Source organism: Scophthalmus maximus, chromosome 8 (assembly GCF_022379125.1).
Source record: "Scophthalmus maximus strain ysfricsl-2021 chromosome 8, ASM2237912v1, whole genome shotgun sequence".
NCBI lineage: Eukaryota > Metazoa > Chordata > Actinopteri > Pleuronectiformes > Scophthalmidae > Scophthalmus > Scophthalmus maximus.
Window position 1 is genome coordinate 13,857,536 of NC_061522.1, and position 143,431 is coordinate 14,000,966.

The 143,431-nt window shown below is 42.4% G+C and overlaps 8 protein-coding genes and 1 long non-coding RNA gene across 21 annotated transcripts in view; 2 read left to right on the forward strand and 7 right to left on the reverse strand.

Annotated features, from left to right (window-relative positions):
* Window positions 1-8,159: 8,159 nt before the first annotated feature.
* sept9b (septin 9b) lies at window positions 8,160-73,878 on the reverse strand. 6 transcript variants are annotated; one of them, XM_035636701.2, is made up of 11 exons: window positions 73,842-73,878; window positions 45,458-46,132; window positions 23,536-23,724; window positions 20,457-20,585; window positions 20,220-20,301; window positions 19,492-19,629; window positions 15,114-15,231; window positions 12,990-13,085; window positions 12,624-12,720; window positions 10,670-10,721; window positions 8,160-10,167 (listed from the first exon to the last, which is right to left on the reverse strand). In XM_035636701.2, exons 1-11 carry the CDS (start codon window positions 73,861-73,863, stop codon window positions 9,963-9,965), a joined length of 1,803 nt encoding a protein of 600 aa, XP_035492594.1. In that variant the 5' UTR covers window positions 73,864-73,878; the 3' UTR covers window positions 8,160-9,962. The 6 variants fall into 6 exon arrangements, with proteins under 6 accessions (XP_035492594.1, XP_035492593.1, XP_035492592.1 ...); XM_035636700.2 differs by lacking the exon at window positions 73,842-73,878 and adding an exon at window positions 60,644-60,783; XM_035636699.2 differs by lacking the exon at window positions 73,842-73,878 and adding an exon at window positions 53,447-53,649.
* LOC118312258 lies at window positions 27,416-34,356 on the forward strand. The gene is made up of 2 exons (XR_004794176.1): window positions 27,416-27,591; window positions 34,159-34,356. It is a non-coding gene; the product is annotated as an uncharacterized LOC118312258 (long non-coding RNA).
* Window positions 73,879-76,628: 2,750 nt separating the features above from the next.
* Window positions 76,629-82,307, reverse strand: LOC118312356. Its single transcript, XM_035636883.2, has 5 exons — window positions 82,157-82,307; window positions 80,120-80,274; window positions 79,313-79,648; window positions 78,797-78,936; window positions 76,629-77,356 (listed from the first exon to the last, which is right to left on the reverse strand). Exons 2-5 carry the CDS (start codon window positions 80,169-80,171, stop codon window positions 77,204-77,206), a joined length of 681 nt encoding a protein of 226 aa, XP_035492776.2. The 5' UTR covers window positions 80,172-80,274; window positions 82,157-82,307; the 3' UTR covers window positions 76,629-77,203.
* Window positions 82,308-83,880: 1,573 nt separating this feature from the next.
* zgc:174863 (uncharacterized protein LOC100136852 homolog) lies at window positions 83,881-90,812 on the reverse strand. 4 transcript variants are annotated; one of them, XM_035636881.2, is made up of 9 exons: window positions 90,711-90,737; window positions 89,470-89,572; window positions 88,505-88,584; window positions 88,049-88,387; window positions 87,310-87,624; window positions 85,975-86,097; window positions 84,697-84,741; window positions 84,550-84,590; window positions 83,881-84,439 (listed from the first exon to the last, which is right to left on the reverse strand). In XM_035636881.2, the coding sequence occupies exons 3-8, from the start codon at window positions 88,578-88,580 to the stop codon at window positions 84,574-84,576; spliced, it is 915 nt and encodes a 304-aa protein (XP_035492774.2). In that variant the 5' UTR covers window positions 88,581-88,584; window positions 89,470-89,572; window positions 90,711-90,737; the 3' UTR covers window positions 83,881-84,439; window positions 84,550-84,573. The 4 variants fall into 4 exon arrangements, with proteins under 4 accessions (XP_035492774.2, XP_035492775.2, XP_035492771.2 ...); XM_035636882.2 differs by lacking the exon at window positions 90,711-90,737 and adding an exon at window positions 90,589-90,701; XM_035636878.2 differs by lacking the exon at window positions 89,470-89,572 and having other exon boundaries at window positions 90,711-90,812.
* Window positions 90,813-91,459: 647 nt separating this feature from the next.
* On the reverse strand, window positions 91,460-100,936 carry jpt1a (Jupiter microtubule associated homolog 1a). Of its 3 annotated transcripts, XM_035636886.2 has the most exons (7): window positions 100,823-100,936; window positions 100,678-100,708; window positions 99,225-99,367; window positions 95,537-95,625; window positions 93,309-93,336; window positions 92,855-92,965; window positions 91,460-92,736 (listed from the first exon to the last, which is right to left on the reverse strand). In XM_035636886.2, exons 2-7 carry the CDS (start codon window positions 100,704-100,706, stop codon window positions 92,699-92,701), a joined length of 438 nt encoding a protein of 145 aa, XP_035492779.1. In that variant the 5' UTR covers window positions 100,707-100,708; window positions 100,823-100,936; the 3' UTR covers window positions 91,460-92,698. The 3 variants fall into 3 exon arrangements, with proteins under 3 accessions (XP_035492779.1, XP_035492777.1, XP_035492778.1); XM_035636884.2 differs by having other exon boundaries at window positions 100,678-100,902; XM_035636885.2 differs by having other exon boundaries at window positions 91,460-92,965; window positions 100,678-100,901.
* A 975-nt stretch (window positions 100,937-101,911) lies between these two features.
* Window positions 101,912-104,718, reverse strand: sumo2a (small ubiquitin like modifier 2a). 2 transcript variants are annotated; one of them, XM_035637535.2, is made up of 4 exons: window positions 104,563-104,717; window positions 103,454-103,585; window positions 103,211-103,282; window positions 101,912-102,416 (listed from the first exon to the last, which is right to left on the reverse strand). In XM_035637535.2, the coding sequence occupies exons 1-4, from the start codon at window positions 104,581-104,583 to the stop codon at window positions 102,351-102,353; spliced, it is 291 nt and encodes a 96-aa protein (XP_035493428.1). In that variant the 5' UTR covers window positions 104,584-104,717; the 3' UTR covers window positions 101,912-102,350. The 2 variants fall into 2 exon arrangements, with proteins under 2 accessions (XP_035493428.1, XP_035493429.1); XM_035637536.2 differs by having other exon boundaries at window positions 102,338-102,679; window positions 104,563-104,718.
* A 477-nt stretch (window positions 104,719-105,195) lies between these two features.
* gga3a (golgi associated, gamma adaptin ear containing, ARF binding protein 3a) lies at window positions 105,196-114,509 on the reverse strand. Of its 2 annotated transcripts, none has more exons than XM_035637534.2 (17): window positions 114,127-114,507; window positions 113,546-113,630; window positions 113,306-113,381; window positions 113,118-113,216; window positions 112,905-113,028; window positions 112,587-112,690; window positions 111,480-111,560; window positions 111,168-111,305; window positions 110,726-110,807; window positions 110,404-110,529; window positions 109,822-110,034; window positions 109,668-109,690; window positions 109,121-109,539; window positions 108,163-108,449; window positions 107,381-107,550; window positions 107,032-107,142; window positions 105,196-106,848 (listed from the first exon to the last, which is right to left on the reverse strand). In XM_035637534.2, exons 1-17 carry the CDS (start codon window positions 114,161-114,163, stop codon window positions 106,738-106,740), a joined length of 2,286 nt encoding a protein of 761 aa, XP_035493427.2. In that variant the 5' UTR covers window positions 114,164-114,507; the 3' UTR covers window positions 105,196-106,737. The 2 variants fall into 2 exon arrangements, 1 of the variants encoding a protein (XP_035493427.2); XR_004794283.2 differs by having other exon boundaries at window positions 106,810-106,848; window positions 107,032-107,168; window positions 114,127-114,509.
* Window positions 114,510-119,835: 5,326 nt separating this feature from the next.
* mchr1a (melanin-concentrating hormone receptor 1a) lies at window positions 119,836-122,244 on the forward strand. The gene is made up of 2 exons (XM_035637422.2): window positions 119,836-120,287; window positions 120,821-122,244. The coding sequence occupies exons 1-2, from the start codon at window positions 120,230-120,232 to the stop codon at window positions 121,828-121,830; spliced, it is 1,068 nt and encodes a 355-aa protein (XP_035493315.1). The 5' UTR covers window positions 119,836-120,229; the 3' UTR covers window positions 121,831-122,244.
* A 3,345-nt stretch (window positions 122,245-125,589) lies between these two features.
* Window positions 125,590-143,431, reverse strand: part of usp43a (ubiquitin specific peptidase 43a) — an 85,840-nt gene continuing 67,998 nt past the window's right edge. Inside the window, exons 10-16 of the mRNA XM_035636512.2 lie at window positions 142,116-142,193; window positions 141,651-141,780; window positions 137,634-137,753; window positions 134,958-135,207; window positions 133,741-133,899; window positions 131,617-131,778; window positions 125,590-131,492 (exon numbers count right to left, since the gene is read on the reverse strand). Of these exons, the coding sequence (XP_035492405.2) occupies window positions 130,336-131,492; window positions 131,617-131,778; window positions 133,741-133,899; window positions 134,958-135,207; window positions 137,634-137,753; window positions 141,651-141,780; window positions 142,116-142,193 (2,056 nt within the window). The 3' untranslated portion in view covers window positions 125,590-130,335. The remainder of the gene's footprint in view (window positions 131,493-131,616; window positions 131,779-133,740; window positions 133,900-134,957; window positions 135,208-137,633; window positions 137,754-141,650; window positions 141,781-142,115; window positions 142,194-143,431) is intronic.

Here is a 143,431-nt window from a genome sequence, read left to right on the forward strand (position 1 = left end):
TGGTGAGCAGCAGGCGCAGGAGAGGGAGGGAGGGAGGTGGATGGAGCGGAGAGGGCTTCAAGGGGCTTGTGGATCAGTATATGCATTAATGTCAGGGAATTTGCTTTTCTGCACATGCTGGCACAGGATGGAAATGATCACTGCTGCTGCTGCACAGCAGGAGGCAGTGCAGCAGCAGCAGATTCAAACACATGGCTCGTTCAATACCTATCTACTCATTTTGAGGTACAGTTTCACCGTTTTTCTTCAAAATTGCTCTTTTTTTGAATCTTTGAGAGTAATATAGTTCAAAAGAAAAACAAAAATGACTGACTCGATGTATATGGAATGCTATGTGAAAACTCGGAGAGCGCTCGGAGAGTGCACACCTCCGCCCCATCTCGTCATGTTAAAGAACTTGGAAAAAAAACCCCATCTCAGATCCACCCATCTATCCGGATCTGTTCCAAAATATAAAAGGTTCTTCCTTGGGTCATGCCACACAAAATCTGTAAAAAATTGATTAAGAAGTTTTTGAGAAATCCTGCTGACAGAGAGACAAGCATACAAACAAACAAATGGTAATGCAGATATAGAAATAAGAACCTCCTTGGCATTAACAAGAAATCTATACACATAACATGAGCTGTTTGACGATGTTGCCAAAGCGACAGAGAAAACTGTAAACTGATGAACTGTTTTATCATTGTTTTATAGAAACTCGTAAGAGATAACATACAGCACACTCTGCAATTTTTTCCCACCTGCAAAAGACAGAACTTCTCTTGAGTCTAAATGAATGAACGTCCTTGTCCAATTCAACATAAGCACTTGACTGCTTTACTTTAGCTAATATACTGTATCTGGCTGCAAGGCACACAGGCTTTTGGACTGAATGTAATTGTGACAGAGAAAAGTTCATGGCTGAGAAGGCAGAAGACATTTTATTAGGCCGCTCCGGGACATGCCGCTCTACCTACAGAGAAAATGAAAGGACAATCTCTCTGGCTGTATGTGCAAGGCAGGCTCAAATCAGATTATTTTCCCCACCTATTGTGACTCAGAGTTTGATCTTTTCATTTCTGTCCAAACAAACACTCAATCTGATTTCGACCCCCCCCCCGTACCGACATACAATAGAAATATCAGACATATGCCACAAACTGCAAGAGAAACTGAAAAATAAAATCGGGTGCAGGGGTGCTGTTTAATTCCCCCTCAGAACAGTTCATCCCACCGAGGAACAAAATGTGATTCACATTTTCATGACCTCGAAGCGGGTTTCATCACAGTGTGACTGTGAGGATGCCAACACGGTCAATGGCGCATGAAACTGCCTCTTTTTATTGGCATGGCATTCAATCAGTTCGTTGGGTATATGTCCTCGGCTTTGCAGTGGGGGCCACCTATTACAGCTCTGCCTGCACCTGCCCACATCTTACCACTCAGTCCGCTTTAATGCCCCCCCCACCCCCGCTTCCGTCCCTGCATAAATGCAATCAGCCCTGTCAAGGAAGGCAGAACCGCTCGCTCTCTCCCTCTATTGTTTCTGATTGATTATGCAGAGGGACCATCGCTCCGTCCTCCCTTCCCTCCCCATATCTTTGAATTCCACTGCAGTTGGCTTGAAGCCAAGGGATCCTCCCCCATCCTTCCTACTCCCACCCTCTGACCTCATTGGGTGCCCACCCACCTATACATCAACCTCCTTCACCTCTGGTAGGGTGACAGTCGCCCTCAGCAACTGAATGAAGCAGGGGGACAAACTAGGACGAAGATAACCTTTTCACAGTTCCACTGACCAATTCATACTTAAAACAACAATAAATAAATAAATAAATGAATAGTGCCATTGCTCAGCAAGCCCCCAAACACTGAAAAGACGCAAACACAGTTGGCGAAGGTGAAAACTTTAAAGGAATAAATGTATTTCTGTCAAGAAGTGATTGGAATGCTTTTTTTCTTCCAACAAGCCCCCCAGGGAGCAGCATATCTGCCACAGACTAAAAGGATGGCCACATCACAGACCAGTTCTCTTTTTATTACCCAGAAGGGGACGAGGCTGCTCTTTTCTTTCAGCAGCCTGGCAGTAGTGGGTAGAAATCCAACTGCGGTGGCATGCCAAGGCACCTTGAAGGCTGATGGGGGGTCCATATTTCATTGTCAATTGCCTCAGTTATCATGCAACGCACATTCACTCGCGCTCCGCATCAGCCTGAGTCTTAACTGATGTGCCAGTCAGTCAGCCCCATTAAACCCCAAAGCAGTCCCTGGGCAGCCCTTTTGTCTTCACTATTTGTTCCCCTCAGCAGCACTAAACAGCAGCTCCCACAACATTCACTCCAGCTCAACAACCTTCGCCTCCCCAGAGAGGTATGCCTTCTCCTCTCCCACCTCCACCGGGGACTCTAATGAAATATGCAGCTGTCTTTTAATCAAAACAAGGCCAATTTGCATACGGGCAGGAAGGGGCGGCAGACCCTCCTCCTCTCCCAGCCCTGACAGCGCCAGAGCTGGCCGCCATCCAGGCAGACGAGCGCCCTGATGTCGGAGCAGCAGCGAGGAGATGGCAAGGAGGCGGAGGAGGAGGAACGGGAGATGCAGGAGGTTTAGATGGGGGCAAGGGGAGGGAATGGTGGAGTAGGAGGGGCGGGAACATGGCTAGAAACAAGCAAAATCCAAATTAAGCAAACGAACAGATGGATATGGCGCATTAGCATACAGCAACAACAAACAAGGGCGCCATGCTCTGTGTCCAGGAGAGTGAGTTGGCAGGGCTCAAGGGTAAATCGGGCAGAGGATTAGAGAATATTAGCAGTCTGTGTATGTCTTCATGTACACGCTTGTATTTACATAAATAACTCGGTAGGACAAGGCGCTGACTAGCCTGGAGTGAACGGGATGACAAAAATCACAATTGACGCATGCACATATTTAATAAATGCAAAGCCATTAACGATCAGCGATTAATTACCAGCAAATTACCTTGCGTCGATTATTTTGGAAGCGCTGCACGGCGAGGCAGGGGTCTTGTCGGCCGGGCAATGGGTAGCGATCTTTTGTTTTGGACTGTTTTCACGGCTCAGGGCGGAGGAACTGGCAGATTTAACAGAGTTCTCTTCTGTTCAGTGTGTGTCTAAGTAGCTCTAAAGGAGACAGAGGCTGACGATTTGTGTGTGTGTGTGTGTGTGTGTGTGTGTGTGTGTGTGTGTGTGTGTGTGTGTGTGTGTGTGTGTGTATGTGTATGTGTGTGTGTATTGGGAAAATGAATAAAGCAACTAGCCACTGGTGCCACACCAGCACAGATAGGCGTTGGCTCTCTTAAATGATGGGTTACCACGCAGATGGTGAACTGGCTGACTGGAAGTATTAGCTGTCTGGTTGTCTAGCTGGCCTGGTGGCTCATTGGCTGTCTGGCTGGAAGGATTCTGCCTGGTAACGACAGAGCCAGTGAAGGAACAAGGAAAGCTGATCTTTCTTTTGGCATATAATAATGTGGCACGCATTTTTTATCTGACAGAGCCATTAAGGGCAAACGCATTGTTACACCACAATGGTGAAAATGGCAGTATGCTGGCTTTCTTCCTATATACAAGAGTGCAACTGTGCATCACAGTTTTCCTGCCAGAAGACACTGGTAACATGTCGCCACGGAACAATATGGTGGTGGGTTGGAGTGTAGTGATGTATTAGGCAATGTGATCCAGCTGAGACTCATAATGTACCTGCTGTTAAGATTTGGCAGGAGTTTCTATATTTCTAAAGCAGCACTGTGAAGGAGGGAAGAGGGGAGCCACAGCTGAGCCATTTACATTTTTTCTCATCCCATTGAAAGAGCTATGAGCTTGTGAATTATTAACAAGCCCCATTGGGGGAAGAAAAAAAACCCCACACACTCGTACCATGACGATCTTCAACTGCCTCACCGATGTGGTCAATCCGGCCGACCCATCAACACCGAGCCCAGCCCTGCCGCCTGCAGACCGAACGCTTCACCATCTGAGAGAAAGAGACAAAGACATTTCACCAAGCTTTAAAAAGCTCTTCACATCTACTTTGTTTGAGCTGATGCGACTTCAAACTATGTAGCTGATATTGTTCAAGGGCTAATTAATTCAGACCCTCCAGTATTGTATGCTGAGCCGAGTGCCGGCTCAACATCCTCTTACTGAGAGAATACTAAAAAAACATGATATAAGCCTCCCAGGGGAAGTTTCCTCTATTATTATGACTTCGCTCTACATACTGTATCTGTTAGAAAACTAAGACTTTTATGATTGCTGCCGATGCTCCGTCAAAGATGTGTCTGACCTGCCGAGGAGGCCAGTTCAAGCTCTCACACTCAGCCATCCCTTTGGCTTTGGTTGATGGAATGATTAGAGAAAGAAATCATTCTGAACTACCGCCCGTTGCATGCTGTGATAATGCTGTGATAAGTCACAGACCCGCGAAGAGGTAAACTGAATAATTGAATGGATGAGCATGACTGGATGAGAACAGAATCTCATTATTGGGACCTTTGGAGGTGTCCTGCAATTCAGCAAACTCTGACTCTCACCGGAGAATACTTGAAACACGCGATTCTGTACGAATTAACGTTTATATGTATTTCAATCACTTTGGACATTATGGGAAATCTGTAGAAGCGAGAAGCAGCAGGAGCCCAGCTGCTGTATTACATTTCATCGGAGCCGTTATCACGTCACACATCAAAAGAACATCCAATAAAAGAGTCTTGTACACTTGATAGATCTCATGAATCTGTGGAGCAATGATCACATATAATATAGTTGCTTGCTTGGAGCATAATTAAACTATACTAGGTAGGTATCAAGTAGTAAGTATCAAGTAGATCAAACATTTTGACAGCTATTTTGAAATTGTAGAGCTAAATTGGTTAAGAAAGTAGTATGCATTTTAACACACATTCTGTATCACCTCAAAATATCAGGGTATCACTATAACAAATATAGCCGCTGCGTCATCAGTGACATGAGCAATGGCAGGGGGAGAGCGAATGAGAGCTTAAAAAAAAAAATACAGTATTGTGCAGTCAGGGCAGCAGCAGCACATATTAGCAGGCAAACAGCATGGAAACATTTTTTTTTCTATGCAAACGTTGTGCTTCAAGTTTAACCTTTGCTGACAGTTGACGTTTGTGAACACAAGTCATGTCGCTCCTCCTGCGGAGCTAACTCTGTGAATAGTCTCAGGTAGCATCATCATCACTAGCTGTTGTTTCTCACTGGATTATGAGTCATGCTATAGCTGCCACATTGTCTGTCAAAAGTTGCGTGCTGTTAAAACTAAGGTACTGTATGCAATGGAAAAATGTGTGTTGCATGCAAAATCAATTGCAAACAGTAATTTCACATGTTAGGTTTCGACTCTTTATTTCTAAATAATTAAAACAAACTTGTATATGACGTGTTTTCAACACGTCATGTGTATTCTACCCCAGTGCTCTGTACGCAACACATCCAATTCTGAAATGGCCTTTTATCACTGACTCAATATGAATTTGGAAATCAATGTGAAATCTACGTTGACAGTCGACAACAACCTTGTGACCAGCTACCAGAGTAGATGCGTGCATACCCGGTAATGTTTAAACAATCTATGATGAATGAAAATACTTCAATTTAAAATTAAAAAAAACAAATTAACTTCACAACACGAGTGACTCTAATGCAGTGTATCACATTCAACTAATGTGTTCATGCACTGTAGATGATGAAAGATGGCACAAATGCACTAATTAGATGGATGGTTATTTTACCACAACAATTACAGGGAGTGTGTTAACTCAGTCGTCCACTTCTACGCTCATCACCATTTATATTAAGCTTGTTAAGAGTCTGGCTTGAGATTAGGCAAATTAAAGGCAATGCGAAAACCCAACACTCTTGACAGTTGCTAATTCACACACTTCTTCATTCGATTTAACCTTTTTTCCCCCCTAATCTGTCTAAAATGTTCCACAAAACAGAAATGATTGATAATTAGACGATGAAAAAAAACAGATTATTTCATATTAAAGACCAGGGTTTCCAACTTGGTCGAAGTAAGTTAAAACACTTTACTGTTGCTACTACACCAGCCACCTAGCTGCTCAATTGACACAAAACCGAGTGAAAGTGAAAGAGTGAAATGCTGAAAAGAGTCAAATGCTTACTGGAAGAGTCTTCCTGTGCGTTTCAGAAAAACAAGGATTTCATCAGGACTTCCTGTTTGTTACAGAACAGGTGGGCACATGGCCTGTATATACTGACTGAACCTCTCCCAATCCTCCAATTAGGTCTGGTCACGTGGAAGGCCTGTCCCCTCCAAAAAAACACATTTCAAAATAAAAGCTCCTTCTTTTTTTAAATCCTTTTTAAAGTTATCTTTTGAAAGGATGCATTTTATACCATCCTCGCCCAAATATTTAAAAAAAAAAGTTTTAAACAGTTTCCTAAGCTTATATTCCTTATATTGGGAAATGTTTAAGTTCAGCCATCTCTTGTGTACAGAGGTTGTGCTTTTGCTCACGAAATGTATTTGCTGAAAAATGAGTTTGTGTTGCCGTGGTTTCCTTCACATATAAACCAAATGAGAAAACAGGCGAGTTGCACCCCTAGAAATATTGTTAGTGGCTTTCAAATTGTAAACCACATTTGCAATAAGCCTAACACAATCTTTGCGTCTTTGATCAAAGGTTTTCTATTTTTCTTTTTTGAAGAGGATACATATGTTGGAAATGATTCTTTTCTTCTTCCCCTGCAGATATTTCAGATTTCCCACAATCCGCCCTTTCAAGACGAAGCCCCTGAAAGCTAAGTTTGGCTCAGACAGTCTCTCTTTGTGCCATGAGGTAATCCGTCTGGCGTTCTGAACACATCCGTCCAAGTGTCATATGATGTAAAATGGAGAAAAGTGGGAGAAAATGTGAAATTCTTGGTTACACTCAGAGGAACCACATCTACTTATAGCATACCTGCGCCAATCAGAGGACGTGTCACTGTCGTAGCAGTGTCAGTGATGTCATTATCACTCACCGTCATGCTTCAGGACGGCTGCCTGGGAAACAGTTTACATAAAGGTGTCTACGGTAGGTGAGTGCTCCATAGATACGGCTTTTTATGGAACTTCCATTGTCTCTCACCTTCCCATTTCTCATTTGTCACCACGGCGGTGTCGTCCTCGGCACAATGGCGTCTCAGACCAATGACTACAACACAGACATGGCGGGTAAAGCCACAGCAGGAGCTGTGATGTGTGAAAGTGTGACGCTGACGACGACCTTGAGCAAACAACGCTGTCGACACGTTACGACCAACAGGGTAGTTGAGAAGGAGTGCGATGGGAGGTGTTAATGAGAAGCCCTATTAAACCGGCGCTGTGAGCACGGTGTGACACTACTGTGAAAGCGGCAAACTTACATGTCCTCTCAGTTGGGGTTGTACCGGGAATGTGGCATGCTGCATGTTCTATTCTGTCTGCATGCAAACCGACATGAACTGAACTTAAGAAGAATAAGCTGTTGTCTGTCTGTAGTTCAAGTGCAGGTTCAACAACTACATCACAACTAAGCATATTACAAGCCGAGCAACTGACGATAGTTTGAAGGAAAAGGTGCCTTCTGATATTTTCATGCACCTCTTTTTCAATGAAGATATTAAATGTTTTAATTTTTTGCATTTGCTCAGATGTCAAATGTAACACAGAATAAAAATGCATTAGTCACACGGTTTCACTATACTGTCGCAGATTTTGCTACTGTTCAACAACTCTGTACACGCATAAATGTGTACTTCATTTCTCACACCGTTATGTCGTTGTTAATGTTGTTATAAGTAAGTGAAAAGCAGGTGATGTCAGTTTTTAATTTCAGAATGTTAGAAATTTACTGTACTAATGGGTTTAGTGTTTAATTCCTTCCTCAAAGAGATAATACCTCAAGAAACATTCAAGTATATCAACTTGAAATGATTAAATGTAGAAAAAGATTTGATATTGATATTTGAAAACATGTTAAAAAGAAAATGTTCTGAACTAATTAAATAATGTTGTCATTTGTTACGAACTGGTGAAATGCTGAAACGTTTTGCTTGGATTTAACAGAACTTGAGCGAATCCCACCTAATCAATTCAACCTAGCGAATCATCAGCATAGACAATAATATTGACAATGAACAGAATCAACTTTAAACAATAAAAATATCAATCTTTATTTTTTTGAGATAGCATATCAAAGATAAAACCTTGATCTATAATACCATAACAAATTACACAAGAACTATACAACAGTAAACAAAGTGTAACCTAATAACTCTCTCTGGATAAAAGACAATAGTTTTCTCTTCTCTTTGCATGTATGGAAAATATTTTTATTGAGACTTAAAGAGGCAAAACGAACAATGTTGACCATGTTTGTTAGGTAAATTATGAGGAAGTCATGAATTTAGATGTAGCCTCTATAAAACATCCCGTGAGTGTGCATGAATGTATAATTTTTCACAAATAATACAAATACAGTGGCATCATGTAAATGTGTGTTATTTAAGTTTGTTGGCACAAATTCTTCCTCTTAATAAAAAAGGAAAATAAATCCTCTTGATAAAATGCTTTACGCATGTCATGGAAATGTCGCTGCTCTAACCATTTATCTATTGGCAGGATCAGTCATAATTATTAAAATTGAATAAACGAATACAGACAACTTCACGAGCGGGTGAACTCCTTGGACACCAGTTACAGTGGAGCCTAAGCAACAGGGCAGGACATACTGTATGAATGCAGGCGACAAAAAACAAACGCTAAACGTACAAACCTCTGGAAGCCAACAGCTGGAATGGAAGTTGAATAATGCTGATTACACTAAACATACACATAAATACCTATTCATAAATCAACTCTATGTACTGCATGTGCTTCTCTTTAGAACAGAAAAAAAGGACTATTTGGTTTACAGTCAGAAAAAAATGGGATAACAGTTGCACACATTCCTCCACAACCCCATCTCATACAATAGTATTAGACCATGAACAACAGCAATAAAAATTCAATAAGTAAATGAGCGATGTAAAATGCAAGGTATGACTGTATTACACGATATTGGCATTATATAGAAAGAGACGGGATGGTTTGGCAACCAAGGGTTTTGAAAACATCATAACACAACGGAAAAATGACAAGAGGACTCATCTTTCCACCAAAGCTGCTCCACACTGCTATTGCTTTCTTTTTTTTATTTTGCAGTGCAGAGGTGTCAGCAATATCTTTACTTCCTCCGTAATACTATAAAACTAATCTAAATATCCCTACTTAACCCGATTATCTATACAAAACTATACACCACAACACAACGCAGGCCAGTGGCACTAACAGTTATTTCTACTTTAGAGCTAATCTTGTAACATCCCCAGATCATATGCTGTACTTCAGTTTGAAACCTCCGGCTAACCCAAGATCCTGGAAAGGTGGACAGCACCCCACAGGCTTTTTCCACTGGATGTCGTTTTCCCATATCTTTTAATTTATTCTGATCAAAATCTTTTGTCCGTTGCTTCATCGTTACTGTAAGTCGTTGACATTTTGTTGCAAAGCCGACAATCAACGGATGCCCGAAAAATATGCTATGACAATGATCATGGTTTTATTGTAAACAATCCTGAATGTAGATTGTGTTGGGGAGTCAAGCAGATGTGTGTGTGGGGGGGGGGGGGGGGGGGGGAGTACGATATGCGGGTCTGCAGTGAATACATGATTTTTGCTCAGACTTGCAAAAAAAAGGAAAAAGACAAGAAACGAGCCCACGGACGGAAAATGCTGGAATTTACTGAGTCCTGTGTCGTGTAACCTCCTGATAAATTAAAAGCTGTGGTTAGGTAGTCCTTCTATGTCACAACAATGGTCTTCACAGCATGAGTGTGTGTGTGTGTGTGTATCCTTTGTGCCTGACTGTGTCCTGAAAATCCTAATTTGGCACCACACAGGACTCTCTACATCTCGTGGGACAGGGCTTCGTGCTGGGCAGCCACTCCGTTGGCCTGCAGGGCGCTGGGCTGCGCCTCGGGCTGACCGTTGGCTTTGGGCTCAACAGTGGGATGAGGGGTGAAATGGCCGTTGGACTCATTTAACCTGCGGACACGATACGCCTCGTAGTGGATGCTGCCTGTGATGTCCTTGATGTTCTGCATGTGTGTCCTGAAAGAAAGAAGACTGTATTACTGCAAAGTGTCCGCCTTGAGGACACGCCCAGGAGCCCCCATTAATTGTTAATATCATTTTATTGTTTCACTGTAGTGTATATTTTTTAATAATGTGTCAACTCAGTGCACTTGGAAACATGGCATACAACATTTTGAGAAATAGTGGAAGCAAGCTGCCACAGCTGCTTTGAAAATCTATCAATGCACTGTTACGGTTCAAATATCCAACAAACTAAAGAGGAGGAACAAAAAAAAACCTGAGTAAATATGTGTTTTCACTTAAAACAAGCAAATGAGGAAATTATCATTTTAAACATAAGAAATACATTTAACCGCTTACTATCACAATTTTAATATATCATAGCAACAAAACATGAGTAACAAAGTAACTGATCTAGAAGGAGATCCAGCTCTTAGCAGGCTTTTAATGCGATTATATACATAAATATGTATGATAAAATCCATCAAATATCCACCAGAGCGCGATGGAAGCCCACCTGATGAGGAGGTCTCGCAGGTAAGCAAACTCACAGTGTGCAATGTTCTCAACTGCAAAGAGAGAAAGGAGAGAAAAGAGGAAACATTAATTGAATAACGTAACTTCCAAAACACTCAAAACAATCCTGACTGACTGATTATGTGCAATAATCAAGATAAAATCTGGGCTTTCAATAATTAAATCACGAGACAACTCAAACCCCCTTTATTCATTGATCATTTGCAATTCCTCATCCCGCCACTTGATGTCAGTGTTGCTCACGAGTCAAATGAAGGGGCATGGTCTTACATGACATCTCCGGCAATTTTATTAAGCCAAGATAACGCACTCCTCCACTTCTCTCTCTCCCTGTACTGGAACACTTTAAGTGAGACGTTTTAACAAACTCCCCGTGACACGCTGCCGGTGCCTCCAGTAGAGCTGGACTAACACATGTTTGAATTATAGATTATGTCAAGAGTGTAAATGAAAAAAAAAAGGAGGAGGGTGCTATTTATGTAAAGCTTTGAAATCCAGGGGCAGGAAATTAAATTCTCTTTGAGAGGAGGAGAGTGGAATGACTGCTGGCTCTGTGAGGACTGATTAGTGGCGTCGAGGGAACACATTACTAACTTGTAACGAGCTGCACCGCCGGTATCTCCCCGTTCTACTCCTGAGAACGTCCTTATAGTAGAACATATACATTTAATGTCCTACTATAAGAACTTTTAATGTTCTTATAGTAGGGAGTAAAAGGAGTGCACATTTCACTCATTTTACTCCCTCCATAAAATTGTCCCTTCAACCCCTTAAAAATTTTAATTATTTATAAAAAAAGTTTCTCCTCCACTTGTTATACATATAGACACTTTGCTTCTGGCTTCTCGTCCTCCGAGGCCTAATTTATGATGTGGCTGCCGACCGTGTGGCAGCCCAGCAGCTTCCTCTCCCTCCTCCTCTTCCTTGTTCCCTCTCTCCTGCTGCTTGACTTTAGAATGGAGCCATTGTTCATTTCGACGGCATTTGTCCCACAGTCGGTGTACTTCACCTCTGTCCCCTCGCAGCTCCGTGGAGTTCATTTCTTATTGCTGGCTGAGAGACTAGCTACTGTACGGCTGCTGAAAGGTCAAACCTTTTCAGGAAGAAAAACAGCCAATTTGAACTCACGCTCATGGGTGAGGTAAGGATACTCACTTGATAAGATACAAGCCTGCAGCAGAAGCCAACAAATGTAAACTGTATCAAAGAGTACTTGTGTGTGCATGTGTGAGTGTGGTGGTGTGTGTGTGTGTGTGTGTGTGTGTGTGTGTTTGTGTGTGTATTGTGTTTCTGCCTGTTAAACCCCCCTCGGACACAGAACGTCCCAGTAAATCTCTTCCTCCTGTCTCACACGTCTCCGTGGTAACAGACTCAGAGAGACGTGTGTAAACAAACGCCCGGCTGTCAAACAACAGACGGTTTACACCAGCCGGGCGGATTCTAAAGCTGCAGTTTCTTCACACACGTTCAAAAGACACCAACGATAAGAATATGTCATTGTGAGGTTATTTTACCGAGTTGTTTTTTGACCAGGCACCATTATATCAAATGGTGATAGAGTTAGACGGCCTGGGCAGAGTGTAAATGGTGTAAATGAGCAGTTCATCAATGATTGACCAACTCCACAGCACAGATTGACATTAATAGATGTTATTAGGCCAAACTTGAATATATTTAGGAAATAATAATAAAAAAATGAATGGTTTTAAGCTTGAACTGATGCAGGCAGTGGAGGCTACATGCAAACATGGCTGGTATGTGTTTAGACCCTCAGGAAACATTCATTGCTCTGCCTGCTGTCTCATTTTCTATTGTGTCGAAGGGCCTGTCTGTTCAGTAGGAAAAGTAACACGCTTGGTGTGTGTGTGTGTGTGTGTGTGTGTGTGTGTGTGAGTGTGAGTGTGTGTGTGAGAGTTAGAATATAGGTGTATTACCCTCAATGGTGCCCCATTTTGTTTTCCTCCCCAGAATCCTCTTCCCGTTCACCTGGTACTCCTGGTCACTGCCCACCACAGCAAAAGGGATCATCTCCTGTTGAGTGCACACATGCACACAGTCATTGAAGTGTAACCAGTGATTTGTTGTTTCAATACAACAAGATGTTGCAATTGATTTTTTTCATTTTCCTGTGCCAATCAGGGCTTGTAAGATAAAAAAAAACAAAAACCGGAGACAGAACGAAGAACTGACACGTATTAAAGGCTTAGATTTGAGCATGTAAATTACACTCTTGTTATTGCTATGTGATGTGCTGATAGTGTGGCTGCTGTGCTGTGTCTGAACTGACACTGTGAACGAACCCTGTTTTTGTCATTGATCATCCTGTCTTCTGCGTCCTCGTCAAACTCTTTCTGGGGGTAAACGTCGATCCCGTTGGCTCGCAGCTCCTCTCTAATCTGAACAAAGCAAAAAACACAGTAGCTCAAAGACACATCAAGTCAAACTGGCTAAACATACAATACAAAAGCACAAAGCAGTATTTTGACTCTCAAAATTTGTCTTTTATGTCTAAATCATCTTTTGCACTGAGACAAAAATTAACCATAACGAGAGATGAGAGACAGAGTGAAAAGAGGGGAATCAGATCAGTCTGGTCCAAACCCTTCATCCGTCATCTCCTGTTCCCAGCACTCAGCCGGCGGCCAGCACCCAAGTCAATCAGTCACAGTACCAAGCACATACACTTGATGTCTTTTTACATCCAGCTTTTAAATTTGGGCCAGAAACTTGAATAGAATATCCCCTGAGAATACCCTCTGGGTACTTCAGTAAATACTTGGTTATGTTATACTGCCTGGTGGTGACACAAATTGGTCCCTAATATCCTCTGACACGGAGGACTTAACGTGGAGGTTAACCGCTCTTTGGGAAAAAGAAAAATCCAACAGAGGTAGGGCTTATAAATTGGCCACCCGAATACTCTGTGTATATACAGTATGCCTTTATAATGACTGAAACTCAGGCACAGGCGCAGAAAATAGACGGACAACCTTCTGGGAGAAATGTCCATTTAATGAATGACTGTTCACTCCCACAATTACTACTCTGACAATTTCCACTTGGTCCTCGATCAAACATTTCATTGTTTATCCTTGGAAGCTTTCTCAGGGCTACATTATAGGATGCAAACCCAACACAATTCTACAAAGAAGCCACATCAAGTGTTGGTTGGAGGAATGTGACCAGACACTCACAGCTGGACATACTGAGGCCCAACATTTAATAAAAAAATTTAAAAAACATAATAAAACCTCTAACACTGTTTGCATGTCAAGTTGCTGAAGGAAAAATGAGACAAAATTTGGCACAATAGGCTTTTAGTCAATAGTCTTCAGGGTCATATAGAGCATGTGCGGCCAACCAGAACAGTTCGGCAACAAGCCCTGCAGCTTCCTTTCACTGCCAGGGCCTGGTCAAATCCCTGCTTTATGCTTATTGGGCGGCGTTACAGGCACCGGGGGTGAAATTGAAGCCAAGACACCCATGGTGCTTCCACCTCTCAAAAACGAACAAAGCTCTTAGAGAAGTCCGTATTCTTGGAAGGAGGGACGGGGAGAGATGAAGGAAATGATGGAAGGAGGCGAGTGGCTGTCTGCCTCCTGCGGACTGAGGATTATCCAACGGCAACACACCGAGGAGGGGAGCTGGCGGAGACAGTTTAAGACTCCAGCCAGGTGGAGCAAGAGTCTGTGGTAGCGGGGGAAGCCATGATAAGGAGCTGATGGCTGTGAGGCCCGAGGAGTCTCATAGTGTGTCAGTTTGCTATGAGTGAGACTTTCGTAGCATACCAAGTAACAGCCACAGAATGGAACAACAATGTCGTCAAAAATCAGGGATCAATAAAGTTAAAATAATAAATCCTCCGGACGCCACGGAGATCTGTACCAAACTACATGGCAGTCTATCAAATAGTAATTCAGACATTCCACAAAAAATCTAAAAGGCTGACCTCATGGTGGCACCGGAGTTAAGATCAGGGGATCACTAAGTAATTAGGATACATCACTTGGGCACTGCCGATCCTTTGAGATATTTCAGTTTTGACTGATGCGGTGGACCAACTTAATGATGAATGCTCATCACTTAATTAAATGCTACCTTGTAACTTCTTCAATTCTGTTCATGTCTCAGAGGTTTCGTGTTCTTTCCCATGCATCGCAGTGTCGACCTCTCTGTACTTCGCTGACTCGTACAGTCGCCCAGTAATTCACTAGTAATGAAGGGCCCGTCTGCTCAGTTGGCAACCGGGCAGAGATTCCCCTTCTCATAATGTGCCAGACTCAGGAGTTGGGGAACTTTCCCAGTAAATAAATGCTTCAAATAAATAGTTCTTAAATGCTTCTGTCTGGAGCAAAGCAGGACTTTTAATGCACAGTGTGGGTTTGTCCAGATGGCCTTTGTTTACGATGCCTGGCACCACTCACCGTCTGTTTGAAGAAGTCCCTCTCCTCCAGGGTGAGTGTGTCAGCCTTGGCGATGACGGGGACGATGTTGACCACCTTGCTGAGTCGCCTCATGAACTCCACATCCAGAGGCCTGAGACTGTAGGAGGAGAGAGAGGACAACTTCAACTGTAATGTATGAATGTATCTGCTGCCTCTGTGTTGCTGTGTGGATGCTCGGAAAAAATCTGCAGGTTGGCGCCAGCCTGCGAGAAAGAAGGAGAACATTTCAACTCTCAACAGTGCAGATTCATTCAGCTTTTGCCCTTTTTTTCCCCAGAGAGCTTTGGGCAAAAAGTCAGCGTGGAGTCATCAACATCATGGATGAAAAGATGTTGCTTTTACATCTGAGTAAAGAAATGTTTTCTGGCAGGCATGGCATTCGTAATCCTAAAAAGCGGATGTAATGGCACACAGAAACCACAAGGGGGCGATCATGGTCTACTCCGATACATGCAGCAGCCCACCCTGGCTTCTGACATTGACACTCATCATATCGCATTAACATGTGCTCCTGTTTCCTATTCTCACTGAAATAACCCTTTTCCTGTCACGCTCTGCTAGGTGTGATTTCAGTGAACTGCAGGATTGATGCATAAAACAGTCGGTTTAATGCAGGTCTTTGTTTGCTGTCTCACATTTGGCCTTAATATTCTGGTTTTGTTCAACTCAAATTTGGTTAAAGTATTTTCTCTGCATGTTTTTCTTATGACGTTGCCCCCCCCCCCCCCATGTAACAGCTTTATGATGACCCCATGATAAGGCAATAATCAACTCTGGCCTGGTATCAGTGCTGTTCCTGATTTCTCTCTGCTCTGTGCGTCTTCTCTGTCTTCACCCCGCCTCCAGTTGCTCCTCCAGACAGCCTCCCCTCACACTGTCTGCTGTGCCCTCCAATTAGCCCCAGCCCAAACCAGGCCGGCCTGGTTCAAAGAGCCAGGAGCAGCTGCAGGAGATGCCTGGCTGGCTCGCCTCAGTGAGTGACGGCCATATCACCGTGAACGTAAGATGAAACACAGCGGAGCATGTGATACACAGAGCGAGAGAGCGAATGAGAGAGAGAGACAGGGAAGGAAGAGAAAAACAAAGATGCATAGAGGTAAAGAGAGACGACACAGTAAGTGACGCATTCAACCGAAATATAAAGTTAAGAGAGAGCATTAGGGCCGATGCATTTTTCATGCTTAGGGCAGCAAAGAGGCGGGAGAGCAAGGGATGAAAGAAAAGAAAAGCCCAGAGTTCGATAGTTGATCATCTCTCTGTGCGGATGTTTATCAGATACAAATGACATAACTGCACACACAAACTGTGCATGTACAGATGCAAGAATATACAAATAGGTAAGTGTGCTACATCATGTGCATGACTGAGCCTTGCGCACATCTATCCTCGCACGCCAACATATGTTGTATGGAAAATAAACATATATGCATGCTTGTATGCACACATGCACAGATGTACATTTATATGCCTACATGCATGCATAACTCTGTGAGAGCAAATAAGAAGATGAGTAAGCAATCCACCGGAGTGCAGTGAGTTCTGCCTTCCGTCTCAATAATAGATCAGAAAACCAGCTCTGGGTTTGACGAGAGTCAAAGTGCACCCTTATTTTCTTTTCTCAGGAGGAATTGTTAAATGAGGCAGTAACAAGACTACCCAGAGGGAAAACAGTGTGGCTGACTCTGCCATTATCGGAAATGGCTGCTGATGCCAAGACGCCGTTCTGCTTCATGAGCACTGCTCGTCTATCGGAAACCACAGAAGCGACCTGAAAGGCAAATTGCTGACATGCAAATTACATTAGGGCCTCTGTAAATACAAACTGGTATTTGAGATGCCTCAAACAAGACAATGAAAGAAAAAAAGAAAAACATGATATCCCCAATGATATAGGCCTCAAAGAGCTACCAGGGAAGTTCTGTCAGTTGTTCCTGCCTGTCATTCTTGGATGGTGGTCGCACAGCAGAGGCATCCAGAGGCTTTTGGCATCATGTCTGTGTAATTGGTAACAGGCCCTAATTTGAAACTTCAACTGGTGTTATTTTGTGAAATGAAAAAAAAGGAAAAAGTGTTTTCTGAATTTTTCCATCACTTCTTCTTTTTTTTTTTCTTTTTTTTTATGAACCAGAACAAAATGTGTGGGAAGACAACAAAACGTATCAACCACAAACTGGAGAGCTATTATGTTGCAGTTTAAGGTTCAAGCTAGTTTTTTCTGCACATGGAAAATCACCCACTCTCCCCTAAACATATGCAAACATACATACTTGAAAATCTGTATTTTACTGTATTCGTCTCTATGCCAGGCTGAAACTGTAGCTGCAACAGATGTCTCCTTTGTTTTCATGCCTACAACTCTCTGGTTGACTCTAAGGAAGACACCACTTCCTGACAGATGTTTGCATCTTTGTTTTTTATAATTATAGTGCTTTTTTTTAAAATGTTTTTTGTGTTTCAGTAAAGTGTGCCTAAGTGTGTGTGTGTGTGTGTGTGTGTGTGTGTGTGGATACTGAAAGGACAATGTTTGAGGATACAGCAGCTGAAAGGGGGGAGCAGTACAGATTCACAATGAAGGGAAAAATCTGACAGTGACTTGTGTGTTGCTGAACTGTGCAGCTGTAAGCAAAAAATGATACACAAACACATTCAGGGGATCCACATGAGTGTCGTTTTACAAGTGTTAGCATGCCCACTGCCCGCTGGTGTCCACTCCCCGCACAGCTTTACATGAACAGGGGAGCAGACACACACACACACACACACACACACACACACACACACACACACACACACACACACACACACACACACACACACACACACACACACACACACACACACACACACACACACACACACACACACACACACACACACGCACACGCACACACGCGCGCGCTCTGCAAGCAGCAGCTGTGGTGACAAGAGCAGATGATGAGGGGGCATGTCAAACATCGGGGCGCACACATGTCATCCCCCACTCAGAGAGAAGGTTCAAGTGGACAACTGTTGAGCGACCAGTGCGCAGAAACATGAAGCAGCAGTGGACGCAGCCGTCACCGAGATACACGGTCAGATAACTGGAGAAGGGGCGTGTGCTACCAGTCGGCGCACACGAGCGTTGTGTGCGCTTTTATGTACTTGTGTACAACACAGTGCCCCCATCAAGCCGCCTCTATCAACCACAAACACTCTTGAGACTCGGTGTTTGTCCGCAACGGTTGCAGCACTTCCCCCCCTTGACCCTGCAGTGCACACGAGGACACGCCACGCATCGCTGCTGAATCAAACTGATTTCAGAGTCGACCGGGAGATTAAAAAAATGGACCCAAATCACTGACAAAGCAGCAGGAGAAATGTGGTTCGTATCATCTCATTATTAGTAAAGCGAAACCGAAGCGAACGTCATGGAAGTGAAGCAAACAGCCTCCACCTGGTCGTGTAACAAGAGACATGTGCTTTACCAGGACAGCGTCAGGTCACTTTGGACAGGACTGGTTTTGATTCTGCAAAGTCTGCCTTCATTTAATTTACTAGCACATTTTCTTGTGCAAAATTACGACATAATTACCGTCAACATTATAATGATCCTGGCACGTATTGTGTTGTTCGTTGCATTCAATGTTCTTGTGTGTTTCCAAGGATAATCTTTTTTCTGGGATCCAAATCTAGTCTTGTGCGAGCTCATTAAAATAAGCTTAGTGTGTGACCACTGTCATGTAGGATTCGACCCAAAAATGGGTCTGCCGGAGTTCCATCCCTCTGTTAAACAATGGCAAACATGTTCCAGATGACCAAGAAAGGCATTGTTCACCAGATAAACCTATAATCAAATCCAGACCTTTGATGCAGCAGCTTATCCAAATCCAAATTCAGCAGAAAGATACATTTAGGCACGGCAATGCAATAAATTAGGACATAAGTTTTAAAATCATCTTAAGATCACATTTTAAACTGTGAATACACTTATCAATAAGCCTCTTATCAACTCTACCACTACCATCTCTTCATCTCTCCACATCCTGGGTAGTTGTTTCACCGTCTCTCTACCGCTCTCAACTGTGAGAACTGTGGAGTCCAGTTTCTTTTTGTGAAATCTGACTCTTCAAGTGACACTTTAGAGCCTGTGAGGAGAGAATGAGTTCCACATGTGCTCGCCGGAGAGAGACATAAAAAAAAAAAGAGGAGCTGGAGAAAGACACGGTTAAAAGGTCTGTGGAAAGACAGTAGGTCAAGGGGAAGATTCCCAGAAGGCCTGATTCATCTCTGCAGCTGTGGGAGAAACCGAGTGGGATGAGGAACAAAACGTGGTGCACTTAGTCAGAAGAATGTGCGTCTCTTTGATGCCTTATCTTACCAGTGGCCTGTGGGAGGAATGAAGTATATGCAACAGTGCACCCTGGAGTCTGGGATCCTCTTCTTCCTGTTGATGTGGATTTCCTCCTGCAGGTAGGCTTCATACTGGTCATTGATGAACTTCATGATGGGCTGCCAGCTGACAAGGGAAACAGTTTTAGAATGAAGGAGGTACAGGTTTGTTTGAGCTGACAAAACTACTGCCTACTATTCAAGCTATGGCAGTAGCTGAACAAATAGTGTGGTACAGTAGTGCAATATTCATGGAGATCTTTTGTTCTCTTTTGCCACTATTTGTACTTAGCTTCCTTCTAGGTTACATATAACATGTTAGTGAAGCAAAAACAAATTTAATTTGAGACATTATGTGTGAATTTTTAATTAAAATCATTAGTTCATGATTTATGATTTTAATCATTAAGTACATAGTTTTTTTGTAAATAGCTGCTAAGCCTGGACAAATCATTAATAATAATTTTTTCATATTTAAATGAAATGAGGACAAGAATTTTTTGATGACGAAATGAAAAACATATCTATATCTACACAAGGCATTTTGTAGAGGTGCATGCCACGATATTAGTTTGATATATTCTTAAACATTAATTGACTTTAATCTTTAAATTTTCATAGTTTATCCTAATTATCTTCCGTAACCATGTGGACTGAATTAACTGTACAAATGCAACCAAGGAAATAGGTTACAGCTACGGAGTAACCTCAGCTCACCAGTTTTCATTGTTGATGTGATCTCCAAAGCCAGGAGTGTCGATTACTGTCAACTTCATCCTCACTCCTTTCTCCTCAATATCTGGATGGAAAGGAGTTATTTCTTTAGGGGGGGGGGGGTTTGGACACACACGCACTCACGAACACATGCATGTGCACACACACACAGCAAAAGTATGATAAAGCAGCAGGAAACCGATTCAGGCTGCAGGCTACTGAACGAGAGCAATGGCTAACCGTGACTGATGGACTTGATCTCGATGGTCTTGGGGATCCTCTCCTCTGGGTTGGGCAGGACAGATTTACGGCTCACCTTGGATTTGAACAGGGTATTCATCAGGGTGGACTTCCCCAGGCCGCTTTGCCCTGAACAGGAAAAAAAACACACACACATACACAAAAACACACAAGAGTCAGAGAAACTGGGATCACATTCGCTGGTGGTTTTAACCCGAGACAGTCACGAGAGCAAAGCCATTGAAGCCAAAAGCCTCGTTCAATTCACACACACTAGTTTCTTTTATGGTTTTTCTCAACAACAAAAAGGGACATTGAATATGCATATGACATTTTTTAATGTCTGGAATGTGTGGAGGGAGGGAGAGAGAGAGAAAGAGAAAGAGAGAGTGTGTGTGTGTTGATGGACTGGGAGCATAGCAAGACAGCTGCAGGGTCAGACAAGCAAGCTGTGGAGGTCAAGAGGACAGATGTACTGTATAGACCCCACACACACACACACACACACACACACACACACACACACACACACACACACACACACACACACACACACACACACACACACACACACACACACACACACACACACACACACACACACACACACACACACACACACACACACACACACACACACACACACACACAATAAGACACCCTGGCTGCCCTCCCTGCTTTGTGCTGAGGGCAAGGATTAGGCAAATGCATCTCATTGAGGAGACCACAAGGGACAGGGCCACGACCACAGATGCTTTAACCTTTCACGTCCTCGTCAACCATCCGAGAGACAACTCTGTAAGCCAGAGAAAACTTTATTAGAACTTCAATAGTCTAATTTCTACCCTGTGTTATGGCTGCTTTCTCTTTTTCACTCTATTACTTCTTTGAATAAGGAAACAGGTAAAGACAAATTAGACCCAGAACAGAAAAAAAGGAACTTTACTGCAAAACATAAAAAATAAAAAAAATAAAAAATATACCATGCCAAATAGGGTTTCCTGGACCAAGTGTAAAAGGCTTGTCAGTACTGGCCACACAGTCAGAAACATGACCTCAATGAGGTGTTAGGCAAGTTTTTGCAAACACATTAGCCAGAAGAGCTTGTTGGGTTGTCTGTCAAAGTTCCCTGTGGCAATCAAAAATTACCTCATGCTGATTTAAACTCATCATTCTTCTCCTTGATTGTATTCCGTTCCAGTCCACACAGGATAAAAGTGTTATTTCACAACAGTGTTATATATCATCGATGACACAGGTTTCATTTGTCCTTAAGGTGTCGGAGCACTACAAGTGGATACATGTGATGTCGGTGTGCACTTTGCCTGCAACAATGATGAAAACCGAGTCGCACGTCTGAGAAAGATTAGAGACAGAGTTTTTACTTTGTTTACTCCCACAAAATAAACAGTGAGTAATGTCGTCTCCACCTTCTCACTAAAAACTCAAGTCTTACATTTTCACTTCTTTCCCGTGACAGCTATAAATCCATTTGCTTCTTTTGATGAACACTATCAGACCATGTGCAACACATTTGTGTTTGTCATGTTTAGGGAACGTCTCCTTGGAGATGTGCCGACATGCCGTTTCGCTGTGTGCACAACACAAAAAACTGCCCTCCAGGGCCTGAGAGCAAACCACAGTATGCAGTAAATACCAATATGCCAATATAAACAAACAAACAAAAAACTCGAATTCGGCATTTTGCTGAGGCGCTATATCTGTGTTTGTGATAAAAACACATTCTGACAGAAGATAATATGGGCATGGATTAGTTTTTTTCTTTCAGATGTGCCAGTCTGCATGCAAGTACAAAGATACTATCCTGGCGTGGCTGTGTGTGTGTGTGTGTGTGTGTGTGTGTGTATGCAAGTGCATGACGATGGCAGCTAATTGGCGCTGTGTTGCAGCGCTCTGAGGAGGTGTGAGTGCTCCCTCAGGAGCGTGCGCTTCGGCTTGTCAGAGTAATTGCCGTCATTATACCACTTTTCTCAACCTGACAGCCTCTTTATATTCACTTGAGTGTGTTTGTGTGTTTGTCAAAACGTGGACACAACGAAAAAAGAGCCTGTTTGTAAAGGCACCGTGCTGGCTGACCCTTCACAGACAAACTGGAGTAGAAGCAAACATTTATTTCTTTGCTTTTTATGACTGCATCAAAGGACATGAGGCGTGTCAAGAAATCTGTAATTAAGGAAAAGAATTAAACATTTTTGTTTCTAGGGCAGAGAATCTGCAGACTAAGCAATGTGTGTACGGCATCCTGACAAGATGCGTACTGTGTGTGTGTGTGTGTGTGTGTGTGTGTGTGTGTGTGTGTGTGTGTGTGTGTGTAATTGCATTTTTTATTGTTATTGTAGCCAAAATTGAAAGGGTCACCATTTGATCTTTTTCTTTTGATGTTGTTAAATTCAATACTGAGTCAATAACTGTTGTAAACATAAGACATTTGGAAGCAATTACAGCTAAAAGTCCTCTTGGATAAATCTGTCAGTTTTGATTTTAGCATTTTATCCATATACTGTATATATAACATTGATGCGCAATCAAGATCAATGTCAAGTTCAGCGTCGGGTAATCTTTTACGTCATGAAATTTCAAGTCATGGCAACAAAAGTATGATTTAATTGTGGTAAAGTTTATGTGCCTTAAAATCACTTTGGACAGATTCTAATTCTGTCTAAATATAAAAATATGTCAACACTGATTCAATCACGTGAGCTCCTGTCCCTGTCCTATCTTCACTCTACATTATGCATTGGCACTAAATTATGCCAATGAAGATGAATTATTTCTTTAAATTGGCATATGAACTTAATTGGGTGACAAGCTAAGGGTGAACAATATGAAACAATAACACAAATGAAATTCAAGGGGACTGAAAACTGTCTTTTCTTTTTGCTTTTCAAATTATAACGATGTAATGTAACATTTAAAAGAATTAGTAAGATTATTCAGTGCTGTGTTTTTTTGTGTTCCAGCTAGACACCTGTCTGTTTAGTGTATTGATTAAAACTGAAGCAGAACTGACTGAGGAAGTGTCTTTATTAAGTGGCGCAGAAGTGCATGTGAAACTCACCCACAACCATGATGTTGAACTCGAAACCCTGCTTCATGGCCTTCCTCCTCATCTGCTCCAGGATGGCATCGATGCCCACGTAGCTGAAGTCGCCGCCATGGGGTTTCTCCCCCTTGACTTGAGGACCGGGGTGGTGGGGCTTGGCGGACTCAGACATGTTGCTGCTGTGGCTCAGATTGACCTCTGACCCTGAGGGACACAGAGTGAAGAGACAAGAAGAAGAAAAAGGGAGTTGAGTCTACAACGTGAAAAAAAATTGGTAATGAAAATGGAGGCAACGGCCTCTGTGGAATATACCGATCTGAGCTGTAAATTTCCGGTGTGAAACAGGATACACCAGACTTTGAATTCAGATTTATACACACGCACCTTTAAAAACTGAAAGGTGCTAATCTGTCATTTGCACTGTCTGCCAAAAAACCCAAATGTCAGCAGGGAGACACATGCACACGGCTGCATGGAATAACAAACTAAACTTTCCCCTTACTGTACTCATTACTCCAAAGAACACACTCAACGCTAAAACTAACCAATAAATCAATCGTTTGTCCTCGTGCTGCTTAAATTTCCACCAGCAACGACCTCATGTTTGCAGCACAGCCCACGAGAGAAATTCCAACCAGTGTTTCACTGTGGCTACAGCTTCACCAACGAAAGTTGAAGCCACAGTGAAACACTAGAGCTGTAGTTCAGAGATTCATTTCATAATCGTAAAACGGCTTACCTCACTTGAAGGAGAATTAAATGGTAGAAGACGAATCCAAAGCACAGCTGCAACAAGCAAACCTGCTAGTATGTGCTTGCATCAGTAGCAGACTTGCACGTTTAAAGTAGGAGGAGGCTGCCTTTCCTGTGCTGTGACAGAAACTTGTGGTAGTGCGTGTGTGTGTGTGAGGTTTACAGACACAGACGCTACAAACCACAGACACACACACCTGAAGCTGAAGGGACACGGGCGTCCTGACAACATCCTTACTTCTTTCTGGCTGAGAAACGCAAATGCAGACAGGTACAGTATAACTGATGGTTTAGACTCTGTTTTGGGCGTATTATTTCCCCGAGAAAAGTGAGTTCAAAAAACACCAGAATCCATCGGCTTTTGTTGAGGAACATAGAGGCCTTTGTGCTGCTGATTCGTCTGTCTGACATGACACAGCCACAGCCTGCCTGCAGCATGTCTTTGCAACTTGTGCCTGTTGGAGATATGAATATAAATGAACCACACGTGACAGTGAAACATTTTCCGACATCGAGTCTCCTGCTCAGCGTCTCACCAGCCTAGATAAGATGGAGGTTGAACAGACAGCGGAGGTCGGGAAAGACGTGTGATCAGTACGGTGGCAGTGCAAACCACGGAGTGCAAATAAGAAAACACAACAGCACTGTCCGTACAATCGGAAGTTAATACAAAGTCAGAGGTTATTGTTGTACTGTTTTCTGATCTGCTTTCTAGTTTATTTTAGTAAATTTGTCATTGTGATTTGCACTTCAGGACCACCGCAGATCTTACTATGATGCACAGACTACTTACAAGGAAAAGGGAAAACCCTTCCTCTCTGGTTCTCTGACACTTTGTCCTGAGATCAGTGTCACCTGTCTCTCGAAGAAGTATGAAAGCTGACGCTGTTATTCAAAAGATTCAGTGATTCAACAACCTCTTGATTCAACATTGTCAAGTTATGAGAATGCGTATTCCACTGTGTGCACGGGCAGATGTATAAACTCATGCTCATGGGAGAATTGATGAATGAGCTGCAATGTCTCGGAGCCCGGCACCATTTTCCATGCAAAACAAAAAAGCTACAATTTTGGACTGAGTGTGTGAGGAAGGGCTGCACCACACCTTCAACAGTCTCGACTGTATCCGTCAGTCGCTCCAACCTTCACTTCCCACAGCATGATGAACTGTGCTGTGGAAGCACATGTGGCTTGGCTACAACTCAGCAAATCCATACCTAAAATCTTGGGGAAAAGGGAAGAAAATTCCATCCCCATGTGCCCGTCGACAGTCAGTACACGTTCAGAATAATGGGTTTTGTTTTTACACAATAATTTACACATCTAGAGAGGGGCAATTTTCCTCCATGCTACGACGTGAATATTATCAATACAACAGCAATCCAAACATTCAGGGGGGAAGCCGCGCTGAAATGTGAACCCTCTGTGAATACTGCACCACGGTGGGCCGCAGCTGATTTACTGCTGCACCGATGTTCTCAAGAAACCTGACAAAGAAATATTATGTCTTGGAAACAGCAATCCTCAGGTATTTGGATCAATTCAATCCTCGAGGTGTCATCGCAAATGTTATATTTTCATGGTGTCATTCGGCGTAAGAGCTACTACATTTGAGCCTGGTTGCATCGGTAGCCTCTTGAATGGCACAGCGTGAATGAGCTCTGGTGACACACTCCAGCTCTGCGGCCAAGCCGCCCTCTGGGGCGCCGTGGGCCACGCCAGCCCGGGGGCCACCTGCCGGCTTACGGGGGCTGCTCTCTAAGAATAGAGAAACAGTCACACTGTGGCGGAGACCAACACACAGCCGCGGCAAGAAAAACAAGCAAAATGTGAGACACGTGAAGACATCGGAACACATCGGAACAAGCAGCGGCCCATAGGAGTGTCGACGTGTTACCCCGCCTGACAACCACCCTGCTGTCCTTTTACCTCACATGATTTTTTTTGCCAGCACTGCTCCCTAATGATAACCCTCTCAATCTGAAGCCTATTAATCGAATTGAATTGAAAATGTTTTTATTCCGAGCCGTGTAAAAAAAAAAAACAATGAAAAAACAACAAAAGAAAATAGTGAAACAAGTGGACAGATATAGAAGAGTGATATTCACATACAATAACAGCATAAAGCAAAAGGAACTGGTCAACACTTGCTGCTTTACATGTTCGAAAAGGGATGAGCAGAAGAAAAGAACCACTCACACTATGTTGCACTGCACGGTACATACAAAAAAATAAAAGATATGGAGAGATTTTCTGCTGAACTAGAATGCTAGGTGGTACAAATGTTTTGGGACTGAGGTGACAGACGATATCTGATCACTCCTGTACACAGTCACAAAAAAAGAAAAAGGGCGGGGACACTAAAATGCTTGATTGGTTAAAAACCCAACAAAACAATGACCAACGTTGAAGTCCATCATGAAACGGCAAAGCCTGAACAACTGTTCATACGAAGCGTCCCTTCATTAACCACATCTGCAGTCGTGTGTTGTGATGCTCCACAGAGAAAGCAAAGGATAACATTTGCAACCACGACAGAAAAAAAAAAAGTGAACAGAGACGGACAGCGTGACTCAGATCATGACTCAGTGGCCGCAGCCATTTAATCCACAAAACTGTTTTTAAATGACACAAACCCGGCGGAATAGAAAATAGAACAAGTAATCAGACATGTGAGACTCCACTGGAATAAAGTTCCTTTATTTAACTGACATTTAAAGTTTCATTTAAATAGAAAATGGGGGAAACTGACCTGTGCAAAAAAAAACGCTAAACAGGTGCATCAACCCAAACTGTCAAAATGAAAACCGCTTTGATAAACTGCAAACAGATGTTATGAGTGAACATACGTTCCAATAAATACATTAGACTGATTCTTCCTTCCTTTTTTTTTTTTGCTAATCCTTTAGGATTAGCTGATTCCAGAGCTTTGTTCAATGAATTCAGGCTTTTTCTTTGCATGACTGGACAGATCCCATGTCTTTGGTCTGCAAAAATGATACCCTCTGAAAGACAAGGTAACTGGTGAAAAATGTCGTTGGTGTTTGGTTTCCTCTTCCGTCACAAAGGGCTTCACAGCACACAAAACCACAGTATTTATTTCCGCACCAGAAATGTTTGTATAGCTTGGAGGGACACTTCGATTGGGCATAAAAGTTCGACACGTGAATGTCAATGTTGTCATCACAAGACAAGGGGAACAACTCAGCTTGTGAAAACAGTTCAAAATAGCTCTGAGGGTTTTCTGTGGCTCTAAAGGCAGCGTAGTCAAGAGAGAAGAGATTGAGCTTGGAGTACATCAAACTTTTCTGCAAAATGGTGAGTGAGGAGGAGTTTGAAAGATTTACCAGGCAGAAGAGGAATTATGCATTGCATTATGGGGATGCAGTGTTTTGGGGGAATGACCCACGCTCTGGACGTCAAAGGCAAGATATCTAATATTTCTGTCACAAGGCCCCCAACTTTATGGATGTGCAATTTTAAATCACAGCAGTCGACCCTAATATTATTCCTTCATGTAGTTCCCTGCAGGAAATTTTCCATCCTCATGTCTCTTGTATTGTACAGTATCGTGATGTGCACAGTGAGGTCAAATGAGTAAATATGGATTGTTACTGTTCATTGATCATTGTGCGTCTTGTGCAAGTGGACAAGCTTCTGAAAAACTGCACTGATGCAGTGATGGTAAATCTCTTTCTTGTAACCGTTACATTATTTTAGGCTGGACAAAAGTGATGGACTGCACAGCCTCGCAGTGAGAACAGTGCTCAATACATTTCTTGGCAAAGATTACAGCAGAATTTATTGTTGTTAATGCGGAACGCCAGCAAAGCTCAGTGGAAACCTGAAAATACAACACGGCTTTCAGGGCGGGTTCTTGTCTTGGCCTTCACCGAAAAGAGATATTTCATGGTCAAATTTCAGAAAAAGAAACGTGTAAACATTTAGCTGACACATATCAATAACCACTACTATGAAGCACCGAGGCCACTGCGTTCCTTCCTTGAACGGGCCTGTAATCCTACCTTCCTGGAAAACTAACACAGAGCGTTTCCCCCTGATCAGATACAACCTTCAGCTTTGCTGTAACAGAGAATCAGCTTCCCACTCTGGATTCACATAACTCAACACTCCCCTCTCAAGGCCTTCATTAAAATCCCATCAGGAACATCACATCCATCCCTAGATTTAATATTCACCGACTGAAACTTGAGCGACGAGCCAGTGCCAGAAACAAAGCCAGCATTGTATTCCGGACAAGCCTCCTAAAACCCCCCCCAAGAAATTCAGTTTCCATCGATGCACACATGCCACATCAGCGCTTCCCTGTTTTGCAGTATGAGATTGGTCCGTGGCAATATAAAGAAAACAAGAGAGCAAAAGAGACAAAAAACAGAAAGAAATCGTAAAGTGATTTGCATGCACAACATGTAATTAATCCTGATGAGCTGAAACAGTTCAAATGGTGCAGTTGATGACTGACGCTGTGCATAAGGAAACTGGCCCATGTGGGAGGATTTTATAATTGGCCGCGCTTTGATTTGTTTCCAGTTTCGGATTCAAACATTTCATTTCACGTATTTTGCCAGAATGGAAGAAACTTCTTAATGTTTGTGCTACACTGCGCTGATGTTTGGCTCCAACTCCACAATGTTGGAAAACCCTGCTGCTGTCATGCAGGATACAGTTGCAGGGAAATGAGGTAAATGAAGTTTAACACTGTTGCCTTGAGACACATCAGCAGAGCAAAATCCTCAGGAATCAGATAGAGATTCAGTTGTGTAAATTGACTAAGCAGAAGACATCAACCAGCTTCACAACAATGTCCACGTCTTCTTCACAAATTCACCTAAACTAAATAAAGTCCTTTGCATATTTACATCGTATTTTTAGGCTGACTTTAATTTAAAAGGAAAAAAAATTCTTATGGTTTCTTTTCTGTATTAGTTGTTTCATCATATTATTTCAATCTCACTTTGCAGAATGAATTTCTTTTCGTATCATATTAAACATTTTCATTCATGGTTCTGATGATGTCGCTTGTAATTAACGACTCGGCCTCTTCCACATGAACGCACTCGTAACGGGACATGAAAACCCAGGGTTGACTGAGACAGTTGATATCCAGCTTCGTAGTACAGGTTATCCAGGATGGTCAGTGTTTAGTCAAATCCAGATAACGAAAACTTATCCTGGCTATGTTGAACTCGCTTCCTACAGTTCCCCTGGTCTGCCTTCAGGCTGTCTAACACATGTTCAAAGGCGGTCCAGTCGCTCCTCAGGGGGTTGAGATTTGGGAAAAGAAGGGATCATGTCTGTTCTTCCACTCACACAACTCGTATGGTTACTGACAGCTCTTAAACACTGTCTGCTATTTGAAAAACATTTTTAACATGGTTCCCATGAGATGACCCCCCCCCCCCCCCCCCATCTCTGCCCTATAGTTCAGTTCCTTTTTTCCCCTCTCCTATGTGTGTTTCTCTGTAACTGTCCTCTATCTTTCTCTTTTTTTTTTTTTTAAACCGGAGATGATATTTCCTCCGGCCCTTTGGTGGCTCCCTCTTAAGAGGAAGAGATCATAAAGTTTTATGCCTGCTCCCGCCTGGAAGAGATAGTGTCCAAAAAGAGGAAAGCAGCACACGAGTTGCCTGACAGTCCGCAGTCAAGTGTGTCACATGAATACAGGATTAACATATGCACAAATTAATATCATCTAAAAGATTTATGGAGTGGTTTTAAGCGTGCAGTCAATGAATGCACGAATGCAAGAATACAAGCACATTACAACATATCAGTCCTCACTTTGTGCCCAAATCTCAGGTGGCGCTATGGTTGCTGCCGTGTTGTAAGGCCAAGAGATCGCAAGGCAATTGGTTGTACAGTAGATTAGTATTTAAGTTTCAGTGGCGGAAAAGCAAAAGAAGAGAGGTACCTACATTGACGTTATAAATATTTTGTCGTTATTTGTTTTATTAATCCAACGTATTCCTCCTTTTGAAAGGGTCGATGTCAAGTGTGAGCATGTGTTACTGCGTTAATGCTACACCGGATTCTGTTTGAAGGAGATAACATAACGGTGTATTTACAGTAGGCAGAGACAGAGTGAGGTTGAGCTGCGAGAACAGAGGAGGTTCTCTCTGGGTTGTCATGTGCATCAAACAGGAAATCCCTCCCTCCCTACCAGTCAATACTTTGAAACCAAAGCAACACGCTGATTAAAAATCCTGACGTGTTTCTCCATCATAATAACTCCCTGTCATGTAAGATGAGGAGCTTCGGCGAGGTCGATGACAGCTGCAGTTGACACAAACAGGGGCCGGCACTTCAGAGAACAGGTCAGAAGAATTCAACTGGGCCACTCCATCTTTCAGTCTTGTCACGTTGTGTCGGCCCACTGAGAATGCGACCCCTGGCCTGACGTGGAGCCGAGCAGATGGTGCTGCTCGGTGTTGAAATACACCTCTATGCGCGGAAACTTCTGGTACAGTGTAGATAATGACCTGTCCCAAAAGACCTCCGAACAGATTGAAAGAGTGAGAAGAGATGGGGACAGGGAGCTGTGCACGGACGGGGTCAGGGCACGACCGGAGGCGGATGAGACGTGTGATGGACGCTACAATAACAGGGACGAGCTGAAAAAAACGCAACAAGAGTGAGGGCACTTTGGATTGAAAGTTGTAAGGAGACACTGAGAAAATGAGAAGCTGAAGCCCAGCACAGCAGGGAGGCCACTGCGGTACGATTGTGCCGGGCGGCTCTCAGTGCTGCCGGCTCACTGACCACAACTGTAACTCCAGAGCCCAAACATTTCTCAGAAACGTGGAGGGGGATCTAGGAGGTTTCAGCCACAAGCCTGCCCACAGCTGCAGCATGGGGAAACTGGTACACGGCAAATGACAGACGCAGCCCATGACGGGGCTGTAAATCACACAACCAACACGAGCATGAACTGGGAACGGGGCCGGCGGGACTGAATATTTCGACGATGGAGGCAGTGTAGTGTTTAATGAGAGGAAATGAGACCTGACTTTTGACCTTTACGATGGTTCTTTTTCAGTCGCACCGGCGTGTAAGTGCTGCTAATTAGGTCACTTTATTAGTTCACTATTGTACTTTTACTACATTTTTCGTTTTAAAATGGCATTTTAACACTGAAACGATCTCCGTCCGCACAATCGTTTTAGCTCCTCATCTGTGATAATCCCCGTCCATACTAACACACATAGAAATGTATAGGACGTGACCATTCACATACCCTGAGCATGTGCGTACCGGTGTAAACAGGAAGGAGATTTTCTACTCTGCGGTCGGTTACAGAAAATAATATGAACAAGAAACAACAATGGTGAAAAGTAAGAGCAGGGACAGACGAGGTAGAAGTAACACCTTAAGTATATACAAGGTTTTGCCTTCACCGCTGGTAGTCGACTCATGAGTAATAAGAACCAATCAGGAAGCGAACATGAGTGACTGAGTTTTCCCCGGGTTCATACTACAACGCAGCACCAGAGTTTCCAAGCTTCTCTGTTTTAGGCGCTCAGAGAAGTGTTGACGGCAGGTGTGACATTTCAAGTGGTAAGAATAAAATACACATCTTGACTAATTACCAAAATGCGTCCGTACTTTTCAACAAATCTACAACCCAAGTACACGCCAAGGCACATCCTGTAATTAAAATTCATCACCCCAGAATCAAAAAACAAAGAGACAGATAGCCTTGACGTCACAATACCTGGAGGCATGATGCTGCCACATCGCTGTCGGAGAGACCACCACAAAGTGGCACATGCCGCCCTCTCCCGCCACCCCTCAGGCCCACAGCGTGTCACCTCTGACAGGACATGACATGTCTTGACTTCAGCTCCCATCCGTGACATACATGTCGATCGGTAAACATCCTCCCACTGTGGGTGTGTAGAGGGATACGTTTTATCTTTGACTTCCTAATACTGAATTTTACAAAAGGATTTCTTGCGACAAACTGCTTGGTGACAAAACCACCAACAGAAACATGACTTCACTATTCCCTTGCAGACAGGAAGAGCAACATAAGTCCATGTGACATTCTGCTGTGTACACATGGACACAATTAGCTGGCGAACTAGGAAGACATACTGTAATGGGGGAAGGAATAATTCAGACCAACAGCCCGGTTGTTTACTGTAAATCCAGTTCACGCCTTCTCTCCTCTCAGCTGTGCTGCCTTCAGGGAACATTCTTTGGTCAAAAACACGGGTCTGAGGTGATGGGAAAACAAGTGACAGCGGTGGATTCACCTTTAAAGAATCAGGTTTTAAATCTGTGCGTGCACCGGCTGCAGCACAATACATGCTTTCTTGAAAATGATATCTCTGACAAGACTGGTTATATGATATGGGACTTTTAATTAAAGCAAGAAAAAAAAACTCTCTGTGAGAGTTTGGTCCATGCTGCTGGCCCCAAACAGTCCTGACGAAATGCTTATCTGTGGTGATTGAATAAGTTATATTCAGCGAGCTAATCTGATGAGTGTCACACACACAATGGCTGCGTGGCTTTAACGGGTGAAGCGTATTGTGATGCTTTATGCAAAAAGGACGAGAGGCAACATCAGGAATCCGAGGGACGAGAGAAATTGTATGATAGGCTTCAGGAAACTGACACCGCAGGCTGACAGCTGCAGAAACATAAATCCAAATGAATTGCAAAGTTCAATAACGCTGTGTTGGCGCTGAGACTGTTACAGCGGTTTGAGAGTAGTGAATATGTTCATACAGTTGTCTCAATGTGCAAAGTCAAATGTATCACTATTCTTGTCAAATATAAAGCTGGTGCAAAGCAAGGACGTCTAGAACATCTTTTGCAACATCTCTACATGACTACACTGACAGTGGGGTAGAAAAATAAATCTTCAAGTGTCTGTTTTCAGAGACTTTGGATGCAGATTCCAAAAAAGTAACTTATTTTTCCAGTTCCTGGCTTCTGGGGCCCAAAATCAAAGCTAAGTGACAAACCACAACCTGATTTTCTTCCCGACAGAAGACTAAAGAGAAGAGTTACTGTTCCCCCGTGGAAGAGCACAAGTCGAAAATAAATAAAATTGACCTGTTAGCCTCTTCAACTCTCCCTGAACCTGGCAACAAACTCTGCAGAGAGCGGACACAAGGGGTTGTCAAAATTGAATCACGTCAAAACGGCTTGGCTCAATCAGTGCCTGGCTAATCCACTGCGCTGGATCAAAGTCAGCCTGGAAACTGCCTGACGTGACAGGAGCTGATGCCAGAGGAGAAAACACGAGCAGACATGGGCCCTGGAGAACTGGCAACTCGAAGAATAACAGGGACTCATCCTGATTGGTCGACACTCAGTCCCATTATGGCGGATTGATTATCCATGCGCGCTCTAGAGCTGAAGACACAATGGGAGGGGAGAAAGAAAAGGGAGGGGAGTGTGTGTGAGGGGGGGAGGAGTGGGGACGAGTGACAGAGCTGACCCCCCAAACTCTCCCCTCTGGCTGAACAATGGGAAGGGGAAAGCATGGGGGGGGGGGGGGGGGGGATAAGAAATCACGAGGCCTGCAAGCTGAATTTGGAGTTTTCTGTAGATCTCATGGCAACAACACACTCGCTCGCCGCTCTCTCAACACTTTCTGCACAGCACACACGACACACATGGTAAACTAACTTTGACACAAGCAAGCTCAAAGCCCCAATCCATATCTGCCCCTGCCTCCCTCCCCAACACTTCTTCTGCCTCCTTCTCCTGTCTCTAAAAAAAACCATTCACAGGCATCAGCTCCCAGCAGCAAGACAGAAAGGCACAAACAGCAAACTTTAAAAAGTGGTCAACTCACCCAACCCTTTCCTCTCCTTCTACTCTCACACTCTCTTCCTCTCTCACTCACAGTTCCAGCTGGTGAAGCAGGGCTGCGGCTCCTGCTCTCCTGGCCACGCCCACAGCACAGTCATGTGACCGCCATCCCAAGTGGCTTGGAAGGCATTCGGCGGCCACACCCCTCATTCAGAGAAAGTCAATGGAGAACATTGTGGACGCAGAAAAGCTATCTTGAGCCATGTCATATTAAGTAAACCCACTAGAAGAAGAGCTGCTTGTGTGTGTGTATCCTCTGTACTTCCATGTCCTTCCTGTGTGTCCATCTGCTCTCTCCCTCCCACTGTTTCTTTCCACAGTGGATGGTATTAGAGGTGTGTGTGTGTGTGTGTGTGTGTGTGTGTGTGTGTGTGATTGTGAGAACTGAAAACATTTGGTCATCTCTCTCCTCGAATCCTCCGCGGCTCGCTCTCTCCATCCCTCAAAAAATAAACGCAATGACCAACATTCCATCTCTAACCATAGTGAGCAAAAAATCCTTCAAATGAATAAGGAAACATGATCAAGGATTTTCTTGTTAAGAGCTAAGGCCCTCGCTGAATCCAAAGTTAAAAAATAAAAAAATAAAAACCTTCTGCTGTCCACCTGCTTCTCTAAAGCCCACTACAAACAATGTATCATGTTCATGGTGCTTGGTGTGCTGGGACTATTTCTAAACTGGGCATAGTGGTTTGGCAAAAAAAGTTTAGATTTCTAATAAATTAGAAAATGTTTGTTATGTAATAAACAAACACTATAGTGTAACTGTAAACTATATGAACCTGTATTCTCTCAAATGGCCAGCAGAGGGCGACTCCAATGGTTGCAAAGAGAAGTCTGTTTTTATAGAAGTCTATGAGCAATGCTTCTCCTGTCGCTTCATTTATAATGTCAATAAACTTCTTCCTGGGGAGCTTACGGTCTTATTATGGAGTTTGTGCTAAGCTACGCTAACAAGCTGCTCGCTGCATAGCCATAAATCTACCAGACAAACACAAGAGTATCTGCTCTCAATCTTTCAACAAGTAAAGAGAGATATAAGCAAGAAACTGTATTTCTTCCAAAATTTACAGCTTCTGGGAATTATCTTTCAGAGAGATATGTCCCAGACTAAAAGACAAACATAGGAAGTTGGCATTGATGGCTTTTCATGCTCTGCTTTCTTTATTTGCATTTTCCTTTAACTGACCGGCCACCAAACAGTTTACAGCAATATGAAAAACTCACGTAGCAACTTGAGCGAATCAAGAGGCACTGAAATCCAAAACGGTCACAAAGCGGCTCCAATACCCAAACGTTCTCCGTCTTGCTCTTCTGTGCTTCCTCTGTCCCAGTTCACCCACAACAGAGCGCTTCGGCCAGCTCGCTTACTGCAAAATGCTAATGCAGTTGACATGCAAAGAGATGTTTTCTGAGAATAGAGTTTAAGATTAGAGAAAGGGGCTGGTCATGAAATGGATTCGATCCGTCGCTGACTGGAACAAGAGAGTGAATAATCGGTTCCTTTGGTGCATGGATGTGGCTCAACTTTTTTTCCATCAGCAAACAGATTGAAGGCGTGAGAGAGGTTTTCATAACATTCAGCACAAATGTTTCCTTCCTGTCGGAGCTGGAGAGCAAGGCTCACATTTGCCTGTTTCGTTGTGAATGTGAGGCACTACAGTATTAGTGTGTGTGTGTGTGTGTGTGTGTGTGTGTGTGTGTGTGTGTGTGTGTGTGTGTGCGTGTGTTTACTTTGCGTCAGCACACTGTTGAAACATATCCATTCTCATTATCAGTTCTGATTTACCAATCTTAAAGGTCTATTGAAATATCATGCTGTAGTATTACTGATCTAGCTTATCACTATTTTACCAGCTAGTACTGTTGTTGATAGATTCATAGTAGAAATGCAATTGAGTCTAGCAATGGTCTTTCTCTCAGCAAATGTTCTATTTATGCTTGAGATCAGAATCCTAAATCTGTCAGAGGTCTATGTCCAGTGTGGAAAAAGTGACCAAAAAACAGCTTTTCTGGGGTTCCAAGCAAAAAATATCAGACACATTCCCACCGTCTTCTTATCGAAGAACACATTAGTCGTAAACAGTAAACAACGCTGTCAGTATATGAAAACCCATGACCCACCAGTGTCAGAAGTTGCCATTTCCTCCCGTGGGAAAAAAGAAAAGATGGCAGTAGATTTCTGTGCTATTTGCCTTATTTTATTAGTCCTGCAAAGAGCCTTAAAAGCAGCTTTGATTTAAAGTAAATGATCGCACATCAGTTCAATTAGAATCTGGACTTGGTGTGAAACTGTGTAAGGGAGGGGGGACATGATGAAAGTGTGTGTGTGTGTGTGTGTGTGTGTGTGTATCTACAGTGGACAATTTTCATCTGTAGTATTTTGATAATAAGTATATTCTATACCATGCATCTCTCTGTTTACATTACTCTCACTTTTACAAAAGCGCTGTACAAGTGAGATGCTACATCAACATTTCCTCGATAGCTTAACGACAAAACTCAATCAGGAGTCTAAAGTGAAGTCATGTGCTTGCTGGCTCTCCGAAAACCTCAAAGTAAGGGATTTTAGTTGCGTTTCATTATTTCTGCTTTTTATACACAGCAGCCATTTTGCCTCAAAACACATGTCAAGATTCGGTTGTATCAAATCATGCGGGCTCAAGAGGTAACTGAAGACTCGTACGCGCGGTGATGCCGGGAGCCCTACGGGGGAAAGTCTGTGATTTGCCCGTGGGGTCAGGGCTGATTGCTCAGAGGCCGCCCAATCAGGGCAGAGCACATATGGAGGCGATTGAAGGAGCCACCTCCATGACTCAGCAGACCGAGTGACTCAGTGACACGTCCTTCCTGAGGGGAGCAGAAGGAAAAAGCTGAGCGCAAGGAGAGGGAGGGGCACAGGGGAAAGAGGAGGCAAAGAGGGGGGGGAAAATAAATGAGGGAAAGAAGAGATGGAGTGGGAATGGGGTTGGTTGGAAGAGTAAAGAACAGGAGGGAGAGGGGAAAGACATAACATCTGGCTTGGCCTGGATATATACAGGGGAGATATCTGGGTCTGTTGGAGACTTCCTGTTGTGTTGTGTTTGCTGTGGTTGCTCTTATCCCCTGTGGTGCAAATGGAGACAGCATGTGTGTGTGATGAGTGCGGATGGTTTATCTCAGCACCCCGAAGCGGCCTCCGAGACTCAGCCTCGCCTCTCTGGTGGAAATCACCGAACGTACATCAGCAGAACAGATGGACTGGTCTGTGTATTTATCCTGAGCAGCTACACACGCTGGCGGTAAAATACTTGCTCCCTCCAGGTTTCTTTCCTCAGACTTGAACATTTTTCCTTCCTTACGTTCCAATAACTCAGACGCGTGTTTGCTTTTTCATCAACTCTTTACTGCCCTGAACGAGTAAGAAGTCTGTGCCCTATTTATTGCGATGATGCAAAGAAGATAAGCTTTTTTCGGATTTCGTGGTCTGAAGTGTTTGCCAGTCCATTTTTCGAGCCACCAAAGTTTTCTCAGCCGTTGCCAATTTCAAGTACCATGTGCTCAAACCCCCTTTTTTTCCTCTAAAAGCATGGTTTGTGTTTTTCACAATAAACCACAGCAACCTCTTCAACTCGAGAAACAATGATTTTAAAAGGAAGTGCAATATAATGTCTCATAAAAGGTGGTTTCAAATAAACAATTAGGGGTTTCCTATACAATAAAATAAAAAGGAATGAAAGGGGCGACCAGCATCTTGGGATGATTCTGTGTATCCCTTTCACATATCCCCATCTGAGGAGGGTACACCATGTGGTCAACTTGATTGGCCTTAATGGAAACCAGTCAATCCTCCTGTCTCTGCAGCATGACCGTCTAAAACAATCGAGCTCTCCCACAGACACAATGTGGTCAGCAGATATACTCACGAAGACGATCCATGTCGTGGTTGTTGCATATCTCACTGCAAGTAGAAGCCATCTCTGCTGTCAACCGCTTTTCCGTCTCTTCTCTCGTGTGGGAGCGAGGGACAGGGATGACTCAACTCCAAAGAAGCGAAGACATGACGGAAGGAGCTCTGTGATTAAACTGCTTGTGCGGTTACTGCATGTCTCCCACAGACATATAACCCAATTATGATGAGAATTATGGAAAAAAGAAGCATCGCATGTGCAGAGACGGGGGAAGCAAATAGATATTCTGCTTTTAGCGACCGTGAGCTATCATCTTTGTGAATTGGTAATGAGCGTGTGTTTTATATTTAAAATTGGTTAACCATGGCTGGTCTACATGTGGTCCACCACATCATTTGGATTTTTAGTCTCACATTAGGTATCACGGAGGAACCCATCTGTGGCACCTTCACCCCAAAGCTCAAGTTGTTGTTGCGCCTCCTAAATCGTGATTTTGGAGAATAGAACAAATACTCAACTGCAGAGTCGGATGTAGTCGGTGTAACATGAGGTACAAGATTTCAGCATCTCATTTTTGCTCACATGCGCAGACTTCAGATAGACACACACCCTCACACGTGAATCCCTCTGCCCCCCAATCTACTCTCGCCTGCTCGTTTCAGCAGATGGCAGGACTGCAGCACAAATTACCATCTGTCTGTCAGCACACACACACACACACACCAGGGAAAACAACTATTGTTTTTCCAGTAGGCAACGTACTCTATCCGCCTACAAGTGGGCCAAACATCATTAGCAGAGTATTTGGAGAAAAACTGACCTCACATGAACCATTCTCCTTCATTAAAACCAGTGTGTGTGTGTGTGTGTGTGTGTGTGTGTGTGTGTGTGTGGGTTTGTGTACAAATGGATAGTGATGTCATTTCCTCCTGAAATCACCTGAGTCTAAACCTATCCAGGACCAAAATCCAGATGGTCCAATCGAGCCAACCAGTTTAAGATTGTGATTATGTTAAAACTCCATGGTCATCGAGGAGAAACCATTCTTATCATCTTCAGAAAAGGAATAAAAATATGCTAATGAATTCAATTTTTCTGGCTTTTTGAGTAACACGATTGCCTTGCTTGTCTTGATGTGTAAATAAATCATGTAATTGTGCATTTTGATGACAAGCAGCCCTGGCCCCTACTGACTGCAGTTCAGTCATCACAGGTCAGCTGGGTTTCACTAATGGTCCTTGAGGAAAACATATATATTGCTCACGATGGCATGGTTTCCATCTCACTGCCCGAGAACATGACTGAGGCTTCATTTCGTCATTTTCATGGCCAAGATAAGAGACATGATTTTCCCATCAGTTTCTTGGACAGAGACACTGCAGCGCAGTCTCATATCTGGATAAACAAGAGGGAGGATTCCCCAGGACACGGACCAGATAAATGAAGATAATGTCAGCAAAGACTGAACGTTATCTCAGCTTGCTTCATCAAACCCTGATGGCCCATATCCTACTATTTGTCAAGAGGAGATGGAAAAAGGTCGACAAAGGTGTGTCTGTGCGTGTGTGTGTGTGTGTGTGTGTGTCTACACACAGTATTCAAAGCCTTTTTTTTATCTTTGTGGAAGACAAAGTGTGATCGTTCTGCAAAAGAGTCATGTTGCCAGAAGTGAGCTGTGTGAATGAATGTACATGGTGGTACAGAATGTGAAGGTAGATCATGTGAATGTATCGTGCATCACTTCATACAGAAGAAAGTAATAGAAGAGCAGGATTTGACTGCAGATGTGGGATTTGGCAAGATGACAAAAGGGGACAAAGGTCTTTCTGCAGTGGTGGGAAACTTCTTTAACCCTTGACTTCCCCCAGATGCTCAATGTAAACTCAAACTTCCGCAAAAGCCTTATCTGGGCAGGGGGGAAGTGTCTGTGTGTGTGTGTGTGTGTGTGTGTGTATTTATCTGGGGCAGAGGCTCCTCTTCCTCCTCCAATGTAAGATGTTCATTAAAAAGGAAACCCTTTCATGTATACTTTTGTTAATGTCCACACAATTCAAAGGGCTGCATGACATTGTTTTGAATGAGTTCCTTTCTTAGAGATATACTGGGGTATTAAAAACCTTCATCAAAGATAAATAGGGCAAAGCTTGACATCTGCATGCTGATGCATTTCTGTAACAATTCAAACCAATGTGCTTCCGGACCCCGGAGGTTGTTTTGTTTTTTTGCTAAATCCACAGAGAGAAAGCACAAAAACATTTTTTTGTTTTGTTCTATGTGTAAATGAAAGTGGCTTTGAAAAAATACAGGAAATCCATCTTGACTTCACCTGCCACACAGTTTCACTGTCTGACTGGATTTTACCCTGTCACACACTGCCTCCTGGTGGCTTGTTTAGGACACACACTCAGTGTGTGCGGTTATAGTCGAGCAAATGAGAAGTGACACTTGTCACTGTGGGACATTTTCGAACTGAAAAGACTGACGTTAAGAGTTTAGAGGCTCACTGACCTAAAGTGAGCAAAACTCCACGGTGCCCGGCGGCAAAGCAAAGACACAGTCGGGTACAATCAGTGCCTCAGTGTCAGAACATCGTCCTGTCATCATCTTCAGGCAAAGATAAGGAGGGGGGGGATAAGGAAGTGCTCTAAATAAGAAATCCCTTCAAACAGTGCTAAATGAACTGATATTTGTGATTGATTACACTTTGCTGCCATACCAATAAAAACTTGCCTTGCCTTCACCACGTTGTTTCAAGTGCGAATAAATAAAGACATGAGCTAAACACACACAGCTACGTACGAAGCTGCAGAATGATGTTATTCTCAGTCCGCAGCAGTTTCCCATCAAAAGCTCGTAGGCAAAAATCCTGCCTTCCTTTTTCTTTGCCTCTCTCTCTCTTTTTTCTTCCTCTGGGTAATTAGCCAACAGGTCACACTGAGTAATGGTCTGGGATCAGTCCAGGATAATTACACTGGGAGAGGACTGACCCCGGATATGCCTCCGCCTGAGGGCGCCTGTATGTGTGTGTGCGTGTGCGTGCGTGAGTGCCAGAGTAGGTGTGTCGATGAAAGGCGACCAAAGCAGGACAAAAATTTGAGATGGAGAAAGTGTTTGTGTGTGTGTGTTTGTGTGTGTGTGTGTGTGTGTGTGTGTGTGTGTGTGTGTGTGTGTGTGTGTGCGTGTCTGCCCTTTCCTGACCTATGGACAGGCAGAGACAAATCCCCCACTGCCCTCCTCTGGCTCCTCCTCCCCACTTTCAGAAGGTCACCCCAAACGAGAGACAAATGAGCCTGACTTGCTCCTTCTTCCATAATGACTTCACCTCCATTAGGGGAACAAATGTACAACGAGATAATCTGTTTACATAGGCAAAAGAAATGGTAAATTCCAGTCCAATATGCATACAGCATCTGCTCAGTTGAAACGGGGATATCTCTTTTGGTTGTTCACCCTAACAACGGGAAGACGTGGCACAATAGCACAACATGGAGGGACCCTCTAAATACACATTCTTTAGAGGGTCAAATGCAAAAACACACTGTCCATTCACGCCTTTGATTTCCTTTTCCACTTTTCTTTAGTGCTGTAACTCAGTCGAGATTGAAAGACAAATCCAGCTCTGTTGCTTGAACATCGTTTTCTCACTTATCACAATAAAACAAAAAGGGAGTAGCCCGATGAGGTTACTGAATGATGACTCACCAGACGGCATTATACGAGTGATAACTGCACTATTTACGGTCAACCTCTTTATCTACCGACCCCTCTACAATCTGGTGTCCTTGCAAGTGAGGTATATGTCTGTGGACTTGGAGAAACTCTCTGTCTGGCCCCTTATTTCGTAAATTGATCTTCGTCTATGTTCTACTACTTGGTTTCAAGGAGCTGGGAATAAGGGTGAAGCAAACTTAAGGTGGTTTGAGAAGTGGTTCGATTAAATGTGCTATTTCTGACCACAGGTGGTGGTTTCTGTCTTGAGATGTTAGATGGAGCTCCCTCTGCCGTGTGTGATGGATTGATGAACAGCAGGCCCCGCCTGTCAAGATAAGGTTTCCCATCTGGCAGAACACACAGCAGAAGACGAGATAAAAATCAGAGCGAGTCTAGTGCCTGTAGCCTGAAGTGAACCAAGCGGTCATGTTTTTCTTTCTCATTGTTTATTTGAATATCACTTATCACCTCAATTTTAACGGCATAACATATACTGTAGATTCTTGTAAGTCTGCCAGCACCTGAAGCTATACCACAGTTCATTTGAGTCAAATATTTGAAATGTATTTTCTGACCTCACATTAAAAGAAAATGGAAAGTATAGGATGCCCTTTGCATCATTTTACAGTATAAGCATGTACATATTTCTTGGAATTTAGCCTGACATGATCACTTTGGTCACCTTGAGCCAGATTATAATTCAAAGACAAAGTGTTTGTCTATAGTATGAATTAATAAAGATTCCATATTGGATCCAATAGATTTGAATGGAAGCCGCTGAACACTCAGACAATGTGATTTTGGTTCAGGCGAATGGAAAAGAAATTGGCAACATTTCACTTCTAAAACCACAGTTTGGGTGAGTTTTACGTGACCTCTGCTGACTGCGAGCAAAAACAATTATGTATACGGTGTGATGTGCAGTCCACATCTGATCTCACGCTGACCCTTTGCATCAACATCCCAGTGTGTCTCACTCTGTGGCGCTTAGATCAGAGTAGAGAAGGATCCTGGCGAGGAAGCAGATCACATGAGCCCAGAGAGAGGAAGTGCACTGCGGTGAGGTCTCACAGCAGGGAAAACAATCACGCTGACAGAAGAGCACAGGAAGCACAGGATACTCTGTTTGTGTGTGTGTGTGTGTGTGTGTGTGTGTGTGTGTGTGTGTGTGTGTGTGTGTGTGTGTGTGTGTGTGTGTGTGTGCGTGTTTGTGTGTGTGTGCGTGTGTGCGCGCGTGTGTGTGATGTCATTTCCTCCTGGAAAGACTGAATGGGCAGGAAAGCATCTTATCAAATACACTTGTGACAGGTTGACAGCCATTTGGAACAAAAAAAGGAGATATAAATACTGTATACATGCATTAGGTACTTGCTGCTTGTAAAGTTGCCAACAACATTTCAACAATTTTTCATATGTCAAATTAATTCACACAAATAATTGGACTACATGTCAGATCAATATTTAGCAATACGCCCTGCCCTGAATTTAACTTGGAAGTAAGTGGCAGCTACATCTCAGTAATTTGTGTATCTATGTCTACTTGCAGGAAGGTTCCTCCTCACCTAAATCCCTATTTGGGCCTCTCCCCGTGGACAAATAAGATGCTACAACTTCTAGATGAGGGCTGTGTAAAACAATCAGCACAGACAGATGACAAATTTACAGTCATAGACAGGAGAAATGATATGGCAGCACGACACAAAGTGTTTAAACCTACTGTGGGAAATGTGCCATACGAAACATCGGCCAATGACAAGGTGCCTTATGAGACTTTTTTGTGTTTTAGGAGTCAGTTTAAAAGCACATGCCAGGATTTGATATCCTCAAATGATCTAAATCATCAAGAAAACATACCCATCATTATGTTTCATCAAGAGCTAATTATGAAATAATTGACAAATACGAGAAACACAGATTAGTCCAAAACAACACAGTTTTCCCTTTTACTGTAGTTTGTGATTTTGTGACTAATGGCACACATACATAAATAATACACAGAAGGGCAATGGTTAAACCGACCATAATAATATTTTTCATAATGGTAATGTGTCAAATGACAATAAACTACAGAGAATTATCAGTCTGAACTGCAGCTTCCCTCGCCTTTAGAACATGACTCACTGTTTAGTTGTTGTGCCCACAACTTTACTGTTTTCCTTCACTCTCACCTCTCTCATCGCTTAGTAGTTGGCTGCGGCAGGCAGATGTTTCTAGCGAGAAAGCTTTTAAAGCTCACTGTACGCTACCTGTTCAGCACCACACTCCACATCCTGATGTTTCCCTCTGGGGTTGGTGGAGCCCAAAAACAGAGTGAAAAAATAGGACTAACACAATCGGGTGGACACAAACACCACTCCAACTTAAAAGATTCTGTTTTACCGCAACTGTTGGATATGTAACAAAGCAAGTTTGCCACATTGTATTGACAAATTGTTTCTGCTGCAACCAAGTGACAAAAACTCAAAAAAAGTTATGCATATAATGCACTAAAATGTTATCGCTATGTTGCTTAAATGTTGAAACAATGTTGTGAAACAAAGTACCACCTAAACTTCAAAAACACACATATAAATATATATTTTATATGTTTTAAGTATCACATAAGTCAGGTCGTGACGGGGCTGGAGGTTGGCTTACCAAAGAGGGAAGGAAAAAAACATTAACTTCCAGAGGCACCATAGAAACCCTGTGGCCCAGAATCTGCCTCTCTCTGATTCATATACTTTTACAGGAACTCTAACTCTAATTACTATTTAACTGCTGTACTACTGTTCTGGATCTGCCGAGGTTTTGTTCTCATCACATAACAAAAACCACCCTGGCTCCAACTCTGCATTAAGAACAGACATGGATTACCACAAATACAGACAGACAGTCTGCTGTTCCTCCCGACAGACGGGCCGCCAAGGACATGGTTACTTGTATTACTGACAGACGTGCAGACCTCAGATTAATCAAACAAGCCACTCGTGTTACTGGCTTCTTTTTCTCAGTGAGATCGGATACTTGGGTTAGTCTCTTACCTCGGTGTGAGTGGAAGGGGAGCAGAAGGTATGAAGTGAGAAGAAAAAGGTCAAATCAGTCCAAATTAAATGATATATGGAAAATGTGACCACTATTTTTTTTACTCACTGGTGTTTGACTGTAAGCTCAACTTAACAGCCAAGAGTGAAAAGCTGCCCTTACCTCATCACATTAGAAGATGTCATTTGGTTTAACTTGAGCCTCAGATAGCCTATTACACTCACTTTAATGCATTTGCCACTCGTGACATTTGCCACATGAAGCTGCAGCTAAAGCGCAAGTCTGCTCAATTAGCAAATGACTGTACTTTCCAATTTTACACATCAAGCCCCAGACTTGACGAGATTCTATATAAGGACCAAAGGAAATGGTGTATAAACCGTCTGGTGCACAATGAGATGACTTCACGTTTACCACGAGATGCCAGATTTGTGTTCCTCTTTTGCTCTAAAATCCTGTGTTTTCACTTTTCAGCAGCAATGACAGCAAAGCACCCGGTTCTTATAATATAAATAACAATAAATAATAGGAATAGATGATGCCATACAGCCACCAACAGGTTATGCGTGGTGATATCAGGGAAATGAACAAATAAATGCCAAGGATTACCGTTTCAAGTTTCTCATACTGATGCAGTTTTGTGCTTTGAGGAGGTGCTTGGCAGTGACTGACTGGAACAAGTGTGGGCATACGAGGTCAAGCAGACTTACTTTCAGGGTTGGGGGATCTGCGTCCATGGTTGGGTGAGGCGCAGCGGAAGGTGGTCACAATGGTGTTGTGGTGTGGGTTGGGGTGGTGTGGGTGGTGCACTGCTGGGTGATGGCCGTTGTTCTCAGGCGGAGCTCTGGTGATGCTGATGTCAGGTTTACGTACATCCCCGGGACTGGGGGGCTCAAACTTGCGAGCGTGATTCTGCTCGGGGGTGCGGCTGGTCCCATTGTTGTTATTGTTGCCCTCAGTGCGCCGAATCGCCGGGGAGTCAGTGGGCGTCTTGGCGAACGTGACCTCCCTCTTGTGGCTCATCTCCGGGGTCCTGGAGTGGCCCAGGACCTCGGGGCGTTTCAGTGCGCTGCTGGTCACAAAGCGCGAGGAGGAGGGGCTGGTGATGTTATCCACCTGCTTGCTGGAGGAGGAGGAGATGTCGATGGAAAGTTCGGAGCGGCGTGACACAGGCTCGGGGGTCTTGGAGCCTCCTCCACCCATAATGGAGCGAGGCTGGGTGTAGTTGAGGTTGTTGTTGTTGTTGGCGGGGGTGCCCAGGTCACGGTAGTAGATGCTGGTAGGAGACATGGCGTTGCGGTGAGGGGAGCTGGTGGTCCGGCGGGAGCCAGGGGAAGAGTGAGCTGAAGAGTCGACATCCTCCACCTCAAAGGACCTCTTCAGAGCTGCATGTAAGAGACGGAGGCAACGTTAGCTGAACAATCAATTAACTGATATATGGGCACCTACAATGGTAATCATTTGAATGATTGTTTAAAAAAGGAATTACTTTGAATGATTTTCTGGTTGCAGTTTCTCAATGCATTTCTGTGTTTTATACCATTCTAAACTGAATGTATTTAGGATGTGACAACCTTGTCTCCTATAAAATGTTTATACGCAGGTGAACTGCAACAGCAAATATATAATGAATGTAACTGACGGAACTGTTATAATTAACAGAATGAACGTTGTCAATGTATTTATTTAGAAATGTTTACAAATGTTCACAGACAATATATTTGTTTTCTGGAAAAATATCCGAGCTTGCTGTACAATATTCAACGCCTGTTGAAGATTAGCAGTATGTCAATGTTGTCTTTCCTGAGACAGGGTTGGATTTGTAATGGAACAAAAAACTAAGACATTTGAGGAGGTGACTTTTGGCTCTGTACAATCTACTGACAAAGCCATTTATCAGCAGATTAGCTATAACTTTAAAATGTTTTGACTAAGTTTTGGTCACATTTCTCGGTTTTGGGCACCAATCTATTCCCTTTTGTTTTGTTTCTTTTATTCTCCCTTGACCGCTTGTTTCTTAAAGCCTGGAAAAGTGACTTTAATTCATGCACTTGTGACAAATAAGAATATTCATTTTCATAAAGTAGAAGATTATGGAAACACTGAAGCTCAGCTACCTCTACATTATGCTTATGTATTTGAGCAAATGTATATTTAAAAGAACAAAACACAATGAGAGCACATTGACTCATTTTTAACTTCTTTTAAATTTCTTTACCAAAACAAGCTCATCTTTCCCCCACAAGGCATTAATGGGTCAAGATTCCTGTTTATAGTACGAAATAACAATGTAGGAACATGTTTTTTTGAAGGATCATACCAATTAAGTGAGCATTAAACAAAGTGAATTGTGTTTATGAAACGCATTATGAGGAGTGTCCCACTAGTAAAGAGTCTGAGGTTTGAGGGTGGGGTAGCTGTAGAAGCAACACAAAGAAGCCGTGTGAAACACACATTAAGACAAATCTCTCTAATGTCATCACATTCCCCATCACAAACAGTTTTTCCCCAAAGTGTACTACATGTTTAGGTTAACCGTGACCTCAATACTAACATTTTTTGGTTCACTACAATATAAAATACTGTGGTTTTACAAAAGCATTTTATAATGGATGCAAACTTCCAAAGCATTTAGGCCCAAACAAAAAAAAAGGAGAAAAAAGTTTCCCTGTTAATGAGCAACATGAGCACAGAGATAGAAGCACATCCTTCCCCTTGGCTGTGACGTGAGAAAGTAGCTGCACTGTCCAAGACGATGATACTGGGGGATGGAATCCCCCCCTGGGAAGACCGCACTGGCTCCAAGTCAACTTGAATTTGACTCCCATCGAGGAGTTGCTGTGCCAAGCCAGTGGCCAGGAGCTGTTATCATAATGACACACTAGTTGGACCCGTCCGCTCACGCACACCCTTAGGAACATCTCCCGTTTCCAACAATCCAAAAACTCAGTGCTGATTATTCGATCTGTTTTGCGGCCCCTGGTGTGTCTGTGTGTGCAGACTATATGTAGTTCTGTTCAAAGTGCTTGTAAAAAAAAAAAAAAAGCGAGCGCGCGTTACGGGAATGTATACGTGTTTATTTTTAAGCGGCTACACCCACGGGGAGAGGAACATGCCCCGGCCCCAGTGCTCTCTGTGAAAAGCCCAAACAAGGTTAGTGGATGCGGAGCTCGACACGATCACATCAAAGACGTCTCCCCACGCACATCAGCCAGCACCACTAATCTAATTTACTGCTTCACTCCGACATGGTGGACATTTGATACAATTTACCCCCAAACAAAAAATTCAGACCACAGACAACGTCTTGTTCACCAAGGACCAAGGACGTTCTCGTTCACCACAGGCATGAATGGATCTGCACGTCTTGGAGTTTATGGCGATGTGTGTTACAAATCTCCTTGACCCCTCGGCCCCTACCTGAGCACTGTTTATCTAGACCTTGAAGCTTGGTTGCCTTTCATCTGTGGCATTCGCACGCTGCGAAACACCGGTTTTTATAAGTGATGGCTATAGGGCTAGTCCCTCCAGATAGTTTTACTGTATCTACATTATGCAGGGGAAAGCATGAAATGTGTCCTAACAAGCATAGGAGTGGTCTTAAGACATTAAACAGTCACTCATACCAACTCCAACAATCCTTTTCTCACGCTCCCATTGCTTCTTTTCTGTGCTAAAGTTCTGATGAGAACAGCGTAATCATCCAATTAGGCACCGCAAAAGAGCTTTAAAGCTTTAAAATCCATCCTCTCATATATATACACAAATATTTAAAAAATTACATTCAACAATAAACTTTGCAATTTATAAGTGGTGTCCAAATCCGCAATGCCACTGGACTGTATACTTCCTACCCGTGCTCTCCTCCGTCTTGTTTTTTATGATTGCCCAGAGGGAGTCCAAGGCTGTGGCCACTTTCAACTTTGGCCAGAGAATATGTCGGTGTGCCAAGAGCGGCCTGCAGATTTCATAACGAGCTGAAAGGTTGTGATGCACGCTAAGATCCTGTTGCGTTTGCAATTCATTTTTTCGCCTCCTTTGAGAGTCCCAACACTTCAGGAAGTGGTGCACAGACTAACATCTCTCGACCCCTGCTGTAGACTTTTGTTACACCAAGAACTGTAAATGTGACCGATGCTGAATACGGGGAGGGATATCCAGACCCACATTCACAAATGTTGTCATAATGAAAGCCCAGCGAAGATTTGGTTTTGCCGGTGACCTGTCAAGTGATCTTAGATTAGTACTTGTGTTCTTCTTCCGCTTTGTGATTATGTGCCCTCAGGGCACAGGACTAGAGCGGAGGACTTGCTGTGTGTTTGCATTTAGAGACTGTGCATTCAAGGGATTTAAGAGCTGATTGAAGTCGTAAATTTAAATCTTTCTATGGTTAAATGTTGATCCTGATCTCTATCAGAAAATTGCTTAACCCTTATATTTCAAAGGACCACTCCTCTTACCACAGGCACCTGGGTTTTCTGTGTGATCAGTGGTCGTTCAGGTCACTGTTTCTTGTTTAGCTGAAGCAAAACGGGAGAGGAAGGATATCCTTCGCCCCGAAAAATCACAAGTATTTGTGCATGAATGTGGGACTGACATACGGATGAAGGAGTATTGTTCCCGGTGAAACAGCATTCCCAGACCATGAGCTGGAAACGAGAGGTCCTGTCAGCCTCGGAGGAACCTCATTAACAGCGGCTATGGAGCCTCGTCTCCCCACGTCCCTCCGCTACCTATCACCGCCCAGTGTCCAGTACCTCACAGTGTCCCCTGTGGGACGGTAATGCAGCGCAGACAATGTAGCTCCGGATCACTGGTGCAACAAAAACAAAGATGGAGGCATCTGTATTCTTACTTGGGCTCACGGTCATTTGTTTTAATACAGCCCAGGTGTTGGGCTCCTCTGCCTCTTTATCATCCGTGTCATCGCGTACTGCTCAAGGACATCCACAACCAGTGAACACAAACGTTCAGTATCATCTCGGCCCAGATGCACTAATAAGAGATAGTCAGGAGTTCGAGGGAGGAAACCAAACAGGGAGACGGGAGGGAAGGACGCAGAAAGGAGGAAAAAGAGAGGGAGAGAGGAGATAGAGAGCCAAAGGTTGCAGCGTGAGAAATGGGAGGTTAAAGTAGGTCGAGATGAAGCTGCCACTTAATGAATTCTCTATCACTGGCCCTGGTTGGCACTGACAGCAGTAAACAAAGATTAGGTGCCAATGTCCTGCTTCACTCCTGTTGAAGTTTGAATTGTAATGCTGGGAAAATTGGGTCTGCACATTTTCCAGAGTTTGCCGCTCACACATGACGAAGGCAGCAGGTGTTTGTCCGGGTCAGACGCGATCACAACAGCAGGAACATTTCCAGAACATTCAGACGAGGTGAGGCGCCTCGGTTAAAGCGCCCTGCACTCACCCGCCGTGGAATCTTCTAGAGATTTTCCTACTGTATTCTCACACGGGCTCACAATTTTACAAGGGGACTGGCAGGAAAGTGTCTCTGGATAAGTTCAGGGAGATGTCTGGACTTCAGTGCATGTCTGAAAGCAGCTTCATTTACAGTCTTTTCATCTAGAATGAGGTCAATGGTATATTAAACATGTACATTTATAAATAAAATTTAATGTTTTTGATATTTTTACCAAATCATGCCATGAATAGTTTTGAATTCATCAATTAACTTTAACTTTGACAAATTGCAGTAAATAGGGACAAAAATAAATCAAGTGTGACTACCTATGTGCTGACACACATCTGTATAGTTTCTCAAAGTTGGCAGGTATATGTCAAGCATTTGATTTAGTCTCCGTGTGTTCTGTCTCTTCATTTAATCCCAGACTGATGTTGTGATCAGGACAATCCTCTGTAACGGAACCCTGCCACTAAAGACTGTCTGACTCGACAGAATTGCATCCTATTGTATTTTTGCTTGGTCAAACGAAACTTTAATGCCACACTGTCAAACATATACATCATCTCACTGCCAACCAATGGTGTTGTGTCTTACTAATGCTGACCAGAAGCCGAACAGATCACCGTGTCAGATTAACTGTGAGGTTCTCTACTGGTCTGACCAACACCCAGTGTCCAGTACAAAGGAATTTTGGGAGTGTTTTAGGTGTAATGATGGGAGACATGGGAGAAGACGTTGATGCAGAGATTGGGTCAACTTTTCCTTTTCTTTTTTTTTTTTTTTTGCAGTAATCTCGAAGTACGAGGTGTTAAAATCGAGAACCTGGACCCTGATAAACAAAGAAGCAATTTCACCCTTGATTTCAGGGTGCACTCACACACACGCACACCCACACACACACACACACACACAAGTTATTCAGGCAGCTGTTAAATAGCCGGCCTGGTGCTTAGCTTCAGGCCTCAACCTTTGACAGGTAAAGCCTTGTCCTGTTCCTTTGATCAAGCGTTGGTTAACCATCTCACTCATGAACAGATTGATTTACATCAGTGACCAGAGAAGGTATAAAGAGAGGGGCTGCATTCCACTTCACACCTGTTGACACTGTTGATACAAAGGGGAGAATGTGGGAGAGAGACGTGGTGGAGATAGCACATGATTCATTTTGGGTTTGTGACCTCGGAGCAGAAATTAAAATATTCAGACCGAGCACTTTACTTATGAATCACTGCACAATTGAAACTGGCGGAGAACATGATGACGCAGCATTATCAGCTTCGACTGTCGTCTCTGCTGCCTTCATTTGAATGTGTGAAAGTCTGAAAATAACACACTGTATATGAAAGATAAAAAATGATAATTCACCTGGACTAACACGAGCATAGCGGCAATGCCTTGCATGCTTTTTTTTTCTGCCACCGGTGTTTTAATATAGCTGCCTAAGAAGGAACAGGACCACAGAGAACTGCTCAGACCGTGTTGCACTTAGCCCACTTACAGTAATAACACACTTGCCTCTGCACCGGGTTTAGAAAAAGTACCACACACTCTCTCCATATGTTAATTTCCTCTCCGTGTTCACATTCCACCATCGAGCAACAACATGGCACCTTTGCGCAGACAATCAGCCAAACTGCCTTGGACTGGACACAAAGCTCCGTTTAGGTTGGCAAACACAGCAGGAGCCCCATGTCCAGCTCTACCAAACCTCTTCTGAATACACAAACAAGCGCTTGTTGGCTTATTCTCTGGTGACTCATAAGTTTAGATTTAGAGAGAGCTACGTCCTTAGAAGAAGAACAAAAAAATCATATTATTGGTTCAGTGTGTAGTTTCTATGGCATTTTCTGTCATCTTCCTTCCATAATAGTGCCACACACTCGCAAGTGCGTCCAAAGAAGCATCGTTACGTCTTCAGTGTGCTCACCAGTGAAATTGCCTTTCCCTTTCTGTGCCCATTTCCTCCTCAGTGTGAGATACAACACAGTGCAATGTACTGGAAAACAAAATGATGCGGGATAAAAAAGGGGATTTACTCAGTCAAGTGTTTTCCATGAGCCTCGCTCTGCAGTTGTTTATAATCACTCGGCTGGTTCATACCGACCATCTACTGGTGACAAAGATCATTATGGCCAGCATTGGATAGTGGGTACATCAAGTGCTCCCTGTGCGTCGATGGTCGGCACATATTGAATGCTATCTTTAAAATTCATTTCGAGAGTACGTGCACGGAGGTACTTGGTGTTGAACTTCCTATTACTTAGCACTGAATCTTGCATTTGGCTTTACAGCCTTTTTTTCTATATGTCACTGTGAATAAACTAATTAATACTGACTTACTGTCCACCCCTGTAATATCCTATTTGCACCAGTATTTAGATGTGGTACATATGAGAATATCTGGACCGTGTAACGGGACGTCTGACCAGAAATAAACAAGTTAACGCCGCTAGATTTTTCCAGGTACTGTTGAGATTCGATTCACCCTTGTGGTATTTATTCAGTCAGACAAAAATAAATGACATTGTGCAAAGTAGTCGAGTGGTTCAGTGATTGTTCAATAAGTCCACGCACACCAGGTTATTGTGAAGAAGACACTGCTGAGGATGTTTACTCATTCAAGCTCCTGCTCTCAGCATCGGCACATGACGTCGGACAGTGACTCTCAGGCCGGAGAGCAGCTGAGGGGACCCGACCGAGCGGAGGAGGAACAGGAAAGAAGTGGGGAAGGAAGAAAGGATGAATGGCAGAGGAAAGGCCGGACAAAGGGGGAGTTGATGCCAGCTCCACAAGGGCTCAGGAAACAAAAGGAGAGACACAGTTGTGAATTTTGTGTGTGAGCTTAGACAGATGTTAACTCTTAGAGCTGAGGTTTCTCCTGTCTCCCTCTCAGTGCTTTCAGCCGAGACCTCTCCGGTGCTGGAATAGTGTGGTGTCGGTGCCGTGTGTTTGTTTCTACTCTTGACGTAACCTGGGTATAATCAATAACAGATCACAGCCTACAGGAACTTGGCTAGAATATGCCCACCACCCTGTTTTTAACACAGTTACAATCACACACACACACACACACACACACACACACACTCACACACCCTCAGTTCTTTCAGTCTCAATGCAAACTACAGTACCACAGCCATGCACACACAGCACATTCGCACAGACAGTGTACAGATATTGGTCAATATTCGCTCAACAGGATCCGTCTGACAGCTGTTGCTTCTTCCCACAAGCGGTCAGCCCCAACATTGTTAGTGAAAGAAGAAGTGGGAAAGCAAATTACAAACCTTCAAAATCTGAAATAATTCCCTCCAAGTGTGGATTGACTCCAGAGTCAGACATTTTTTCAGTCACGAAATGTCACAGAACCTCTTTGTCTTTAGACTTTCAAGTAGTTTCCCGTTGATTCTGAACAAATTCCAATAATAGAGTCAATGAAAAAAGTCCGAGCCCACAGCTCTCTTAAAGGAGCAATTTTCTCTGACTTCCCACCAACTTTACTATATCACTGCACTCGGGCTTCAGAGAGAGCGAGCAGGCAGAGCCTCCTCCCTTCTCCTCCCCTCCCTGTAGCTAGAAACACACTCCCCCTTCTCCCTTGTGTCCTGTAGGGTGCATGTGTGCGTGCGTGTGTGTGTGTGTGTGTGTGTGTGTTTCCCCTACCCCCCACACACTTGTACATGCATGCGCAGGCACTGACACAGTCAACAGGCCCTGTCATACCCTGAGACCCTTTTACGAGCTCTCAGGTCTGATTTCCTCATTCAAGCCTCCGAGCAGCTCTGACAGTGAAAGTGGACAACGTGTGTCTTAAACCAAGTTAACCTGCGATCAGACCAGAGGCCCTGTTACAGATGTGGTTCTGCAAACGGCGCTGAGAAGGACCGAATTAACTCAGTAGCTACAGTTGGAAGTTAAAGTGAGAGTTTGAGTCTTCAGTTCCGAGGACAAAATCTTAGAAAACCCGTCTGGTGTATACCAGATGTGTCTGACTAAGTCCTTTTGCCTGTGATCACAACACCTTTTTTCAGCTTTTTGCGTGTCATGTCATGCCACCCCTGACCCCTAGATAAAAAGCTGTTAAATGACATACGGTTCTAAATAGTTTTACGTATGGCATGCTGTTGAGGCGCCATATCATGATGGTGCAGTCACTCCTGTCCTGAGATACTTCCTGGAGAGATTTGACATTAGGGATATATGATGGCGCCTCTAGGAAATCAGAGGGTGAGTCGTGCACCAACCCGTCCTATGGACACTGCTGTCAGGAGGAGCATGGGAATATGAGCACGGTCGACACATCAGACAAGTTTATGTAGCGCTGAGTTCTTCTTTTGGGAGGGAGGCTGATGACAAACGGGCTTTTTGATGTAGTGGGTATGGTTACACTACTGGTCCTTGAAGCTGCTGTGGCTAATTCGCTGAATGTTCTTTGGAGCGACAAGAGAAGCGCTGTTGAAAAGCGATGAAACATCAAAGTTTTGGACTACTTTCACTGTCTCCCCGTGGGATGTTGCTACAGTATTTCTTATCCATGAATCAACCACAGAAACAAAGCAATAGTGATGGTATAGCTGCAATTACTGATTGGCCACAAGTGAGCTGCTTTTTCGCGGCTTCCTGTTCGGGGCCAGACAAAAGTGCAAATGAGATTTGTGATGAATTGTCCCTGAGCCTGGGTCACTCTGTCCATTTCCACACTGATGTCATAACAGTTAATGAAAAAGCTGACACCCGACCATTTCTCTGAAGAAAACAGAAAAACAAAGCAGAGGCCACTGGAATCTGCAATTTCCACTTCTAGATATCCAGGAGATACTGCCACACACCACACGGCAAAAGTCACAGACAGCTTTTTTTGTGAAAGCAAAAAACTGCACAAAACAGAGCTTGGCACTTTTATAGGCTCCACATATTTGAGAAATCCCATTTGAATGAAAAGCTCCATTCAAGGGGGGGGCACTAATAGGATGCCAAGCCCACCCAGTGGCCCCTAACCCTAACACCTGAGAGGTCGATGGAGCCACAGAACAACACTGTGCGTTTATGGAGCGGCCTGGTTGCTTTATACAACTGCTGCAAAGGTGTCTCAGGATACGGAACAGAGTGTGGAGGCGGCGTGTGCACAGTATTTGCATGTATACATCAATCAGGAACGTTACTCGGTAGAATATGAGTCCCCCGAGACGCTTGTTGTCATATGTTGTGCAATTAAGTTTCGCGCCCATATTGTAAGACAGCGACATAATATGCATCATACATCCTGGCAGCTGTGAATGCGCCTTTATAGATAATGTGTTGCTTTGTGCTTCCATGCATGCTTTGTGGTTGTAGCGCGTCACAGCACATCTGTATGCGCATTTGAATTAGTCCCCTTTCACTTCATTTGTCACTGCATGAAGACCCACACAAGCCTATAGTCAACATTATATATACCTTACTGTACGTAACGAAGTTTCTGGCCCCTCAGTGCCCATGTGGACCCAAGTGCACTGTAAACCATACAGGCCACAAGTATTCAATTAAACCTGAACACATGGTCCGTGAAATGCACACCTCCACCAGCAAGTGTGTATTTATCTAAACATGGATACACACTGTGGGCAGAGCGACAGAACGAGGGAACGCTCCAAAACAACATCTGGAGGAGCATGTGTGCGCGTGCGTCTCTACTGGAGGCAACATTATGTGAATATGTGCCTTTGCATACATGTGCTTCTGTGGTAACTTGAATGTGACTGTGGACACGGGTGTGTTTGTTTGGGCCTGTGTGTCCTGGTGGCCCTGAAATAGCAGTGGAAACACAGAGGTAATTGCCTACAGTAGGATAAATCTGCCCCACCAAACTCATTCAGCTCCACGTCTCCGTGTTACACCACAGTTGTGCGTCTTGCAAATGAACACAATACAGGGTGCAATCTGCATAGGAATGCAATATTGTTTTCAGGATTTCATGAATCACTCCGAATTCAACCTTGTGGAATTTGTTACTGCTTTTGCAGCTTGTAAAAACCTCGAAGTCACTGTTCTTCACAGATTTATGGTATGATTGATGCTTTAATGCAGAGGTTTTCAAAGTGGGAGGCGGACCTTCCCCAGGGGGACTCTAAACAGTTTCAAGGAAGGCTAAGCGAAGTGAAAGTGAAAAGAACTACTTTAGTTATTGCATTAGTTATCAAAAGGAGGTCATGTAGAGTGGTGTGTGTATTTTGGCTAAAGAGATACTTCAGAGATACAGTAGTTTCACAGTTTTCACCACTTTCCCCAAGGTTTTTTTCTTTTTCTTTTAAGGTTATGGCAAACAGCGAAATTAGAGCCCTTTTTGCTCAGTCGTGTATCAATGGGATCAAATAGCATAATCAAGATCCAATAGGCTTCCAGGCTTCAGCGAGTAAACTGAGGTGGTGTGGGGAGGGCGCCACCGTCTCAGGCTGTGAAATCCTTGCTTTAATGGATTCAAGTTTGTTCAGTTAGTCTATTTAATTGTAATCATTTAAGATATCCCATGCAATCAACATGCAGTGAAAAAAGACAGAAGTAAAATGTTGAATATTCATCTACATCCGAAAATGATCACTTTGTTTTCTATGATAACATGACATTTATTATGCACCCTGAGATTTCAGGCTTTGTTGTTTGGTCAGTGTGACACAAACAGGAAATGAGCACGAGCAGATCCATTTATTGGCAGGAAGTTGCACAAACCCATATTTCTCTTTTCGAGTGTTACCTCTATTTGCCCTCATTAGCTCAACTGTGTGCTTCCATGCTGTTGTCTGAAATTACACCTTTTTAAGCAGACGAGTTTGACCCAAATGTGTGCGGGATGCACAACAAAATTACACTTCTGAATGTAAGTGGAATAAACTCACTTATTGTCACAGAGCCCAAATAACATGCTGTCACTGCAGAAATACCATGCAATTAAACAGGGAAGTGAAACCAATGTACAAAGCCATAGAGAGACAGAGAGAGAGAGAGAGAAACAAACAACTGATGATTTAAAGGAAGAACAGGGAGACCGAGGGTTTTGTAGAAAAGTGGAGAGAGTTCATTTAAAGTGGGCATCCGTTGCACATAAAAGCTTTGTTTTACATGTAACATTCTATACTACTGCTCACATATCTTGTTATTATCATGACCGCTCTTTGGAAAAAACTATTATCTTCCATTGTGAGTTTTTTTTTAATTGGCCTAAAAGCAGTGTGGACAATTTATGCTGGCAGCCACAGAACTATTGTGGTTTTAAGACTCGGATGTTTCTCACTGTGCAGGGCACTGCTGCACAAACTGTTGCGTTTGGAACACGGATCTATGATACATCGGTGCAAGCAAACAACCCGGGCGTCACACGTGAGAGTTCAGCTGTTGACAACTCACTAGCTCCCTGACATACAGCATGTGTTGCCGCGAAGATTTGGGTTTCTTGTCCTTTGGAACTTGAGAGATTATGGAGGTTTAGATCTCTAGGCTTAGCTTGGTAAAACAAAACAAAATTCTATGCATATAACTATTCATAGTGTCACATGCTGTAATTTGTGCCATGAAATTTGGATTTTATGAAAAATGCAAATGAAATACAAAATTCAAGCAGTCTTTGCATGAAATGTGAACATATGCTAATCTTGCCAAAGTGATAAAGCATTCTTGATTTTTTTCTTTTTAACAAACTTTTGAATAAACTTTTATTACTTTCATTATTGTGATGGATTAAAAAGCTCCAGCTCCATCCTCAAAACAGTTTGAGGATGGAGCTGGTTATCTTTATTGTTATGAAATGAAATTCCACAAATATGCATTTATCAAAAGGTAAAAAGTTAATAATACTGTAATTATGGAGATAAAACCGAGCTTGGCTCTAATCTAACATTTTGACACCCCCTTCTTTTGCCCCAAGCGAAACCATAAGTTGAGCTGCTTGTAAACAACCACCTCTGGCTTGACCTGTTTCCATCAAGTTGAAAAACGTCACCCGTCAGAAATCGTCCCTCGGGATGACAGAAGGTGGGGCTTCCAACCTCGTTTCCTGTACTGCCTGTTTTCACGGCTTCCTCACTTATCATTACTTAATAATATATCTGAGAAACAATATGAGGTGAGATAGTGGAAGGGCAGAGGGAGGAGAAACGTGGGCGTTCACTCATAGAGGATATCCTGTACACTTCTTTTATGGAACATGGTGGGCCCAGTGATTTCCTTAATTTCCTTTAACTCTGAGTTTTCTGGTGTTTGTGGGTTGTTGTTTTTTCAGGGTGTCAATACAGAGTTCTGAGTGGATATATCAGCTTTTCAAAAATTGTAGATACATGTTTAAAATAAAAAAATGCGAGACTATGTGCACTCACATACCTTTAGAAGTACCATTAAATTAAACACCAATTCAAAAGTCGCATTGAGAATTATGTGCTGCCCTTAATGAGTACAGCTTGTTCACTTGCATGTTTACAGGACAGAAGGACAAAGAGGAATCAAAATAATGGAAATGTTGCTCTTCAGGAATGATGCATAATGAATCACATGTACATTAGAACATAGGCACAAACTCAGTGAGGATTCTGGCTTTACTAATGGAAGCATGTTTTAATCATCTTATTCCCCTGGGGGGGGGGGGGGGGGGGGGGGGGGGGGTGAACCAACACGTCCTAACAAGCTATCAGAAAGGGTTGTCACTGTCCCGCTTGTAAACCCCAACTCCTGCTACTGATCGCTGTTGTTACTGTCGTCAGCTTGTTGCTTCCCAGGCTAGACAAATATGGCAATTAGTGTCATTTCAGCAGACAAGACACAGATTCTCTTCCTGTCTAACTGGCAGAACATACAGTAGAGAATATCCTGACACAGCTATTCATTTCATTTCCAGACTTGAATACTTTGTTTTCCCTCCCTTTCCCATTGATGCATTTTAAAGACGTCACCAATTAGCAATGAGAACACGAGACCATATGGGACAGACGTGGCGGATGACACGTCCTATTGAACTCATTGTTTTAATCCTGAACAGGCCGGGGAGACGAGTGTGGGAGGCGCTCGGAGTCAGGACGGAGCTGTTGCAAACCAGCACGCCATCCGGGGCCTTAAAAAAGCTGTCCACGCGCCGCAGCCTCAGCTCCTATCATTATCAAAACAGACTGAAGGAATAAGGGGTGGGTGGGGTAGGGGCAGTGGCTGTAGTCACGGCAACGGGTTCAAACAGAACCACACAGCACAGATCGAAAAAGCAGGAAGTTGCTCAGCCCATGTAGGACTTCCTCAATTGACAGGAGTGAGGTGTGGGAGTGACAACTGACAGTTTGGGGGGGGGGGGACCCACCCGGCCTCCTCCACAACAGTCTCTACTAAACCCCTCCATCTCCCACAAGAAAGAAATCCCTCAGTCTGCTAAACGTGGATCATCCACATGGAATATTTCACAGAACTAATGGGAAATGGTGGCCGCACTACAGAGGACCAAATTGCACTGCGACACTGCCACCGTGTGGCGACGAGAGCAGATGTGCGGCGCGTCTGCGTGCATCACATGGCTCCCGCAGCTCAGCCGCCTTATTAACGCTCCAATTAATGGCTAATTTGCAGAGTGTTGCTCAGCTTGATGTCCAGCCCTAATCCCTGTAAGATGCCAGATTAGTCCTCATCCTCTGAGTGCAGACTGAACACATATGGGCCTGAACAGAAGTTCTGTAGAGTCGCCGTTAAACTCCAAAACAAAGCACACGCCAAAATCAATTAAGTTACCGATCAAAAGGAGTCAGGAAGAACGGCAGAAGCTTCTGAGTAGGACAGAGTTATTACGCCACAAACGCAGGGCAGACTCTGATTCGAACTCAAAAAATTCCTCTAAAAGAGTCTGATGAAAAACCGAATCATATCAGCCGACGTATGAGCTCTGCTCTCACTCCCCCGCAACCTAAAATAAACGCTCCGTGTCCGTCAGAAGTAATCTGACAGCTGGACTGCTCAGCCTAAATTCCAATGACGGAGATTTAACTCCTTCTGCTTATGGATCGTAGTTGTGTACACAGTACGTGGGTCAGCTGGAAGTCGGCGCCCGACCCAACGCCGCCAATTACCGCACAGCAGCCACTTTGCACACGGGGAGATTATGCATCCTCATTCCGGGAAGCGGTCTTTTGACAGCCCATCACATGAGCTTTGCTCATTGTTGCTCTGCACATGGCAGCGACTCAGGGACGGCGTGTACACGGGGAGCTCAGCCGCGGCTGTTCATTCAATCAGAGTGAGCGGAGAGAATTGTCCTCTGGTTTGTAGCTCAGACAAAGTCTATGAGGAGTAAAACCGTGGTGACGCTCACAATGCTGTACACACAGGCAGGAGGGCTCTAACACGACTGATCCTGCAGCTGACCAGGCAAAGCAAACCCAACCAGGGTGACTTCCTCTAACAAAGGAAAACGAAACACCTACTCGAGGATCGATTTCACATCTGTCAAAGTATCAAATGAGTTGAAGAAAAAAGCGTCAACTTACCGGCTATTCTGTCTCGCTCCATAACTCCACGGCTACCTCAAATAACCACATGTAGCCTCTCCTTTTTCTCTCTTCTCCTCTCCTCTCCTTCCCCTCCCTTTTTTGTCTTTCTTCATGGAGACTTCCCCTTTCTCTTGACTTAGTCACCCTGTCCCCCTCTTACAACCCTCCCTCTCTCCTCCCTCCGTCTCCCTTGCTCTTACTTCCTCCAAGTTTTTAATGTCTTCAGTCTGTCAGGATAACAAGTGAGTGAAGCAGACGTCCGGAGCCATATGCTAGTCATATGGAGTCCCTCTCTTGCTTTTTTTTTTTTTTTTGGCTCTCTCCCTCCTACATGTGACGCAGGCTTTTATCCCTGGGATATACAATTTACAATTTTTGTCAAATAGACTTTTTTATTTCTTTTTATTTTCCACTTTTCTATTTTCTCTTGTATTTTCTATTATTCCCACGGTACCAAAGCTGCCTGCTTTTTGCTTCTCTCTGTCGTTACTTCCCTCTCAGTCTCTGTGTCTCAAACACACACACGCAGACAAACACAGACACACAGAGACACACATGTCACTGCCTCTGAACCTCAACTTGCAGCTCGACAGGTTCAAGGGCCACTTAGCAAGCCATCGTCTCAGTGAGAAACTCACAAGGCATTATTTCACACACACACACACACACACACACACACACACACACACACACACACACACACACACATTTGGAAGGCACAGCTGAACACCTCACTTCCTCTTCCTCTTCCTTGCAGGGAAAATATCCCTTCAACCCATGGCTTCCAGATTTACGCATAGCAACAACACTACAACTTTAGCAAGAAGCATAAATAATGTTCCAAATAAACTGTCACACGCCCACATGCACGTATTTCTTCCCTCTCAAAAATACATGAGAGGAAAGAAACTCACAGGTAGGTGGAGTCGACCGGAACATCTTTTCGGGCTGAGGCCCAATGCTTGGATTAGGATACGACCTGTTGTTTCTCTAAACTGGCTGTGATGACAAATGCCTCTCTCTATCAGACCAGTGTGTGTGTGTGTGTGTGTGTGTGTGTGCGTGCGTGCGTGCGTGCGTGCGTGCGTGCGTGCGTGCGGGCGGGCGTGTGTGTGTGTGTGTGTGTGTGTGTGTGTGTGTGTGTGTGTGTGTGTGTGTGCGTGTGCGTGCGGGCGGGCGCGTGTGTGTGTGTGTGTGTGATAGAGAAAGAGAGAGAGAGAGAGCGAGAGAGAGTGTATTGCAGAAATTGTAACAGAAATAATATTTGTATTTGATATTTCACATTATAACATGATACAAAATGTGTGGCTGACATCGGAGAAGTTACACACAGATATATATGAACCAAGTGGCAAGCCACCGCGACGTCCCCCGTTGGTTGGTGAACTGCCGATTTGAAGTACCGAGGTTCACCGTATTTCTTAATCTTTCTATAGTTGTGCATTAATGGAGCCATACGCAGACACTGACCAATATCAAAATTTTGCTCAAGGTAATCATTTCAACCAGAAATCGGGATGGGAGCAGAGAAATCCTAAAGGAGCCTCCTGGTGTTGCATCCATATGGAAAGAAGGATGCTGGTGCTGTGACAAAAGTGTGGTTTTAAAAATAGAGACATGTCTCTTTTGGCCTCTGGCTCTTTCTGTCTCGTGTTTTTTTTTTCCAGACTTAAAAAAGGAATATGATTTATCACAGGGTTGGGGTAAAAAAAACGTGCACAACTTGCGCTTATGCATTTGTTGACTCACTCTCATAGGCATAACAAACAAACACATGTTCCAAGATAGCAGTAAATAAACACACACAAACATGAGGAGCGCCCAGTGCACATATGGACCACAGCCACTCCTGCACAATTTATTTGAAGTTGTTAGCAAGTTAGTTTCTCTTCTCTTCAGTTGAAGCCAAATTCACAATGCACCACAGACACACACACACACACAAACACACACACACACACACACACACACACATACACTCAAACCTGCATCACAAGTCGCCCATGCAGTTTGCTTCTCCGGCCTCTGGACAAAGAGCAGTGGCCTGGGCTGAAATGGCAGCGTGTTCACACACACACACACACACACACACACACACACACACGCACACACACACACACGCACACAAACAAACACACACACACACAAAGCAATGGCATAATTCATTAACATAAATTTGTTTTTGGCATTTTACTATTTCATTCATTGAGGTAAAAATTCTTCACGTGTCCCTGGTAAATTATTCGCTCCAGTGCTCCAAATATTTAAAGTGACACTGACCTTTCAGTTTTATTATTTTATTTATTTCATATGTTTTACGTCAAACTGTACAAGTATAAATTAAACATTAATATAACATCATTAATGCAATGCAGCTCATACACAACCTGCAACCTATTTGGGGTTTTGTAACATAAAATCATTAAACTATTTTGGTTTATACACACACATACACACAAACACACACACACACACACACACACACATGGCTTGATGTTCCAATTTCTGATCTATATAGAGTTATATCATATGTGACATAATTTACATTTTTGGAAATACGAACATGGGTTTAAACGACATTTTTACAAAGATTTCATTGCATGTGTCCAAATGTTCACGTGTTTCCGGGCGTAAGAAGACACTTTGCAGCAGTTAACTGTAAATCAGGTTGTTTAAGCTGCTAAAGGACAGAATTCACACAGAGACAATGGATCAAGAGGGCCTCCCTCATTCATACCTTTCACCACTTCCCCTCTTCCTCATCCCAACCTGCTAATGAAATACTATACAGCCAGACCCTCCCACCACACACACACTCACACACTAAAACTCTGAGGGTTATCTGAGCAGATTCCTCTTGTGTGACAGTACATCCTGTAAACACACATAGATAATGCACACACACTCAGCCGTTCCCTTCCTCGGACTTGCATACACATAGAACCAAAATGCAGCCTTCATTTGCAATCAACGAGGCAGATGGTCTTGAGGCGCAGACGGACACGTGCGCTTGTCCACTCATGTGAGACAAACTCTCACACACACGCACGCACACACACACACACAACCAAAAAAAGAAAAATCGGTGTCACACATTGAGTAAGAGTGGATGGTGAGCCTTGGGGTGCGCATTAATGTAAGCCGTCATTTCAGAGCACGACCTATGGCCATGCGCGTGACTCGAACATGCTAAATTTAGTTACATAACACTCGAGCGAAGAAACTCACCAGCATGCCAGCCAACACTAAAGGGATGCCTGCAGGGCAACGATGCACAGTGAAGGAGAAAGAACAGTGGGAAGAGGATAAAAGATAAAAGGATGAGAGGAGGAGCAAGAACGCAAGGGGGAAGTAGTGAAAGAGGTAAATGGAGGGGAAGGAGAACGGAGATAAGGTGAGGGAGGTGAGGAGAGGAGGAAGAGGAGCTTGAGCTGCCTGTGACTTTGGGGGTGAAAGACAAATGAAATAGATCTAACCACACACGCACGCACACACCCCCTATAAATCTGCACGTTAAAGGGCCTGTCACCTCCTAATTCCTAGTCCAGTGTGGAATTTCCCCTGTTGATGTCACAGCTGTAAGAAAAATAAATGTGTCGTATATCATCAAGTATCACGCTTCATAATAGGTCTTTTTTCATAGAAGCCATTTTGTCATTTCACAATGGGGGAAAGCACGGGTGTAAACAATACGATTAATGATGGCTGAATTCCATTTAGGGCCCTGGTGTTGTTCATGCTGACTCACTGACAACGTCGTATTGAGAAACTCGAATAGAACAGAGCCATTGTTCAACTCATCAGTGCCCGTCGCAAGTCAGTGAAAGACAAGTACGCACAACACAGTCGGCTGCATTTAAATCACATTCACTCGGTCATTGCAGTGCAATCATCAGCAACAAAATACCTGAATAAAGCGAGTGATGACGGAGGCTACTGTACGTGTTTACTGAAAAAGAGAACAGGACAATTATATTACTTCAGCTTGCTTGGTATTTCCTTCCCTTTTCACAGTCCCCACCAACACTGGAAACATGAAGGTGTAAAACAAAAGCCGCCCAAGCTGACCAATCACAGCTCTTTTCGTCTCCACCTGCAGCGATGTAACTAACATTAGATCGCAGAGTTGCACATTAGCTACAACACAGCCCAGTGTGTGTGGAGTCAAACAGCAGAAGCACCGTTGCTCTTTCACACATTACTAATGTGGATAAATGTTCACAGACGTGCAACTACCAGAACATAGATGAACACAAAGACATTGTAATTCACACTAGAACTATAGAAATAGTCATATTAATTGTAAAAGCTTAAAACACAGCTCGAGGTGTGTTTACATGAAAAGTGTAGTTTAAACAACCAAAAGCTTCAAAGGAGAAAGTATTGAGACAATAAAGGATGTTAAAACACTAAAATCTTAAAAGGTTCAAATAAAAGACATGGTTGAATCAATTAAAAGCAAGACCATCACAACATGTTTTGAGCAGTTATTTAAATGTGTCAACAGATGATGCATGTCTTATATGTAGTGGGAGTGTTCTTCAAGTCTTTGGTGCATTTTTTGCTGTATGCTTGTGGCACGTTCAGGAACCTCAGTGACAATTCACAAGATAAGATGCTGCCACGATGAAGTGATGCTAATACCGGTGTGACATGTTCACTTTTTACATTTATTTACAAAAAATGTATTTCTCCAAACGTAAAAGCAGAGGTTCATGAATCCCTTCTGCATGTAGGAGATGGCCGAAAAGAGACAACAGTGCTGTGTGGTGCTGCTGGTAACAGCCGGATGACCTCAACAGACCGCCACATGGATTCCTCCTGCCTCATCTCCATCATACCCACACATGTGTACGGAGGGAGGGAGAGAGAGAGAGAGAGAGAGAGAGAGAGAGAGAGGCACTACCCTCGTCGCCTGCTGCTGCTGCTCGAGCCTACACATCCAACCTGGGGGGTGTACAGGGACGACACAATTCTTCACATCAGTCATCTACACGGGCCAAATTTAGAACCGGACCCCATACTCACATGCAAACCATCAGTAGATACACTTTTCTAAATGCAGAGCTCAAATCGCTTCATCCGAAGAGATTTCTCTTTTCTTTTTATTCCACTGAACATGGGACATACCACAACATGGGCAACCAAATGACCAAAATCATTGTGGTAATCACAACAGATCACTCAGATGATTGTGTCTGTGTGTGTGTGTGTGTGTGTGTGTGTGTGTGTGTGTGTGTGTGTGCGGTGCGTGTGTGTTTCTTTCCAACTACAGCTGTGAATTTAAATCATAAATCTGGAATTAATTTCTGACAAGTCATCGTCATAAACATGATGCACCATCATGAATAAGCCCAGGAGTTATTCAGACACTATTAGGCAATAAGTATGTATCATTACAGCAATCTGGGAATCAGAAGGTCTGATTGTATCCCAATTTTCCAATCAGACTTCCCAGTCTGGCTTGATGGCATCCACATGGCCCCTTCAAATGATTCCCACTGAATCTAACTGAGTACAGGGCAGAGAAATAGATGGGAGAGCTGGTCTGCTCTTGTCCTAAGCTCTGTGACTTTATGTGTTTTTCCTTTTTACGTCGCATCAGATCTGCGAAATGTAAATGCAATGTAAATGCAAGAAGTATCGCAGTCTGCTTCCCATTCACTGGTGTGGTAAATTTCCTGCTGGGGTGCAGAGTCATAGCTGCTGACCTGCTGGGTTACGTGAACAAAGTGGGCCTGGACTCAATAAAAATATATGAGTGACTGTCTTGGAATTGTAAACATAAAATTTCGATGCAATTTGTAAATCTACGATGGGAAAACCCCCTTTGAGATTCCTGTGTGCTAATTCGAACACTGTGGGTTTCCATAACCACTGGAAAGGTTTTACAAAATGTTTGTAACAATATGAAAAGTAGCCTAAAGCGTTTTTCAATCATATTTATTTGGACATCATTTGGGAGACCCATTAGAAAACACACGGTAACACAGGAGAAGAGACTGACAACAATGAGTCAATTTCAGCCATGTCACTGATGAATGAGCAAGATGAGAATGAACAATGATGAGGAGTTGTGGAATGAGCAGCAGCATCAGATAATCTCTGTTCCTATACAAGATGCATGCAGGTACAGTTCTGAGCTGTCGTTTACCATTTTAGAAGCATGAGAAGCGAACATACAACTATTGTAGTAAATTGCAGACTTGAGGTAGAAAAACATTCCTCTGCTCCCCTTTTTTTGGTTGGGTTAGGACCAGCATGAGAAATACGTGAGCCATTACGAGACACATGCAGACATCAGCCAGACTGATCAAGATTAGGGGCCTATCTGCTCCATGAGACACATGTGAGACAGACGACAGAAAGAGGGCGACTGAAACACTTTCTGTGCAACTCCACTTTTGTCTGCGAGTCTGCACTTTAGCCAGGTGGTGCTTTGAGATACAGGCTAACATGGCAGTGCACTCACAATGACAATGCGGACATTTTGATGTTTTTAGCATGGTAAAACATTCTCCCTGTTCCCCAACTTAGTTCAACACTACACATGCAATAAATCTGAGGCTGGTGGAAATGTAATTTAATGCAGTAATCCAAAATTTGACCTGCTTGGGAAACTAAAGGGAAAAGTCAGGGGATCAAGAGAGTCGGCAGGATTTGTCCTCTGGGAACAATGCATGGCTGTACAAACGATTCATGGCAATCCATCCAATGGTTGTTGAGATGTTTTGGCTGGAGGAAATTGGTGGACCATTGCCACCCCGAGAGTCATGCCGCTAGTGTATCTTAAAAGTTAAACGAAATCTGAAATGAGTAAGAACCAAAATATCCTTCAATAAAAGTCCACACTAAACACTGACCCCTGTGATTCGTATGGTCTATCACAAATTCTCTACCACAGAAGATGTTTCAAAGGTCATAACATTGGTAGTCAAAACAAAGCGAGGTTTAACTCATGGCCGCGAGCCTTTGTTGAGTTGAGTCAGCAACTGGCGCGACTTTCGGTCAACGCAGAGATCCCCTCCACCAATCGTCTGTGAGAACCAGGGAAAATCATGGTGATAACCAATCCATGACCCTCGTGACACACACAGTACACACTCGACGCACCCACACACTTTCCAGTCCAGTCAAACCCGGTTCACAGAAAAACCCCATCCCTCTTAGCTATAACTCACATAGGCTCCTCTCTTCCCGAACTCTGACAATTTAAATCCCACTTTCGGGTCATTTGGACTATCGGAGGCTGTGAAAGTGCTAGTAGTGCAGTCTGTGCGTCTTCTCCGTCCCAGCATGGCTGTGGTTAAACTGCTGGCTGTTTCCTCCCTGCCATAAGGTAATCATTAGACGTGAGAGGGAGCTGGCAGCAGACCACATAAAATAGGATATCCTCAAAGTTCCAGATCCCTTTCAGGGAAGAAAAGGCACTTGATACATATGCGGACACCGTGCGGATATATACATCAGAGATAGAATAGAAGCCACTGCCGAAGTTATGGCATCTTTCATCCGCCCTGCAGGATTTTTGTAAAAACTCATTTTGGGGTTTTGAGCGGCACTGAAGCAAGCATGAAAACAGCCTGCAATGTTGGCTGCACAAATCCATGTGAAATGTGTTAAGCTGGAACAATAACAGTCTGTCGGCGGCGCTTAGTGTCTGCTACAACGTGTAACGTAGCTCATTTTGCTTTTTTTCTGTTAGAACCCTCGATGTTTAACTGTGCGTTAGCTAATTGAGCGAGGTTACGCTTACATAGAGCACGGATGAGACTGCTGCCTTCACCTCCATCCCAGGGAATTAGCCTGAACTGATGGAGGGATGCTGCTGGAAAGTGAAAGAGGGGAGAGAGAGAGAGAGAGAGAGGGAGAGAAGAGAGTTCCTGTGGTTCCCTGCGGCTTCAGAACTCTGTAATCAACATGCCATGCTCCTGATGTCTAAATCCACAACCCGGACCCAGACTGTCTACATTTACCCTACACACACACTGGTGTGTGCAGAGACATGTGCATGCACACACACACGGAGCGAGACCCTGACACACGAGCTCTGCAGCGATCTTGGCAAAGTGAGCTTGGCAAAGGAGCACGTTCCCAAAGAATGCTAAATGACCAAGTGTGAAATACTCATTTACTCATGTTTAATTCATTGGCATCTCAGTTTTCTGATTCCCCAATTTGATTACTGAGAATTAAAAAGAAAGCAAAAAAAAACACATTCCTGGTGGAGCCCCACATACTGGATTTTTGAGGGCAAAACCACTGTCGTTAATCAGAAGTTTTAAAATCAGACTTTTTTTATATGGCTGCATTAAATGTGGTTTTTAATAGACTGTGACCCAGATATGAGTCTAAAACAATTTGAATCAGTGTTTAATAGTGAAGATGTAATCGTGACTGTCTCTTAGCATATCATTTGAATCTCTTATTACATATTGCATAACATATTCTCTGCTATAAATGTATCTAATCTAATATCAGTAATTCATTCATGTTTGTTCTCCTGCGACCTAGAGAGGGATTTACACTTTGTGGCGGGAATACGATTTCCAATGTGCCATCTACTGTTTGCATTTTCCTCAGTTTTCTCTCTTAAAAAATTGTGTAAGTTACGCTCTTGTCCGGTGGCCAAAAAAAGGAAGGGTGAAATACTTGGGTAAAAATTTAATTGGTTGGAAAACTGTGTTTGTCTTTTAACAACCAGCAAATTTCCAGAAGTCAAATCTCTGTAAACCTATAAGGAAGACGTTGCCTACATTCCTTCTCTGATGTATGCATACACAAACAAGCAATCCTCTGTCGCATGGTAAAATGTGTTTTTCATTGCATTAGACTAAATAATCAGCAATACAAAATGCTAATTAACATGATGCTCTCATCATGATCAGCTCTCATTTGACTGATGGCATCTGCTTTTGACATCAGGTGTTTCTTTAATGAGCATGAGGAAAAATGATTCACGACTGACTGGCTCCTCATCATGATAACCAGCAGTGACATGGCCTGTTTTCATCCTTATGTTATTCACAGCGAGGCCTTGTTAAGCTGAAACGTCATCATCGGCCATCTCTATTTATAAACCAAACTCTTGTCACAGCGGCGGATTGGTGTCACACTTGCATCATCTGCACTATACTTTGTGTGCGCGCATGCTGCGAGGGTGCTCGGCGCTCCTCCGCGTGCACACTCATTGTTGAGGCATGGGTCAGCAGTTCAGAGCCCGGAGCTGAGTTCGACCAGATAGGAATTACGGCTGTGACGAGAGATAAAGTGGGAGATAAAACCACACGAGAGACGGAGCAAAAAGCACTTCCTGGAGTGGAATGAAGAGGATTTGGCTAATAGCCGAGAGAAAGTTTATCTAAGGGGAAAAACGTTCAGACTTTTCAATGAGAGAAACTTTTGTCAGACAACCAGAATCTAAGGCAGCGCTGTGTGGGCTAAGACGGTGAGCTTTTCTACTTGGCTCTTACTAAAGAAGCCTGGTGAAGGTAGTGTAATACTCACAGCAGAGGTTTTAACGTGATGAGGATTATACGAAGAGGAGAGCTCGGGAGCTTCACTCTTACGTGGTGAATTAAAGAAAGAGGCTCACCAATGAATAGTAAAGTCTCCTAAAGATCTCGTGATTGTCTCAGGGAGTAGCGGTGACTGTGGTGACAGTCCGAGCCAACATATGAGTCAGACTGGAGGGAAACTGGCTCCGCAGTCACTGAAGAGCCATTGTTGAGGGGAAATAAAGAGTTTTATTGACTTCGCTCATCTGCAGGTTCTCTGTGGGACCTGGTGGTGTGGGTTATGGTGGGAGGATGGATGACACTACGGAGGCTGCAGTTGAAAGTGTCCCTGCATTTCTTAGAGACCACTTAGATCTATCGGCACTGTAGCCATTCCCCCGATGAATTCTCTGGGCATTTGAGTGTGCGACGACTGTTCTGATTTGCGACCGATTTGACCTTTAGAGTGATGGAAGTTGAGCCGTGGACAAAGAATAGTTATGTCTACTCTTCGTTACATGTTGATCAAAACCTATAGCTGCAGATTCAGGTGATAAATTCGCTGTAAGCTCAAGCAACATTGATCATAGTGACTCGGATCATCTTGATAAAAATTTCACTGATATTCAATTAATGATCACACCGAAGCATCCGAGTCTTATTAGAAATACCAACATTTGTGCTTGGATGCAGATCGGACCTGTGTTATTCAAGTTCTATTCTCATTAGATGTGCACTATCAGTTCAATGTACTAGTTCAGTGTCAAAGTCCAAAGTCTGCACGTGCCACCCACTACATCTGATCCAGTTTGTTAAATCCTGGCTATCGGCCCTCTCGTCTGCTGCAGAGCACTGAGATGTTTAGTCATTATAAAAAATCAGCAATGTCCTTGTATGACTGTCAGAGAGGTGACACCAAGCACCATGGTAGTCCATGCCTGTTCTATGCAGTCCATGGTGCTGACATGACAACCTAAAAATACTCGAGAGAAGATGTCGATGAAACAAAAACAAAACATTGCCATAGGAAAATATGAAGCCAAAGTCAGCTTTACGGACATCGGTCAGTGTCCTGTGTTCCAACCACAGGTCAACATCAAGAATGCCTCCCTGAGTTTTTGTCAAATCTCCAACCAAAGATGAAAGGTCCAGCGAATCCACATGACCAGCCTCCAGCAAATGTTCCCCACAAAGGAATCTGTTCAAGCCGAGGACGAGCCTGTGTTCAAAAAATGACCCAACCATGAGAATAGATAGCACAGCTGACTGGAATCTCTCATGCGTAGGAAGATAGAAAGAAAAATGGGGGGAGTGCATTTACTCCGCTGGGTCTCCCTGTTCATACAGGGTCACGTTACTTGAAACCACAGAACAACATGGGCATGTCCAGTTCATTAAGCTCAACACGCTCCGAGTCTCACCGGACTTTTTAGGAGCCAACTAATTTTTGCTAGTGATCTAAGAAGGGACAACACAACGCTCCAGTACTTGGAGGGGTAAAATAAAGAACGAGCGGCTGGAGGAGGCACAGATCTAAAGCGCTCTTTCCTTTTTGCATGTCTTGCAGGTAGATTTTGGCCATTCTTAGGTATCGTACTGCTTTTTAGTGTGTTTATTTCCCTCGTTTTGTTTCGCTCTGCATGCTAGAAGCTCTGGATGCACATCAGCACGACTTCACACGCGTGCCAACTCCAGCACCATCACGCCCCGAGACAACCCACACAAACCATAACTTTTGAAGTGTAGAGATGTCGAAGAAGAAGAATGACCGAACAACCACCTTCATTAGGAAGAAATGCTACCGCTAATTGGGTTCTCTGTCAGCTCAGCCATGAAATGCTCCAATTTGACAGATAATTTGACACTTAGGGTCAAGATGTTGAGAGGAAAAAATACTGCTGGAGCCTCAATGAGCTTTGAACTGAGGAGGATGTAGTGCGGCTGCCTGGTCTCAGCATTATTTAGTCAACAGTGATTTGGTCCTCTGAGCCTCCTGGACAGTATATTAACATCAGACTGATTTTGTGTTCTGGGGAAAAGCTGGAAAAAACAATGACACAATGGCTGAAGACTGTTATTATCACGCAACTAAAGTGACGCACCCACCAGCAGCCTCCGCGGCTCTCTGACCACCTACCAAGATGTCAATCCACTACTGACTCAAGACAACACAGACAGTTTATGTGTGTTTGTGAAGAAGTGATGTGTCAGTGCAGGTGCAGCAGTGAGGATCTCCAGAGATGACAACTGGCAGCTAGTGATAAGACTCCTTAAACAGGCCAGTGCCTCACTTCTGCACGTGACCTTTCCCCCCATTTCTATTCCATTAAAGGTCGAGCGCTGATTCCTTAAAGCTCCAAGACTGCTGCTGTGTTTGTGATAGTTTCTGAGCAAATGGTCAATAATCTGTATTTTACAGTACGATCGTAGAAAATCAAATATGGACCATGTGTAATGTGACACAGACAGAACAATAATTCCAAGCAGAGACTTGAGGTTTGGACTTGAGTAAGACTTAAGTCACAGGAATGAGGACTTCATAACCGTTAAACTTAATGTACATATGACAAGAGCCGACTGCATAACGGCCTTGCATTGCCAAAAAAACACTATCAATATATTTTGAAATGAAAATGTCCTAATATCATACCACTTTAATGGGCACTGTTCACAGAGCCCCAAAACTTGCAATTTGCTCGTGAAGATTTGACTTCGACTTGGCCCCCAATTACTGTAACTTTATATGGATATTGGCTTTGTCTTTTATGGCATGGGTCAGGACGACAGCTTTTTCTTCAAGCTCAGTGTTAAAATATGTGTCCTTTTTTTCAACAAAAGCCTCAGCAGCTTGTGCCACATTTCTGTGTCCGTTTAGATCGCTTTATTTTTTTCTCCCCAGAGCCCGTCCTGTATTCCTAAATGTTGAGGGAGGGACAGCACACAGATGGGTCCCTGAGCAAAGCCAGGGATGTGTTGTATAACACACAAAAACACACACTACTGTATATTGTGTCCTGCACGTACAACATGGAAGGAAACATATACCAAAAAAAACAAAACATGTACGTTTATATCATGAGTAAGCAAACTTTTAAAATATTACACACACACCACACACTAACACACACACGCATGCAGCACTATGAGAGTGCAGCCGGAAGGGGCTAGTGCATCCATACAGAAGGTCAGGCTGAGAAGGACAGATGATGATGATGCACATCAGGCTTTAAAAGCCAGGGGACCCCGAGGTGGTCCCCTGGGTGCTGTACACTCAGCCGGAAAACAAGCTGGTCCAAAACAGTGGGGCAAAGACTAAGGGAAAGAGTTTGACAAGTTGGAAAGCATTTTTTTTTTTTTAAGAGACAACAGCAGATAAACAGATATAAAGTTTAAAGAGAAAATTAAGCAGTGCTATTTTTTTAGAAACGGTCTTCTAAGCAGTAAAACTTGTTAAACTGAAATTCAATTCAAATTCATCTAAATTATAATTAGATGCAATGAATAATAAAGGCTTTATGTCCTTTGTACTGCCTGTGTGTTATTACTTTGACGTGCAAAAACATGTATTTTAAAGATCACACTTACAAGCCTATGTGCCAAAAGTAGGTCACATTTAACATTTTTTCCTGTTTTTTTCTGCAGAGTGTAGATCACGTTACATCTGAATTAAAAGGTTGCATTTTTCGAAACATCTGCACCTGAATTTGGAGTCTTCTTCATTCTCTGGGGCTTCCCGCTGTTCCTCCTCACTCAGTCGTTGGCAAAGGGCAGCGCTTCTGTTCTCGGTTGGATCCCGGGACTGTCCGTCCGACCCGGTCGTCCTGGTCGTCCTTGGCACTGTGGAGTCGACCGCTCTCAGTTCGCCTGCACTTGCTCGTGTGCAGCTCGCCCTCGGTGCGTGATGACACAGTGTGACTGCGGGCAGCGCAGATGTGCTTATGAGCCCGATGATGTGCACTTCAGTGGGATGCTGGGAGTCTCGGGAGCGCACGACCATGATAAAGGACATGTGAGCGCACACGTGGGAGGGGGGGCTTTACGCGCCTTTACGCACGGATCCCAAATGGAGACGAGCGTATATATCCAGCTTTAGCTGCCCACTCTTGGCAAAATAAGTATTATCCAGTCACAGTAATGAATAAGTGCTGTCTTCTAATAAAAGAAAAAGAAGATGTGATGGTCTCATCAGTGGATGGGGTCACGGCCGAGTCTTTGTGTCAAGTATTATGGATGTTACATTCATAAGATATAGGCAGCAAAATGCTGTCATCAAAACCTGTAAGTCGCCCAGAGTTGGACTAGTTTTTCCTGCACATCCCACAGATTCTCAATCAGATTGAGATAAAGAAAATTTGGAGGCAGAGTCAACACATGAACCTGAACTGGCATGTCCCTCCAACCATACAGTTGCCATGAAGTGGTGTTCTTGGTCTAAAACTATGTTTTTGGTAGGTTGTACATGTCAAAGTAACATTCACATGAATGCCGGGACCCAAGGTTTGCCAGCAGAACATTGCCCAGAACATAGTTAACGTCTCCCCATAGTGTATCCTGTTGCCATCTCTCCTCTGTGGGAACCGACACTCACGCCCCCCAGCCGTCCACATGATGTCAACGAAGAGACGATTCATCAGACCTGGCCACCTTCATCCATTGCTCCGTGGTCCAGTTCATGACCTTAGGCTAATCATCACAATTTTTAGTATTCAACTGTCAAAGATTCATAGAGATTCATACTACTCTGACATTGTCTTTTTAAAATCCATTAACACAAGTGACAATCTAACAAGGACCAGCTGAAATGACACTGCTTAACTATATGTGTAGAAGTTGCACTTGTTTCAATGTAGTCCTACGATCCAAGTGATCTCTCTTGAAGCTTCCTGTTGCAAGTTGTGCATGTTTCACTGTGACTATACTGTAAAACCATCATGTTGAAGCATGCTGTGTGTTGCAGTGTGATTACTGTCCAATGCCGCTCTCTTCTGGTTAAAAGTGAGATTGGAAACAGGTTGGAGGTTGCACTATAGCAATATTACAAATCTAGACAAACTAGGTTGGACCAAATAAAAGATAAGAAAAATTAAAAGATTTGGCAATATACTGAAGCCCACATTAATCTCCTGAGTTTTGAGTAGAATCCCCTGCAGTTGTGCGAAAATAATCCTCTTTTGTTCTGATCATTTACCGTATCATTGTTATAGAAAAACTTAAATACTCTGAATTCCGGTGTCACTGTTCACCAGCGACACCTAGAATGTGCATACGTCACTTAAGCATCAGAGACAGTTAACACAGCCAACTTTATTTGTTTACAGCCACTTGCTATATCAAAAAGAATGGGTTCAACCAAGTGTGATACCTCATTTTGCACATATCAATAGCCCTGTAGTCCCTGGGCTATTGATATGTTAATTGACAGTGATAATCGGTGTGTGTGTGTGTGTGTTTGCTGGTGTTCTGTTGGGACTGATGAGATTATTGGAGTGTCAGAATCTGTTGCAGGTGAAATGGCTCAAAAGCAGATTCAGTAAAGGATGTAAACTGGGTTAAAACAATGTTTACTGGGCCACATAACAGTCAATAACAAGCGAGGAATCTACACAGTGCATGGATGTCCGTGTGTGCGCGTGTTTGTGTGCGTGTGTTCATCCTTGGTGATTGTTGACACCTCGGAGAAGGAAAGCGGTCAAACACAGTTGAGGTGGGCCAAACAAGTGCTTGGTGACGAATTATTCAGCTGATTCTTGTGTAACTTGGGTAAATGTCAGTTCATGCAAACGCATGAACTGAGACAGATGCTGCTGGACAGGAAGAGGTGAAAAGCTGTCAGGAAGTAAGCTCAGATGAGTCAGGTGTCATTCAACTGCGGCTGCCTTTCAGTGTGCTCACCAGTAAACATAAACTCCCACGGGTCGCACAACTTTCTCCTCTCCTGTGTGAGAAACTGTTCTTGGTGCACTGTGCGAGGCCATCTCTTTGGCAGGTCAGGTCACTGTCTGTGGACGACGCTGTCTCTGAGCGTCATAGTCTTAGATAAGAGTTAACACCTCGCTGACAAAAAAGAAATTGGCTCAATATATTAAGCTCCTGTAATAAATATTTCTGCTTAAGACATCTACGGTCTCCGTCTTGCTGATTCCACTGCACCAATTCCCTCCCCCCATGTTATTTGGGTCATTGGTTGATCATGAAGTGTAAAAGAACAAAAGGTTGTCGGATCTACGTTATAGTCAAAGCATGTGAATGAATATAATATTATTCATTCTGTCAAATAATATATTTTAACAAAACACACTGTCAAACCCCTAAACGTGTGAACTGTGTAAACAGAATGAACAGTGTAAACCGTTACCTGCGTGTCTCACCGTCAAACCATTGTTTTTGTAATGCCTGTGGTTTGTATTAGCGTACACACTTCCTGCCCATTCATGACAAACATGTTTCCCGCAAGCATTAGGGTTGTACAGAAAAAAATTAATCAGTTTATCTGCTTTTTCTTTTATTGGCAATTTTTTCAATTTGTTTGCATCCACACGCAAACACCATAGATAAAATCTTACAACAGTTTAGAAACGGCATCACAAACAGCAGCATGAAGCAAAAATCATACGCACCACGGCCAGTAGTCACAAAATTAAACACACATTAAACCATTAAAAATTGTATCACAATTTACAGACACAGTGTATAAAACCATATTATATAATTATACACATTACACAATTACAATATTTATCACCTTTACTTTTTTTTTTAATTCCTGGATAAAAACATGGTGTGTGACCGCAAGTACTGTCATATGTGTACTCACAGCTCTCCCACTGCCTGTTCACCAATCAAATTTCAAATGCTTAAATGTTAACACCACAATCAGTACTAATGATTTTAACAATGAATAGAATCCTGTGATATTTCAACAACAAATAAATTGTTTCTGGTAAAGGTTTCAATTTTAAAAATTGATATATTTTACATTTCTTCACAATCCAGCAAAAACTGTTGAAAAATTGAACCAGCCACAAAGAAGAAAATAGTCATCCATCAAATAAAAAGTACTCTATTTTTCTATTGGCCGAGCAAAACCATACACGTCTGGCAATTGCACCTCAGGAGCTGCTACACGGTTGAAGCCGTTCTTGGTCATGACTTCGTACACACAATCATTGGGGGCAGTCCTTGCACTTCTTCTGCCTCCAGTCCATTGTTTCACCTGTTGGTTGTGAAATATCATTGTGGAGGTCATCTTTGTAGTGTGAAGGTGTGTACAGATATCAGTAATAATAATCATACAATAACCATGTATGTTTTAAGACCTTTCTGAGACCAAATTTAAAGACTGACCAATTTACAGGTCCCATATTGTAGAAAGTGAGATTTCCATGTGTCATTTGATTATAAAACAGGACAAGGTGCTAAATAAAAGCATCGGAACACTCCGAAGAGAAATGCACACAGTATCAGAAACTGTGCCATGAAACGAGGCGTCGGGACTTCCGTAACTTTGTGATGTCACTGTATTCGGCAATGCCCGGGCATGGTCAACCTGGACTCTGCTCACAGGAACCCTCTGAGAGATTCGATTTCTATTATGGACTCTCATCAGTGTTTTATTTGGGCCTTACCAATGATCTGATACAACTTTTTCTAGCACTACTCTTCTACCGATTGTTGGATTATATTTAGCTTGCTGTTTTAGGTTTTCCATTTTCTCTGGTGCCCAGACTAAGCATATTTCCACCATAAGTTCCCCTTGTACGCAACTGTCTACACGCCGCTGGTAGACATTCTTTCCGTTTGCATAATGTCACTGCTGTGGAGTTTCCTTTATTCAAGAGCATGTTCTTATTTCGAGACCATTCATTCTTCATTTCACCTTCACATTTTGCAAGGCTTTCCCTCAAACGATCCGGCTCACATGCAACTTTGCTCCGCTCTCGATCGACTCAAAACTGCTTGTCTGACTGTACTCAGATAAGCCGTTGCAGCGTAAATGTCCCGTGCTTCAGTTTGAGTCGCAAAACTGCTGCTCTCAGATTTCAGCTCTCAGTGTTGGATTTTTGCGAAAACTGCTCCAAATTCCCCAGATTGCCAAGTCTGACACTGACCAATGACATCGTCACTGCTTCATAGCATGTGCGTTCACTTGACTTCTTACGTCGTCAGTTACTGTGAAACCAGGTTCAGCAGATCACTCGCCAGCACGGATGAAAACATGTTTCCTTTATGGTTGACTTTTTTAAGCACAGTCGAGAGACAAAGGAATAATCAGATAAGTAAGGATTTACCTTAGGAAAGTGAATATTTTTGACTGTGAGAAAAGATATTTATCTACAGAGAACAGTGGGGATTTTTTTTAAACAGAACTATAATAAGTTTGAAAACCACATCCACATCCGTACATCAGATGCAGACAGAGAATCAAGTGGTTTTAGACCTAATCAGCTGTGATGAGGGATCCCAACAGATTATACCATATATGTCTACAGCAGTCATGAGGTTTTTGATGGATGCAATGTGACAAACTAATAAATATGTAGATGTACAATAAACCAAATCTGCAGACACAGCCAACTAATGCTGAAGCTTGCGGACCTTCGTTGTTTTAGTTGAGGCTCAATGAAGCACCGTGTGCACGGAGGTCTGAACTCACCCTGAAGATCAGCAGGATGACGATCACGGTGGCAATTATGCTGATGGCACAGGAGGCAACGATGATTAACACCAGTGGAGGACTTGTCTCACTGACATTGTCTCGAAGCTCTTCCTCCGATCTGGGACATGGTTGAACTCCTGTGTAGCAGTCAACGAAGAAAAGGCAAACGCAGTTCACGGCAAACGTTGCTCTACAAATTCCACAGAGCGAGCATTCATGGCACAGCTTTAATTATGTTTTATAGTTTCTAATTTGGCAAAAATGACACTGAATTCTACTGAAGCCTGAACGAGAGGTCATTCACAGTTGAATATATATTCATATGCATGCATGTTAGTATATACACCAGCAAAAATGAATTGTCTCATTTTCAAATTGTAGTTTATAATCTCTAACCATAAAAATTATGCATTGGAGGAAAACGTATATTATTTCTCTGTGAAATATACTATTAGTAGCACTGTACTGTACTGTGAGTTACTACCATCAAGGGAAGAAAAAGGAAAAACTCACCTAGCACAAAAAGATTGTAGACGTTGCATTTAAGTTGAGTTGCAACATTTCCTCTGTAGACACATCTGTAGATACCAGAATCACCCACGGTCAGATTGCTGATGGTGACGGTGTTCTTCTTCAGAGATCCTTTCATCTCAACCCTCTCCAAATATCCGATTCGTGGGGTGATTTTATCATATTTTGGGCTGGAGTGATAGTAAAGCACCTCTGCACACTTTTTTAAATCGTGATACAGATACATCCCAACAAACCCGTCAATGCTGCTGGGACATTTTGCCAAGGAACACTCCAAGGTGACGTTCTCACCAGACTCTCGCCAAACTACAATGTCCTCTGTGATTAAAAAGAAAAAAGAAAAATATATTTTAATTGGCCCAAAAACCGTCAGAGATACAAACCACAAGATATAAAAATCTGCATTATTTCAACACTGATTAGATGACATTATGTCTTTTCTGTTTGTTTGTTCTCTGTATTTATTTAATCTTGTACTCTTGTAGGGTAATTAGCTTCTTTTTAAATTCAATTATTATTTATTAATAATGATGATAATAATAATAATAATAATAATAATAATAATAACAATAATAATAATAATAATATTTTTTATATCTTTTTTAATCTAATGGTTTTTATCTACCTCACAAGCAGTAGTGAGAGGTTTATATCCTGGTGCGTAACTGTGCAAAGTGATGTATAAATTAGTTCGTTGTCATCGTTATTATTACAGTGAATGTTGTTGCAGACATGTTTTCAACTGCAGAAAATGTTTCCCTCTGATGTTGAGAAAAAGTTAAGACTCACCTGCAGTCGCGGAAAGACAGAGCAACAGTATAGAGCAGCTGAGCAGCATCATCTTGCAGCACTTCAATGCAAATACAGTCTCTGTTTCTCACACACATAGCAACACAGCAAACAACGCCTCCTCTGCTGTTTGATGTGGCTGGGTGGCACGCAACCTGTGAGACAAATTCATTTTGATATCAGTCACAACACCTTCTACTTATGATGCTGAAAACTATATGATGGAAATGTGTAGAGAGAAGAAGTTGTAAGAAAAGGTAAAGCCATTTTGAATTGAAAATATATTTTAACCATTTTAAAATATTCTGTTTACAATGTATATATGCACTGTTTACATTGTATATGTAATTGCAATGGTTTACATTCCATGTTTATATATTTTACAATTTTAAATAACCCCTTTGCTGCTGTAATACAAATCTAAAGCATTATCTTGTCTTGTTCTATCTTAAAATAGATAAATTGTGAATCACGTCATGAATAATAATGACGTAGTTGCAATGCACGTTCTTACTCGATAATTGTATTCCCTATTTTTCATTGTGCTTTGCATGTAGAGATATGGGGTGTAAACAAGCTCTAGTGGACATTAGTGGAAGATTTAAAGTTTATAAAAGTAAAAGGAAGGACGAATCTCGGCTCGTTTCATAAATAGATGTGAATTAAATGTGAAAATATGTCATACAAACCTATGGATGTTAGGCATTAACCCATGGGTCATGCTATTGTCAGTTTGTATGTGAACATCTCAACTACACTACTACATTACAAGTGCATTTTTATTGAGTGTTGCCGTAATCGTTTCAAATCAATGAATCCTTTTATTTGGAAATAAGAGGAAATAATGGGATTTAATATGGAAATATTAATATTGAGGGAGATCTAGACATGTCAGGACAGCTATTTGACCTCCACAGGCATCTGGATTTCATTAGTGTTTTAACAGAAGGTACTTGGACATGTTGCAGAGGAAAAATCCCAGGTGTAGATAGTAAAAAAAGAATGAATTCCATTTAGCTGATTCACTGTCAATAAACCTGATGAAACTGAGCCTTCATTAAGAAAATGTGTTTAAATGCCTCCTGAGAAAAATCATGACCAGTAACCCCAAACCATACTGAGTTAATAATTTATATAGAGTTGAATTGCGTTATGAGGTGAGACCACCCTCTGGTGGAGGTTGTTAAAAACAACAACAACAGTAAAAGGGTCGACGAAACTACTGCATGTCACAATAACAGATTCAAATATCATGTAAAGTCAAAAAAACCCACTACCTTTACTGCAAATGTAAAATTCCATCTGTATTGTGTGGTTTTTGGCAAATGCAGAATTGAAAAAGTGAAGAGCCTCGAGTCAAGAGAATCCTCATATGCTCATATTGCAGGTGGACAACGACAGTTGCAGTGATCAATACACTGTCATGTGCTTTTGATTCAACTCTGGAGGTCACCTGGCTTGAGGTCTGCACACTTTTCCCATAACTGCAAATGTTCAAACTCCTCATGATTTGTCTGGATGACATGTTCACATATCATCAAATGTGACATTTGTATGCGCTTTTAAGTGAGGCCACTAATGCCAGCCGTTGCCGTTGAAATGGCAGGTCCAAGTGAGTGTAAATCTCATGTTAAAATAGAAACTACCCTCCTATAAATGTTTTATGTAGTTCATCTGCGCTCTCGTGGCCTAACAACATGGCGTAATGCTTTTTGTCCAATAGATGGCAGAGTTGAGAGATAGCTGTGGTTTCCAAAGTCTGGATTTTGCAATATTCATCTACATACCTGGATCAAAATAATGTAATAATAATGATATATATTTTATTCACTGTTGTGAAAAAAATAAGATCAGTCAATAAGATATCAATATCAATGAAATATTTGATCCAGATCTAAAGCTTTACAAAAAGTCTCACTGTTAACCAATGCTCACATTGATCAGTTACACAGAATCGCTTACAGAAATGTGACAACGCTACACAACTTTCATTTGCTGAATAAGAAAAAACGGTCATTTAAAATAAGACATTCAAACCTTTCCCTGGTTTTATGTCCACGATTAGATCATTTTCAACAAAGACAAAGCGAAGAGAGAGAGGATGATTGTAATCACTCTAACAGTAGAAGGGAGAAGACAAAATGATATTGTAAGATTGCACACAGATTGCTGTTTCATAACCAGCAATCAGCAATCCCTCTTCCTGTTAAACCAGCTTATCAGGAAGAGTGGGGAACTTTAAACCAGGAAGTATGTCGCACGTCACCAACTGACAGAGGAGCAGTCATGATTAACCGTCAGTTGTGGCATGTTTGTCCGGCAGACAAAGCTTTACACAGCCTTAAATGTTTCCTCTAAAATGATTTGTCAAATTGTTGTTATAAAAGCTTTCTTCGCATCAGGACAACGTGCACTGACGGTACACAATAACAAGAACATTATAATTACTGGAATCTTATCTACATGAGAAATAATGAAACATCATAAACACGCTTGCAATTTTCGATTCAGAACTTAATTTTTAATCATAAAAAAAAATCACAGTTTCAGTACAAAGTCCTATGATAGACAACATAAACATAAAAACTAAAAACTCGACAACATAAACATAAACATGACATTTTAACACATTCATGAAAACAGTGCATAGTAAAACAGTATTCACATGCTCATTTTATGGTGTTTACTGTAAATTGCCAAAAAGATTTCATAGTTCATGCTGCTCTTTTTTCTCTCCAACAGGTCAATGATTAACCAACCTTGTCGAGATAAGTCATATATTGCTGGGGTTGATATGGTGTCTTCTTCTGGACACTTTAGTAACAACAAAACATTTTTACACCATTTATTTTTTTTGTCACCGGCTCCATTACCCTGAACATATTGGATCACAAATCTTCCCTAACGCCCAAAGACATGGACACGTTTCTCTTGGAGCTGATACCATGTGACGAGAATAATGAAACCAAACAGTTGTCTGAGTGGTGAAGATAAGTGCTGCGCTGGCAGAGAAGCTGCTGACTACTGCCAAATGTTACGTGGGCACACATCACAGACAGTCAAACATAGATTATACTGTTTTGCAGTAGCTGGTCAGTGATCATGAGACACAGCGGAACTTCCAGACAGCGGAAGGACAGCCAGCATCAATCTGGCGTAATTTCTCAGCGGTTAGAAAAAGGATATGGCATTTTCAGGGGTTGAATATTGTCAGGCATAAACATTAGACTCAAAGTCAGGCTGACCAAAGACCTTAAAAAAAACTGTGATAAACTTCTGTACAAGTTAACATAATATACATTTTTAACTGTCAACAAAATCTCAAGCTTAAACTATTTCATCAGCAGAATCATTTCTTCTGATATTTGTTGTGGTGCATCTAGATTTAAAGGTGTCCTCTATAATATTACACAAGAAAACTCCACAAACCAATAAAAGCATTAATTAGTTGCACTGGGTGACACATCCTTTTATTAGTCAAGCCCATAATAAAAGCTCCTGTGTCACAGACATGGAAAGTTAAAAATGGAAAGTTGTTACTTTTGATCTTTTTATGAGATTTTCTGTTAGTGAGAAAAAGTATAGTGTAACACCAGTCTTTTCCAATTTCTTGAATCATGTGGAATATAGAAAATAAAAATCTGTTTTATCAGAACAGCAGGCTGCATTTGTTTTATTTTGACAGAATATGTACTGCGTACACACACACACACACACACACACACACACACACACACACACACACACACACACACACACACACACACACACACACACACACACACACACACACACACACACACACACACACACACACACACACACACACACACACACACACACACACACGTAACCCTTATCCCAAAAGAGCAGCAGAGATAAAGAGAATAAGGAAGTGAAATGAAGTGCGACTGCTGCCAAGCTACAAAATGCTACAGTTAGTGTGCGGGTTAAACAAAGACGTGTCCGAACACACTTTTTCCTTCAACGACCAACACAGACTCGGACGTTCTGTGCTCCTGGTCCCGATGTGATCCTGATCACGACTCCCTGGCTTCTAGTTGTCTTGACACTGTCTCAAAATCAGTCAAGGTCTACTCTTTTTGTTTTAGATTTAGACTTGATTCAAAAGTGTTTACGTGGAACATTCAGTGGGTTAATATTGAATTTCCTCTGATGAATCACAAAGACACCAGTGATCCATGGTTATTTTGTTTGCAACAGGATAAACACAAAGACAGAGTGAATTCAGCAAACAAGTGTTGATTTCTGAGGTTGACCAAACATTTGCATATTCATGTGACCATGCAGTGTAGACACCTGCAGACACACACACACAGATAGGTTTTAGATATCTGATAGTCTTTTTTTTATTGCCAACACACAGATAACAAAATAGATTGATTGTTTGCTGGTAGTGCTATAATTACCTCAGATCTGGCTGCTTTGGTGCATTATGCAGTGTCCATACCTGCAGAAGATGTAACATCAAAGCCTGAGTTAAATCTAAAGGAGTGCTTGTAAGAAGAGCAACAAAACAAATTTGAGTGGGTCAAAACACTGTGATGTAGACGTACCATCCTCAGCATCAGGGTCGCAATTAAAAACCTCTTGACGGTCACCTGGAAAAACAAATAATGACTGTGGGTTACAATGGGCGGGTGTACAACCATTAAGCAAGTTCATGACATGCAAAAGACAACATGAGTCAGGATACGCTGTCATTCAAATACTGCTGATTAGTAACCAAGCCGAGATGTCCACATCCACAAAAAAAACAACAACCCCACGACATGTTTAAGTCAGAGGAATCAGGGGCAGTTATTGAAGGGACAGGGAAGTTCCTTGGTCAGTGAATGAGCACGTGCTTCAACCACGGTTTCATGAACAAAGCGAGTGAGGATTGGAAACGTGTCTGATTTCATGTTGTTCCAAAATATGTAGTTCAGAAACCTAGTGACTCACACGTTCAACTACATTCATGAGTTAAAAAAAGAATCCAGCGATAAGACTTGAAAGTCTCTAGAAGCAACTCTAGATCTGCCTTCAGACATTCGACGAAGTCCGGACTTTTTCCTTCCCACGTGAGAATACAGCAGGAAAATCTCCAGAAGATCCACGGCGAGCAGGTGGGCGCTCTACCCAGGTGCCACCCTTCGCCTGAATGTTCCAGACATGTCCTTGCCGTTAGGAACCCGTCTGACCCGGACCATCTCCTACTTTTCTGATTCAGACTCATGAGAAGGTTCACAATTGCAATGCTGCTTAACACAATTTAATAATGAATTATACAAAGAAAAAAAAGAGTAGAAGTACTGAAGTACTCAGAAGTACTGAGTACTGAAAAACATGGCCTCTTGCCAGGCATTCTTCAAGTTGTTCCACCTCCAGTTATTTTCAATCCTTTAGTCTGCCTATTTCTTTTAAGCTCGTTATTGTTCACAGAAACTCGGAAACCAAATCCCACGCAGCATTTGAGAACGCTGTCTCTGTAGTAGTATAGTATTGATATACTTGTAACTCTAGCCGCAATACTTCAAACCAAAACTACACTATCGTTTATCACAGTAAAAATTGATTCTGGAAGACGAGTGATCTAAAAAAGACCCACAAGAGTTCAGTGCTACACTTCAAGCGCTCTTTCGAGTTTATATTCTAAAAGTGCCAATACATGTGATTCTTTTGGTTTCCTTCCTGTGTAAGAAATTAAAAGTTAATGCAGGGGTGAGAAGTCAGGTTTTTAAGCCTGCAGCTGTGTGGTAGGAGCACCTACTTAAAACAGGCAATAACTGATTTAAGTTGTACTTTTACAAGTCAAGTCAACAAGCCAGATGAGTGCATGTGGAGCTACTCACGTTGAGACCGCAGTCTATAAAGCACCAATAATACGATCATCAATCCTATGAGCACCGATCCGATCACCACCACAGGAGCGACTATTTTGGAAGCTGATTCCATCCCTTTCCTTCCTCCGAGCTCTGCATAAATGAAATCAAATAACAAAGGGTTAATGCTCCCACTACATCAAAATCAAAACCAAATAGGGACAAGATGTTGATGTTTGTTGAAACGAGGAATGAACTCAGCGGTGGGAAGTTCCCAGTATGATTATAAAGCAGTTTACATTCACTTTCACTCCAAGGGGGGTCTGCATAGTTTGGACATGACCTCTGAAAGAACATTTTATCAACCTTGTTGACAAAACAGAAAGTATGGCACACGAGTAGCGCCTGCATTTCACTGAAGTAGACGAACCGATCAGTAAATGACTTTCTTCTGTATGTGGCAGACGTGAGACCTTCAATAACAGCTCAAATGAATAATAATAACAATAATTGTATTTATATAGCACCTTTCAGAAGCAGCTTCACAAAGTGCTTTCACAAAAACATACAAATCACAGACAATTAAAATCGGCATTCCAACAATAATAATTTTTATAAGATAAAAAAAGACGACATAAAAAGACGACATCACATAAAAGCAAGTCTATAGAAATGGGTTTCTAGACTCTCCCAGCCTTATCTCCTCAGGCAGGCCATTCCAAAGTCGAGGGGCCCTGACGGAGAAAGCTTGGTCACCCTTAGATTTGAGCCTCGACTTTGGAACAACTAGTAAAGACCCACCTGAGGATCTAATAGCAGATCAAACGGCATCGCCCAGTCTTAGGTTACTTGCCTCATCAAACATGATGTTGTTTCTTTGTGAGCTGCATTGTTCTGAAGCTTTGAGGAAGTTGTCAGTTCAGATTGTTTTTCGAGACATGCTGCAGCCTGTCTATTCTGTCCAGAGTGAAGCAAAACAACTACAGCACCAACGATGGTTGCATCTGGTTATTGATAAAATAAACATACTTTAGCTTTGAGGAGGAAAAAAAATTTTGTTTGCCAGTGCACAAATCCTCCATCTTTACTGGAATGTAGACATCTGGCCTTTTTTTTTGTGGTGCAATGTTTCCAAGGTCTGTTTTATGTTTCATGACCTAACAGCTCCTTAGGAGTTTACGCTTTAAAGTTAAATTTTTGGTTTCCCGTTGGCAAACTGAGGCTTCTATGACCAACCGACAAAAAACTCACTACAAGTTCCCCTCATTGTTATCCTGAACAATGTTGTGCTTATGTTACAGTGGCGACATCTGTGTTGAAAAGACCTTAGAAAAGGTGTCAGGTGTGGTGCTGAACGACACGTACCTTCTGGTTCTGGTATGTCTTCTACTGTATATATGGCTTCCGCCTCTTTGCCTCCACTGGCATTAAACACAACGCAGGTATACTTGGAGAAAATGGATCCTCGCAGCAGAGTCAGCTTGCTGGTGAGTCGAAACAGACCACTTTGTGCTTGTTCCACTTTCATTTCAGAGCTTTTTGTCCACTCCTTGTTGCCCTCAACAATCCATTGAATTTCACCTTCTGGGTAGCCCCCAAGCGAGTCACATATTAGTGCAGCATCTGCGTTGCCAGTAATTTTCTCAGGGATGGAGCGAATAATTGGTTCACTGTATCTGGCTGCAATGAGAAAATAGAAAGCATTAGAGATCATGAATCTGTGCAATGAACCATACCTTTAATTAAATCACACCCATAAAAGATTTTTCGACAAGCACCGTCTGCAAAAAGAGAACAAACTGGCTACAACAGCAGGTATTTCTTGCCGTGACTCTTTGTCACAATGAAAGTGAAAATTTGCAATGACACACGGGAGGCATCTGATACTGCTTAACTAAGGGGTTTACCAGTCTACAGTCCTTAACCAGGAAAGTCCCTTGACCGCCACACAATCATAACATTCTATCAAAACCACAAATAAATCTTTCAACAAGTCAGTTGTCTGTGTGTGACAGAAAAAAAAAATGATAATCTCTCTCTATGCCAAAGAGTTTTTAAAAATATAAATGTTTTAAAAAGGGCGGCCAGGGCAGGAGGCTCTCACCTATGACATTGAGCTGGATACGGCTTTCATCATCACCACTGTTTGTGATCACCAGGCATGTATAAACCCCAGCGTTTGTCATCGCAGTGTTAGTGATGAGCAGAGACACATTCATGTTCTTATTGTTCCAGGACGGCTCAGCAAACTTGTAGCCCGGCTGCTGTATAGTTATTTCCCCTTTGGTAAAAACCAGTAGGGGTTTCTCCACTCCCTCTTTCCTCCAAGAGACCGTTCCGATTTCTGCGTCTGCTACCCCGTGTGTGGTTAGGACAACACACTCCAGAAGTGACTGCTGACCATACTGTCCAACCATTTCCTTGCATTGCACTCTCACAAAAACTGTAGAAGGAAAGATAAATTATACATACATTTATTTTAATTTCGTTTTTAAATTACAACATAATTACAACACAGGTCATATCCCCTTAGAAATGCACAGATTGTGGTGAAACTTACCATTCTGAAGATCTTCTGCACAGACACAAATGACTGTGAAAATGAAGACAAGTACATCAATGGAGGCCATGTTCATTTACCTGCAATGACAGTTGACATAAAACCATTTTTTATGAGGCAGTCAGTCAAAATGTAACAAATACGTGCAGGTTTTATCTCACAGGGATCTGTTTTTGTGAATAAGGGTGCAGGCCATAACATCTGTGGGAAGAATCTCCACAATATCTAACCACCAAAATGGCATTCACAATTCTGGTCATTTCAATGTTTGTGGCTGAGGTGGAAATGATTAAGAATGAACAATGAAGTTGAATCCAAACTACAGTCCGGACCATCAGTCTGAAAGTGAAAGAGGTACGTTTTGTACACAAGAGCTTCCTCCCTTGACACTAATCAATCCACTGCAGCTGTGTGGTGGCGGATTGCGTGTCTGAATCTTTTGGACACAGCGGTACAACATCTGCACTCCGCGAATTGTGCCAGAATCAAACACAATCATTTCTACTTCTTAGTGAACATACACGTCCTGCTCAGCGGACAACTGAGACAACCCATCAACACGTCCCATGGTTACACAGCATTATGTGAAACGTATCATTTCTCAGGGCGGTTGTGGTATTAACTCCAGTGATGCTGGTTGAATCCCAGCGGTCCCCACAACCCATCTTCGTTTGGCAGTTCCTTGTAGCTTATTTGTTTTACATGAATCTGATGATACAAGTTTAGCCAAGTTAAGCAAATACCAGTCGATGCAGCGGCCCAGCTGACATACGGGTGCGCGTCAGTCCATAATCCCACCCACTGAGTACGTTTGAGAGGTCAGTCAGACCTACATGGCGCTGGTCAAAATGCGAAACTCGAGGCTTCAGAGCGGCAGTTCACAAACCAACAGGTGACGGCACAGTGGGTTGTCACTTGGTCAGAAAACGTTTGCAGTTCGTGTCCGTATGTAAGCCATTTCTCACTTTCAACATTGTGCCGTTGTCCTCATGACTCAAAGCTTCACAGTCCCTGCATCCCTCATTTCAACTCCTCCAGCTGCCAACGCAAACTTTGTCCCCAACATCCCTGCAGATAAACAAATGTCAACATGCACTTCCTGTTTCTTTAGACTTTCTCTCAGCAACATGCTTGGTTGGTGTTTATACAGTGAATACAATTGTAAAGGCAACCACTTATGGATGAAAGACTGGGCTTGCTACATTGCATACAACAAGACTGAAAATATGCTGTCTTCTACCTGTGATTCTCCTTCCCTCTGTTTATCAACAGGATATCTTGTTTGGTGTTTCTGCAAGTTTGCTCCACTGACTTAAACGTACATTTTAACCACAGACTCCTGCTGCACAAGGAGTAGCCTCCTTTGAAGGAGAGATTATTATGATTATCATTTAAAAAGAAAAAAAAAACTGCACTTTCTTTTTGAATCATACTCCCACTCTGTGCAAGTCACCTCAGGGAAAAGCTCCCAGAATGTGTTCGTAAAGTCAGTTCTGATCTCGACCATGTCATGACAGCTGCTGAAAAATATCACTTTGTTAAGAGATCAACACCTTTATCGGTTAGCTGATATGAGCCGTTCACAGACATATACTTTTGATGTGTCCCGGATATGAAAACTTGCGTTTACGTTTACATTTTTACGTGAGAATATTAAGAACATTTTTATTAATTCAAGTTCTCTGTATCTGGTAGCGTTTGTGTTTTCTTTTTAACTTATAGTTATTCATTAAAAAAAAACGATTTATGATTAAACTGTAAAACATCAAGGATCGAGGGCATTTCCTGGTCACAATGGTTCGACAACTGCGGAAGAGCGAGTGGCGGAGTGTGGAGTTGTGTCTGGAGCGAGGCTCCGATTTACGGAGAGCCCTCGAAAGCCGCACTTCGCAGACCGAGCCGCGGGCTCGCGCTTCTTCACAGACCGAGCCGCGGGCTCGCGCTTCTTCGCAGACCGAGCCGCGGGCTCGAGACGCGACTCGGGGCTGAAGAAAACAATTCACCGACAGGTCTCAGCGAGTCGCGTTCAAACACAACACCACGGCACGGCGTCGAGCCGACACTAGGAAATGGACAAGACTTACCGCACATGCACAGGCGCCAGAACCGCGGTTAACTACAACATCGACACGTGTCGCGGACGAACCCCCTCCGAGACGTTGCTGTCAATGTGACACAATACACAACAAGGTCACGTCCAACTCACCGTGCACACGCTGCTCTCTGGCTGGTGCCGACCGCGTGAGTCGGAGTCTGACGCGTCTCCTTCTCACTTTCGCTTTCGGAATGAGCAGATGAGGGCGCGGGGAGGTCACCCTCTGCATCGATAGTGTTGATAAAGTGGTTTAAGAATAGCAAGTTGCCAGTTAACGAAAGTAAAACAAAGTGCACGGTGTTTGGTGGTGTGAGGGCAAATTGTAAAAAAACAAAAAAAAAAACTGAAATTGAAAGAGCATATGAAACAAAATTCTTTTTGGAGTGATTCTAGATCATAAACTCTGCTGGAAGCCACATATAGAATATATCAAACAGAAATGATTTGTCTATTGCTATTCTCTACAAAACAAGGGATCTGTTGAATAAGAAATGTCTGCATATATTGTATTGTTCACTTAAAAATGCTGTATATGTCATACTGTGTGGAGGTCTGGGGAAGTGCATAAAAGACAAATATAGACCCTATAATTAAACTCCAGAATAGAGCTATAAGAATAATAAATGAGGGTTATTGTGAATCTACTAAAAAGTTATTTATAGGGTTGTCTATTTTTTTCCTGTCATACAGTTTTTGCCTGCTTGTTTTAAGAGCCATTCCTAATAAGTTATCAGAAGTGACGGTCAAATCACATTTATCTGAAGCTGATGTGACGCTAATGTATCTTCCAAAGAACAATCATTGCAGCACTGACTCCAGAGTATAAATCACTGGGATAATACACATAAAATACAGCACTGTCAAGATTTATTCTTTTTAATTTCCACTTGTGCCATTTCTTGAATTCGAATTTCTGCAGTGACTTACATCAAGCAACAGGAAATTGGCTGGATGCAAACAGACATGTCTTGCATCATAACACACATTAAAAATAGACACCACAGGATATACATGTAGTTCATGTACCTGAAATGTAGGTTTTTTTTTCTGACTCAACAAGACAGAAGGAGGAGTTTGAATTTTGGTTTGAATAATGCAACATGAAATCTACAAAAAGGCCGTTCTATATTTCCAGGGTCATTAACTAATGTATAAGGGGGTAAAACATAGAAAAAAAGGCTGAGCTGTCATAAGGTCACTTGTCAAATCTAGGATGGGTTTACCAGAAACACCAGTGTCACGACCAACGACATTCCATTGACTCGCAACGGAAAAATAAGGTCTTGGTGATACTGGTAGGATGCAGTATGAGGAAACCCAGTCTTGTTTGATGTTGTAGCTTAACACAAACAGACACACTGTTTTATTTTAGAGCAAATTTTACCTATAAAAACACGGGGCACTCAAAACCGGCACTGGGGTTACAATATTCTAAGGTTAGTGGCTACTATATAAAAAAGGTTTTATTCCAATTCAGTTACCTGACATGGGACCTACAGTACTCACCTGAAGACAGATGTTTGCATCCTTCAGATCACAATGACAGTAATCTATGTGGCTCATATTTGGCTCCTATGTGGATATTAATACTATAATCAGTAGAAAGATTCCAACTTCATGCAACAACAATACAACAAATATTCCACACAAAAAACAACAACTAACAAACAGGTTGAATTGTAAAAAAAAAGAATTAAAAAAAAATCTTCACAGTAATGTTTCATCTCACATTCATACATCACAGGCCAGATGTGCATGCACAATGGGTCAGAACTGAACACAGTGCAAAACGTGACAGCGTTTTTCTTTGCTCGTGTTCTAAACTGCTTGTTCAATCGCCTACAGCGTGTGCTGTCGCAATAAAGTTAGGGGGGGATTTACCACCGGCTGATATGAGAAGTGTGATCCTTCTACCCTTTCTGACAGATGTAATGCATTAGAGGGGCAAAGGCAGACGTTGAACCATATACATAGAAATACATAAAGTGCTTCTGTCAAAATAAAAACAAAAAAATAAAAACAGTACAAAACGATTTCCAAAAAAGAGGTATCAAAACAATGCACTTGAGGATGTGGAGGGCACTGGTGCCTGTTGGACATCAGGATTCCTGTGGTACAGACAAATGGGCTGGGTATCCTTGATTGAAAAGAAGAAAAAAAGAAGAAAAAAAAAATCAAAATTGATGAGTTCAGAGACAAGTGGAGGTAAAAGGGACCGTTGCCAGGGATTCAACCCAGGATGAGGCTGGACTTGCCCCCAGGAGGATTCCTGCGGCCAGATGGTAGACCTGCACTGGGATCCTCAGCTGGAGGGGCATCCTCCTGCTGCTGCTGCTGCTCTGGAACTGCTTCAGCTGCACTGTTGTCTGAACACAGGGAAGGAGACAAGGGAATATGATTTACATTTGGAAACGTGAAACAAGAGAATAGCCGGTATATTTTTGTAATGTCTCAACCCTTGGAATCTCACACCTTCAACCAAATCATTTGGTTGCACACAGGCTTTTTGCCTGTCTGCTCAAAGGGGCAGTGAGCGATTTTGGAGAAAGCTTGTTTCTATCTTTGTTGTTGTTGAATCGCCTACTGCCCCTTTAATTGACTACTGTTCCAACTGACAGATAAAATGGCAAAATTGGGAAGTATACATGCATACATTTATTAAGTATGTTATATTCCTTTTTTGTAACCAGAAAAAAAGCAGGTGCTTACCATGATCACGCAAAGGATTTTCTCCTTCCTGAGAAAACAAGCAGAACAAGGAGGTGAGTGGTTAAACAGAGTTCAGTTGTGTAATCTTAATTAAATGGATGTTAAGACTTGAAGTGTCTGCGCTCTCGTTCATTCGTCTGGCTGATTAGACCTCGTTTAGGAACTATGTTGAGAATTTAGGATGTTACAAAACTCGAAGAACCAACAAGAATGATGAGTTTAACCGGAGTCAGGAGAGTGGAGCTGTCAGTCAAACCCACTTCGTCTACATCCACACAGTCCTGAGAAGAGATCTAATCAGAAAACCTGTGGTAGCCCTGGTGAAAAAATAATATACTTTAGTGTATTTTTAACATACTCACATTTTAAAATATATTGCGAATATACTAACAGCAATATATACTATCTGGAAATATATAAAAAGTACACTAACATTACACTTTTAACACACTTTAAAATAATTGCACTCTAGCACACTTTCTCTGAATATATTACAGGAATATATACTTTGAGTTAAATATAAGAGTAATAAGTAAAGTGTACTTATATAAGAATTTTTGTTAAAAGTTTTTTTATACTTTAAAATGTATGCTTAAAATTATCACTTTATTAATGCACTGAAAGCATATTTTAGAAAATACACATTTTTACACCCTGATGTTTTAGTATATTTTGAATGAGATTTGAATGTCATTTTTAAGTGCACTTATTCTATCAATCATAATAACAGTTTTAATACACTTAAACATAATGGTACTATAGTATACTTCAAGTCAAGTAGTGTAATTACTTAAGTGTGCCATTTAGACTTTTTTGTTGAATATTTTTTTGTATTTTTTTTTAAATGTATGCTCAACATTATAAACATTAAATTACACATTTTAATATGGATATATAAGATACATAAGTGCTCTTTTCCATGCTTGCCCTTCAGTACATTACTTGTACATTTATTTAGGAAAGCATACAAATTGTGAAAAATATTACTGTGATAATAATGTCCAGAGTCAGACCTCCCTCTCCAGTCACAGCACTCCGAACTGGAAATGCACACTTTGAATTGATTAGCACCAAGTCACTTACCAATCAGGCGTCAAGAGATTTGTTGTTCACTTCCGCCAATCATAGTTGCGACAGACGTTGCACGATTGTTACACACGGTGTTGGTGACGTTAATCAGCGTTTCTATTGTTTCTAGTTCAATTGCACATTTTATGATATATAGCTAAACATAAACTGATTTGTCCAGGTAAAGAAAGCAAAGACTAAGAAGGATTAATTTCTGTCTGTCTATCTCTCTTCTCGTCCTTCCTTTTGTATACTGTATCCCTTGGCTGGCAGTAAAGTGAAAGTTCTGAAGAGGGCGTTCCTGCGATTAAACCGATCTGAAATGACAATTTTGCCAAGTGTGTGTGTGTAGAGGATGGGGGGGGGGGGGGGGGGGGGGGGGGGGGGTTTGCTATATTTTAATATTTTAAAGGGATAGTTCAGTTTTTTTATATATATGTTTATTTTTTCAGTTAATGATTTGTTTTCTCTTCAAGTGTGATGGTGTTCATGCAATTTTTAATGGCTTTGAAAAAAATGCTGTCCACATTTGGAAATATTCCCATATGTAATTCAGCCTTTAGTACACTGGCAATATGTTTTTTGTGTAATGTACAAAGTAGTATCGCAATATAATAAAAAGATTATTGATAAATAACTACAAAGGGTACTTTTTTATTAATTAAAATAAGCTCAAAATATAAGTGATGTATAATATTACTACAATAATAATATATTAATTATATGTTGCTTGTACATTAATAAGAAGCTTGCCATTAATTACTAATGTATTTATAACACGTATAAAGTACACTTTATTTCCACTACTCAAGCATGCATATTAATACATACACAGCTACGTACTTAATAGTAATAAATATACTTAAAGTTGTTCCACTTTAGCACATAAAAGTACACTAAGTTCACTTAAAATTGTGCTTTTTATACAATTTAAATACAACTAAAATGTACTTAGTACAAAATTAGTTGCAAATTAGCAAACTTTAAGTTAAATAATCTTTAGCATACTTCAAGTATACTGATGATTAGTCTGACTTAAAGTATACTCAAGTATGCTTAAATTTAATATATTTAGCATACTAATTTTTTCACCAGGGAGGACCGACCTCAGGCTTCGCCAAATATCTTTCCACAACTCATGATCTGAAGCCTGAGCTTACTGTGCCGTCTGCTGAGTGGTTGTTGTTGTTCCCTCCTCTCCTTAGTGGGGCGGACGGCTCACCACACAGCACCCCCGTGGGCTTTCCACCTGGAAGAACAAAGAGACACGAAGGCTCAGGTGGATAAGGTCTCACATGGGAGGTGCAGAGACAACATCTTATGAATATTCCAGATTTTTACAGACACAAATGACATAGTGACATACAGTTTGTCAGATCATGACATCATCACAAAGACAAACCATGACATTATCGGATGCACTGCTCCGATATTAATGATATCAGATATGACAACAGGGCCAATCTATGGGCCCATCTATTTAATTCTATGTTTACTTTTACGTCTGTACTATGTTGCACCAGCCGAACACAACACAACTAAAAAAGAAATGCTCTGAACTAGATAAACTGTTGACAGATCAAATAAAGAGATCTCATGTATTTTCAAAACTAAACATTAAACACATGGAGGGCCAAACTCAATTAAAGTTCTTGTGTATGATCTAAAGCAAACCTGGAAATCTTACATAGCCAGATTAAAAGAAAACGCTAATCATAACTAAGACAGAGAAGAAAGCGGAGCCATCAGCAAAATCTGTATATGGTTGTCCTGATATTTCACTCCAATGTGAACCTTACTGTGGTGCTAGGTGAAAGGTCGGGGGAACACCAAAGACACTTTCTCGATTGAAAGACGCATTGTGATTCTCTCTTGAAAGATTGTGTCTATTAGTCAATAATTTGACATTTTCTTGTTCTTGACATTATGATCACTCTATTTAGTAAAACTGAGCAGTATGTTTCAGCCTTTTCCCTAATATTATAACACTTACCCACTGTTCTAAGTTATGTGATTCATGACAAAAGAGTTGGAAGACTCACGTGGGAAACCCACGACAGTTGCAGTCTACTGACATCACAGCGTGACCTTATGATGATTATAATGCTGGACTTTTCTTTGTAAGGAAGTTGCTCCCACACATTTCCTACAAGTTTCCTGTTATGTCAGATATTGGAAGATTCACTTCACTGTCTGTCTTACAATAACTCTATTCACACTGATGTTAATCTTGAATTTTAAAAAATGCAAACATGTCATGCTGTGTAGGATTTTTCTCTCCGGAATGGACATGAGTGGGACTACACTTCCTCTAGGATCGTGTGAAAAGGTTTTAGGGAATTTGAAATGAACAGACTTCATGTTTTTGTTATCACAGATCACAGTACAGGCATGATTGACTTTTGCAATGTACTGTATACTGCACACTCCCCAAGCGTTGGCTATGGTGCAGATAGCCAGTTACTTTTATATCCTGGAGTATTGTCACATTTTGTCAAAAGAGGAGGAAGTAAACATAGTTTTTAAACATTAGTTTATGCCTCTGAAATATGAAATACAAATTAAATAGACTACTAATTATGCCATCATTTTAAATTTGGCCCCAGCCTTTCCAGGACTGCCATTCCAGTCCAATTGTCCGTGTATAAATTGAAATTGTGCATGACAGAGCACAAGAAAGATATTCACTGAGTCTGTCTGTGAAGCTGAGCTGAGCAGGCGAGATCAGAAGAACAGTGACAAACGCACTCAGTGACTATGACAAAACTGCATGTTGGAAAATAGTAAAAGTTGATCCCTTTCAGGGAAAACAGTCCTGAAAGGAGGACAAGTATTCTGACGAAGGTAAATCAAGGATCAAAAATACAAATAGCATATTTCTCTGAACCGATGGGAGAAGTAGAAGGAGGAATTGGAAATGAAGCTAAGCTGAATTAAACTACGGGACAAAGTAAGGTCTTTCACTGAATGTGGGAAGTGAAAGGAGGAAGAAGAAAAAATATATAAGCCCCACCGTGCATTCAGCCTTTAACTACTTTGAATTTCTTCAAATATCCTATGTACCTTTTCTTAAGAAAGAAAGAAAAAGCTTCTTTTTTTCCCAATTATATTTATTCAGGACTTATTATTCATGAGTGGACTTTGGCATTTCCCTAAATGACACTATGATACTAAACAGCGGTATTTGTTTTATCCTTGATGCCCCACCAACTTAGGCAATAATGTACTGTGGTCAGTGCAACCACAGAACAGATCCTTTTCCTAACCGCATAATAAATAATCAAGAAGCATTTCAGCATCGAACTGTGTTGATTTCAGTGGTGTGATGATGATTACTAGTTTTCCAAACACTTCATCAGCAAGTGTTCAGAACAGGATCTGAACTCAGTAGGTTCACAACAGCAAGCCAGTGTTAAGGGGCCGCTAGCTGCTCTTGCTGCAAATAATAAGTTCATAAGAATTAATAAGAGCGTTTTCACACATGAAAGTCCGGAGCAAGATAAGAACAAAGGGTTAATGTTTTAGTTACATTGTTTACATTTGATCTGGTTAGTTTTGGTTTCACATTGCAATTTAGGGAGGGCACTAAATCATTTTGTATGACACAAGTATCTCCTGTTGACATCGTTAGTTGATTTGTAGAAAGGCATGAATCTGATGTCGGCATCCCTTTGGCGAGTAGTGGTCTTTCAATTATGGAGAAAATTAACAAACCCATGCATCGTACATTTCATTGCCTCAAATCCTTGTAGCATTACTACCAGCAGCAGAGTAGGTGTGAAAGCAACCCAAAGACTTACATACTTAACAGTCTGGAGTTCATCCAGGGCCATCACTGGAGGTAGTGCTGTTTAAGTTATAACTGACCTGTTTCATATTGTATTGTCACTGACTGTGTCAAAAAAACATCTCCCCCATATTTGACAAGTAACAATACCTACAGGTATTTAAGATACCAAATTGTACACTTTTGTTTTTTGTATTTATTGTTTCATTGTATACAACAGCTACTTGGATTATGACTTGTCACCGCCTGCCATATATGACAGAATCCCTCATATACAGGCAGAACCTTGAGGTGCAGCACTTAGTAATTTCAAGAGATATCTCTTTTAATAGACGTTCTCTGCTTAAAGGGTGTTTGTCTGTGTGTGTGTGTGTGTGTGTGTGTGTGTGCGGCAATGGGCTGTGAGTCCAGCTCTAGAAAACTGGGAACCACTACACAAAATCAAAAATTCATATCTAGCATCACATTTCCCATTATATTCCATTTCCTTTTGCTATGTATTATTCAACAGGGATTCTACAATTCTGTTTCAAGCATTTAATCGAATTATGATAAATCTGTCACAGACACTGCTCTTGAAATACACTTTTCAATTCAATAATTAACTCTGTGATCTTACAAGGACATGATGTGGCTACGTGAATGATTCAGATTCCCATGGGCTTGAGGAGAATACTGATTAGTAGAGAAACACCAATGATTGCATATCTAATGACAGGCTGAAAGACAAATCAATTCATCATTTTGGGCAGCTCAACACATTCTATTATGTTAAGCAAAACAGCCGGAGAAAGCAAATGTTATTTTTGTGTATTCAGTTGTCTGAGATTTTGAGTAACCTGAGGTGGCAGAGGAGCAGTTTTGTCCAACGTAAAGACAAAAACCTGCAGAGAAGACTTCATTTCCAATACAAGGAAAACTATTCACTGACCTGTCCCTCGTTATCGATTTTGTGCTCTGGTTTTGTATTTTAGGCCACACCATATAGATATTGTGGTAATCAAAATAATTTGGATACCACAAGCTGAGTCACACATTTTTGGGGATGAGGCAGATTGTACCTGGTGGGTTGTTCCTTCGATTAGCATAGGGGTCCTCAGGCTCTGCAAAAACACTGGAGGCCATCTTGTTTTTCCGGACGGGAGCTTTCTCCTCATCTGCACCGAGTGAAATGTTGGAGGCGCCACCAGGAGGGCGCAAAATCCTGAAAAGAGAGAGATGGTCAACACTATAACTGAAAGTTGGAAGTATACTGGATGATTTTTTCCCCCATTCTTCTCTCTCTTTTATTTTGGGTCATTCAACAATTTGCTACTGCAACCAAACAAAGATGCTGCACATTATCTTTGCCTTGTCTGGGCAGCCAGATTCTAGTTGTGGGGAAAGTTGGTTGCAGCTGAGATGGTCAATTAACAAATTACAAAAGCACTCTTTCATAATGTGCCTGTGTGGACTAAGTATGTTGGCTACTGTTGAACCAACTGCACTGCAGGCTCGGGAGTTCCAGCACTGGTTGGTGACATGAAATGATATTGTGTAATACCCTGTAACAGTTATCAGTTAGGTGGGTCAGGTGTATCTAGAGGTAGAAACACCTGACCCATTTCTATCAACATGAGTAGACTGAATGTAATAACGCAATACAGTTCAACAGCACTATAAATTACAGTGACCTTTGAGAGATTAGGATTTCTTGAAGGGCTGATGTAACTGATTGCTCTATTGACTCATAAACCGGCCACCCAAAACCCTGTCGTGTATTCATATTGACCATGGATTTTTTTTTTTGTTTATCTCACTGCAGTAACCATATTGGTCTAATGTGGTTTTGCCTCACATTGTCATTATGTAGAGCCACGCTGGGATTTAACACACAAAAAAATGCTCATTTTAAATATGAATTGCTGAGCTTTAATATAACCGGCCCAGCAGTGATGGGAACATCTAGATGTAGATGCAGCCTGTGGTTAGTGTCAGGTGTGGCCAGCTGTGACAGGCCCCTCGCCTCGGTGGGTCCACATGCAGGGCGGAGTGCAGGACGTCTCGTTGTACCATCTCCATAACTGACGAACTGAAAAAAAAACACGGGGGCCTCCGCCCAACTCTAACGACCTTCCGATGTCTAACAATAAACACACACAAGAACAACTGATGAGCAAATACACCAAAGGGCCTCCACGTCAAAGCTGGACCCCGAGCCGCCCGGTGTGCACTTGCTAGCAGCATCTCTACAAAGGGAGGGTGTGTGCTATCTTGCTAGCTAACGTCAAGGAAAAATGCCAACGGTGCATCCGAACGGACAACAACGGGAAGGCGTGGTACCGAGCTCCATCCCTGCGCGGTCGCCCCGTGCGTAACGTCAGCCACATTATCAGAACACAACACATTTTCTTTCTTTTTTTTTAACGCGAACCCATTTAGCTGTTGAAGTTAACAGGCAGAGGATGCTGCACTTGTTGGCTCGGTTGGCGGCTAACGGGCGATGGAACCGTCTGGACGACGCCTTTTTTTTACCTGGAACTGTTTTTTGCGCCGGGCTCCATCCCTTGATATGTCGTGGTCGTCGTCATTTTTTTTTTAAACAAGAGGTCGTGATTTAATTAATGAATCAATTAAGACAGGATACGCGCGAATTACACTTTGATTAGCAGCACTTCACCGCCTCATCATTGTCTCCCACAGCCGGTGGTTCTCCGCGATCAACCTGCCTCCAGTCTGGCGACACCAGTGCCAAATTGTCCAAGAGATATTTAACTTCCGGTCTATTTTTTTTCCTTCAAAATAAGACATACTAACTTGAAAAGCAAAGGTTGCAACGTTATTTTTTGCATCGTTTCAGAGTTAAATCAATTCATATCTAAAGTATTTATTTAAGTAGTACGTGATTTACGGTTGAGGGTTTGTTGTTTATGACCCCGTACTACCAACAGAAGTGACACACTTGGATTGTAATTTGAAGACAAAAACTGTACTTCCGGTGACTCTTGTTTCTTGACAGTGTGGCAGTGTTGCGGGTGCAAGAGAAAGCAGTTTCTACACCACGGAAGTGCCGCCCACAAGTGGACAGCTTCTTCTGTGATTGGATCATGGCACATCAATCAAGCCTGTAATCGGTTTAAGTATGTACATGACATGCACATACTAAAATGTGATATATGTGTATATATATATATACATATATATATATGTGTATATATATATATATATATACATATATATACAAACACATATATACATACACAATTTCTGGGTCTACTTTAAAACTGATATGCACACGGCTGAACAGTTTAATAAAGCCAAACTAGACCCCTAACCTTAACCCTTCTTCGAGAAGTTATTATGGCAGCGCTTGATACTTACATAGTTGTGATGATAGATGTAGTTCTGGGGATGCTCCACACCATTAGGCACACACTGCTTTACGATTACTACAATGGTGTACCATCTTTCTGCAGACATGCTGTGAAACATGTCTGCTGTCCAAGGAAGAACAAGGATTGTCGGCTTGCACAGCCACATCATTTTCATAATAATTTTTTTTAAAAGGCCCTCATTTGTGAAGAGATTTAAAGCAACACATTTCAAATCAATTAAGAAAATGGATTGATCCTGAAAAGGATCATACACATGCCTGGTTAAGCAGTTTAGTGTTGCAGATAAATGCACTGTTGTAATTAGTATTCATCTGCCAGATATCTGCTGTTATTGAATCCATAAGTATCTATATAACAAAGGACAGGGAGATATGTTTAAAAAAAAAAACGCACTTTATTCCAATACTACATTTTCATAACAGATGTCAGTGAATTTAAAATGCAGGCTTACTTGACATAACAAAATTCCATCTGAATCAAAACCTCAATGACATAAGTATAAAAACAAAAACAAGGACCAAGAATTTATTTTTCCAAAACTTCCTACAAAAAAAAAAGCTTTTAACTTCTTCTGCACAGTAGACATACTGCAACTTACAATTTGTCTACATTGCGCAGTTCACAAACGTTGACATGTGATTGACAGCGTGAGAAAACCTATCTACACCAAATGTGCTGCTGTCTTCCAGCAATTTTGAAAAAAAGTATTCCACTGGATGGTATCAACACTGGTCACGAGCATTTGAAGACTGGGCATAACAAACATTTTCAGGGATGAAAAGGGGAGGTAGGGATGTTTGTAGGAAACAGTCTTTAAAGAATAGAGCCTCCGGTTTGCTGTTGGAACACATCAATCGTATCTTCATCCTCCATTTCTAGCTGTAAGAAAAAATTAAATTGTCAAATGAGAGTGTGCTTGATAGTTAAGTAGTCATTTAATAATATCTCTGTTAGAGCACAATCAAGAGTGGTTTAAAAATACTGAGCGACATAATATTTCAGATGTGATGTAAGCAAAAAGACTGAAAACTCCCTTTCGTTCATGTATCTGCTCTGTGGGCAACAAGGCTGCACAGTTGCAGCATTCATTTGGGTTCACAGCTGCTCAGTGCTGTCTGCAGTCTTCACTTTAGTACACAACACTAGTGACACAAAGGAAATACTGCACAATGTTGACTTTTCAGCGAATCAACCCTCAGGTCAGTTTCAAGTGTGAAGTGAAAGCAGCTTCACGGGCGGTTTACATCTCTTTCTAAACTTGCATACTTGTAATAAAATCAAATATGACAAGGTTGGTAACCCTTAAGCAACATCCAAAAACTAACTGTCAAGATGCATTTCTGTAAAATGATTCTGTAACAACATTTATTCACAATTACACAGTTTGCCAACTAATTGAACAGTATAATTGTCAAAGCCGTCAGCACTGTTTAACCCTACAGAATTCACCAACATTTTACATTTCAGATGTTCATTTGCAAATAGAAGTAACATTGTTAACATTTCAGAAGTTTAACCTTAAATTTTTGGAAATTCTGCAAGTCATACACAGTATCGAAAATAAGTAATATTGTAAGATTAGTAATCATTCCCTTGTTCAACAGTGGTTAGTGATAACAAGAATTGATTCAGGTGGTGATAATCTGTAGGCTGAACATAGGGCGTAGCCTTACCTGCGAGGGTGTGTCTGTTTCGTTGATGGGCTGGCCATCAAATCGAAATCGTATTTGCCTCATTGACAGCCCCTGTGGGTGCAGGCAGAGAAATGATACGATTAAAACATTGAACGTCGACATTATGGGACACACTGGTGACCCACAGGGTTAGGGCCCCAACGCTTTCGTTCATTCCTATAAGAACCAATACGGTTAAGGGACAACTAGTGAGACATTTCTCAAGCTCGGCGGTGGCCTCACCTGTCGTTCACAATAGGCTTTCATTAGTTTGCTGAGAGGAGTGTGCCTTTTGATCTTGAACTGCACCACCGAGCCGTCCTGTCCCGCCACCTTCAGGTTGATGTGCTCATTGTTCTCCGTCTTCACTCCCTCCTGAAAAGAGAGCAAGAGCAAATGTGCAGAAGCAGAAGTTTCAATGAAAGTTGAGATGCAGGGGTAAACACAAAGCTTGTTAATACAGGACCTCCAGCATTTTAAATGCATGTGCTCCCAGACAGAACTATGATCAGTCGGGGGGCAGGCGATTGAAGAGATCAAAGTACAGTGTGTACCTCATTTGACTAAGGCCAATTGTTATTAAAAAAAATTTTTAAAAACTCACATTAAACAACTCATAATGAATGTGAATAGAGCTCCCACCACCGTCACATCAGACCTGTGCGCACAGAACTCAAAATCTACGTGATCTCTGCGCGCAGACAGAGAGAGAGAGAGAGGCTACATTACAACTCCAGCGTTAGCGTTTAGCATTAGCCGCTAGCCAGTCAATGGACAATGGCCTACAAATAACGAGAAGGTCCAACGGCCTAAAACCAGGGTGGAAAGTGTTAACTTGCAAACGCACACGACCTCTCTCGTTGTGACACACGAGGGGGCGAGCTGGTGATGGTTTAACTATTTAATATGGGTTTGCCGGGTTTTTTTTCCCCCCTCTGACTATGAATGTGGTCCCGTTGCTGTTGCACTCGGCTCTCTTCTTCTCAACTAACGCTCCTCGCTAACGCTCCATGGCCATGCAAACACTCTACCGCGTCGTCCCACACGTCCGCCACGTTCACCGACAGCGGGGTTGGAGGAGCTGCGGGGTTCGGCGTGTTTGAAAAGACAATCAAAACGCATTTCTATCGCCACACCGGGTCCCCGGGCACATTAGCCACGTTAGCTTATTATGCTAACTCCACCCGCTAACTCGCTAGCTGTTCTGTGCGGTGAGCGTTCTCTGTAAGTGCGCGGGCCGTTGGCGAGTTCGGTCGCACGTGCGTTGTTCCACGGCGTCAAGTCGACGACAGATGCGCCCGTGAGCAGCTGCACGCCGTCGATAAGCCGCCCGAACGGAACCCGCCGCTCACCTTGGGTTTCTCGTCTGCCATGGCTGCTGCTGTGTCCGTCTGCGCCAGTGCTGCTGCGGCTGCGCTCTCTGGCGCGCCACTTTGCGTCGGCGGACGTGCGCACACAACCGCGCCAGATCGACTGAGCGCTCCCAAATAATCCGCGTTAGTTCCACAGTCTGCATTTAAATTCAAAATGCACGAATGGCCCTTTTTCTTTCTTTTTAGATGCAGCATGTGTAGATTGATACCAAAATCTATTTAACATATAAAGATACCTTAAATTCTTGGACAGTGCAGGTACTTGGAGAGGGAAAAAAAAGAATGTGTAACATGTCCAAGGAAAAGGTTGGTCTACCTACCCAGCAGAATAAAAATAAAAAAGTGCATATTAGACCAGCCACAACATTAATACACAGCTTACATGTGACTGCATCAGCAATAACAATCATAATATTTAATATAATCGTGGCAGTGATCGTTCTACTTTTACATGGAATCTTCACGTTAAGGGACCTTCATGTTTACTGAAACTGATGCTGATAATGATTGACAGCTGTTGTTGAGGTTGTTTTAAAAAAAACAACCTCAACAATGATTTTTAGTCGCTACTGCATTGATATTGTTATTAAGACAAAAAAATGAAGCATAATATGTGAAAATTGTAATACAAATAGACTCATCTTATTTATTTTTCCATGCACAGAAATAGCTTTTCAAAAAAATATGTAATGACAAGTTCATTTAACAATTTATGACAGATAAATAACTATAAGAAATATGTAGAGAATCTCTTTTATAGCACTAATAGCCCCAGATAGACAACAATAAAGCAGGTTTTAGATAAACACAAAGTAAGCCTAGTGCTTTGAATGAACCACAACCATGTTTTTAAACTATTTGTATATTTTCTCAAGGCTTACTCAAATAATTTTTTTTCTAGTTTGATAGAGGAAATTCCCACAAACTATACGATTTACAATTGACCCAAGAAAATCTGTCATCTTGGTTTCCACAACATGGTATAAGAGCAGGGGTACAGGTAAAGTTATGCATAGCATTTGATTAACTTCAAACAATATGCCTTTCTGTGTCCAGGGGTTAATCATCCAATCAATGTAGAACATCTTTGCCCTTGAGAGATCATGTTGTTCCTGCCAAAGAAAAGGAGCAAAAATCTCTAGCACAAGGCTGCTGTTGTATCTAACAGGGATCACCTTGCGTAATAAAACACCATCCAGATCTCAAACCACATTTTCTATATAATGTAACATATTAGAGAACGTCCCTCTGGATGTTTTTACGGCAGTACAGAAAGCATCCATCATCAAGAGGAGTGTGCAGGAGGAATACAGCTGTCAATTGCAACATCATACTGTAAGATCTGATCTGATACCTTCCTCCCTAAACAAAATAAATAATAGATTTGTAACAATAAATACTGATAAAAAACTAGTCTGATCTATGAGTTGGTAGACAACTCAGAAGACAAGTATTCAGTAGTAATTGCGAGCCACACTGGAAGCATTGGATTGAGAGTAACTGTATCTAATGAGCCAAATCGGTCGGTGCCCTTTAATTAGCAACAGAGGGGCTCTTGTCTGCTCTAGTCCAATGTCTTCAGCGTAAAACATAGTTGTCCCACATTGTCAGCAGCAAATCATGTGAAAATGCAAGTTGTGGTCACATGTTCATGTGACCCTGGCTTCGCAATTTCCTTCATGATGTGTGTTGCTCTATATTAAGACTGTCTGGGGACCCAGATGTCAAAGTACTCTCCATTCAGTTCTGATATGACTGAGGGACAGGAGTACACATCAACGTTAAAATGAGAACAAAATGGTATGATAATAGTAACAACGTGATACTAACTTAGCAATATTTTCCCACATAACCATTATCCATGTTCGGCCAGTTCACACTTTTTCTTATTGCACCACGTTGACTACCTCTGGCACTATAGTAAAGTCGAAGTCAGATGTATGCTACAGGACTTTGGCTACTTCAGAGGAAACATCTTAAGCAGAAAAACTCCTTCAAGCTCAATTAAAGTTAATATCATATTCTTCCAAATACTTTTTAAAAAACTCCCCCCCCCTTCCAATACCATTTCTTTTGACGTCTGAGCTGCAATGACAAGCTCATTTGTAAATTGAGTCTTGTAGTGTCCGGCCAATCCTACAGGGATAGGCGGGGCTATAGAGCCCCCCATCTGTCAGCAGGAGGGAATTCATTCACCTCCCCCACCTCTGTGAGCGGCTGCTCTCCCAATGTGAACGTCAGCTTGTATCTCAACCGAACCTTCTCCTGCAAAACATACATGCACACACTCAGTTTGGCCGCTTGCTGCAATACACAGGATCATGTGCATTGATAATGTTATAAATCAAAGCAAATTGGTTTTCATGTAAGGCCAATGCATTACTTAAAACATTTCCTTAGAAAAATATGAACATTTAAAAAAAAAATAAAAGTCCAGGCTAATTCTACCTTGAGAGGATTGGCAAGCAACATGACCTGGGTGATGGCAGCTGGGGGAAAGACTGGATTAAAAGGAGTCAGCTCTGTCCCTGATGGTGGCTGCAGTCTCACTTTCATCGTCTGGAAATTTGACATAACAGACATCCCTGCAGATTAAATAGAAGCAGCTACCCACTTCAGTTTCATTTTCAGGCAAATTTTGAAATTCATGAGTTGAACATAAGACATAAGAGGCTTTATTGTCATTGCAAGTGTACAACGAACATTTGCCTATACGTATAGTTTTGAATATAAATTCACACTTTGTAGCTTCCTATGCAGTAACGGTGATATCACAGAGATACAGAGAAGGTTTTACCTTGGGTACAGCTGCCTGCAGAACAACGCTCCTCACAGGTTGGGGGGCTGTGTTAAGCATGGACGCCACCATCACCAACACATCCGGCCTGCCTGGTGGACAATCACTGGCAAAATGCAGCAGAACACGGACACCATTTTTGTCATATGCTGTCACAGGACACACTTTACCTAGAGTTGAGGAAACAAAGAGGAAAAGGGAAAGGGGATTACCACAGAGATTAATAGGGCACATTGGAAACTCACTGTGAAACAGCCATATTGTGATTTTGATAATCATTCAGCTGTCATTGGTGTAAGTGGGGAAAACATAACCCAGCATCTTTTTCCAGTTTCATTCAGTTTGCCAGTCGCCATGAAGTGGCAGTAATTTCTAAAAGTTCAGTATTTATAACACCAAGTTTTGTGGAAATTCATTCAGTAGTTTGTATGTAATCTTGCTGACAAATCAGCAAACAAACAGACAGGGGTGAAAACATTATTTCCTTGGCAGAGGCACTGCTGCCCTTAACTGTTTTATTAGATTACTGTCAAATGACACTGAATGCTGAATAAATGTCTTTCCTGTTTCACTGCTAACTGCAAAGATCGAGCTCATGACAATTTTTGCATCGCCTTACAAAATTGTCCCTAATTTAACAGTGGAATGGACTTGAAATGTGAATGATTGTGATGCCCTTCCTTATATTCTCCACCCAACCTCTGCTATATACAAAAAACATTAAACCACTTTAAAGTTCTTTAAAACAGACACAAGCCTACAGCCTATTCCCTGGAACTCACTTGGCTTGATGGCATCCAAAGGGACAAAGACATTGGCCAGGGACACTTCCTGTCCCCCGCCTGGACCGGCCAGGCTCAGAGGGAGGATGGGGGACAAAGAGCGTAACAGGGGGCTGTCATCCGCCTGACACTTGGCAGGTGGGGGAGCGGAGCCTCCTTGCATTTCTCCTATGAGCAGTGAAGTGGATGTGGCGGAGGAGACAACCAGACTGGAAGACGGGGTAGCAGGAGCGCACAGATCCTCACTGTTGATCAGCAAGTTGCCAAAGTCCATCACACCAGGTGTACTGTGTGGAAAATTTCAGACAATGAATAACAAAAGGTTTCACAATGTCTAAACATATAATTATAGAAATAAACTTTGGTAACGTGTTACCAACACAGATAACAGAGGAAAGAGGAAATTAAATGCTACCTGAAATTCCTGAACAAACATTTTGCAGTAAGGTTTAGAAATTATGAGTAATGCACAAAGGCACTTATTTCACACTAATACAAAACAAAATATCAGCCACCAGAGATTTCAAAATGTGGCAGCACGGCCACTGATCAGTCAAGCATTTTGATCATACTGAGAGAGTCAAAAAGTTCTCTTGGGTTATGATTTAATTTAAAGAGGATTCTAAAGGAACATTCACCACAGCTGTTTACCATCTGCTCCGAGTGCTCCGAACCCGGCTAATGAAAAGGCTAAAATCCACGAATAACGATGCATAAAAGTTCAATGAAGTCCTGTGGATCGATCTGCCATTTGCAAACTATTGATTCAATTGCACTTAACATTTCCCATGTCAGAACAGATAAATCACTGTTAAGCATCCAAATGGCCAGGAGTTCTTTTAAGTGTTCAGACACCCACTCAGGTCAATCAGTACAATTTTAAAAACAAAAGGAACAAGGGTGGGGGGGCTAATGTTTTTTTTCTTCTTTTTTACCATATGCCACAATTACTACTTACTTTTTTGGACTGCCCAGATCCAGCAAGGCAAGGTCTTGCAGATTGTTACTGAGAGAGGTTGAAAGAGAGTGTGAAGCTCTCAGTGAAGAGGAGAACTGTTGTGGAATGACAGGGGTGGCTGAGGGAGCAGGCAAGGCCATGCTGAATGATTGAGGAAGAACAGTGGGGGCTAAGGTGCTCAATTCTGAACTGAGGGGCTGCGGGAATATGGCTGATGTTGTTGAGAGAGATTCTGTAAAAACCGGAGGTGTCGGCAAGACAGGACCAGGGAAGCTTAAGGTAGTGGCAGTTGTAGAAGACTTGATAGGGCTAAATGGGCTGATAGTAGCAGAAGGGGCATCTTGAAAGAGTGGATATGTAGATAATGTAGGAGCCGAGGGTGAAGTAGTATTAAAAAGATGCCAATCCTGACAGGGATCCTGGAAAACATGGCAATACAAAACATTACTTGTAAGAAATATCTGACATCTAAATGCTTGCAATTAATTTAAGTAGCTGAAACAGATGACAAACGATTTCTCTGGTTTGCATGTGTTAATTTACTTACAACAGGAGCAGGTTCATTGAGGCCTGCAAATAAACACAAATGTGTCGAATCATGTTAAATCTACGCATTAAAGAATATTCTGAAACAACAGTTTAAGATGTCATGAAGAAAACAACACACACATTGATTCATGCTACCTTATACTGAACGTTACCTAAGGATAGCAGCTCTTCATCCAGCAGAGAGAGAGCTGCACAGGGTGCCCTGGGGCTCAGTGACTGAGGGTCAGCTGCAGCAGACCCACACAGCAGGTCTGCAGGAAAAGACCGAGAAGATGTTGGAGGTTGTATGTCTGGTGGAGAGGGAGTGTGGACATCCAGACCCACAAGGTCAATCAGAATCTCTGACTGGTTTGTGCTGCCAGCACCTGTCCGATTGAGAAAAACAAAGGCAAATAAAGACACGCTTATATTCAAACAGATCAAACTGTGTCCATCGGTCTGTCAAGTCAAGGGTCAGTTCATCCGTATACATTTCCAAAAACTACCCATGTGCATCCTTTAATTTTTTTTCGGACTAGGCTTCGAGAGCTATCTGAATACAGCACAGGTGATACACACTTTCTTTGTGGCTCTAATTTACCAAAAATGAATATGAGATACGTTTGCTTCCAGACACACTGTCCCAGTTGGTCAGTGGCGTCACAGACCAAGCTGTCCAGACAGAATAAATGCCAAAAGGCTCAATTATAACAATTTTCTGCCTGAAACCCGGAACTACTGCCAGTTAAATTTACCTTGTTTGACTGACGTTTGTGTATTTTGTGCTTCTTCAGTTTCTCCATTGAAGGTCTGTCTTTTCACAATCTTCTTGTAGGAATTAATGACATGAGACAGGTCATCGCTGGCCTGCAGGATGTCTCCTGATAAGTGCATTTTAAAAGGTTCATCAATCAAGGTGAGGTTCGTAACACTGGAAACACAACAACAAAACGTGTTTTCTAAATTTAAGAGTCTGACGGGAGGTTGGTCGCGCATCAACACAAGGCCTCTGGTGAATCATGACTCAACAAGAGCATGTCATCAGAATCAATAGGGCCAAATTACATAATTTCTCACCCAAGCTGCTGTCATTGTCCTCAGTCTCTGTAGCAAGCTGAGACACTGTTTGTCTGAGCTTGTCACAATCACCATACAAATCCTGGGAAAAAGGAAAAGAAAAATCACTGAATATCCACAGCTTCAATATTATTCAGAAACTGCTGTGTCATAGGATGTAAAAACAAAGTGCATCTCATACAACAAATGTCACTTGCAAGCTATTTTAATGTATATAGAAAAGATTAACCTATGATAATGTTTTTAACAAACAACCAGGTCTGTTTTTTTCTTTTGCTTCATGCAAGGTTTGATTCATCAGCAGGAAATCAAAACAGCTTTGAAGCTGTATGGCCAAGGTCTAAAGTCTTGTACCAGTGTTTCCAGAAGGGCCGATCAATACCAAAGAAATTAGTGAATTTGTTTCAAAGGTCATTGGAGCCTCATCTTTAAAAGAACAAACCCTAATGAGCTCCTTGTCGCCATCCGTGGAGTCTTCTGGGCTGAAGTGAGCGATCATCTCATTAAGGAGTCTGACGCTGTTGTTGACCGCCTCCAGTGTGCTTTTTTGCTTTGTCACTTTCTGTGTTCTCACCTCATCCTGAGACAAGATAAAAGAACGTTTAGTTGCATTTTATGAACTTGACAGTTGAAGTTAAAAACTGAGAAATGTAGGCTGTAATCAGCTGACATTTTCTCTAGACGAAAGCCACCACAACTTGGGCCTAATCCAAACACAGACAAAAAAGAGAGACAGTTTTTGACACTGACACACCTCCTTGACCATGTTCTTGATGAGCCGATTGGCCTCTTGCAGATCTTCAGGCTTTTTGCTTTTGAGCAGCTCGGATAATCTCTGCAGGGACAACAGATCCATCAGTGAGTTAAAAAAATAAAATTATATATATATATACATATATATATCAAGCCCATTTTCCCACAGATCCCCCAGTCAAAAGTCTTGTAAGCTCCCACACTCTGTAAAAACAAACTCCATCCATAGATCAACTGCAGTCAACACAAAGTTGACAACAGCAACAACAGCAATGACCTGTTGTGGCGTGGCACAGCCAGGGGGGCAGCGGAGCGAAAAAGGAGACAAGACAGTTCCAACGTTGTGAATGTACGTTAATCAAGACCCTTGTTTTTGTGGGATGGTATCAAGCAAAGTCTTTACACAGTGACAAGTAATAAAGGGGAAGAAATAGAAAGAAAGAACAGTCGTCTCCGTCTTTTCATCATTTTAAACCTCCCAATCTTCAAGTGAGAAAGTCCTGTAATCAAAATTCCCATGAGAAAACACATGAAGTAAATTGCTATTAAAGACACGTTTTTCTACTATCAGGTGGTTTCTTTTAATGGTGGTTTGGTATTATTTATTCTATTTTTCATCAAAATTCAGCTGCATCCATATTGAAAACATAATCAATTCTTGCAGAGAGTGAGAAAGGTTAGATTAGTTTATTTCAATCTGGTTATACCTCATACCTCAAATGTTTAATCTGTACCAAAATTGAAGTATAAAATGACAAGTTGGTTTTTTTTTAAGGAGAGTTATGTGTTGGCCAATTTCTTGGCTGGGGACAAGTGAATTCCTGGAGCTAAGCTAACATTATCTTGCGTGTAGCATCACATTAAATTCACATCATATAAAAGAGAGGGGAATCAATTTTCTGATTTAACCATCTGCAAGAAAGCAAATTAGCAGCAGTGGATGGTCTAGATATGATGGCAGACTGTAATGGCAGACATTCTCACCCCACAGCTGCCAAACAACACAGGGTAGGAAAACAAATATTTTAATTACGTATCTGCAAAAGAGATCAAACTGGAAGAAGTTGTGTGTGTTTATACAATCAGATCCCAAAATAATTATTCTTACCTTACTCTTCTTCTCGTCATCAAACACGGGATTCTTGGGCCGCAGAGAAGACGACGGTATCAATGTGACATCAAGCGGAATTTCTGGGTCGGTTGAAACGATGCCTAAAATAAAAATGACAACAGGCAGCTATTGTACATTAAAAAAAATGGCAATTTTAGTTCTGCAAGGGGACAAAATTATCTGACAAGAGCTCAAGGCACAACACAGTCAAAAACTGACTGTTGAACATTATTTTTGGATGCCCCTGTTATGCGTGCATATTGTATTACTATGTTATATCTCATCTGCATATGTTTTAAGTGTCTGGTGTCTCACCCTGAGACTTCAGCATCTGATACGCTTCACAGATCTTTGCTTCGTCTGGAAGAGACACGGTCCAGCTGTACAGCAGCTCGACCACTTTCGACTTCACCTTTTCTGACACTTTGTCCCCGAGGTACTGAAAAATAACAGATGCGGCACCAAACATCAATTAAAGATAACACATCCCCGTGAGAAGGCGATCGACTGAACACGTGTGTTGCTTACCTTGGGTGAAACCACCTTAATTAATTCATTTAAAAACCTAAACTTCCCAACTTCGTTGTGAAACCTTGGCCCACAGTTCTTCATACAAGCCTCAAGAACCTACAAAGGGAAAGAACAATCTTACAACTATCACCAATGTGGAAAGAGGTCAGAATGCAGAACGTGGTGAAAACGATTAGACTACAGACCGTTAATGCTTGGATCGCCTCCCATTCCTGAGGGGACTGGACCTTGTGAGCCAGCAGTCGAACGGATATTTGCGGGCTGGAAAACAAGACAGACAGCAACAGTCCAACTCAAACTCAATAACCGAAAGCGACCCAAGCGTGTGGGCTTTGTCACGGGCTGCACAAGGAGCTCCATGTGTTCGCCACAGACGACAACGTCGTGGCACAGATTGAGCCTTATTGAAATGAACGTGACCGTACCCTTCCAGCTCCTTGTTGATCTGGTCACAGAATCCCATTATATACTCCCAGTCGTCCTGTCTGTTGGAAGGGCAAGTGGCTTTGTCTGAAGAGAAGAGGCAAGAGTTTCCACGTGACATTGCAGCCTTGACTGCACATTTTCAAATCTTTGCCACAAAACACACAGCCATCACTGTCACCGTCCGGGGTGAGGTGACGAAGGCGGCAGCTCAGGGGTGTTTACGATCGGCCAACAGTCGAGTAAACAGGCCCAGAGTGTCAAGCTCTGTCCGACTGAACAACCCAGACCGGTGGTATCCGACGACTTCCAACTCATCTCGTCAATGTTCCCCCGTGCCCCCTCCGGACACACTGCTTCATAAGTTCAAGACGCGTGCAAACCCAAACGTCAAAGCTGATTTTTGGCTAGCGACGAGCAGCAGCTGTCAGTGTTAGCCCCTTTCTGACAACACAGAAGGGCTCAGAGTCCCCGAGAGTCCAACTAATGTTTTTTTGACACGTGTGTGTTATGTTTCACAAACCTGCTCGACTTCTGATATGACTAGACGACGTGGAAAAGGGGAGTTCGAGTGTGTACTTACTAAGCCAGGACTCCAGCGACTCTCCATCATCCGCCATGTTTCCTGTGCACTGTGGTGCTGCGTTCCCGACGACTCGGACGCCGGGAGTTTCCCAGTTGGAATTGGGTGGAAAATGTCTGATTTCCTCTGACCGTTCCAGAAACTGACCGTGTTTGTTCGTTCGTTTTTGCTTTTTAAGTTTTTAGGCTTAAAAAAAGAAAAAGCGGCACGGTGCTTCAGTGGTTCAGTGGTTGTCACTATCGCATGACACCAAGTTGGTGCCGAGTTCAAAGTTTCGAACCTGTCAAAACAATTTTCTTTGTGGGTATTCCAGGGGCTCCTTCCCACAGACCAGAGACATGCAGGTTTGAGAAATATTGTTTCCCCACAGTGACCAACACCTCTCGCCCAGTGACAACTGGATGTATTACAGTCAAAGTTGCAACTCAGCGTCACTTGAGAGAAGGCGGACGGGATAATCACGAATTCCGAGTTGTCTGGAACGCAACATGAGTCAATGCAACCAGCGTGACTTCAGCTGCATTCGCGTGCTGTCGGAAAAAATGGTGCTTGCTCATTGCTTGGTTATTTACATATTATTTTGTATCAGTGGGTACAGTGAAGGTAACTTTGAGATGCCAGTGCCAGTTAATAATCAAAATCCTGTACAACAGTACAAGTTGTAACATCTCAAAGCTAATTTCACTGTGCGGCCACATGGCGGCACTAGCAACACAGACAGAATATGAAGTGGGTATGTATTCCCTGTCATCTTCATGTGTGCTTCGAAACATTTCACAATGTTCCCCAGAGCTCTTTTGTCCAGCTGTCCATCTGTCCCACTCTTGTGAACACAATAACACCTTGAGGGAATTTTTTTCAAAATTGGCTTAAACATTAAATTGCACTCAAGGACAACCTGATAGGAATTGGGTGGTCATATGTCAAAGGTCAAGCTCACTCCAATGTCACAAAAATATGTTTTTTAGTTAATTAAATGAAGTATTACTTCCAAATGTTTAACAGGATAAAATGATGAAGTGACTACATTTCATATCCAATAGGTCAAATGTCAAATTGATGATATGTGAAAACGCTTTTCTGGCCATTGTTCATCACCATAACACAGGAACAGAGGGGGAGATTGTGACCATATTTTCTGCAACTTGACTGGTTGGCAAAGGGTTTACGACTGCTAATTCCTCTGTATAGCTGTTGTTTCTTTTGTTCTTCCCAGGGAACTCAACTTCAAGCTGCATGTCACTGCTGGGACTACACTTCCAGCAGAGGCTCACCAAAAAACAACTGTGAAATCACAGCTGGATGGAAGTGTGGTGTATGCTAATAAAGCACAAGAGGATCCACACACATCCAAAGTTTTAAATTATAGAGTAGCTATGCTACTGTCACTGCACGTCGACACAATCTCTCTAAATCTCATGCATCATGTAAATGCACAAAATTTGACGCACCACTTTAAAATAATGAAAGATATCTGTGCAGAAGACTGACAGGGGAGTAAAATATAAAATAAAATCTGTGTGGCTGACTCACTTGTGATTATTATTAAATCTCTAACTGTGATTTGTTGTAGAGAATTCTGAGAGAACATTTAGCTCTGACAAGATTTTAGCGGCTTGTCACGACTTAACAAAATGAATGACTTCATGTGTACGACTGTTTAATCAGTCTGTCTCCAGACCACAGCTCCAGACTCGGCTCAATGGCTTTGTGAAACCACATTTCTGCATTCAGCAGTACTTTTCCTCCTGGGGACCTGAAGCGAGACACCGTGCATTCTGGTCACACACACAACAAGATTCAGATTAAACGTTTTTCTCAGCAGCAACACACTCTACATTGCACACAAATTCTTACAAGTAACTTGCCACATACAAGAACCTTCACTGAGACAATCAAGATGATCAAAATTGGTAAAAAGAAATTCCATGATGATTTTGTATTAATTACATCCAGTCTATTTCTCCCTGAAGGCTGCATTTTACATCTCAAAAAGCATTTAAAAAAACATGGGATGTTGAAAGGGCATGATTTGCCTTTTAACAAGTTTGTTATTTTGAGTCTATAATGAGATATTTAAACAACTGGGAATAAATGCCAGTTTTTCATTAAAAGCAGCCACACAATACGGATACAGACGTATTACGTCCAGGACACAGTGACAGTCGTAGGACTGTGACAGCCTGGGGTGGAGAAACTGTAATGACCGCTGATTTGACAGAGAGGACAGAATCCCCCTCAGTGCTCGGACCCTCTCGGATGAGGAAAGCTCCGTGTTTTTTCAATAATTCATCAGCTTCGGCCTGAGAAATGTTCCCAAGAAACCATTTGTTAAAGAAAGCAAGTTAACTTGAACCACGATTTTCATGTATTCATAGTAAATCACAGTATATTAGGTTTTCATGACCAGACACAGACATTCAGAATTAGCGGAGAGAGGCCATTACTGGTCATTTGGAAGAATCACAACCTCAAATCAAACACAATCACTTGCTTTTCTTAATTAGAGTTGATTATATTAGCATTTTAATAATTACTAGCTTTGTTATTTCCGGTGAGAGGGAATGTGTCGCTGCTGTCTGACATTTAATAAACTAAACAATTAATAAAAAAAAAGAGAACAGTCAAATTAAACCATGATAACATTAATCAGTGAATACAAGACTGCCCAATGTTAATTGTGTACCTCAAATCTTTATTTCCTTCACTTACGATTCCCTCTACCATTCAGTTCTGCTTTGTACCAGTTCTTCCTTTAAAAACCTGCAGAACCAACATGGAAAAGAACATTTTTAAAAACACTGAAGAGAGAGAATAAGAAAAAATGACGAAAACAGGTGATTCCTTTTCATCCACACAAAAAGTCATGTGATGTTAAAAGTGACTGAACTGTAAATTCTCTTTTGAAGAACCATAAATTTACAAGGCAAAAAAGAGGGTCTGACAAGGCTTTGTGCAGCCATCTCAAAGTCTGGTACCCTGAATGGCTTCATATAAAGCCCCCAAACTCCCAGACAGATAATGCCAGTTTATCTCAGAGTCCAAAAGAAGATCAAAAAGCAAAAAGATAAGATAAGATAATCCTTTATAAGATAATCCTTTATTCATCCCACAACGGGGAAATTTAGGATTTTCTATTGCAGGTGGTAATAGAAAATCCCTAATCCCGATATGATGTAGAAATGACGGAAGAGCTACATAGCCTACAGGCACTGGTGCGTAAAGAGAACTTACCTATATATGATAAAACATCCCAAGTAAGGGGTGATTACTTGCATAAAATGGGAGGGGATTTTATCCTGATAATGCAAAACATAAAACTGCAATCCAAAGACGTTATCTGGAGAGGCTGCACAAAAAGGAGGAAAAAGGACAATAAGCATGATTCATGGCGGCAGGCCACAGAAATAGAAATGCTACTGCGTAACAGCCGACTGTAACCTTTGACACTGGGTGCATTAAAACACGGCAACGGAGCAATCGCACCCCACAATCACAGACATGTGTAGAGGAACACATCCTCTTGGACTAGTTCTCTTGAGTCACTTCTTCAGAGCTGCACACAAAGACTCCTCTCTCCTTCTTTCCACAACGACCCCTCCCCTTCCTGTGGTTTGAGCACCCTGCAGTGTCCAATATTACATCCCACCCCCCACTGGCCGACTTGGCCAAGTGTTGAATATTTGATTGGCCCTTTGTATATACAGTATTTTCCCCCAGACAACACTACTGCAACACTTTCGAACATTTCCCTCACACTCTTAGCATATGAGACATTGAACAACACAGGCTGCTGCCAGTGTTGTCTGAATGACACACCGTGACTTGTCTAGTTTCGACCTGGGAGATTTGTGCTGAAGAAACAATAACTGCCAGCTAAAAACCCACAAACGGCGTCATGACAGTCGGCATCGCTTGATGTTAGATAGTGTGAGTGTAAACTCAATACAATCAACGGGGCAGTCAGCAGCGGAAGCTGAAAAGTCCTTTGCTGGAAACGAACACGCTGGAACCTGTGACGGCCTATTCATAAGCAAAACTCAGCATTTATAAGTCTCAGATTTAAAAGAGAGAGAGAGGAAAAGAAAGAGCTGAGCACCACACAGCAACATGAGCTATGGGAAGAAAGAATTAGTGTATGATCATTATTCTTCAGATTTCTCCATGAACATTAGTACCAGACACTTAACCTGAAAACAGCCCGAGTCATTACAGTGACGAGGCCGTTGATATCCACGCAGATGACTGTATGGGGAGCTACAGCCACAAGTGCCTCAGCTTATCGTCTCATAAGTCGCTTCCATGCACATGCACTGAAATCAGCAACCTCTCCGGAACTTCTCCTGTCGTCCCACTCGTAAAAGAAATCCCGGCAAACGTCAGAGTGAGCCCGTGTGAGAATACAGCAGGAAAAGCTGAGGAAGATTCTCGTCAAGCGGGTGGGCAAACAGGCAGGGGAGACGTGGAAATGCGGACACACACAGGCAGCCGGGCATCTGCCTCAAGAAGGCGCCAATAGTTTTGACATGAAGAATATAGTCTGCTGAAACTAAAGCAGCTAATTTACTGAGCGACAGGCCGATAATTAGTTTGCCTGGTGTGAGTGTCATAAGGAGCCAGGATACGCACAGTGTGTGTGTGTCTCAAAGCTTTTACCAATAATATTTTATCACACATGCAGTTAATTATGCATTAGGATGTAATTGGACAGCATCGCTCATTTCACACTGTTTCCTTACTATTGCCACACTCATAAAGTTTTTAACTTCCTGATTCGTTATTTGAGCTAGAAGAGATTATTTTGCCCAAACTGAAGACAACTTTTACCAGTCCTAGTATTTCATCATAACTTTTTTTTTGACCATACATTACAACTGTTTTAAACCAACATTTACTGGCCACAATGATTTCGATTATAACACACAAGGACAAACCATCCTTAAAACAGGGAATGTAACTCATTCGAAACGACTTTAATTCTCAAATGTATGTTGTCACTTGTATTAATTTTTTTTCATAATCATACTTAATAGTTAAGCAGTGTGTAGGAGTTCAAAGGTTGTATGGCTGCTGAATAAAAGAGGATGTTTGGTGTTAGTTTCAAACTGAGTTCTCTGCTGTATTGGCTTAAAGTAGGAGATAATGTACACATCATGATGTGATATTTCAGTGAAACCTTCTTCAATCACCTTTCCATTCTCTCTCTCCCTCTCCCTCCGTCACACCAAACACACACACACACACACACACACACACAGAGAGAGAGAGAGAGAGTATGCCTGCGTAAATTCCTATCCACAGTCCTTGGTAATGGTCAAACCCAACCGACAAGTGGGGGGACTCCAGATGAGGGGCAGAGAGGCCACCTGGTGGTTTACTGTTGGGAAGGACATGTTCGAGGCTGTGAACGGCTCCAGCCTGCGGGTAGTTCTCAGCGGGGTCGTGTTAGAGTCATGTGTCGCCAAGTGGTCAACAGCCATATTCCTGTCTGCGCCTCATCCCGCTGTGGAGTCAGGGCGCGTCAAAGCATCATGACAAAGGACAAATACATCCAAAATGCATTCGGAGAGTGGAAACAAATCCTTAAGCATCGTTTTCTTTCTGTCTTTTTTTCTTTCTTTCTTTTATTCTTTCTTTGAGCACACACATCCCCTCCAACCTAACTCATTGAAACACAATATTTGGATCAAAGGTCTCCAAGGAAGCTTTTGCGCAAAGAAACACACGCGTGTGCAGGGCAATACATTCAGCAACAGGCTATCAATCATCTGCTCAGGGGTTTTCTCTTTCTTTCTTTCTTCAGCTGGACTAAAGCCTGCAGCGCAGTCGCAGCTGCACAGAGAAGCTCCTGACTCCGGGTGAAGATGCTCTGACAGACGCATCGGCAGCAGCTTCTTTATTATCACTGGGGATGGAACGGGAGCGCACTGATGCGTCTGCTGTCGAAGACTGAACTCATTTAAACAGACATCTTCTGGAATTGATATTAGAGAGTGAGGGACTCCGGTTGTGCATCGCTGCTTCGACCTTCTTTTTTTAAAAAAAAAGCAGGCACCTATGGTGACATTTCTCAACTTGGATATATACCTCCTTTATTCGTCAGATGGATTTCTACAACGGTTCTAATTTTCCTGTCGGACACGGTAACTCGACAACAGCAGGTAAGTTGAGCAGCCAGTCGTCAATCCAGTCGTGCCACACATTGTCTCAGAACCGCATCCAGCATGTTAAAATAGCAACAACAACACAATTTCAAGCGGATGCACTTTCTTTCTTTTTCTTACATCTCCCCATATTCTCTTGAAGTCTATCATTTTGTAATAACACAAGCTTGAATGTAAAGCACACATTTCTGATCGAAGTGCATTTCCCTATAGCAGCCTGATGCTTCTGATGAGAAACATGACAAGCTGAAGCTATGAATTCTGCTTCATGATGAATGCACATATTTTAGTCTTTAAAATATTAGTCAAAAGTCAATAGTCAAAAAAGTTGTGACTTGTAACTATTACTGGATGTAAAAAAAATCCACATTTTAAGGTCTGTTCCTGTGATATCTTTTGAATTTGGTGTTGCACTGAATTGCATTGGAAGACACACGCACACACACACGCGCCCACTGTTAATATTACTCTGCCGCTCTAGCTGGTAAATTGTGTTGTGTGCTGACTGTTCCTCATCTCCTCGTCTCCAGCCCAAGACGGGGCCCTTCACTGCAGCGCCATCCTCCCTGTCATCTTCGGCTTCATCTGTCTTCTGGGTATCATGGGGAACAGCATCGTCATGTACACCATCATAAAGAAGACCAAGTGCCGCGCCAAGCTGACCGTTCCGGACATCTTTATCTTCAATGTGTCCATCGTCGATCTCCTGTTTCTCCTCGGGATGCCATTCCTCATCCACCAGTTACTGGGCAATGGTAGTTGGCACTTTGGAGCCAGGATGTGCACGGTAATCACTGCCCTCGACTCCAATAGCCAGATCGTCAGTACATACATCCTCACTGCAATGACACTTGACCGTTACTTGGCTACGGTGCATCCCATCCGTTTCAACTACGTCCGCACACCCTGCGTGGCCGCGCTGGTCATTGGAATGGTGTGGGCTCTGTCTGTCCTCACCATCATCCCTGTGTGGATGTACGCAGGCCTGATGCCTCTTCCAGATGGTCTGGTGGCCTGTGCGCTCCTCCTGCCTGACCCGGTCACTGACACATACTGGTTTACCCTATACCAGTTCTTTTTGGCCTTTGCCATGCCCTTAGTCATAATCTGCCTGGTGTTCTTCAAGATGCTCCAGCACATGTCCAGCAGCGTGGCACCACTGCCTCCTCGGAGTTTGAGGGTGCGCACCCGGAAGGTGACCCGGATGGCAGTGGCCATCTGTCTGGCTTTCTTCATTTGCTGGGCTCCTTACTACATCCTCCAGCTGGTCCACCTCGGCGTGCAGAAGCCAACGCTTGCGTTCTTCTATGCGTACAACATAGCCATTAGCATGGGCTACGCCAACAGTTGCATCAACCCGTTCCTCTACATCATCCTCAGTGAGACCTTCAAGATGCAGTTCCTTCGAGCCGTATGTCCCGTTAAACGAAAGTTTCGCGTGAACCCGAGCACCACCGACGGCGGCAGCGTGAGCATGCGGCTGCTACCCGAGGGGGCTCAGCAGGAGCCAGCCCCTCAGGAGATGAGGGCCCCACAATGAATAAGATCGGTGGCAGACAATGGAAATGACCTCATCATCATGCATCACCTCTGAAGAACATAAAGGCATGGTGTATGCATAATGTCTTGGATCCTTTTTAAGATTCAGAAGCAACACAGTGTTAAGGAATTGTGTTACAACATTCAACTGACCCGCCACGACAAACAGATGTGTGGGAAAGATGGAAAAAGTCTGGCTTTTGTGACCGTCGTGCTTTTGTATAATTCTGCATGTAGATATTTGAGTGTATTTGAGTTTTTACGTTGTCAGAGAAATTGCCTTACCCACATGCTGTCGGGTCCCGACATCAAGGATGAGAAACTCTGGTGTAACTGTTGCTCTTGTTTGTTATCCAGCAAAAGAAAAAATAACTGTGAAAAAAATGTTGCTTCACTGTTGATGAAACAGCATGTGGTGGGCCGGTCTGTGTGCACTGTTGTGAACACTGACAGCTTAATAAATCAATGTTTGCTGTGGGAAAAATATTTTTAATTTATATAAATCTGTACAATTGAACTGTGGTTGTTCTTTTTTGCCTCGTGATTTCACTCAAAGTCAATTTTTTGTCAGCTTCCATTATATTTAATAGAGGCAAGAATTTTGCCCCTAAAATGTTTGTCTAGAAACTGGATACATACAAGTGCCAGGTATTGTAACTTCTAATTATATACTAACTATATAATTTGTATTGAATAATATATGTGGTTTAGCCTACCAGTCTGATGTGCAGAAAAGCACGTCATGTCTAAAGCCTCTGTTTTAGGCGATAAAACATAGCAGTGTGGATTTAGCCTCAGAAATTTTGGCCACTTAATTATTTTATTTTTTCTGAGAAACTCTAGAAGTTTAGAACTTGTGACTGTGCTTTGCTCAAGAAACCTTCCAATTCCTCACATTACAGACTACCGATGGAACCGTGTCTTCCTGCTGCTTCAACAGGTTTTTCATTTGCTGAATTTTGATTCATTGCACAAACTGATGAGGGGGATGACACCAGGAATCCCTCGTGAACATTACCGTGTGCAATGCTAGAATGGAATAGATTATTGTAATTACTCTTCCAATCCACAGCAGATAATGGGGCTAGGAATAGCCGGATACACCACGCCTTGTAACAGAGAGGAGCTGCTGCTGTGTATCACAGTGATGACTGTGTGTTCATGTGGATCTTGGTTCATTTGAAGATGCAAGAGGAAGTTTTGGTCTAAAGCCAACTAATGCCTGAAACCTTGAGAACACCACCAACGGGCCCGCCTGCAAAGACAGAAGCATGCTACTTCATGTCCTTTCGATGCTTGACACTTAATTCAAGATTTAAATATCTTGTATGAATCCATTATTCACAGATTTTTATTTTTTAATCTTGGTCTCCAGTGATGCGAAACAACCTTCCTGATTCTAAACCCTCCACATTTCACAACAAAGTCTGTGCAAATGTCCATGAATGTCAATTCAACTCAAAAGATAAGGAGGTGTTTATCTTCAGTAAGAAGCAAGCAAATATCCCAAAGAATGTGATCAGGCATTTTATTGTTCTTGTGTTTCTTTGTGTTTTCTGTCTTAATGCTATCAGCTTGTTGCTGCTGCAAAATGGCAAAGAAATAATGTGAACTGGCCACAGAAGGTGACAACCTCTCGCCGCTGACATTTCAAATGACATTGTGTCACCATCACAGTGGTGGTGCTTTCTACGGCCTGTGTCCTTATGTCTGTCCCCGGAACCATGAAGCCAAGCGAACACAAGAGCAGATCCGACACAGGAAACAAAAAATTGTACATCTACACGGAGCAGGGACGAGGCTCTAGACCAAAGACATTTCACACACTTGCAACACTTGACTCTGTGTGCCTTTCTTCACACTGTGCCTGGTCATCAACAACAACAACAACAAAAATGTCAAATAATAATTTGCACATTTCATTATTTGGCTTTGACACAAAACAGCGAGGGGCGTCCCATCGGACCTTTCACTGGCCAATATCTTTACATGTTAGTCAAACTCAAGCAAAATAGGAAATTGGAATATTTGTCCGACCAGGTTGGTGACCCACTGACAATTTTTGGAGGTTGCCGGAAAAAACATGTATATAAGACTTAATTTCTATGACTCATGTCAGAACGGAGATCAGAGAGCATCCTCAGACATCTCCCTCCGACATTCAAAAAACATTATTCACTATTAGACGCGTCTAATGATCTGTTTTGACGTGTGTACTGAAGCGCCAGGAAATCTCAAGGCTAGAGCACAAACCTGAACAAATTACAAATCACACATATTCATGAAATATTTGATAGCCTGCATCTCTAAGGTGTCTCGTGTTTGATGCTGTGGGTGGCAGCGATTTTTCTTTCGTAAAAATACAAGGATTTTATCCAGTAAAATCCCACAGGTTATTTAATCCAGCGTGTTGCTGATGTAGCATCCCAGGGGTGATGTCGAGGATCTCAAGCAAAGGGTTGTATAAAGGTCATGCCTTTAAATTTGTATTATTATATTTCACAGAAATTGTAAAAAAAAAAACCGTTATCTTGCTTGTGGCGCAGGAGGAAAAGTCGGGGATCACCACAGACAGGTGTCATCACGTGTTGAGTATAAATGTCGTGGGAATCAAGTCATGGTTGTTGAGATATTCCAGTCTGAACCAAAGTGGTTGACCTTCCAACAAACACTGCCATCCATAAAGCCACAATACTGTGTCTCATATCTGAGACTGAGCAATGCGATGAACATCGTGACGAAAAAAGACAGTTGAGCCCCGTAAGTTGGAACAAAGTGGTTGCAAATTCTAAGAGAGAGCTGTAGTATCCAGCCTCATCAGATGATGGAAATCTATTGGAAATGAGACGCTTGGCTGTTCTCACTTCTTTGCTGCAGCTTTAAACAACTGAAGCAGAAGAACAGGATGAGGAGAACCAGCAGGACATTCTGAGAAGTCTCCAACCTCATCTCACCTGTCATCCCTGACAGATACACCCTCTCTTAGCCTTTGTCACTTGACTTAATTCTCCAGTTCACCCAGCAGGAGGAAAGGAGAATGTGATTCATCTGAATTCATTTCAGTTTTAACTTAATCCTTATGGATGGTGGAGAGATTATGGAAAAGATGGTCATTAGATGTCAGCAAAACACAGACATTTTGACAGGCACACGCACACACGCACACACGCGCACACACGCGCACACACACACACACACACACACACACACACAAATGAGAATCTGGGGATGGTGACCAAATCCGGCACTGCGTTGGAGCTGCAAAGAAAGAGGTTATTGCCATGGAGACTGTTATTGGAAGTGAAGAAAAATGGAGGTACTTCTGGTCAACAACTGGTGTAAATAATAGATTACAATGTACTCACGGGAATATTATCCTTATCTCATACTCCATATAAAGCAATTATGAGTAAATAATATTCAAGCCACTCATTACATGAGCAAATAATGTCTGTAAAAACATCCAATAAGGAGTGTTTATCGGGTAGGATCAGTCAGTTTAACACCACCAGGCAATCTGTAGGGACAAAAAAAGGAAAGAAGCATGTGATGTCAATATCAGTTAATAAAAATGTGAAAATGAAAAATGTCGTTGCAATTTCCTACAGCCCAAAGGCAACTCTAAAAATAGCTGATCACAGTTTATGCATTTAAAGAAAAGCTGGAAATCCTGACATTTGAGAAGCATGAAAAATTATTTTTCAATTATCCAATGCACAACACTCAAGAACTGTACTGTTCAATTATGATCTACTGACACTTGTATTTCATTATCCTTTATAATTCTGCTTCACAGCAAGACACACATATTAAGGTCTCATTAAATATGAACATATGGTGACATTACACGCATCATGGAAAAAGGAAAATCTGGGGAAAGGAAAATCTGAAATCGAAAACAAAACATAACTTGATTGTCGGTGAGATTTGTGTATTTCTTTTAATATAATTAATGATCAAGAATGTAAAAGCTGTTTACTGTTTGGCCATTATCATAAATAAAAATGTATTTATTATTTGTTGTGCTGAAAAAAAACACACTGTCATGTACAGAAGACAATTCTGCGGTTTTACAGTGAAAGCAATTGCGTCACACCATGCTGTACATTGCATGAGTTCAGTTGGATACCTTATTCCCAAACCAGTACACACCACAGGTGTCAATGATAATAATCTTATTAATTCACTCTCTCTTACACACACACATGCACAGCTCTGTCTGTGTATCCACAAATATAGACAGATTTTTTAAAATATAAAATGTAGAAAAATTGCATATAAAAACATCTTCAACCCACATTTTCACAAACGTTGTGTTAACACAGAAGTGCTCAGTTTGGCAGAGTAAACATTGTGTATATGTGGCTACATGTGGATTGAACCATGGAAAGGAAAAACCTATCTTTACACTTTTGTCCCTATTCAAAATCCACGCCCTAATATATAACAGCATTGATGTCTCAAATATGTTGTGATGTACTGCTCTATCCTGAGAGAAGAAACAAGAAACAAGTGCATGTAATTCATCTTGTATAATAGATTATACATATATTATGTGATAATTCTGAATGGCAAGGGAAGAGTCCGCACTTTGGTCTACAATTCACTAAAAAAGATGGAAATGCTCAGCGTTGACCATCATCTATAATAATTTGTACATACACGTGTGTTCTTGTTTCCGTAACTCTGACAGGACTGTAAAAAATAATTTAATGCTTTAATCTAGACACATTTTTTTCTCCAGTGTGGATTTAGAGCAACCATATGACCGCTGGCATTTACTTTACTTCTATTTCCATTCATAAGCTTCGATAAATTGAGAGTGAAGGGAGGAAAGCCAAATGGCAGCCGCAGTCAAAACAAAGGCTCCATCGACGCCTCGTGACATTTATAGGACACAACTAAGTATCCGACCTTGCTGTTCAATGGCATATTTAGTGTTTGTTCAGTTTTATTTGGAGAGCAAAAGCATGTGCTTAGCTTCCTCAATTTAGTTTTATTAACAGCAATTCAGAGTTAAGATTTGTGCAAAGGACCAACGCTAAAGAGTAAGACATTCAACTGTCATTGCTTATTCACTTGAAACTCGCTAAAGAGAAAGAAAGAGGTACAGTGTACTGAAGGTGGTGTAAATATGGTGTGTGCTTGTGCAAGGTTTGTGTGAGTCAGCTGGTCCGCATTAATCCAGTAGTTTAATTTGCCATCTGCAAATAACATTTTGCTTGATTGTTACAGAAATAGAATGATTTTGAAAATGGAAAACCATTAGAAAAAAAGCCAGACAAAATCTTAAAAATTCAATTTATAATGAAGCAAAGCTATGACTACCACCAAACCATCCCCTCTGAAATCTAAAACTGAATGTGTCATAGACTTCAAATTGTTGTGCTTTATAGTGTCATTGTTCATGACAAGCAGCAACTTGATTCCTTCCAGTAATGCGAGAAAATGTGAAGTCCAGTGTTAAACATTTAAAAAAACAAAACAGTGACATGATAATCGGCACAGAAAACAAACTTTCATAAAAAAAAGTTTGCCTTTTGATAATAACCTTTTCAGGTTCCTTTATAAAACGGTTCCCAATAAGAGAAAAGTATATTTATTTTAAAGTTAACTGATATGACTTGGTACTTCAAGAACTGATCTGGTATTTTCCGTGTAAGATCAAAATGAGGCATCGCGACCAGCCTCAAGAGTTCACTTGACACGTCGACGCTCCAATGAGTCAAGTGAACTCTTGTGTAAAGTGCAAATTAAATCTTTAAAGTTAGGAACATGAATGTGAAGAGCCTGTGCGGGCATCATGGTAAATTTCAGTTCCATTTCAAAACGACTTGCGGCAGCAGTGAGTGAGGCGAAGCAGCTGGCCGATTATTCCGTTATGGAGCGATCACAATGTGAAGCATACTTGTGTATTAATGGAGTGGCTGGGGACGTCTGGGCCGGGAAAACAGAATTAACGCGCTGCAACAGTTTGTGCAAGTGCCAAAAGTAATTCTGATTCACATTCTTTAAGTTGTGTAACCAATTGGAAAAAAAGGGTAGCAAGGTTCCCCCATAGAGTCTGAAATGGACAAAAGAACTTGCAGAACATAATTTAAGCACAACACAGGACATAAACGCCATCATCTTTTTATCATAATACTATCACTGCTGCGAAAAGACAAAGAGCACAGCAGAACCTTCATGATACCAAAATTCACTGAGCTGCAAAATGTGTGATTTATATGCGGATGATTTAAAATGCACAAATTAAAGTTAATCGAAGATTTGAAGAGATGTGTAGTGGCCGGCAGAGGGCGACGTAAACATGCCAGTACCAAATATAAAAGCACTGTCATTAGTTATGCTGTTTTTTGAAGTGGAGAAACATTGGGCTGGACCAATTGGCGTTGACGTGAGCAGACGGCCTTTCAAATTAAAACAGTTTCCTGTTAGGGACGCCGATGTTGACTGTACATCTCGCTACATTTATGATTGACTGACTGCGGTTTTAACACAACAGTCATAATTCTTAGCAGCTGAGCAGTAAATGTACACAAAAAGGAAAAATATATTTCGATGTATGGTGTGCTTTGCTTTATTGATTTATTTCTTTAATTGATTTGTTTTTCATTTAGGCATTTTAATTCTTCCATAGATGAGATTGTTCAGACTGTAGGAATAATTAAAGGAAAAGAAAACCTGGAACACTGGAACACCTTGCATTATATTTTCACAGCCCATATGCAAGTCAGTATTACCAGCTTGTCCACACTGAACCTTGACTGCAAAAAAAATCCAAATGTTATGTCAGGTTTAGGTTCAAAACTACTCCCTGTCAAAGAGCAGATTTTCCACTCTTCTAGCGCTTTATGAGTTTTATCATTAATGATTATGTCCAGGAAGCACAGGAAATCATAAACTAAGAAAAATAAATCAAAACAGAGAAAGATAAAAATTAAACTAAGGAGTCCATTCAGACTAGTGTTATCTCACAGGGCGGATATTGCATTAATATTACATTTCCTTCTGCTACAAGGAGGTTACTCAGGCTGAGCCATAAAGCGCTGCTGGTCCTGATAGAGTTCCATTGTCTTGCCCAGATAATAATCAAGAGATCCAGGTTAGTGCTTCCACAGATCACCACTCCTACCCAGCGAGTTATTACAGTTTAAATTGGAATAAACAGTAACTGCAGTCTCAGTCACATGGGGACAAATTTCAATGTGTTCCAAGTCACCCTGTGCATTAAATAAACATTAAACAGGCGATTTGTTATGAATATTTGTTAATGAATAAACTCCAACCTCAAAGCACCAATCAAGTGGGCACATTACATTCTTTCTACATGAACACAATCGGTGTGTCTTAATTGTTTAGCAAAACATTATGATATTTCTAAACGGATTTATAAATGTCAACACACACACGTCAGATTATTAATTTGGATGTCATAAACTCATTGGTCTCATTGCATATATTTTTTTTTCCGTTTCTCAGGCACTTCAAGTTTCAAGTGATACAAAAACAGAATGGAGATGAACTCAGGGTTCCTACGCAGTATGGAAAAGTATGGAATTTGATTTGAGTAATTTCCAGGTCTGGATAAGTATGAAAAAAAGGAGAGAGAGTATGGAAAAAATATTTGTGTTTCCAGACTGAAGTCTCAACAGACGTGAGTCCAAAGATTTTAGAACACTAACGATTCATCTCAATCTCTCTAGTCTCGTGAAACATTTTCCCACAGTCGGTGATAAACGTCGCCATAGCGACACACTCTGTACCTGGAACTGCCACTACGGTATCTACCGAACCGTAAGTTTACATATGACTATGATCGGCGCAAGGATAAGAAGTTCCTGTCAACCGGCCATTATTTATTTTGATGATCCTGGTGACAGCTAGTTACTTTGTACTGTCGATTATAAAATACACATTTACCCAAAACAACTGAGTTCAAATATCAATATTTTCATCCGAGATCCAGTCCCAGAACAGGTAACGTCGGAACTGGAAGTATCAATGTTTCAATATCAATCCGAACATAAACATCACAATCAACTCTCTGGAGAAACCGTGACTCACTGTGTACGAAGTGCAACATGATAGCATACACAGTCAGAATGTGATATGTTGGATTTTATTCCATTATTTATTTATATAATAATATTTACTAAATAAACATCTAGCTATTTTTACTCGGATTTCAAATAAGTCTGGAAGTTTGAGTCTGGAAAAAGTATGTTAATTTTGAAATGGAAGGTTTGCAGGAACCCTGTGAACTCCCTCTGACATTTGATCGTTTCATTCTGCTCTTTACATCCCAGCGTCGACAGACACTTCTTTTGGTCCGTCGCTCCGTGGTGCAAACCACTTGAGCCAGTTCGTTGTCTGGGAACAAAAGGCATATCACTGTGAATGTAGCTCTATTGCTTTGATCTCGGAGACTGGACGTCATTCGCTCTATGTCAGGTAAAAGGCTCTCTGTGTGTGTGTTGGTGTGTGTGTGTTAAATATGTCCGTGTCAGAAGCTCGACTCGGGCACTGTCCTTTTGCGCCCCAGCGAGGTTGTGCTGTAGCGAGTCCTCTGCAGCGTGCCGTACGACGGTTTGTCTGCTGTCAGGCTGCGTGGCGGCGCCGCGGCGGCTGTGGACGTGCCGTTGCGATGCAGGGATGCTGTCCTGTGCATGCTCGGCTCGGCCTTGGTGGGGATGTTGGAGGAACTTTGGGAGCGCTTGATGTCGGCCGTCCTGCGTCCCACTTTGCCGTTCGCCGGCTCATCGCCCAGGTGGCCTGAGCCGTTAGTCTTTCCTCCTTCCACCCCAGTTCGGCCTCCTGCTGCTCCGTTGGACAGCGACAGCCTTGACAAGCTCCTCCTGCCTCCTTCCTCACCCCCCCCTCTCTCTGACTCACCCACATTGGACTTCCTCGGGTCCTTATCCTTCTTCAGGAAGTTACCTTTTAGGAAGGAGAACAGTCCCTCGTGACTCTTGGGCACTTCCCTCTTGTTCCTAGAGTTTGCTTCATATGCACCTTGATGTTCATCCCTTTCTCCTCTTTGTCTTCTCAGAGTCCCGTCATGAAGGCTGGGTGTACTGAAGCTGGGCTGAACTCCAGCACTTCTTTTCGTCTCAGTATCCTGGGAAGCTTTGGAGGAGCTCTGCTTTCTGGCATCCTTCCTCCTGGTGAGGGTGTTACTGCTGGAGCTGCTGCTGATATTTGAAGTGCTCTCATCCCTCGCCTGGCTCCCCTTGCTGCGTCTCAGGCTGGCGGTCTTGTCTGACGCCCTCCTCTGGCCCTCTGGGACCTGTGGAGACTCCGGAGGCAGCTCATGTCTTGCTTTACCCACACATCGCAAACTCCCGATCCCGGAAGATTGGACATTGGCTGCAGCATGGCCTTCAGCAGCTTCCTTTGTGCCTCGAGGTTCGCTCATCAGAGTTACTATCGGGTCCTTTGTGCACCGTGGCCGGCGGCCAGATTCCAAGTACTGCACCAGCTCCACTGGGGCAGAATCCTGGGCCGGTGGAGGAACTGGGTCAGATTTCCGTTTGTCCTTGGAACCAAAGGACCAGCGCAGGGGAAGCATTTTGCTCAGGGTGTCCTTGGTCTTGCTGGGGGCTCTCATGCTCATGCTGCGCCCCTGAAGACCCCTGACAAATGGCCTGGGCTCAAAACCCCCTAACAATTATGTATAGAAAAAAAAGAGTTTTTGTTTTTAATGTTCAAACTTAAACGCAAGACCTTCAATTAATTCAATTAATCACTAAACTACATAGGGCAATTTTGGAGTGTGCTCCCTTACCCCTTTCCTCTTTAGAAACATCGTCGAGGAAGACCGGAGACTCTGGAGAGTCAGGCACGGATGATGGGCAGGTGGTGGATGACCGAGACACCAGACTGCCTCTCTTACTGTCCCCGGTCAGCCGGATTAGCCAGTGGTCCGACATTGAAGAACTTGTGGAGCCTGCGAGACACAGAGAGAGAGAGAGAGACAGAGAGAGAGAGAGAGAGAGAGAGAGAGAGAGAGAGAGAGAGAGAGAGAGAGAGACGGAGAGAGAGAGAGAGAGAGAGACAGAGACAGAGAGAGAGAGAGACAGAGACAGAGAGAGAGAGAGAGAGAGAGAGAGACAGAGACAGAGAGAGAGAGAGAGAGAGAGGGAGGGGGAATATGAACATTTAGCTAAAATACTTACAAAAAAAGCTAAAAGTCCTGATGTCTTAACTTACTGATCGAATTTTGTTCAACCAGAAATAGAAGAAAATCCCACAATTTAAATGTCCTTCACAAGTTCTTGCATTCAACAATTTGAACTAAATGTGCTGAATTTAAAGAAAAAAATTTGTCTCAGGACAGGAGCAGATTGGCTCCTGTCACTGTAACATTGGTGGAAACATTACTCAAGCATTAATGTGTAAGTTAGCGGAACATGAAGCGGAACTAAATTTAATTCATTCCATTTTCACTTTCCTTATCCCCTGAACAAAGTGAATCTTTTTTCTGTGTCTTCTTTGCTTTCCAGGAGTATTTTCGGTCAGATATAGTATTGAGAGTGATGAAATTAATTCATTTCCCCACAGTCAGATATTAATTAGACTTTTTAGACTCACTCTCATACTATATAAGCTTGACTTACAATACGAACGAGCCAAATGTTGACTTTGTCGAGAGCATTCCTGAGAGCAATGTCTGGGTAATATAGCCACATACATTACACTTGAATATGGTTATTTCTGGTCATTTGGATAAGTAATTGTACGTTTCATGATGATAAAGGTCGATACCTTAATCATAGGAGGCATTCTGACATTTCCAATATCCATATTGGCTCCTATGATATATCTACCTCTTCCGTCCTTGCATAGCCTTGACATTTGCATTTAGCATTTATTTCACTCCTTAATATTTCAATCCGTTTTAAAAGAAATTATTATGATAAAAAAGCGGAGAACAGTTGTAACACATTTAATGTATGAACATGTATATGGATGACTGAATGTGGCATTCACTCATTCATATACACATATTCACACAGTGCTTCTTCTATCAAACATCACAGACCTACACTATCACGTACCCACCTTACAAAACATTACATTCTCCACACTACTCTCTCCTTAATAACGCCGTCTGCCTTTAAACCGCGCTGAGTGATTTCTGAGAGCAGTGTTTTTACTGATGGCTTTAGGACTTTAGGAGCCTTTGTCTAAAAAACAATTTCCTTTAAATTTGTCTTTGATGTTGACAAAGCCAGAACAGGGCTTTATTCAATATCTCGACGTGAGGATTGTAGTCTGCAATCTTAATCACAATTGGGTATTGGCACACAGCATAAATAGTCTTGTTTGTTTTTTTTGCAAAGACTGATGGATGAGGTGGTTTCACAGCTCAGCGCTGTGCGTGTGTGTGTGTGTGTGTGGAGCAGTTTCAGATTCTACAGAGTGAAGATGTGGTCGTGTAGCCTTGGACCCAGACGAATTATGGGATGCTGCTTTAAACACAAAACTCATAAAACTCTGTAATTGCCAGTGCAGTCCAGAGTGTTTGTGCCGCCATGTTGTGAATCTGAACTTGCTTCTGAGCATCAAAGATTCAAGAATCACAGTAACTCCCAGGGGAGGAAAAAAATCAGAAGAGTAGGAATTCAAGGACAGGTAGTGACTGTTCACAATCAGACTGCAGGAAGCAAGTAGTGACGTGGTGAGCAACTATCCGCGGCTCTCTTTACATAAAAACGAATTCTTCAGCCCACACATTTTACATTACTGTACATGCAACGCAGAGGGGGTTTTCTAAGAAAGACATTATTATATTACTCCCTTAACGCTTGTGTTTGAAGTACATACATTGATTCACACACTCCTGTAGTACAAACATAAATTTTCACACTATTACATGCAGGTTTATCGACTGAATTATTATGCATACCTCTGATGGAGCTGCTGGCCGACCATTGAGGGATGGCGTTGCGTCTCTGGTAAAAGAGGATGTAGGCTCCTCTGGTACACACCTCCTCCTCTGGCACCAGGTCGACGCTGCTGTCATCGTAGCTGTACCACAGAGCGTCCACTGAATTTCTACAGTAAGCTGCAAAGACAAGGGGCACAGCAACACGTGGAACTGAATGGCAATGATGGGAAAATTCTCAAATGTGATAAAGTCAAACTTTAAGAAAGAGCCAGCTCTGCTTATTGCGGAAAACAAATAAACGGAACGTGTAAAGCTTAACGTTCAGTCAATCTTCCCTGAATAAACAAACCCTTAAACTCTATGGTGGTGGTGGTGGTATCAGAGTGGAGTATTGCTGTTTATTTGCAACCTTTTTCTTGTTTTATTTTCATCCTAGGAATGTGATGCCTCTCCCGGCTGTTCCACTTGTCAAAGTACAAGAGGCTCCCGCTGAGTGATGGGATGCAACTGTGCAAGCAAGCAGTGATGGCGACGGCTGTATTTCGTCCTCCTCATCTCCTGCTATTTCCAGTTCTCCTCTGTAGCATTCTCAAAATTGTGTTTCTTCACCGACCGTCGCCGTGCAATTAGAGATCTGCTTTCGCCTCCACTTTGTGTCAAGTTTCCCATCGTGCTAGTTGTATCACCTATACAGTATACTGGCCAGCATACTGTAGGATGTAATACTAGACAAAAAATGGAAATAACTCTGCCTCAGTAATTGGCAGGAAGCTCCTTTTTTTTTCTTGAAGTTCAACCCCATTTATTCTGTTCAGCTACACATATTTTGCGAACATACAGTGATGCACTTGCTGTAGATATACTGTCATTTGGCTGCATCATCAATTATGACCAGTCTCCCAGTTCCTGCTGCTGAGAAGAACCATCATAGAAGGATGCTGCTACCACCAATGCTTATGGAGACAGCTCAGTTGTCATCATATGACCTTGGTGGGGGACTTTGGGTCATGTGATAAGGGTCAGTGGTTTGGGGTTAGGGTTAGCTCCATGCTCCCAACTCTCTTTCCAAATAAATTATATGTGAGTATGGTTGGTTATTTAGAAAAAACATATTCAAACTCATGAATGACATCGGCAATAAGAAAGAATCAAATTAACAGCTACTCAGATTGGCTGATGAAAACAATGAAGTTGCATGTGAAATTGTTTGAGGATAACCAACCAACATTCCGTACCTGTGTAATGTCCTCCGTGCATTCCTCCGTGATGGTTACACACAGCGTAGAGGTCGTACTGATACTCCTGTGGGAGGGTCAAGTCGGCAGCTTGGTGGTGTTGCCCCGAGGGCGGCTTCCAGGCGGGTGGCCATGCCCCCAGGTTCAGGTTCCTCATGCTCTGACTCCGCTTCACCATGTGGGGGGCCATGTCCAATCCAGTCAGGGGGAAACGCACCAAGGTTGACAGCTTATTCCTCCGCTCGCCGACCTGTTTCAACATGCCCCCCCACCATATATTAAGTACATGCTGTATGTGTTCAGGTAAATATAGGTATTTGATTATAGGCACTTGTGCAGAGTGGATCTTACAGAAGAGGATTCAACACTGAATTGAATAAACAGCTGTCAAATGAATGTATTAAATTAAAAAGCACTAATAAAAATCCCTGTTATTTTTAAAATACTATCATGTAAGAGACTTATCACACAAGAAAGGAAATTAGCTACGGCCCAATGTTTCTCTGGGTTGAAACGTTTGACCATGTTCATGTTCTTCTGACCACTCCCCTATTAGTGATGTCGCAGCAGGATCTTAGCTTGCATTAGAAAAAAGATCTTTAAAAATCTGCTTGTAATTCGAAGTGACCAGACATGTAAGAAAGTTTGGAGGCACTAAAAGCAGTGCAGCATGCTGCTCTCTGTACATTGTGATTCATCTCATTCTTCCCTACTGGATTATGGATATGCACCTTATCAAGAAGGAAGGTTCTTCATCATACCCCCCCAAGACTTGAGAAACGGTTTTGTGCAGATAACTGACTTTTAGATAAGTGTCCGATGCAAATGTGGTCCTCGGCATTGAGTCTGACAGAGAGACTGTCTGAATTCAAATGCAAAGGTTGAGGAGGGACACCGCCGCCTGGGATGAGAGTTTGCAGGCGAACACCTGATGCCGACGGTTGGGTTCTGACTCACGGGGCCTGAACGAGCACGCAGGTGAAAACCTGCTGGAGAGACCAAGTGGCAGAGGAGTGCCAATCAAGACCTGGACGGAGGTGGAGGTGCAGGTGTAGTTAACCCGTGGGTGCAAAAGGGTTTTTGGTACGTGTAAATATTACCTCTCTGGGGGCAAAGAGGCAGAATTTATGACTGCGAGCACTGCCATTTGGATAAACGTATTCATTTTTGCACTTGTGGAACCTGTGAGACACCTTCAAAGAAATTCTCCTTTTCTTGCCTTGGCCAAGTTATTCAGGGGGGAATAAACACACACCGTCGTAACGTCCTTTTCATCCAGGTCTAAAGAGCCCTCTGATCTAACACACACGGCAGCAGCTTGTGCCACTGCAACTACTATTCCTGCTGTCAGACATGTGTGAGGACAGCCTACTAATGAGAGCTGCTGCTGTGTTGGAGGAGCATACTAACATTCAGTAAATAGCACTACATTTTTTTTATTTAACCTTTATTTGTACCGGTAATCTCATTTTGACATAGGGTTTAATTTTCAAGAGAGACCTGTTTGGGACATAACAACAACAGACTATTGTTAAAACAGACAGGATTTAACAATTGTGTATAGTGTATACACAATATTTAAGTGAAAATGCCAAGTACACAAAGATATACTTTTTCCAGTTCCCTTGAAATGAGTTTAAAATCCCCTTGCGGGACCAAACTGGAGAGCTTTTGGTCCTGCTGCAGGGTATTCCAGGTTGAGGGGGGCAGAAATGAGAAAGCCTTTTTGCCATGCTCTGTACGGTCTGGTGGAGCGTCGAAGGTGAATGAAGGCCTGGAAGCGTAGGCTGTGACTGCAGTGCTTGCGTGACATGTGGTTGGATAAATATGTTGGCAGCAATCCAAGGGTGGATTTGTAGATGAAGTTATACCAGTGCAAAAGTCTACGTATGGATAATGATGGACAATTTAGCAGAGAGTACATGCAAAGTACAGCTGAGGCTAATGGGGGATGTCATTAGATTTGCAGGTATTTGTATTTGTGCTTTCACGGCTCTAGACGGAGAGAAGAACTTGTTACCGTCCGATGGGGAGGGACAGTGAGTGGGACTCCCAGAGGGACGCTGTGGATGGATGGTTGAATACACATTGAAGCTGGACGTTGACAGGCTTGCTCTAGGGAGCAATTTTATTGACTTAATTTTGTAGAGGCAATTTCCATCAAACTGCAATATTCATGTTCTTGTTTATTTTCTTCCTCCGCACTTATTTCACCCCTCTCTTCATTTCCCTGCAAGCTGTCGAAGCCTGAACTCTTATCTTCCACAACACATTTAACACAGCAATTCACAGGAGAGCATTTTCCTCAATTTGCTCTGCAAGTCGTTGACCTTTACTTTCTGCTAATCCCCACAAAGATCAGTTTTATAGAAAGGATGAATACAATTCATATAGATATATATATAGATATATATATTTCTTTTTAAAGGTTCACGATTCTTAAAGGTGCATTAGGTATTTTTTTTTGCCATTTAGGAGTTTAGGGAATGTTCTAGAAGACATGCCTTCTGGACACCCGATAAATTTAAGTCCAATATCCACTCCCCTGAAGGCAACATCTTTCCCTGTAAACGTTCACCAGCTGGTCGCAACGTTTGTTATCTGGTGCAATCGAGGGACTATACAGCGGGAAGTTGATCTACTTGCACATGGAATCTATCGATGAGTGCGGCCTACCTGTCTGAAGCGCTTGAGGTGGAGGATCAGTATGTCGGGGAGAGTCCACAGGCTCATCTTCACCATGCCCTGCTGCAGCTGTTTACAGTGGGGACACTTCCAGGCATCGTCGGGGGCAAGCTGGAATCAGTCAGTGAGAGAATTGTCACTTCATCGTGTCATGTCTGATCAAAACCCTGTGAGGTCAAAACATGTCTGCATTATTAACTCCATCCATCCATCACACTGCTGATGCTTTAAGGGGCGAGACAACCCCAAAGTCGTGAAGGGTGGGGTACACCACACCAGCCTATCATGGGGTGACATACTCGGACAAGCAAACATTCACGCTCACCTTCACACCTATGGCAAATTTTGCGAATTGCAAGTTGTATATAAAACAAACTAAAACTATAAAACTAAAGCATTGACTGTACGAGAAAGTGAGTGAACGTAACCTTTTACATTACATACTTTTGAGTTGAGCTCCTCTGAGCAGAAGAAGTCTGAGGATGTGGACTGCTTGGTGCTTGCTGCCTCATTTTTAGCTTGCCTCATATTTTTTAGAGACTTTATACTGCAAATTGGGGAAATCTATGGGATAAAGTTCAAGGACGACCTGCGTGTGACGGACATGTAAATATATTTTCTGCTTGCTTGGATCTGACACAGGAGCAGTGGCTTTGAGCCTGTGTTTAATTTTCACGCTGGGACAATAGGTGAGTTCACACAAATGATCCTATTAAAATAAAACCCTGCCAGTTATCATTCAGGCCCTTAGGCTAAAGCAAAAATCCTTCCAATTAATCGACTGTTTACCTCTTTCTATACTTGGCCAGTCATGGTCAAATGTATCGTTGCTATGGTTACAGGAAGTGACTCCAGAGGATCATTGTCCCACTCGTAGTCGAGATGATTAACTTATGTTTTACGAAAGGAAATCAGAAAATGAAATGGCCTTGGTGTTGTTGGCTGGTGTGGCTTTAAACAAAACATTATTCTATACACAAACCAAGCACTTAATAGGAACACCTGTACACCTCAACTACATGAAATCATCCAGTTTGCCAATCTTGTGACAATAGTGCAATGGATAATAGATTCAGGTCAGGAGCTTCAGTCGATATTCACATCAAACATCAGAACGAGGAATAAAGGTGATTTTAGTGACTTTGACCGTGGCGTCAGTGTTGGTGTCAGACAGGCTGGTTTGAGTGAAACAGCTGATCCGCTGGGATTTTGAACCTCGAGGCCGATTGGACCATAAAGGCGTGTTCCATGTTGGGCTCCGTTCTTTTCATCCAAGAAATCTGAGGCTGCAGAATGCACATACTTAGCAAAACTGAACAAATTGAAGACTGGAAAAAAAGTATCCTGGTGTGATGCCTCTGGATGATTCAACAGCATAAAACCATCGACGCAACCTGCCTTGTGTCCTCCAGGCTGCTGGTGGTGGAGTGACAGTGAGGGGAGAACTGTCTCTTGGCAAACTTTTGGCACCTTAACATCGATCAATCATGGTTTGAACATCTACTTTCATAATGCAGCGTTTCGCCTTAAAGAGGTTTCCAGTGCATGAACACAGTGAACGTCAACGGCCTCCCGAGTCACCAGATCTGAATCTAGTAAAAGCAGCATGAACGCGCAGCTGAAAAATATTATGTGATGTTATTGTGATAACATGGAGAAGAAAACTCTAAGTAACGTTTCAAACATCTTGTAGAATCAACACCACAGGGAGGCGAGGCTGTTGTGGTGTTCATGATAACGTGCTCAGTGAGTGTGTGTGTGTGTGTGTGTGTGTGTGTGTGTGTGTGTGTGTTGTAGGCCAGTCTGTTGAGCTGCTAGTATCGGCAGGTAGTGGGATAATTACCTGCAACTCCACCACAGTAATCACTGGAATTAAAACATGTGATGTTCCCGATGAGTTAAATAATTGTCAATTTCAGACGTCGTACCGTGTCCTGAGTGGTGACGATAAATGTGCCTGCGTGCGTGAGGAAGAGAGAGTTGGTAAATGTAAAGAATGAGAAATGTCATCTTCTTGAAACAGATCTGTTCTTAGAAATTGGTCAAATCACAATGAAATGTGTTCATCATATGGTATTTAAACCAGGATGTAAAGAGGTTATATTGTAATTTGAGCACAGAAAAATGCCACTGGCTTTAGTGCTGAGAGTTCAATGACGTGGGTTTTTAATGAGGACTCAAAGATTCTGAAACTGAGACACAAACCTCACAATGTCCCCGATCTCGCATCATGACACAGGACAACAGAATCGCGTTAAGGCAACCTGAAACCTGCGGCCTGTTTTCTTTTCACTATCAAAACTGCAACACATTTAAATCACGACATTATCATCCTATATAAAGTTGGGTTTAGCTGTATATTACAAATTAAACATATTTATCTATTGCCTTCCAACTTCATTCATATCAAAAGGAAGGATTTACCTTCCAATATTTAAGTTTGCATTGATAGTTTATATGTAAACACACGTGTGTGAAATACCCAACATGTGCCTGGCAAACTTGAATGAACATTTCAAAGGTGGCTAAACAAGACAGGAAAAAAGACACTCGGTCAGTCTCTCTCTTGAAACCCTTTCACCTGAACTGAATCGTACTGCAGCATCCGCAGCGACGTCTGTGCAGAGCCCCATTCGCTTTTACCAGAGGGGTTCACTTCTGGCGTATAGAAGGTGTGTGAGAGTTCCAAGTCCTCAGTTTAAAAACTATTATGATGTGTAAGAAGGGAAAGGTCACTGACACTCAGAACCAGAAGAGGTGGAGAGATAACTGTGCCTGCCACGTTTAAAGTTTGGATGTCGGTATAAAGCTTCAGCCTCACTAATCCCACAGTGTGAAAAAACATATAGCAACCAGTGTGCATGTGAAGTCAGTGTCATATTAGTGATATTACATGAAGTTAATGCAAATGTGTGTGTAAATGCAGCACCTGTGGTGAGCTTTGACTAAACTTTGTCACTCAATGTTTGCTGCACGGTTCGTTGCGAAGAAAAATAAGAAAATACGTCGTAAGTTTTGTGAACAAAGTTGTGATCGGAAGCTTTGCTGAAATTCAGTATGTCGTCTGTGTGCACCACACTCCCATGAAGACTGCGGAACAAGAGAATATCTCCCTTTTTCTTATTCTTCTTCTTGTCAAAATGTGGTGTGCCATAACAAAACGCGACTGCTGACAAGTGTTATGGTAACAGCTGATGTAGCCTCGGGCCACGAGCATGCTACAGAGGTCCGATGAGCTCACGTCTTTCTAACTCCTCCAGAAACAGTTTTTATTTTTAAACTTCTTCGGGCCAAATAGACAAACTCAAGTTACCTCACATGAGTTCAATTTTCACATCTGCAATGTGAACAGACTTTGTGGTTCCCATATCAAAATGTGCAGGACTTCACTTAGAGATGAGCTGTTGAGATAATGACAGTTTAGTTTTCTTTTACTCAAGTTACCAAAACTTTTAACAACCAAAACATGAAGATTAGTCCGTAAGAATAAAGTGTATTCTGGGGTTTTGATTCCAACTGAATTTTTGGATGGGAAGACTCCAAAGCTGTTTTCAGATATGAACTCTGGGCAATTGTGTCCAGACATTTTCCGGTGTTTGCCGTACACATGCAAAGAACGCAGCGGGAGATTGTCCGGATCAGCCGCTTTCACAACAGCAGGAACATTTCCGGAAGATTCTTGGCGAGCGAGTTGATGATCTACCAAGGTGCAACCTCTCGCCTGAAAGTTCTGGAAATGTTCCTGCCGTATTCTCACATGGGCTCACTCAGACATTTTCAGGAAAAGTTACTAGCCGGTTGGCAGGAAAACATCTGGAATAATGTCCAGAACAACATTTGCAGACATTTTGCGTTCTCACACAGCCTCCCCCCCGGAAAAGATCAGGAGCATATCGGCACCTTCGGTGCATGGCTGAAAGCAGCTCAAGTCACATAGATTGTTGCATTTGCCAGGTGAGAATGAAGACTTCTGTCGTCTACTTGACAGATGTGCTGCTTCAGTCTTACTTGTTCTTCTTTGGTATACAGCTGGAAGCACTCGTCCAAGGTGCAGCTATGCTGCTGCAGGTGTTGCTGCTGCTGGTTCCTCACACTCTCTGCATCCTTCACCACCTCCTCCTGGATGCTGCCAAACAGACTGACACACACACACACACACACACACACACACACACACACACACACACACACACACACACACACACACACACACACACACACACACACACACACACACACACACACACACACACACACACACACACACACACACACACACACACACACACACAGGGTTCATTTTTCTCCAATTCAACTGCGGAATTGTTTACAGAGTTTGAATCAGTGGGAGGATGTTTGATGACACTCGGGATGACATCCACAGCAGCTGATCGACTGTGTGCATGCTGCCTACGGTGTGCACGTGTTTGTTTACACACTCGCAGAGTACAGCTGTTTGCGCACGCTGCTTACCATTCTTTAGTCTTGTGATCCCACTCGATGACAAGCTTCACGTGAGGAGGTCCCCCGGTGCCGCAGAACTTCAGCGCTCTAAAATACAGCCAGAGAAAGACATTAATATTACATGCCACATCTACACACACATCTTATGATCTTACTTTACTCAGTGCTGATAGAAAGTATCGCACCACCTCCAAAAAACCTGGAACCAGAGACAACAAGGAAGCTGAGATCTATGCCGCTCTATGAATCTATGAAGGGTTGTTTGTGCTCTCTTTTTTCATTTAATCTAATTTCACACACACACACACACACACACACACACACACACACACACACACACACACACACACACACACACACACACACACACACACACACACACACACACACACACACACACACACACACACACACACACACACACACACACACACACACACACAAGCAGGATTACACAGGGTCATCGGGCTGAGGGGAGATCTGGCTTCACGTCATTTTATTAATATAACAACGGCTGATGTTGAGTCGTAATGTAGCTGGAAGGGGTTTCGTGTTTGTTTTGCAAACTTTAGCCTCACGTCTTTGATCTCAGATGAAATCATGCATCAGTATTCAGATGCATGATGAGCACTGACAGACGGCCATGGTCGATTTAACAATCGCTGAACGAGCAATGTCAAAGTTCAGCTACCTGTGATTGTGCAGAGCGTCCGGATGGTGATGTGCAGAGAGGGTAGATGGAAAGAATAGTTTCGTCCTGTCTTTAAGTGTGGAACTCATGTAAATGGACTGTATTCACATAGCACTCAAAGCGCTTTACAGGAAAGTCACATTCACAAACATTCATACAGCGCTGCTATTCAGCCCGCTTATTTATTTATTTATTTTCTATCACATTCATACACTTCCGGAAGAGAAGCTAAGAGGCAATTTAGGGTTAAGTGTCAAGGACACACCGGCGTGCGGACGAACGACTCGACCTCCTTAGCCACAGCCGCCCCGGCACTTGTCATCTTGACGTTGTTCCGTCTGTACTGTGAACTGGTTTGATGCATGAATGTATGTGGAACAGCGATACCACTAGATGTCAGACTTGTACATGTTAACAATTCAGGGAGGTTAAAGACCTCAATCCCCAAATCTCATCATCATGAAGAGCAGACTCTCAGTTCTGATTATTATACGAATTTTACACCTTCTACATCTAGAAATTTGTATTTCTCTTTTTTTTGCTTCTCTCCATTTGTTCACATACTTTCAGTTGTACTTGAGTGCCGGAACTGATTGTAGCCTCAGGGTGAATGTTCATTTAACAATTCCGGATC

Excerpts from the sequence above, each read along its gene's own strand:
- gga3a (XM_035637534.2), bottom strand. The coding sequence starts at position 114,163 with ATGGCGGATGATGGAGAGTCGCTGGAGTCCTGGCTTA. Across the intron at positions 111,561-112,586 it reads ATGACGAGAAGAAGAGTAAG|AGATTATCCGAGCTGCTCAA; the intron begins GTAAGAATAATT and ends TTGTCCCTGCAG. Across the intron at positions 110,035-110,403 it reads ACAAACGTCAGTCAAACAAG|GTGCTGGCAGCACAAACCAG; the intron begins GTAAATTTAACT and ends TCAATCGGACAG.
- zgc:174863 (XM_035636878.2), bottom strand. The coding sequence starts at position 88,580 with ATGAACATGGCCTCCATTGATGTACTTGTCTTCATTTTCACAGTCATT. Across the intron at positions 88,388-88,504 it reads TGCAGAAGATCTTCAGAATG|TTTTTGTGAGAGTGCAATGC; the intron begins GTAAGTTTCACC and ends TTCCTTCTACAG. Across the intron at positions 84,742-85,974 it reads TTATAGACTGCGGTCTCAAC|GTGACCGTCAAGAGGTTTTT; the intron begins GTGAGTAGCTCC and ends TTGTTTTTCCAG.
- sept9b (XM_035636699.2), bottom strand. The coding sequence starts at position 53,501 with ATGTCTGACTCTGGAGTCAATCCACACTTGGAGGGAATTATTTCAGAT. Across the intron at positions 12,721-12,989 it reads TGATCAATGACAAAAACAGG|GAGATGATCCCTTTTGCTGT; the intron begins GTTCGTTCACAG and ends TGCACTCAACAG. Across the intron at positions 10,168-10,669 it reads CTGCGAGACCTCCTCATCAG|GACACACATGCAGAACATCA; the intron begins GTGGGCTTCCAT and ends TCTTTCTTTCAG.
- sumo2a (XM_035637535.2), bottom strand. The coding sequence starts at position 104,583 with ATGGCAGACGAGAAACCCAAG. Across the intron at positions 103,586-104,562 it reads TGGCAGACGAGAAACCCAAG|GAGGGAGTGAAGACGGAGAA; the intron begins GTGAGCGGCGGG and ends CTCTCTTTTCAG. Across the intron at positions 103,283-103,453 it reads AAGCCTATTGTGAACGACAG|GGGCTGTCAATGAGGCAAAT; the intron begins GTGAGGCCACCG and ends CTGCACCCACAG.
- jpt1a (XM_035636884.2), bottom strand. The coding sequence starts at position 100,733 with ATGACGACGACCACGACATATCAAGGGATGGAGCCCGGCGCAAAAAAC. Across the intron at positions 92,966-93,308 it reads AAATCCTTTGCGTGATCATG|ACAACAGTGCAGCTGAAGCA; the intron begins GTAAGCACCTGC and ends CCCTGTGTTCAG. Across the intron at positions 92,737-92,854 it reads CCGCAGGAATCCTCCTGGGG|GATACCCAGCCCATTTGTCT; the intron begins GCAAGTCCAGCC and ends TTTTCAATCAAG.
- mchr1a (XM_035637422.2), top strand. The coding sequence starts at position 120,230 with ATGGATTTCTACAACGGTTCTAATTTTCCTGTCGGACACGGTAACTCG. Across the intron at positions 120,288-120,820 it reads CGGTAACTCGACAACAGCAG|CCCAAGACGGGGCCCTTCAC; the intron begins GTAAGTTGAGCA and ends CCTCGTCTCCAG.
- LOC118312356 (XM_035636883.2), bottom strand. The coding sequence starts at position 80,171 with ATGATGCTGCTCAGCTGCTCTATACTGTTGCTCTGTCTTTCCGCGACT. Across the intron at positions 79,649-80,119 it reads CTGTCTTTCCGCGACTGCAG|AGGACATTGTAGTTTGGCGA; the intron begins GTGAGTCTTAAC and ends TTTTAATCACAG. Across the intron at positions 78,937-79,312 it reads CTACAATCTTTTTGTGCTAG|GAGTTCAACCATGTCCCAGA; the intron begins GTGAGTTTTTCC and ends ACTGCTACACAG.